The sequence below is a fragment of the Bos javanicus genome, chromosome 2, assembly GCF_032452875.1.
Source record: "Bos javanicus breed banteng chromosome 2, ARS-OSU_banteng_1.0, whole genome shotgun sequence".
Classification (NCBI taxonomy): domain Eukaryota; kingdom Metazoa; phylum Chordata; class Mammalia; order Artiodactyla; family Bovidae; genus Bos; species Bos javanicus.
In genome coordinates, this window is record NC_083869.1 from 27,182,731 (window position 1) to 27,316,974 (window position 134,244).

General features: G+C 39.5%; 2 protein-coding genes across 2 annotated transcripts; one reads left to right on the plus strand and one right to left on the minus strand.

Moving 5' to 3' along the window:
- Positions 1-7,363: 7,363 nt before the first annotated feature.
- On the plus strand, positions 7,364-108,380 carry ABCB11 (ATP binding cassette subfamily B member 11). Its single transcript, XM_061436027.1, has 28 exons — positions 7,364-8,167; positions 24,161-24,274; positions 25,764-25,785; positions 28,997-29,048; positions 29,827-30,065; positions 40,940-41,027; positions 42,290-42,423; positions 45,270-45,441; positions 49,099-49,223; positions 51,435-51,609; positions 59,347-59,460; positions 61,907-62,017; positions 64,260-64,385; positions 66,063-66,266; positions 68,111-68,281; positions 68,765-68,966; positions 70,148-70,223; positions 74,319-74,421; positions 81,749-81,913; positions 88,181-88,285; positions 88,373-88,534; positions 91,727-91,930; positions 93,666-93,907; positions 97,617-97,773; positions 98,880-99,077; positions 102,969-103,175; positions 104,948-105,094; positions 105,928-108,380. The coding sequence occupies exons 2-28, from the start codon at positions 24,199-24,201 to the stop codon at positions 106,126-106,128; spliced, it is 3,978 nt and encodes a 1,325-aa protein (XP_061292011.1). The 5' UTR covers positions 7,364-8,167; positions 24,161-24,198; the 3' UTR covers positions 106,129-108,380.
- A 13,550-nt stretch (positions 108,381-121,930) lies between these two features.
- G6PC2 (glucose-6-phosphatase catalytic subunit 2) lies at positions 121,931-128,702 on the minus strand. The gene is made up of 5 exons (XM_061397107.1): positions 128,447-128,702; positions 127,774-127,883; positions 125,541-125,652; positions 123,433-123,548; positions 121,931-122,479 (listed from the first exon to the last, which is right to left on the minus strand). Exons 1-5 carry the CDS (start codon positions 128,662-128,664, stop codon positions 121,968-121,970), a joined length of 1,068 nt encoding a protein of 355 aa, XP_061253091.1. The 5' UTR covers positions 128,665-128,702; the 3' UTR covers positions 121,931-121,967.
- Positions 128,703-134,244: the final 5,542 nt, after the last annotated feature.

Genomic DNA, 134,244 nt, shown 5'->3' on the forward strand with positions numbered 1-134,244 from the left:
AACAGTTAGAACTGGACATGGAACAACAGACTGTTTCCAAATAGGAAAAGGAGTACGTCAAGGCTGTATATTGTCACCCTGCTTATTTAACTTCTATGCAGAGTACATCATAAGAAACGCTGGGCTGGAAGAAGCACAAGCTGGAATCAAGATTGCCGGGAGAAATACCAATAACCTTAGATATACAGATGACACCACCCTTATGGCAGAAAGTGAAGAAGAACTAAAGAGACTCTTGATGGAAGTGAAAGAGGAGAGTGAAAAAGTTGGCTTAAAGCTCAACATTCAGAAAACTAAGATCATGGCATCCAGTCCCATCACTTCATGGGAAATAGATGAGGAAATAGCGGAAACAGTGTCAGACTTTATTTTTGGGGGCTTCAAAATCACTGCAGATGGTGATTGCAGCCATGAAATTAAAAGACGCTTACTCCTTGGAAGGAAAGTTATGACCAACCTAGATAGCATATTCAAAAGCAGAGACATTGCTTTGCCAACAAAGGTCTGTCTTGTCAAGGCTATGGTTTTTCCAGTGGTCATGTATGGATGTGAGAGTTGGACTGTGAAGAAAGCTGAGTGCCAAAGAATTGATGCTTTTGAACTGTGGTGTTGGAGAAGACTCTTGAGAGTCCCTTGGACTGCAAGGAGATCCAACCAGTCCATTCTAAAGGAAATCAGTCCTGGGTGTTCATTGGAAGGACTGATGCTGAAGCTGAAACTCCAATAATTTGGCCACCTGATGCAAAGAGTTGACTCATTGAAAAAGACTCTGATGCTGGGAGGGATTGGAGGCAGGAGGAGAAGGGGACAACAGAGGATGAGATGGCTTGGTGGCATCACCGACTCGATGGACATGAGTTTGAGTGAACTCCGGGAGTTGGTGATGGACAGGGAGGCCTGGCATGCTGCAATTCATGGGGTCGCAAAGAGTCGGACATGACTGAGTGACTGAATTGAACTGAACTGAACTGAACATGTACCTGGACAAGTGTCATCGAGAAGCCATGAACTGGTGAATCAGGTCTAGATAGCTCATTGCTTTAGAGAAGTGTTTCAAAGCTAAGTTTCCTGTTGTATAAGGCATTGCCTAGAGTCAGTAAGAATGGAACTGGGGAGCCTTCAACAGTAATTTACAACATAGCAATAAAAATAATGTTCCTGCCTTCACTCTTTCACTGATAAGAATACTAGTTTACAACATCCACCAGGATTGAAAAGCTTATATAGAGAACTGTATCTTGGTCATATGAGTCTATTGGATTGCTGTCCAAAGGCATGATTGACTGATTTGGTAAGACTGGTTCCTTGTTGCCAAGGTATGCTACCTGAAGAATGAATTGCCTTGCTTTAAGCTAGGGAGTAGTAGATAACCACTCACACCTTATTTATAACCACTTGGCATAGATTACTGTGAACTATGACTGATGATTACCCACTACCCATACCTTACCAACCTCACCCCCTTTAGATCCCAGCAAAGGAATGGTTTTCAGGACTGATAGATCACTTTAAGAAGAGAGCTGTCCCATGTGAAGTCAAGACAGGAAAAGCCAATTCACCCAATCTTCAGGCAGTCTTGCCCCTCTCCAGTGAGAAACACATTCATTTAACAGTTCATTCATTTAGCAGTTGAAGTGACTACTCAGCACCAAAGGCACAGCCACTTGTTTAAGATTTTTGTTCTGTAGAAGAAATCTTTCTGATATCTTTCTTCTTTATTTTTAAAAAACCCTCTGTTTTCATTTATTTAATGATTATTGAGATTGACCTGCTTGTTTAATGCTTGTTTTTTGTTGTTGTTTTGTTTTTAAAACATTTTCGGCCACATCTCTTGGCATGTGAGTTACTAGTTCCCTAACCAGGGATCAAACTTGTACCTCCTTGCATTGTAAGGCAGAATCTTGACCACTAGACTGCCAGAGAAGTCCCTTTTTCTTCTTTGTTAATTTTAGCTATTCTTCTCTCTTTTCCAATTGCTGATTTTCCCTTGTAATTTTTATAACTATGTGTGCAATGATGAGCCTTTGGGGAAAGGCAAGAACTACCATACTCAAAAGCATGAAAAAAGATGTGCTCATGAATGAAGTCTGTATTTTTTTCTGCCAGCTTTCTTCATTAGTAAGGGAAACAGAAATTCTGACCAAGTACTGAGTGCTGAAAGGATAAATATCTGTGAAATTCAATGAATTTCTTTCAGATAATTGTAAGTTACAACTTGTTTAAACTATGATTAAACAGTCTTATTTAGTACTGTTGATTCTATAGGGGGAGCATAAAACATCTAAAAATATGTTGAGGCTACTCAACTCACTGCTTTTGGTTCCCATGATCATCTTAAAGGAAGCATGATTTGAAGGCCATCCTGAAATGTTGTATGTGTCAAGTATATTACTCTAAATGATCAAACAGGTAGGGCCTGAAGGAGTTCCAGGAGCCAAGGCCAGATGTGCCAGATGGTTGGGACAGGCTGTCCATGGGGCCAAAGGGCATGCCAAGCATTGTTCAGATTAGAGCCAGCTTGTGGGAGAAGTGGGTCCAGATCAGAGGTCTGGAGGGGGTTGGAGCTACCTACAGGTTTAAGACCATTAGGTCATACTACCGAGTAACAGCTTCAGACACCACCACACTGGGCTAGTCTACATAAGGATAAACCAAGATTGCAATGCAGACAAAGACCTAGAATCCACAGAACCCTTGCCTGTGATGTCCAGATGAAGGCCCCCATTTTTCTGCAGAGGCTAGAGTCTCTAGGGCAGAGAAGTAAAGACTGAACTGCAACTAGTATTTGGAGAGCACCCAGACTTTCTAGATATATTTTTAAAACATCATTCTTAGTATACATTTTATTAAACATCCTTTTAGACATTGCCTCTTGCCATATACTTTATTCTTTATATATAATAACTTGCATATTACAAATAGGAATAGTTTTCTCTTATTGTATACAGTTCAGAAGATACAGAAAAGCACAAGGCAGAATCTAAAACTCACCCATGTTCACATTTTTATAGCTTACAGATAATCACTTTTATATTTTCTTGTATTTTCTCCTGGTCAGTTTTATATGTCTATAAAACAAAATTAGGAATATACTAATTTGGATAGATACAAAGTTTACCTCACTGCCTGCCTGGGGGTGAGTCATAGGATAAAAGAAGTGGAAGAGGAAAAATGGATGGGTTACTGGTTCACAGTGTTATGCTTTCATGCTGATCTCTAATCATCCCCACATAGCCATGGATATCTTGACTTCTTGGGAAGGGCTTCTACTCCATGACTATCAATACCATATCTGGGTATCAATCATGGGAACCCTTGACTAGACAAAATAGGATTGAGAAACTTCATTAAAAATTTTTAAACATATATTTTTCATGGCACAGCTAGGTGTAGGATGTGATTAAGGAGGGTGCCTAATTGGTGGCTTGGGGGATGTTGGTGTCTACATCCACATGCCAGCCAGAGAGATCAATATCTCAGGCTCTAAACTAAAAATTTCCTAATCTTAAAGTGTAATCTCTAGGAGTCAGATAAACTTGGTGGTACCTATGCTGGAGGAGAAACTGCTCTTCCCCTAGATCCAAAACACTTTCTTTTCAAAGCCCAGCATATTTGTTCAGGATCTATGGCACAGGGAAATTCAGACAGGCTTTGTCACCTTATGAAGGTGGTATTACCACTCCCATTCTACAGATGAAGAAACTGAGGCTAATAGAGATTAAATAATGTGCCCAAAGTCACTCAGCTAGTGTGTGAACTCAAATCATTGTGTTGCCAAAGCCTATGTATTGAGATTGGTTAACTTTTAACCAAATCTCCCGTGCCCACAGCTAGACCTCATCTCCCAGTCTCTCTGGCAGGTAGGTATGGCCATGTGACAGAGAGCCCTGGCCAATGAAGTGTGGTGGAATTGATGGATGCCTCTTCCAGGTTTGTCCATGGCAACTGCCCACACATAATGTTCCACATTTTCTCTTCCCTTTGTGTGATGGCTGGATGCCAATGTACAAGGAGACCTTGGAATCCACACATGGAGGATGGTGGTACCTTGTCAGCTTAGGGCCCTGAATGACTTGTGGAGCAGAGCACCTTCCCCTGCCACCAATTTTCCTTCACTCGAGACCTATTGGACTTCATGTGAGTCCACATATCATTAGCAGCTGTCATTCAGTTCAGTTCGGTTCAGTCACTCAGTTGTGTCCGACTTTTTGTGACTCCATGAACCATAGCACACCAGGCCTCCCTGTCCATCACCAGCTCCCGGAGTTTACCCAAACTCAAGTCCATTAAGTCAGTGATGCCATCCAGCCATCTCATCCTCTGTCATTCTCTTCTCCTGCCTTTAATCTTTCCCAACATCAGGGTCTTTTCAAATGAGTCAGCTCTTCGCATGAGGTGGCTAAAATATTGGAGTTTCAGCTTCAACATCAGTCCTTCCAATGAATACCCAGGACTGATCTCCTTTAGGATGGACTGGCTGGATCTCCTTGCAGTCCAAGGGACTCTCAAGAGTCTTCTCCAACACCACAGTTCAAAAGTATTAATTCTTCGGTGCTCAGGTTTCTTTATAATCCAACTCTCACATCCATACATGACTACTGGAAAAACCATAGCCTTGACTAGATGGACCTTTGTTGACAAAGTAATGTCTCTGCTTTTTAATATGCTGTCTAGGTTGGTCATAACTTTCCTTCCAAGGAGTAAGCGTCTTTTAATTTCATTGCAATCACCATCTGCAGTGATTTTGGAGCCCAGAAAAATAGTCAGCCACTGTTTCCACTGTTTCCCCATCTATTTCCCATGAAGTGATGGGACCGGATGCCATGATCTTCATTTTCTGAATGTTGAGCTCTAAGCAGACTTTTTCACTCTCCTCTTTCACTTCCATCAAGAGGCTCTTTAGTTCTTCTTCACTCTCTGCCATAAGGGTGGTGTCATCTGCATATCTGAGGTTATTGATATTTCTCCCGGCAATCTTGATTCCAGCTTGTGCTTCATCCAGCCCAGCGTTTGTCATGATGTACTCTGCATATAAGTTGGAAATCAGCATAACACCCAACATGGTGTCACGTAAATAATTTTTTAAAATTATGTATTTATTTATTTTTGGCTGTGCTGAGTCTTCATTGCTGTGCACAGACTTTCTCTAGTTGCAAAGACTGGGGACTACCGTTTAGTTGTGGTGCATGGGCTTCTCATCGTAGTGGCTCCTCTTGTTGTGGAGCATGGGCTCTAGGCACTCGAGCTTCCATATTTGCTGCCTGTGGGCTCAGTAGTTGTGGCTCATGGGCTCCAGAGCCCAGGCTCAGGAGCTGTGGTGTACTGGCTTAGTTGCCCTGCAGTGTGTGCGGTCCTCCCAGACCAGGGATTAAACTGGTGTCTTGCATTGCAAGGCAGATTTTTAACCACTGGATTACCAGGGAATCCCAATAATTTGTTTTGAATGGTGTAAGGAAGGAAAGTAATGCAGCTTCTTTTGTTTCTTCCATAGTGAGTGCCCATAATGATCTGCAATACAAGTTTTTAAACAATCACTGGCCAAATTCTTCCTTGAGGCATTTTGAGGCATGATTTTGAAATGTCCAAATTGGTCTACTGTGACTTCTGAGGCTCTACAATAGGGGTTCTCAAGCTTCAGTATGCCAGGGACCACCCCCAGAATTTCTGATTCAGTAGGCCTGAGTCGAGCCCAGATTTTCTATTTCTAACAGATGCTGCTGCTGGTGGTCTAGTCATTGCAGCTTGAGAAGCTCTGCCCTACTTCCACCACACTGATACCATCTACTACTGCTTCCCTGCTTACTCTACTCCACATGCTCCCCTGCTCCAGGGCTTTTGTGTTTACTGTTTTCCCAGATACTCCTGGACTTTCTTCCTTATCTCAGGTCATTCCTTATATGTCATCTTTCCATTCACCTGATTTCTAATGACAACACTTTCCACCCCCTCTCCCACCTGCCACATACATATACATATGCACACATTCACACACACGCTCACACATACACACTCCTTATCAAATCCCTTTCCTGATGTTTTCCTCCATAGGGTTTATCACAACCTGACATATATGTTTTCTTTGTTTACTGTCTACCTCCTGTCCACACCAGAACAAAGATTCCTGAGGACAAGGATTCTCATTCATTCCTGTGTCTCAGAGGAATGAACAGTGTTTGGCACATAGTAAGCACTCAAACAGTAGTTGATGTTTTAACTGGAGGCCAGCAGGGACTATAACCCTATTGTCTTCAGACCATGAACCATAAAGAAAACACTCCTACTGCTGAAACAAAACAGGAATGATTAACATGGCATTCACTCTGCCCGGGCTGACTCAGTCGAGGGGCTAGAGTTGAAGGAGCAAAGGAAGACACCATTAGCCTTCCCAGAGGCCCTGGACAGGTCACTGTCCTGTCCTTACTTCTCTTCTACAGGATAAGGGGGTTGGATGAAGTGTCTACAATCTTGTTTCCTGCTCTAAAACTCCAGGCTTCGTCTTCCTCCAGGTCTACATGCCCCACAAAGGGAAGCTTAGGACAGGACCAGTGAGAAGCTCTGCTCAGTTTTCTCCTGAGCATTTTCATCCTTTGGCTATTGTCAACAATTTCACCAAAACAAAGTTAGCAAAATTCTGCTGAGACTCTTCTCCCAATCAAAAGGATGATCCCACAGCAGTGCTGCCTTTTTGGTTTTGTGTCAAGTTCTTTGTCCTGTGTCCTAATTGGTGCCACACCCAACATTATTCTAGCTTCATTGCCTCAGAAGTCAACCCACTCCTGGGATTCTCAAACCAGTTCAGATAGGGGACCATCAAGAAATCTTTCTCATCTTTGCTGACCTTGATATATTGAGACTTTAACACCTAAATATAATAACCCACAAAATTTGGGGCTAAATCACAAACTGTCTTATATATAGAATCCAGTAGAGACAAACAGTAGTGGAAGCTGAATTACAAAGGAAGCCTTATGGCAGAAAAATTTGTAATTTAAAATTTTCGATATTATCATTTAAGTTGATCTTACTTTCTTCAAACTGAGAAGCACTGGTTGGTCCACAGCATTTCAGAGTATGGGGTGGAAGAGGGTTAGCTTAGAAGGGTGAGGAGCGTAGGTTCCGAAACCACTGGTTATAAGAACTTGTGTGGACTATTCACCTCTCTGAGTTTCAGTTTCCTCCACTATGAAATGGGGATGCCGATGACAGCACCTAACTCCCATGGTTGTGGAGAAGTCCAAATAAGGTGGTACTCTTAAACTCTTAAACCGAGCCAGGTACTCAATAAGGGGATGACTAACGTTGGCTGTTACTATTCATTGCTGAAGGTCATAGTGAGACGTGTTTAGGAAAGGGTTTGCTCAGGAGAGGTAGAGAGAAGAAACGGGAGCCTTTGAGAAGATGGAAGGACCAACAAGAAGGGAGAGGAACAGATACGAGTGGCAGCACAAAGCTGTTGGAGAAGCTATATGTATTGATTTGACTTGGTTTTCTATTCATTTAAAACTTAAAAAAAAAAAAGCCTTACACAGGGCTTCCTTTTGCAGGTACAGCCTGAGGTTATTGACTCTTCAGACCAGGGTGCAAGGGTCATCTGAGCACTCAGAGTTTTGAGCAAAAGTCTGTTTCAGGTGTTCTTTGAGATTATCTGTTTCCACGAAACTCTGGGCTTGGGGGACAGTAATATCAGGGCCCTGCACAAGGATTTTCCAAGAGTGATCTTTCAAATTGAGGAGGAAAAGTTTCAAGGTATTTTTTTTGTCTGCCTTGTTACATTTTTAAGTAACTTTTCAAAAATAATGGTCTATAAGAGAAGAATTGGACACAGCCAGAATCAGTACTCTCCCCGGGCACTCCAGCTCCCTTCCTTCGAAGCCAAGTCAACACAGTCCAAAGCCAGTTGACACTGTCAGAGAGCTTCCCAAGAACATCGTGTTTGCTGTTATTATTTTGAATGCATTCAACTTTTCCTCAGGTGTCACTGAACTCTGCTCAGTCTGGCCTTCGGGGCATTGACCCTTAAGCAAATAGATAGTGTTCTCAAAAAAGCTTGAATTCTGTTCAGGGCTTTAAATGAGGAAAACTGGAGTTGGAACAGGTTGGAAAACCTTTTGACTCTCTACAGTGGAGTCCATTATTTCTTCTGGCTTCTTCAAGTTCGTGTTCCCAGGTAAGTGACTTACACTGTCTAGAGGATTGGAAGACTATGTCTGCAAGTCCAATTCCCCTTTAAGTCTTACTTTGTGGGGTGTTGTGTTTCTGACTCATAAAGGCTGGAATCTTGTTATACAAGAACAATGCTACAAGGCTTGGATAGGAACTTGCAGAATACATTAATGATTTCATAATATATATGATACAGATGACTATTGTTTTCTATCTCATTTATAGTAATGCTTTTTTTAATGCATCAGTTCTCTTGAGAATATGTGTGTGTGTGTGTGTGTGTGTGTGTTTTGGGGGCTGGTGTATAGGAGCATATGGTGAGAATGGGTGAACAGATTGAATAATCTGTCCAAAGTATAAATGCTAGCAAACTTTTTAAACTTGGCTTTATGAGAGCGCAGTTGTGTTTTTCACTGACCACCACAAAATCCTACCCCAGAAAGCTGCTGCTGCTTTAATACAGAACTATACCAACTCCATTCTCCTAGTTTTCAATAATTTAGATACTGAGCTCTGGATTCATGGCTAGAAGCGGAAAAATTGGATTCTAGAATCTAACTTCCATTTTCAGTTTCCCTAGCCAGTAGAAATCACATGTTGCTGATGATTTGAACACATTGATCAAATATCATTTACTTTAAGACTGAGTATGAAGTGAGGCATTTCTAAACATTTTGAGGGGGGAAAAGCCTTCTAGACATTTTAGAGACAAATTATAATGATTGTCCTTAGAACTCTTAATATTGGAAACTGATAGTGGTTATTATTAAACTTTTAAAGTATTGACTTTTTTACAGGCTTATGCTTAATAGAAGTTCTTTAGTGTGCATCCACCCTCATCCCTACCCTCCAAACTCCAGACTTATACTCCGCCCTGTAACACTCCTGTTTTAAGCTTCCATCTCCCTGCCTAGGGGATTATGCTCCCCTCCCCACCCCACTCAGTTGTAAGCCCTTGAATAATTTGTGTATCCTACTACGAAGAGCGAAGAGCGACAGTGACAAATATTTGCTGATGAATGCTGGAAGTGGACTTGGAAGCAATTTAGGAAGAAAACATTGCCCACTTTGTGGTTTTCGAAGACCTTGAAATTGTTAGAAAATGCCAAGTCCTATTTTGGTAATCAAGTGTTAGGGTTATGTTGCTTTATGAAGGTGAAAGAACTATGCATGTAGAGTTGAAGTGCTGGGAGGAACTTTGGCGTTAAATCCTATTTTCCTCAAGAGCAGTTCATTAGTTCTCCATCTAAACTGTGACTCTGTGAAGCAGGGCTACCGGTGTGCACCTCAAGAATCACTGTGTATTTCTTTCCCTTCTCCATGGGCTGTAGCCTCCAGGGCTGAAGGGCCTCAGTTTCATTATCCCTGGACAGTGTCTTACTTTATTGACACACACTGTCACCCCACAACTTTTTTATCCACAAGGCAGTATTTTTCTATTTTTCTTGCTTTTTAGTATTAATCAGTATTTCTTTCCTCCTCTGATGATCCTTGGGAGAAAGAAATCATTGGCTGGGTTTGATAATAACAAAGGGTGCCCTTCCTACATCACTACGTGTCAGCAGTGAAAGACATTTCAAAGGCTCTTTAAAAAAAATTAGAATTTGTGGTTTCAAAAGGAACTTGAAAATATTCATGCTGGGATATGGGGTGAAGGAGGCCATGTCTCACATCTCCTCACTCCCCATCACCCCACACCTCAGCTCTCCATGGCTGCAAGTGTGTGTAGATCTTCCTAACCACTGAAGCCTAAATGTGGAAAAACCTTTGCTTTTTCCTCCTGAACTCAGTCTAGGCAAGATCAACATGTTTCAAAAATAGTATTCTGAAGAAAATGAACGCAGAACAAATCTCCCTGAAGAAAATTCAAAGCCAAGAAGAGTGGTAGACTTGAGGAGCCATGTCCTAAATTGACAAGAGCCGGGCCCCGTTGGCTTGGCCGTCCCATCACACAGCCGTTTCCTTTGGTCACCTCAGGCCAGGTTGCCCGGGAGTGAGGTGACCTGTGTATGCTCCTGGCCTGGTAGATGGGGGGCACCACTGCTGGGTCTGGGGGATTTCTATCCTTCCCAACCTGGTCTCTTACTCTAAGAGTATGGACTTATCAGAGTGTTGTGGGTTTTTTTGAAAGTATAAATATGATTATATGCTTTCTTTGCCTGAAAGTCCTTATTAAAGGCCTAAGTCCTCAACATTATTAAGGATTTTGATCTCCTGAGGAATGAGGCAGCCACATTGTCCACAGCTGTTCCATCGACTGTCCTTCAGACTCACTGGACACCCTTGGGTCCTTATGTATTGTCTCTCAAGTCCGGGCCTTTGCATGAGCCTGGAACTCCTCTTCTCCTGTTTCCTTGGCTAATTTGCCCTGTTTTCAAGGTCTCATCTTAAAAGTACTGGTTGCAAAGCCTTCCCCAACTCTCCAGGTGGGGACAGGGCCCTGCTTGAGGGTCTTGGAGATGCCTGCACTTCTTCTTTCCTCCATGTCATGGGGTTTATTTCTCATGTGTCATCTGTCTTCCCTGCATGACGTGAGCTCCATGAGGACAGGTAGGTTGGAGGGCCTGTGCTCCATTAGGTTTTTAGGTTGGTTAAATCAGGTTCTCAAAGGTTTCTCCCCAGGCTTCAGGCTGTTCTGAACTGACCTAATAATGCAGGGGTCTGCAAATATATCAGTGAATATTTTAAGCATCGGTGGGAAGGTGGGAATCATCTCTGTCACAGTAGCTCTGATCTGCCATTGTAGCCCCAAAGCAGCCAAGGACAAAGCAAAAACAAATGGGTGTGACTGAGTTCTAGTAAAACTGTATGTATAAAAACAGGCAGTGGGTTGAAGGCCTCTATTATTGTCATATCCTTCAGCCTGGAAGGATTCCAGCTCCCAGGAGAACTATTTTTACCTTGACATTTCTTTTCCCTCCCTGCCTCCTTCCTTCCTCGCTCCCTCCCTTTCTTTCTCCCCTTCTCTCTTGCCTTCTTCTCTCCTCCCTCCTTCCCTTCTTTCTTTCCTTCCTTTCTTTCCCCCGTTTCCTACACTGTCAATAGCCAGTTGCTAGTGTTGACCCAGTCTTCGGTGAAGGTCAGCCCACTCATCTGTTGCTCCAGACTGGTGTCTTGAAGTCACACCAGCAGCCTCGTTGGGCACTTAGGATCTTTGATTAGCTCCTGGCACGGCCTGTGGAACGATCTCCTCCAGTTTTGACAGCCTCAACCCCTGGATCCACTGGTCCCTTAGCCCTCTCTCTGAGGTCTGTCAATGTTCCCAGTTCGCTCAGGTGACCCATTCAGGTGCTGCTGTCTGCTTACTCTCTCTCCTCCCTGGCAGTGGTCTTCCAGAATGTTGTTGCTAAAGTTCTAAGGTAGAAAAATCCTTGATGTGTCTACCAAAGGGTTTCCCTTATGGCTCAGGCAGTAGAGAATCCTCCTGCAAGGCAGAAGACCTGGGTTTGATCCCTGGGTTGGGAAGATCCCTTGGAGAAGGGAATGGAAGCCCACTCCAGCATCCTTTCCTGGAGAATCCCATGAGCATAGAAGCCAGGCAGGCTATAGTCCATGGGATTTCAAAGAGTCAGACTTGACTGAGCAACTAACACTATGTCTACCAATAAAGATCAGGAGACTGTTCTCTAATGTGGATTTCTGTGTTGATAAGATTACACATTTTATCAAAGAAAAAGAAACTTCAACCCTGAATAGTTAAACAGAAGCACATTGTAGTATATGAGTCATAGACCATGTGCCATTTGGCAGAGGGGGAAATTTGTGTTGGCATGAGCAATTCAGAATTGTTGGAGGATTCCATGATTAGGTGGCCAAAATCTGCTGACCAGTGCTTAGAAATCTTGCTTTCCCACTTTGAGCATCTAGATTCTCTTAAGTTTATCAGAAGACCATATTTTTTTCTGGAAGACATTAAAAACTCAGTCTGTTTTCAAAGAGATTTTTCAGAGATGAGGATAATTTACTACATAAGAAGGTGGAGTGAGGAACCTCCCTGGTGGCCCAGTGGTTAAAACTTTGCCTTCTGGTGCAAGGGGTACAGGTTTTATCCTGTCAGGGAGCTAAGATTCCTCCATACCTAGCGGCCAAAAACCCAAAATTTAAGTAAAAGAAGCTGTATTGTAAGAAATTCAGTAAAGACTTTAAAAATGGCCCACATCAAAAGAAAAAAAAAATCTTAAAAAAAAAGGTAGTGTGAAAAGGAAATAGCTCGATACCTTTTAACTCTGAGTTCTCTGGTGTGGGTTAAAGTACAATTTTGTTATTACAAATTAAGAAACCTTAATTAAAACTTCCTGCAATGTATGATACCCAAGTACCTTCCCCACACTTCAGGAAGCTCAAGAACCAATTGTTAGCTTAGAGATAATAGCTGAGACAGTACAATTAGATGACTTGATATCAGCTTGCATTCTTAAGTCATAAATCTTAAATCAGGTGAGGAGGAGGCATAGTCTCATTACCCTGTATAACAAATGTTTGTCACTGAAATCTAGGTTCCTGCTCTTTTCAGGGTTTCATAGACTAGCAGAGATGTTCTCCAGCATCAGCTATATGAGTTTCCTGGAATCTAATCTAATAAAAAGGGAATTAATCAGTGGGAAAATACATGGTCTACTGATACATCAGACTACACTTACAATGATATGAGGCCATTCATCTAATATCAGAAACATTGTTCCTTTTTTTTTTTTTTCTCTGAAAAATACCAGGGGCAAAGCCTTCATTGATTCTTTCTAGTCATTTTGATGTCTCCTTGCACTTTCCCAAAAGCAGTGTTAGAAATCTGCCACTGTCTTTGTGGATGCATGCAAGTAATTAATATTCTCCACACAATGACCTTTAAAAGCCATCATGGCCATTTCAGCGCTGGCCACAGAGAAGACAGCTAGCTCTCATTTCTGACTGAGCACCTGAGGCATGTCTTGTAGCACTGGAGAGTGTGTGTCTTTTAAAATACAGCTCCTTAGAGTGGACTACCGAAGTTCAGAGTGATGCACTGAACTCTGAGAAAGAAAACAAACAGACGAACAGCTCCAGATATTTGGTCGCTGACCTGGAACTCAGAGCTAAACTGTATTATTCGCTTATTAGAAATAAGCAGTCTCTGTACATAATGTATATCAGAATGCCTTTAAAGGTTAACTATATACGTCATACAAGCAAGTTGTACCTTCTTTCTTTTTTCCTCTGTGCTACACAGTGTTCTTATTAGCCATCTCTTCCACACAAGTAGTGTATCTATGTCAATCTCAATGTCTCCACTCATCCCTTGGTATGCACATCCCATGTACTCTACCTCTGTTTTGCAAGCAGGTTCATCTGTACTATTTCTCTAGATTCCACATGTATATATTAATATACAATACTTGTTTTTCTCTTTCTGACTTATTTCCCTCTGTATGGCAATTCCATCCATGTCTCTGAAAATGGCACACTTTGTTCCTTTTTATGACTGAATAATATTCCATTGTATCTATGTACCACATCTTTATCTGTTCTTTTGTTGAGGGGGAGTTAGTATTTAATGGGGACAGAGTTTCTGGAGATGGATGATGGTGAGAGTTGCACAAAACTATAAATGTACTTACTGCCTCTGAACTGTACAGTTAATTATGGTTAAAATAGTATGTTTTATATTATGTGACTTTTTACCACACACACACAAAACATTAAAAAACAAAAGCATCAGGACCAAAAAAAGAAATAATTTCATAGAATACTCACTGTATTGCTCAATGTGCTCTAAGGTAACAGAAACAGTGGGATTATATATAGATACATAGAAAGAGATTTATTGTGAGGGATTGAGTCACACGACTACAGAGGCCAAGGAGTTATTGATCTGCTGTCTGCAAGATGCAGGCCCAGGGAAGTCACGGGTATAGTTCCAGTTCAAATCTAAAGGTCTAAGAACCAAGGGAGCTGTTGGCATAAGTCTCAGTTGGAATCTGAAGGCCCAAGAACCAGGAGAGCAAATGTTGGAGGGCAAAAAAAGTTGGATGTCCCAGCTAAGGCAAATGGGTAAATTCACCCTTCCTCAGCCTTAAAAAATTAAGGCTGACATATAACATATTTGTTGGCATATAGCATTATGTCAGTTTAAGGCATATATATAATGACATGTTGATTTGACACATTTATATTTATTACAATATGATTACCACTATACTTTTAGCTAGTAACTTTATCATATCACATAATTATTATTATTTGTTTTGTGGTGAGAACATTTGAAATCTAGTCCCCTAGCAACTTTGAAGTCTACAGTAGAGTATTGACTGCCATCACTGTGCTGTACATTAAATCTCCAGATTGTAAAATGGAGATCACAAAAATCACTATATTCAGAAGGAAGTAAAAGGCAAGCAGATCTCATATGAACCCTAATGTATAGAACAGCTGGGGAAATAGAGACGGAGAGTGAGAGACTAGGTTGGTTTATTAGCTTCTGCTTAACAGGTGATCTGAGGAGGGCAGGTGGGGATGGGGTGGGGGAACTTGGTTGCCAAGCCTGAAGGGCAAAGGGAGCTTTCTCTGCCTTCTCCTTTTGGGACAGCTGATGTACAGACTCAGTTTCCTGTAATTTTCATACCTATCCTGCAAGGTGAATTATACCACCATCACCGTCATTGCCTGACTTAAAATGTAGAGAAGTCAGGGCCCAGAGAAAGGTTAAAAAGCATATCCAACAATACAGAGCGAAGCTGTAGGCAGTAACAGAATCTGAGAAACTCCAAAGTTCGCAGACAAGACACTACACCAATGGCCTCTAAACACTGCCAAATATTTGCACACCATTGGAAAGAAATCTCTAAATGAAGCCAGGAAAAAAAAATTGGAGACTGAATTTTTTCATAAAAGTCTTATTTTAAAATTAGGAAATGAAATATTATAACCATTGTTAAAGTTTTATTATTATCCCCTTATCAAAGAGTTTCTTAGCTTCTTGAAAAAGTTTTTGGTCAAAATTTCAAAAATGGTGTGACCACCAAACATTGCAGACTGAATGTATTGTTGCTATAGTAAAGAAATTTTGTTGTTGGATAAAAGAATTTTGAATTAGCTATTTTTTTTACTGACCTGATAAACTACATAATTAATGTTTCTCACTCTACTTCTTATTATCATTTATTTTTAATTTTTTTTATATAAATCATGTTGAAAGGTACTATTATCTTGATAGTACTTTTGATATGATGTAATGAGAAGGATACTTTACCTCCATGGTCTTCCTCTCCAAAACACACAACCCTTGTCTAATTATGAGAAAAACAGCAGATAAATCCCAATTTAAGGAACATGCTACAAAACAACTCCTCAGTACACCTCAAAACTGTCAAGATCATCAAAAACAAGACAGTTGTAAGAAATTGTCATGGTTAAGAGAAGCTTACAGAGATCTCACAACTTAATGTAACGTGTTTATAGCTTCCCAAAGCTTTGTACTGCTGGATATTTAATCTTTGCCAGTATTTCAGTGAGCTTTTTTAGTATTTGTCATTGATCTGTATCCAAATTTATTCATTGGACTACAATATAATGGTTTTTTTCTAATTTTATGAGCTTTTAAATTTCAGGAAATTAATTCTGATTAAATATCTCTTTCATCTATCAAAATGATCAAAAATGTTTACATTAGATAATCATTGCATTTCTGGTATCAGCATTTCTGACTATATTTTTTTCATAAACTGCTAAATTATGCTGAATATATTTAGTATTTTAAAATCCATTTTCAAAGTAATTATAGTTCTGTTTTTTTTTCCTTATAGCATTTCTTCTTGTTCTGATGTCAAGGTTATACTTGTGTTACAAAATGAATTAGGTAGCAGTTTCCCTGGCCCAAGCTGAACTTGCCATATTCTGCATCTAGTGGCTGCATTTACAAAGGAGCACTGAAGCCGACCCACAGTATTTAACAGTATGTGGCTGTCATTGGTCAGCTTCACTGACCCGAGAATGTCACCAGTGGGTCGTGCCCTTCTACTGGTTTTTAGTTTTACTCACTTAAAAAAATCAATCACATAAACCAGCAGGAGCAGATGAGAAGAAAGAACAAATAAAAAACAGCTATCCACCTAACAACCAGAGAAACCCATAGTCAATGTTTTGGGATTATTATTTCCTAATAATTAAACTCTTTCATGGGATTATCAACTAACTAAAAAGCCTGCTTTTGTCTGAGATTGTTAGTTAAGGAAATTTCTTGAACCACATTGTTCTGTTTGGCTACACTGATTAAAGATGAGAAAATAAATAATAGTTGCAATGATTTAAAACATTTTTATTTATTTTTAATTGGAGGATAATTGCTTTACAGTATTGTGTTGGATCTGCCATATATCAACATGAATCAGCCATAGGTATACATATGTCCCCTCCCTCTGGAAGTTCCCTCCCATCTCCACCTGATCCCAGCCCTCTAGGTTTTTACAGAGCACTGGTTTGAGCTCCCTGAGTCATACAGCAAATTCACACTGGCTGTTTATTTTACATACTGTAGTGTATATGCCTCCGTGCTACACTCTCCATTTGTCCCACCCCTCCTCCCCCCACTGCTATGTCCAAAGCTGTTCTCTATGTCTGTGTCTCCATTGCTGCCATGCAAATAAGTTCATCAGGACCATCTTTCTAGATTTCATATATATGCATTAATATATGGTATTTGTTTTTTTCTTTCTGACTCACTTCACTCTGTATAATAGACTCTAGGTTCATCTTTTTAGAACTGACTCAAATGCATTCCTTTTTATGGATGAGTAATATTTCATTGTAAATATGTACTATAGCTTCTGTATTCCATTCATCTGTTGATGGACATCTAGGTTGCTTCCTTGTTCTAGCTATTGTAAATAGTGCTGCAATGAATATTGAGATACATGTGTCTTTTTCAGTTGTGGTTTTCTCGGGGTATATTTCTCAGGGTACTGGTCTTTCAGTAGTGGGACTTTTGGGTCATATGGTAGTTTTATTCCTAGTTTTTTAAAGGAATCTCCATACTGTTCTCCATAGTAGCTGTATCAATTTACATTCCCTTCAAAAGTGCAAGAGAGTTCCTTTTTTTCCACATTCCAGCATTTATTGTTTATAGATTTTTGGATTATGGCCATTCTGACTGGTATGAGGTGATATCTCATTGTAGTTTTGATTTGCATTTCTCTACTAATGAGTGTTGTTGAGCATCTTTCCATATGTTTATTAGCCATCTGTATGTCTTCTTCATTGAAATGTCTGTTTAGGTCTTCTGCCCCTTTTTTGATTGGGTTGTTTGTTTTTCTGGTATTGAGTTGCATGAGCTGCTTGTATATTTTGAAAATTAATCCTTTGTCTGTTGTTTCATTTGCTATTATTTTCTCCCATTCTGAGGGTTGTCTTTTCACCTTGTTTATAGTTTCCTTTGCTGTACAAAGTTTTTAAGTTTAATTAGGTCCCATTTGTTTATTTTTGTTTTTATTTCCATTACTCTGGAAAGTGGGACATAGAGGATCTTGCTGTGATTTATGGCACAGACTGTTCTGCCTATGTTTTCCTCTAAGAGTTTCTGGCCTTACATTTAGGTCTTTAATCCATTTTGAGTTTAGTTTTGTGTCTTATGTTAGGAAGTGTCTTAATTTCATTCTTTTAACATATAGCTGTCCAGTTTTCCCAGAAGAACTTATTGAAGAGACCATCTTTTCTCCATTGTATATTCTTGCTTCCTTTGTCAAAGATAAGGTGCCCATAGATGCATGGGTTTATCTCTGGGCTTTCTATCTTATTCCATTGCTCTATATTTCTGCTTTTGTGAAAGTACCATACTGTTTTGATGACTGTAGCTTTGTAGTATAGTCTGAATCAGGCAGGTTGATTCCTCCAGTTTCATTCTTCTTTCCCAAGACTGCTTCAGCTCTTCAGAGTCTTTTGTATTTCCATACAAATTGCGAAATTTCTTGTTCTGGTTCTGTGAAAAATGCCATTGGTAATTTGACAGGGATTGCACTGAATCTGTAGATTGCTTTTAGTAGTATAGTCATTTTCACAATACTGATTCTTCCAACACAGGAACATGGACTATCTCTCCATCTGTTTATGTTGTCTTTGACTTCTTTCATCAGTGTCTTATAGTTTTCTGTATACAGTTCTTTTGTCTCCTTAGGTAGGTTTATTCCTAGGTATTTTATTCTTTTTGTTGCAAGGGTAAATGAGATTGATTTCTTAATTTCTCTTTCTGATTTTTCATTGTTACTGTATAGGAATGCAAGTGATTTCTGTATGTTGATTTTGTATCCTGCAACTTTACTAAATTGACTAGCTCTAGTAATTTTCTGATAGTATTTTTAGGGTTTCTATGTATAGTATCATGTCTTCTGTAAACAGTGAGCGTTTTACTTCTTCTTTTCCAATCTGGATTCCTTTTATTTCTTTATAATCTTTCTCTGATTGCCCTGGATAGGTCTTCAAAAACTATGTTGAATAATAGTGAGAGAGGGCACCCTTGTCTTATTCCTGATCTTAGAAGAAATGCTTTCAGTTTTTCACCATTGAGAATAATGTTTGCACTGAATTTATCATATACAGCCTTTGTTATGTTGAGGTAGTTTTCTTCTATGCCCATTTTTGGATGAGTTTTTTATCATAAATGGGTGCTGAATGTATTCAAAAGCTTTTTCTGCATCTATTGAGATTATCATGATTATCGTATGGTTTTTATCTTTCAGTTTGTTAATACAGTGTATCACAATGATTGATTTGTGTATATTGAAGAAGCCTTGTATCCCTGGAATAAACGCAACTTGATAATGGTGTATGACCTTTTTAATATGCTGTTGAATTCTGTTTGCTAGAATTTTTTTGAGGATTTTTGCATCTATGTTCATCAGTGATATTGGCCTATAATTTTATTTTTTGTGTGATGTCTTTATCTGGTTTTGGTATCAGGGTGATAGTGGCCTTGTAGAATGAGTTTGGAAGTGTTCTTTCCTCTGCAATTTTTTGAGAAGGATAGGCATTAGCTCGTCTCTAAATGTCTAACAGAATTCACCTGTGGAGCCAATTGGCCCTGTGCTTTTGTTTTTTGAGGGATTTTTTGACCACAGTTTCGATTTCAGTGTTTGTGATTGGCTTATTCATAGTTTCTATTTCTTCCTGGCTCAATTTTGGAAGGTTGAACTTTTCTAAGAATCTGTCCATTTCTTCCAGGTTGTCCATTGTATTGGCATATAAAGTTGCTCATAATAGTCTCTTATGATCCTTTGTATGTCTGCATTGTCTATCGTAACTTCTCCGTTTTCATCTCTAATTTTGTTGATTTGATTCTTCTCCCCTTTTTCCTTGTTGAGTCTGGCTAATAGTTTGTCAATTTTGTTTATCTTCTCAAAGAACCAACTTTCAATTTTATTCTGCTAAGTCACTTCAGTCGTGTCTGACTCTGTGCGACCGCATAGACAGCAGCCCACCAGGCTCCCCTGTCCCTGGGATTCTCCAGGCAAGAACACTGGAGTGGGTTGCCATTTCCTTCTCCATCAGTTTTATTAGTCTTTACTATTTTTTCCTTTATTTCTACTCTGATCTTTATGATTTATTTCCTTCTATTAACCTTGAGGGTTTTTGTTCTTTTCCAGTTGTGTTAGGTGTAAAATTAGGTTGTCTATTTGATGTTTTTCTTGTTTCTTAAGGTAGGACTGTATTGCTATAAGCTTGCCTCTTAGAACAGTTTTGCTGCATCCCGTAGGTTTTGAGTCATCATGTTTTCATTGCATTTGTTTCTAGGAATTTTTTTATTTCCCTTTTAATTTCTTCAGTAACCTGGTCATTATTTAGAAATGTACTGTTTAATCTCCATGTGTTTCTGCTTTTTTACTGTTGTTTTTCCCCCTGTAATTGATATCTAGTTTCATAGCATTGTCGTCATAAAAGACGCTTGATACAATTTCAGTTGTCTTAAATCTTACTGAGGTTTGATTTTTGACTCAAGATGTGGTCTATGCTTGAGAATATTCCGTGTCACTTGAGAAGAAAGTGTATTGTTCTGCATTTAGATGAAATGTCCTGAAGATATCAATTAGGTTCCATCTGGTCTAATGTGTCATTTAACACCATGTTTCCTTATTAATTTTCTGTTTTGATGATCTCTCCATTGGTGAAAGTAGAATATCAAGTCCCGTACTACTATTGTGTTACTGTCCATTTCTCCTTTTATGTCTGTTAGCGTTTGCTTTATGTATTGTGGTGCTCCTATGTTGTGTGCATAAATACTTACAATTGTTATGTCTTCTTCTTGGATTGATCCCTTGATCATTATGTAGTGACCTTCATTATTTCTTTTAGTTTTCTTTATTTTAAGGTCTATTTTGTCTGATATGAAAATTGCTACTCTGGCTTTCCCTTGATTTCCATTTGCATGGAATATCTTTTTCCATCCTCTCACGTTCAGTCTGTGTGTGCCTCTAGGTCTGAAGTGGGTCTCTTGTCGACAGCACATATGTGGGTCTTGTTTTTGTATCCATTTAGCCTGTCTGTATGTTTTGGTTGGAGCATTTAATCCATTTGCATTTAAAGTAATTATTGATATATACTTTCCTATTGGCATTCTTCAAAATTGTTTTTATAGGTCTTTTCCTTCTCTTATGTTTCTTGCCTATAGATCTCTTTAACATTGTTGTAAACTGGTTTAGGAGGGCTATATTCTCTCAACTTTTGTTTGTCTGTAAAACTTTTGATTTCTCCATCAACTTTGAATGAGATCCTTGCCAGGTAGAGTAATCTTGGTTGTATATTTTCCTCTTTCAGTACTTTAAATACATCCTGCCATTTCCTCTGGTCTTCAGAGTGTCTGCTGAAAGATCAATTGTTAATCTTATGGGGTTCCTTTTGTATGTTACTTTCTGCTTTTCCCTTGCTGTTTTTAATATTCTTTCTCTGTGTTTAATCTTTGTTAGCTTGATTAGTATGTGTCTTGGCATGTTTCTCCTTGGGTTTATCCTCTATGGAACTCTGTGCTTCTTGGATCGATTGACTATTTCTTTGTCAATTAGGGAAGTTTTGGGAAGTTTTCAACTATAATCTTTTCAAAAAATTTCTCAGACCCTTTGTTTTTCTCGTCTTCTTCTAGGACGCCTACAATTCAAATGTTAGTACCTTTAATATTGTCCCAGAGGTTTCTGAGACTATCCTCAATTCTTCTCATTCTCCTCTTATGCTGTTCTTCAGTTATTTCCACTATTCTGTCTTCCAGCTCATTTATCTGTTTTTCTGCCTCAGTTATTCTGCTATTGATTTCTTGTAGAGTATTTTTAATTTCAGTAATTGTGTTGCTTGTCCCTGTTTATTCTTAATTTCTTCTAGGTCTTTGTTAAATGTGTTAATTGACCCTTGCATTTTCTCCATTCTATTTTTGAGGTTTTGGGTCATCTTTACTATCATTATTTTGAATTCTTTTTCATGTAGTTTGCATATGTCCTCTTTGTTTATTTGGTCTTGTGAATTTTTACCTTGTTCCTTCATTTGTGTAATATTTCTCTGTCTTTTCATTTTTTTCCAGCTTACTTTGTCTGAGGTCTTCTTTTCCCAGGCTTTTGAGTCATATACCTTCTTCCTTTTGGTTACTGCCCTCGGTGGGTGAGGTTGGTCCAGTGGTTTGTGTCGGCTTTGTGTTGGGAGGTACTTGTGTCTGCATTCTGATAGGAGGAGGTGAGTTTTTTTTCCCTCTGATGGACAGGATTTGTGAGGTGGTCGGTCTTGAGGTGTCTGTGGCAAGCCTCTCCGCTAATGATTGGGTTTGTGTTTTTTGTCTTACCTGTTGGCTGGGTGAGGTGTCTTGCACTGGGTGCTGCTGGCAGTTGGGTGATTCCAGGTCTTAGACACAAGTGGAGGTCTTCATGGAAGTTCTCAATAATCAATACTCCCTGGTGTCAGTAGGTCTCTGGCAGTCCACTGTCCTGGATTCAGAGCTTCCACTCCAAAGGCTCAGGCCCAATCTTTGCCTGGGGAACTGACACTCCACAAGCCATTTGTTATTGCATTAAAGGGGAATAAAACAAAAACACAAAAATAGCAAAACAAAACAAAATAATAAATAAAAGAGGAGCCCAGACAAATGGTAAATACAAAATCAAGCAAATAATAACAAAAACAAAGGAACACACACACACACAAAACCCAAAATAGTCCAAAGACAAGAAAGTTCAAGAGAGTGACTTGGAAAGCAAAGAAAACCAAAAATGATACCAACCAATTAAAAACAAAACTAACTAAAACACAAATTGGTAAACAAGACCAAAGCAGAGTGTCAACTGGAGAATAAGCAAAGAAAACAAACGAACTTACAAACAGGGTGAAATAACGAAAGAAAAGGAAGAAATAAAATATTTATATATATTAAAGAATAACTACAGCAGGAAAAGAACGGTAAGAAAAGCAAACAAACAAACAAACAAAATTTTAAAAAGAAAAAAGCCCTACAGAATCACAAAAACCAATGAAAAGGTATAAGTATATAAAGGAAACCAAAAGTGTGATTAAAAAAATTCTCAAAAACTTAGAGTTAATAGTAATAATAAAATCAACAACCATAGCAACAAAGAAAAAAAAAAAAGAAGATAAAAAAACTAGGATCAACTACAGAACAAATTAAAATATATGAACAATAATACGTGCTTTTCTTGGATCTCAGCTGCCAGTGTCCTTTCCTTCACTGTGAGTCACAGTCCACCTCTGCCTCCCTGGGATGCCCTCCAATACCGGCCTGATGTCTGGACCTGCTGTGGGAACAGCTCAGACTGATCTGGCCCTATTCCTGCCATGTTCTTGCCCGCAATGTCCACAGCTACTAGAGCTAGTGTGTTTTCTTTTGTGATAGCTCTCACTGTCCTTTTATATATTCCATAGACACAGTCTTCCTCATTGATCATGTGGATTTAATCTGCACCTTGTACAGCTGGTGGAAAGGCTTTTGATCCTCTTCCTTAGCCACACTGCCCTTGGAGTTCAATTGTGGTTTTATCCCCACCTCTGCGTGTGGGTCATCCACAGGAGTTTGCTCCTGAGGCTGCCCTGGAAGACTTAGGTCTGCCTTAGTGAGGACCGGGTGTGGAGGTGGCTCAGTTGCTTGGATCACAGGGACCTTGGTGGTGCCAAGTGTGCAGAGATGCTGGTGGCCTCAGGCACAGGAGCTATATTACAGTCTTTTTCTAGCCTCTGGCAGCTGGCATTCAAAAGACCTCTCTGGCTAGTTCTTCTCTGTTGCTTGGTGCAGCTGGCACTCAAAGGTCTCCACTGGCTGGGGTCCTTCTCTATTGCTCTTGCCTCAGACACTCATAGGGTGACCCTCTCTGGGGTCTTTCTCTATTGGTCAGTTGCCAGCACTAGCGTGTGGGGGGAGAGAAGCTACAGTGATGGCTCCTCCCCCTGCGCATGACTCAGCAGTACTGCTTTGCTTCAGTGGCTACTCAGCATTTCTCCAAAGATATTCTCCACCATGACTCCTCCCTCATGTCCCTCTGGGCTGTCTCCCAGCAGTCATCAGCAACCCTCACCCGGGGATTGCTCTCCAGTCCCTATGCTCCAGCTCCCAGACACTGTGTATTTCAGGAGACTTGGGTCCCTGACCAGGGTACATACGGCTGCAGCAAGGATTGTCTGGTTCTCACTCCATTCAGACAGTCCCAGATCAGCTGCTTCACTCTCCAACAGCCTCAAATACTTCCCCTGTGTCTCCAACGATTGCCTCAATTTGGGGATCTGACCCCTGCTTCAGTTCCCCTAACCCCAGGTGCAGGTCCGGTCCTGCTCATCCTCCTCTTTTCCCCTTCCTTCCTTTGTCCTGCTGAGTTTTGGATCTATATATTCCTTTCCAGTGATCAGGGACTCCTGTCTGCTCTCAGCTGGTGTTCTGCGAGATCTTCTGCATCTGAAGGTGTATTCCTGATGTATCCACAGAGAGAGATGTACTGCACATCTGGCTACTCCTTCGCTATCTTGTCTTCCTCTGCAGTCACTCTTTTCTTTTATTTTCTAGGTTTTTTTTTTTTTTTCTTGCTGTGAACTGCAATTGTTATGTCTGACTCAGTAATTCTTCGCAGTGTGAAGAAATTTGGAGAGGACAATCATGGTTTTGAGTCAGACAGCTCATGTAAGTGGCCTTTTATCTTATTGTCTCTTATACAAAAAAAAAAGGTGAAAACAAAAGTGGAACAAACTAGTGAAGATATTCAAGGAGCAGAGAAAATTCAGCAACAATAAGTAGAATTATTACCTCATATTCTTCTTGCACAACCTGGGTATTTCTCCCAAGAATCCATGTAATGTAACTGCTGAGAGTGCTAGGTAAGAACGCATAAATCCTGGGAGAGTGAAAGCATCTCACTATAAATATTTTTTCCCTGGATAGACTGGGGTTGTTTTAGCACTTGCTCAGATGGTAAAGAATCTGCCTGAAATGCAGGAGAGCTGGGTTTGATCCCTGGGTCAAGAAGATCCCCTGGAGAAGGGAATGGCTATCCACTCCAGTATTCTTGGCTGGAGAATTCCATGGACAGAGGAGCCTGGTGGGCTACAGTCCATGGAGTCGCAAAAAGTCAGACATGACTGAGTGACTAACACTTTCAATACTTTCATTATTATTACCTTTATTCATATATTGCTATAATTGATTATAGTAATATGCATTTAGTGAGCATTGCTCTCTGAGAGGAATGGTACAAAGACACTGCTGGCCAGAGAGAGGTAAAGTGCATGGGGATCCATAGCACCAGCACCTAGAGTGTGGTAAGGCAGATGATTCTATGCTATTATTATTTTCAAAAGTCCTATGATTTGACATTTTATAGAAAAGGAAACTGAGACTTAGATACATTATCTTAAGCTTGACAAAGATTGCATGGCTATTGATTAAAGGAGCCATAATCCTAACCCAGTTCTGATTCCCAAATATGAGAAGTTAATCTTTGTCTACACTATAATGCCTCTTTACTCTGTATGAAACGAAATGAAAATGCCAGGGGAACCAGGATGTGCTGTCCCATAATGATGGTTGACATTAAAATCCTGGGTTCCTTTCACTGTGGCTTCCCTATGCCCATGACCCTGAACCCCCACTTTCACTTCTTCCCTTCCATCTGCTCTGACCTATGCTGGGGAAAATAATATATGCCTCAATTCTATGGCTTCTACTGGCACAGGGGTGTCAATGACATCATATTGTCTGTATTTTATGGTCTGTATTTTAAGTAGATTTATGGTCTGTATTTTAAGTAGATAAATTCTGATGTTTCTAAAAAAAACAAACAATAAATAAGTATTCATTTTATTTGGTAGTTCAAAAAAAATCAGATTTTTCTGTAACTAATTTACAAATATTGGTCTTTAGTTAGCATACAGAAGATAAAAAGATTTCATTTTCTGGAGAAAATGTAGTCAAGGGAGCAGTCCTATATGTGAAAGGGTGTTTTCTTCTATAATACGGAGGAAGAGAGAGAAAGGTGAAAAAGCAAATAATTATTTTGTATTGTTCCATGAATAAAATAATCATAGAAATGTTTTTCCAGAGCAAAATTGTTAATGATTATGTTTCATTTTGTCATTATGATTAACTGCTTTATGTATTGTTTTTATTCTGACAGATAACAATGATAAAAAATCAAAGTAAGTGACTGCTTCAACAATGCAACACATTTTCAAAATAATTCCCCTAATATTCATATCAAAGGCACAAAGCAGAAGTAATATATGTTTTATATATGTTGCACTGCCTACAAATGGTGTATATAATCCATTCTTTTTCTCTTTAAAACATTACTATAATTTGATTTCAAAAATCTTTGGGAATATTCCTTATGGATAAGGTTCAAATATCCCCTATATGTCCAGGAACCCCACAGAATTTCTGACTTAAACAAGCAGAGGAAATTTTGGATATGTAAGATTTCATGGTTGCAGAGGAAGTTCTTTTTACAGAAGAAAATCCCAATTCTTCCCAAAAGCAAATTGTAGAAACCTAAAATGTAGTGACTAGATATTTCTCTTTAAGAGTTAAAATTCTCTTAGAAACCAAATATCAGTTTATCCTAATTTGACTTGAGGACAGGATTAATGGAGTCTGATTTAGGAGATAAGGATGCCAGCTAAGTTTCTGAAATGGAGGTGGTGGAAAGGTAAAGGCTGAAGATGTGTAAAACATTTTAAGTGTTAATACTGCATGACAAAGAGAGCTGGTGGTTGTGGTAACAGTAGTATTTTACTTGGAATGGTAGGGTCAGTTGAGGACAGAAGAACCACTCTTGTCTCATTGGGTGGGAAACAGATGGAAAAGGGCATGGATGCAGAGAAATGAAGGATGCAGATAAATGAGCTTCAGTGAGAGGATGAGCAGGAAGGTTGAGTGAGTACTTTGGTTTTTAGAGAAAATGAACCTATGTCTGCATAGATGTGGTAATGAAGAGTGAGAAGATCACAGTGAAAGTTTGATAAAGCCGCTGAGGGGAGTGGGAACAATCTGTAGAGGAATTAAGTATAGTACCTTGGGTTGAGTTGAGGTTGGAGACCACATTCATCTATTCATTTCACAAATATTAATTGAGGACTTCCTGGGTATCATCTGCCTGGTAAAGCATGTGCCTGCAATCCAGGAGACATGGGTTCAATCCCTGGGCTGGGAAGATCCCCTGGAGAAGGAAATGGCAACCCACTACAGTATTCTCGCCTAGAGAATTCCATGAGCAGAGGAGCCTGGTGGGCTACAGTCCATGGGGTTGCAAAGAGTCGGACACAACTGAGCAACTAATACACATACACACATATTGGGTATCAGCCACTGGTTTAGGTGCTGAGGATATAGAAAAGAAAAAAAATAGGCAAAAATCTCTGTCTTGAGGAACTTAACATGCCTTTGAAGAGTTCTCCCCTTTAGTGAGGGAGACATAATAAACACCATAAATAAATAAAATATATAGCATGGTAGATAATGATAATTTATCATCCCCTTTCTAAGAAAAAACAACAAACATGGAAATGGAGATTTGAAATGATGTGGGGGGACAGTTGAAATTATAAAGACTTTGACCATGGATGGCCCCCTTGAAAAGGCAGCTTTTGAGAGAAGGTATGAAGGAGGTGAGGGAGTTCTCCACTCTATTATCCAAAGAAAGAACACTTTGGTGAGAGGAAATAGCAAGTGCAAACACTCAGAGGTGGGAACAGATTTGGTGCGGATGAAAGTCAGCAGAAAGGCCAGGCGGCTCGGGTGGAGTGAAGCAGGAGGAAACAAGGTAAGAGAGTCAACTGGCCAGATCACAGAGGGCTTTGGACGTGTCAGCAAGGGTTTGTGATTCCACCCTGAGCTGGAAGGGAAGCTTAGGGCAGCTGAGCGCTAAGCACAACATGTGTTGATATCTGTTTAGACGGTGGAGAGGTTGTCTTCAGCAGGCCAAACAGCCTGGCTTCGGAAGGAGAAGGGGGAACAGCGAAATGCAGAGATGGAGTTTCCAAAGATGAATTTGGAAAAAAGGATTGAGGATGATGGTGAAAGCATGGTCCAAATGGCTGGCAATGGGACCTAGAATGCCTGGAGGAGGGAGAATCTTTTTTTTTTTTTTCACTTTATCTTTGGTTGTGACAGGTCTTTGTTGCTTTGCTCTAGCTTTCTCTAGTTGCAGAGAGTGGGGCTACTCTCCGTCTGGGCTTCTCATTGCAGTGGTTTCTCCTGTTTCAGAGCACAGGCTCCAGGTGCATGGCTTCAGTAGTTGCTGCTTGTGGACTCTAGAGCACTGGCTCAGTAGTTGTGACGCATGGGCTTAGTTGCTCCAAGGCATGTGGAAACTTCCCAGACAGAGGTTGAACCCCTGTCCCCTGCATTGACAGGCAGACTCTTATCCAGTGTATCACCAGGCAAGTCGAAGGAAGGAGAATCTTGATGGTGTTTAGTGATTGTAAGTAAATGGAGGGTTTAAAGAACTGGGCTTCCCTGGTGGCTCAGATGGTAAAGAATCCATCTGCAATGCAGGAGACCCAGGTTTGATCCCTGGGTTGAAAAGATCCTCTGGAGGAAGAAATGGCAGCCCACTCCAGTATTCTTGCCTTGGGAAATTCCAGAGATAGAGGAGCCTGGTGGGAGAGTGGGACATGACTGAGCAGCTAACACACAAAGAACTGTGGGTCTCAACTGAGATGACAAATAGGTATGGAAGGAGGAAGGAGGTGAGAAAACAAGATGCATGGGTATTCCCAAAGAGCCAATGGAGTAGAGCGGTTCCAGGTGAAAATAAGACCCAAGATGTATTTGTGGGTAGATAACTTAGGTGAATTAGACCTCTTTGGCATTAGAAAGTTCAAGAATGGGTTAAGTACAATTTTCTGAGCAATAAATTGAATAAGAAATAGTAAGTAAATGTGGTTTTAAGGGAAGTATGGGAGTTTTTGAATGTTTCATATCAGCACTATTTGATGTAGCTGCAAGTAAGAGCTAGAAGCAATAAATTAGATAATACAACCACCAAAATTTACTCACAAGGAAATGAAGGTAGATATAAATTGAGGGTCAACACTGAGGTTCCACAGTTATTTGTTACTGCAACTGGGGGTGCAGAGTACTTTTTGCTTTCTCTCAAAGAGAGAAAAAACCTCTCTGAAAAAACCTCAGTGAATCTCTACTGAAGAAGAGACACAGCTATATTGAAATTGCTAGAAGAGGTAAATCTAAAAGTAATAGCCAGTTTTTAAGATATCAGTTTTGGAAAGAATTTCACAGCCAGTGGGGACTTTCATTCTTACTAAAGAATGACTCATGAAGTGACAATTTAGGGAGAATTTCTCATTGTTTTGGAAAGGATGGTCTGTAAATCCCTGTTTTTCTCCTCAGGTTACAAGATGAGAAGAAAGGTGGTAGCAGTCAAGTTGGCTTCTTTCGATTGGTAATAAAACTATGCTGATTAATGGCATAGGTTTTGCAACTGTGAGTTGTTCAGATCATGGAGAAAATGTTAATTTTTTAGTCATATTGGCAGGTGGTTAACTATAGTGATCACTTGTTTCAGTCATAAACTTTGTCTACGTGACAACATGTGGATTAGTAATTAGAAACTATTGCTGATTAAACACACATTCTATCTGGTAGATCAGAAAAGTGTTCTAGAAGATAATCTCTAAGTCCCTAATGATCATTTTAGTGAGGAAAATTGTCACAGTAATCATGTTATGCATATTTTTTCTTATGATGCCTTTAGAAGTTCCATAGTGTAGGTATTTTCTTCAAATTTGCAAAATGGAGACATTTCGGGGCACAAGCAGATGCTCTTCATGATCAATATCAGTTCTGGGAGCCAATTTCTACTATTGCTGAATAAGCCATATGGAGCATCTACATGGCAATAGCATCAGCGTCAGTGATTTTTTTCCCTCTAAGTTGGGGATGAAAAGCTAAGAACTAAAGTCAGCTCTTGGGGTAAAGAGAATGAATTAAGAGGCTAGAAAAGAAAGAACATGAGTTAACAGGGTAACAGTTTAATGACTTGGATAATTGATGCATCGTTTATTTCAGTGTTAGTGAAACTCTACATTTCAATTAAAACGATTCCCTTAAGACTTGGTGTTGAACACTATTTATCAGAATCTAGTAACTAAAATTAAATAGTCCTCCTACCTCTCCTGCTTTTCACCCATAGATGATCTCTGAATCCTTTGTTTTTCAAGTTTCGATTTTCTTCAAAGATTGACATTTGCCTGATGTCTATGGGGAGTTTATGTGCACTTCTCCATGGAGTAGCCTATCCAGGCGTGCTACTCATTTTTGGCACAATGACAGATGTTTTTATTGAGTATGACATGGAATTACAAGAACTCAGTATCCCTGGAAAAGCATGTGTGAATAACACCATAGTGTGGACCAACGACTCCCTCAACCAGAACATGACAAATGGGACACGCTGCGGGTAGGCTGCTATTTGTTTTTACTTTTTTTTTTTTTTGCTCATATCTTAGATTGTAATTCAAAATGTGTAAAGAGAACCTTATGGAAGGACCTGGAGTGGTATCTAACATGGAGTGAACAGAAACATATTTACACATATTTCTATAAATTACTCTGCCCTGATGTTCTTATTCCACTGGGTTTTAAAATCCCAACAACAGCAACAAAACACAGAATTGGAAATTACTCATTAAATATTTACCCAAATTTCACGCTTTGTAGACCGTAGGCTCGAGAATGACACTATCGATACTTAATATCATTGGAAGGTGACTCATAAATTTTACTTGAGTCCTTGTCATTCCTCATATCTGAGACCTCCTTTTCTTCCCTTCCTCTTTCTTCCGTCCTCCCCTCTTTCGTTCCTTCCTCTCTTCTCTTTTGTCCCCCAACTTCTGTGGCGGTGGCTGATGACCCACTTGACACTAGTCTTTTCTCTACAATGGGAATTTCATCATTCCTGTGCTTTCGGACTTGGAGTAGGGGTCACTGGCCTCAACTAGCAGTTGAGTTGCTGTGAAAGAGTGGTGTGGTGCTAAGAACAGAAGACAGCCATGCAGAGTTAGCCAGAGCTCACTGTGTCCCTGTTCTGTCTGTGATAAGCCTGATAGGCTGCCACGTAATCAGTGAGTCTGCAGTATACACAGGGTTGACTCACTGTCACAGCATGGACTTTGCAGCCTGCCTCATGCTGCCTCAGGGCCAGAACAAGATCATTTTCACATATAAATTCACTCAGGTTCAAGAATCAAAAGCAGGGCACATCCTGGCTAGAGAGGTACTCGGAATGGCTCCCTCAAGTGATTCATATTTTTCTCCACCATTTAAAATTTTTTCTATAGGCTTGACTCCAGATTATGACAAATCCTTCTAAACTGCTGATGTTCTTCTATAATATTTGTTGTTAGCATCTTTCATTCATCTACTCATTCAACCAAAATTTTTGGAACACCAGTTATGTACCAGGAAAATGTGTAAGCATAAAGGCTACAGTGGTGTCTTATGAGTAATGGTCCTTATCTTTGTGGAGCTCACGTCTAATTGGTGAGACCATCATGAAATCAATGACCATGCAGATAAGTATGTAGTTATAAACTGGTTAGCACTTGACAGAAAAGTACAGGACAACATACAATGTACAGAATTATCCTTAAAAAAATAAGCCTACTCATAAGAAATAAATTTCCAACATATAAATGTGTATATTTCTCTTCTAAATTTGGAAGTAACATAACAATTTTTATAAAAGAGAGACTGTCTTCAATGACAGTCTTTAAAATATTTTCACTTGCACCATGTGGCTTGCAAGATCTTAGTTCCCCAACCAGGGATTGAAACTGAGTCCTCTGCAGTGTAACTGCAGAGTCCTAACCACTGGACACGCAGGGAATTCACAATGACAATCTTTTATTTTCTTTCATTTATGTTGGAGAACAGAAGACTTGAACTGATATTTACAGAGTGATATGACTACAAAATGTGAACTAATCACTTCCCCCTTTGAAAAAAAAAATCCATTCAGACTTACATATGTAAAAAGACCCCAGTTGTTAATAACATCAGTCAATCCTAAAGGAAATCAACCCTGAATATTCATTGGAAGGACTGATGTTGAAGCTGAAGCTCCAAAACTTTGGCCATCCTACGAGAAGAGTTGACTCATTGGAAAAGACCCTGATACTGGGAAATATTGAGGGCAGGAAGAGAAGAGGGTGATGAAGGATGAGATAGTTGGATGGCATCATCAACTCAATAGACATGAGTTTGAGCAAACTCTGGGAGATAGTGAAGGAGAGGGAAGCCTGACATGCTGTAGTCCATGGGTCACAAAGAGTCAGACACAACTGAGCAACTGGAAAACAATAAATTAATAACACTCATGAAAACAAACACTTCAAGTGAAAAATCCTGAAAGTATATCCTATAATGCCTTAAAAATTGGAAATAAATGTTAGAGGGAGCAGTATTTGAGACATATTCAAGATAACAAGTGCTCATAAATATTTACTAGATAAACTGAAGAATGAATATGCCCTTAATGTCTGCATCACTGGCATCCATTAGAAAGGCTGCCTACCCATTACTCACTGGGCTTCCCAGCTGGCACTAGCAGTAAAGAACCCACCTGTCTCTTATGCCAAAGGAGACATAAAAGATGTGGGTTCAATCCGTGGGTCAGGAAGATCCTCTGGAGGAGGGAATGGCAACCCACTCCAGTATTCTTGTCTGGAGAAGCTCATGGACAGAGAAACCTGATGGGTTACAGTCCATTGGGTGGCAGAGTTGGACACAACTGGGGAAACTTAGCACATACCCATTATTCACACTTTATTGATTCTTACTGGGTCATATACTTGAAGGTGAGCAAATTGTTCAAAGCAAATAAGGGCTTTCAGAAATTCCTTGGCTTTGGCTGAATTCACATGATACCAAGCATGTAAATAGATATCTGTCTTTTTAAAAAAATTTTTTTTCATAAGGCTATTTGAAATTGTGTAGACCACAACTTTCTTAGGCCTTTACTAGGAGCTCACACTGAAGAGCTAAATATTTTAAATGTGAGTTATTATGGTCACTGACAAGAATACTGCTAATAAGCAGTATTCTGAATAAATGTTTGTTTAGCTTTCATGTGATGAGATCATTGTGAAAATGAACTTGGGTGGGACAGAAGAGAGGCAGGGGATGTTTTCTTACCAGGAAGTAGTGAATGTGCCTCCAAAATTACCCAACTCTTTCACAGATTTCTTTCTTGGAAAAAGTACAACATTAAAAGTACAACGTCTCCACCTACTCTAATCAGTGTGCTAGTCTTGGACTATACAAGCAACTCAGTGATCTTATCAACATAAACATGCATGTACAATGTAGGAGCTGGCTTTTCTCTTTCATTATATTGATTTCGACATATTAGTTATCATCCATTCGGTGGAATTTTGGGCTGGAGGCTTCCAAATGGCTGAGTGAATAAGGCTGAGAAGGATGGCAGAACATTAGGCCTTCTAATTAGCTTCTCAGAATTTGTTTTCTCAGAGTAGTCAAATAATAAGGTAACAGAATGAAAGAAGAAAGAAAAAAAAATCACGATGCAGTTTACTTTTTTTTAAAAATCCAATTAAAATGTAAAACTCAAATGGAAGCTACAAGGCCTTATAACTTAATTGTGGAAGCGACATACCATCATTTCTGCTGTTTTCTGTTGGTCACACAGACCAACTCTGGTGTAATTTGGGAGAGGACTACACAGGAGCGTGAATGCCAGGAGGCAAAAATAATAAGGGGCTCCTTGGAGAATGGCCCACGACCACTGGGATGTTCGTCCTTCCCTACTCAACATGGATGTGTTGATGCAGAAATCTAAGTCTGTACTTCCTCTTGGATTTCAGTCTATGTTCTTAGCAATATACATTTATCTTATGCACTCAGGTACTATTTTGAAGTTAGACACTGAAGATCACGTACTTTGAAAAACAGTTTTATCAGGATTTAATTCATATACCATAAAATTAACCCACTTAAAGTATACAGCTCAGTGGCTTTTAGTATATTCACAGAGCTATGCATTTATCACCGCAATCAATTTTAGAACATTTTTGTTATTTTGCTGCTGCTGCTAAGTCGCTTCAGTTGTGTCCAACTCCGTGCGACCCCATGACGGCAACCCATCAGGCTCTGCTGTCCCTGGGATTCTCCAGGCAAGAACACTGGAGTGGGTTGCCATTTCCTTCTCCAATGCATGAAAGTGAAAAGTCAAAGTGAAGTCGCTCAGTCGTGTCCGACTCTTAGCGACCCCATGGACTGGAGCCCACCAGGCTCCTCCGTCTATGGGATTTTCCAGGCAAGAGTACTAGACTGGGGTGCCATTGCCTTCTCCGTTTGTTATTTTACTATCACTTAAATTTCACTCCCCAGTTCCCCATCCTCCCCTCAGCCCTAGACAACCACTAATCTACTTTCCATCTCTGTAGATTTGCTTATTCTGGACATTTCATGTAAATGGAATCATACAATATGTGGGCCTTTGTGACCAGGTTCTTCAACTTAGCCTAATGTTTCCAAGGTTCATCCATGTGGTATTAATAGCATAAATCAATACTTCATTTATTTTAATTGCTGAATAATATTTCATTGTATGAATATAATACATTTATTGTGTGGATATAATGTGTGGATTTATCCATTCATCAGTTGATGGACATTTGAGTTGTTTCCTTTTTTCAGTTATTACAAATGCTGCTATGAACGTTTGTGTACATGGTTTCCTATGGACACATGTTTTCATTTTTCTTGAGTAGATACCTAGAAAGGGGATTACTGGGTCAGATGTTAATTATATGTTTAACATATAATTGCAGAATTTCTAGACTGTTTTTCAAAATGGCTGTACCATTTTATGAGCTTCCCGAGTGGCTCAGACAGTAAAAAATTTGCCTGTAATGCAGGAGACTTGGGTTCGATTCCTGGGTTGGGAAGATCCCCTGGAGAAGGAAATGGCAATCCACTCCAGTATTCTTGTGTGGAGAATTCCATGGACAGAGGAGCCTGGTGGGCTACAGTCCATGGGGTCACAAACAGCCGGACATGACTGAGTGACTGACACTTAACATGTGTGAGGGTTCCAGTTTCTTCACACTCACACCAATGCTTGTTATTATCTGTATCTTGACTGTTTCTCCATGCATGCATGCATGCTCAGTTGTGTCTGACTCTTTGCCACCGTATGGACTGAGATTTCCAGGCAAGGATACTGGAGTGGGTTGCCATTTCCTCCTCCAGGGGATCTTCCTGACCCAGGGATTGAATCTGAATCTCCTGTAACTCCTTGCATTGGCAAGTGGATTCCTTACCACTGAGCCACCTGGGAAGCCCTGACTGTAGCTCCAGTAGGCTGAATAACGGCCCCCAAAGATATCTACGATATTTCTGTGAATGTTACCTTGTATGGGAAAAAGAGTCTATGCAGATATAATTAACTAAAATATCTTGGGATTGGGGAGAGTAAACTGGATTACCCAGGTGAGCCCTAACTGCAATCATGAGTATTTTTAAAAAAGACGGTTACTAAAAAGAGGCAGAAGGAGATCTGACTTTAGAGAGAGAAAGAGACAAAAGGTGCCTATAAGGGCCTGAAGTGAGGTCCCAAGCTCAGGAACACCTGTAGCTACCTGAAGCTGGAAGAGAAAGAAACAGATTCTCCTCTAGAGCCTTTGGAGAAAGTGCACCCCCGCCGGCACCTTGATTTCAATCCTGTGAAGCTGATCTCAGACTTCTGGTCTCCAGAAATGTGAGAAAGATGGAAATATGTGTAGATATCAAAGGGTGACATAAGGAATCTTTGAATAAAGAAAATATTCTGCTCTTCATTGTATCCAAGTCAACATCCTGGTTGTGATAATGTCCAATAGTTTTGCAAGATGTTACCACTGGGGGAAAACTAGATAAAGGGCATGCATAATCTCTCTGTAATATATCTCACAATTGCATTAGCCATTCTGGCAATGTGCTAGCATAGTGTGAGGGTATTCTATAAAGCATCTTTACCTAGTAATAAATCATTTGTCCATAGGTCAATGTCCCACGCATTGAGGAATATGGACCCTTGCTATTTTGGAAGTAGGATATGGATACATTTCTACCAGCTGGGTTGCCACTGATATGCACTCTAATGCAATGGTCCACAACCTTCTTGGCAGCAGGGACTGATTTTGTGGAAGACATTTTTTCCCCATGGATTGGGTGTGGGGAGGATGGTTTCAAGATGATTCAAGTGCATTGCATTTCTTGTACAGTTTGTTTCTAACCTAATTCTGCCACTGAGCTAATGGGAGGTACCTGTATGTGGCCCAGAGGTTGGGGACCTGCTCTAAGGTGTCAATGCTACTGAGTCTACAGTGTATAAGAACCCCTATGAACCCCTACAGTTCATAAAAACCCTAGTGAAAAGAGAGCTTCTGGTGAGTCAATGCCTCTTGTCATAAAGACCTCCTAGGTATCTTCAATGAGAAACCTAAGTCTTTAGTACATCTGAAACCTTGGTATACATTGCTGTTGTCCAGTCGCTAAGTCATGTCTGATTTTTTGTGACCCCATGGACTACAGTGCACCAGGCTTTCTTATCTTTCACTATTTCCTGGAGTTTGCTCAAACTCATATCATTGAGTGATTCAATTTTATTTATCTTATTTTTCATAAAAAGCAAGGCAAGAATCCTCATATCATCTATTTTACCTGTTCCCTCTAAATGATATTTTTCTCCCCTCTTCTCTCTTTGACAAATGTGCCAGGGCAATCTTAATTTACTCAAGAAGGCGTATGTCAGTTTGGTGTTAAAAAGAAAGACACTCAAATCACCTATAAAGTTTATAGAATACTTTCTAGGATTTTATAATCACAATAATTTTCCACCATGCAGATGATAAAGAGTCTAATGTGCAGTCAAAGGATCGAAGTCAATCTCCTGTTTTCCTTCCTAACAGTTTCTGATAGGCTTGCCCTATTGTCCCAGAAATATTCCCAAGTAGTCTTTAAAACTCTAATGATTCTTCCCGGAATAAATAAAACTGAGTTAATGATTCATCTCTGGGGTGCCTCATGAGTGAGAAGAACCACAAACCACACATGTTCCTATCCACACCCCCCAACAGTGATGCAGTTCTCCTGAACTTTGCCCCATTAAATCCCACAGCTGAGTCAATGGGTCCTTCATCCATGACTGGCATTGCATTTTTCATGACAGGCACTCTTTCACCTCTGCTTCCATAGTCTATAGAGTAAATACATCCCAGGGAATCTAAGTAAAACTTTCTGACAAATGCTCATAGTTTTCTGTTTTGGGGACACACAAATTTTATTTCACAAACAGAAAACCAAGAGCATGCACTCATTTGTACATTAGAAATCTTTACTCATCAGTTCAGTTCAGTCGTGTCCGACTCTTTGTGACCCCATGAACTGCAGCACGCCAGGTTTCCCTGTCCATCACCAACTCCCAGAGTCCACCCAAACCCATGTCCATTGAGTCGGTGATGCCATCCAACTATCTCATCCTCTGTTGCCTCCTTCTCCTCCTGCCCTCAATCTTTCCCAGCATCAGGGTCTTTTCAAATGAGTCACCTCTTCACATGAGGTGGCCAAAGCATTGGAGTTTCAGCCTCAGCATCAGTCCTTCCAATGAACATCCAGGACTGATCTCCTTTAGGATGGACTGGTTGGATCTCCTTGCAGTCCAAGGGACTCTCAAGAGTCTTCTCCAACACCACAGTTCAAAAGCACCAATTCTTTGGCGTTCAGCTTTCTTTATAGTCCAACTCTCACATCCATACATGACCACTGGAAAAACCATAGCCTTGACTAGATGGACCTTTGTTGATAAAGTAATGTCTCTGCTTTTGAATATGCTGTCTAGGTTGGTCATAACTTTCCTTCCCAGGAGTAAGTGTCTTTTAATTTCATGGCTGAAATCACCACCTGCAGTGATTTTGAAGCCCAGAAAAATAAAGTCAGCCACTGTTTCCACTGTTTCCCCATCTATTTGCCATGAAGTGATGGGGCTGCATGTCATGATCTTATTTTTCTGAATATAGAGCTTTAAGCCAACTTTTTCACTCTCTTCTTTCACTTTCATCAAGAGGCTCTTTAGTTCTTCTTTACTTTCTGCCATAAGAGTGGTGTCATCTGCATATCTGAGGTTATTGAGATTTCTCCTGGCAATATTGATTCCAGCTTGTGCTTCCTCCAGCCCAGCGTTTCTCATGATGTACTCTGCATATAAGTTAAATAAACAGGGTGACAATATACATAATACTCATAATATTACCTTATACACTCTATCTTTGTAAGAATTTAGGTTTTGAAAAGGTCTCTCTGATTGTGGATACTTGTATATAAGTTTATGATTTTCTAGATCTTGTTCACTCTAGGGGTCCCCTTAAATCATCAAGAAAAACTAGGAATGTGGTAAACACAGACATATTAGCTGGTTTGGAGACTGTCAGAAGGGCAGTTGTTTCCTTCCTCTTTAGTATTTTTCAAGTGAAAGAAAATTCTAGAAACAATTGAGTACCTACTATGTGTAATGTATTGTATCAGGCCTCGGCAGTGAAAGCAAGCAGTCTTTGCTCTCAAGTCACTTGCGGTTTACTAGCAAGAGAAACATGAATATACTCGAAATAAACATATTCAATAAAAATATTGAATAATAGTGCAAAATGGCAATAAAAATCTGCCATGGAATAATAGTCTGTTCTGAATTAAATAAATTATAATTAAATACTTGGTCTGAATTCAGTAGAGGGAGAGAACAATTCAAACTTGGGTCACAAAAGAAAGGCTGATAGAAGCAGAAAGCTGGTAGAATGAGAACATCTAGGCTAAAGATGCTACTTTCTGATTATCTGAAGAAATGGATATCTAGCTTGTCTCTGTGGCTTAGATGTATCATCAACCAATGTGTTAATTTTCCAGTGACAAAACTTCTTATTTCCCGAAAGCAATTTAAGAATCATTTTTTTTCTTCCCTTCCTGCCCCTGCCAATTCCAAACCCTGTGTCACAATGTGATAGCTGTGATGGGAAAATGCTGTATAGCTTCCTTGCTTCCTCACAAGTTCTTTGACTTCAGCCTTAGAGATTGTCCAGGAGAGCAAAGCTTTCTGGGCTGTGGTCAGCAGAAAGACTTGGTGAAGAAATTGTTTTTCTCTTTCTATGGGAAGGTAACAGGGGCTTCCCTTATGGCTCAGTAGTAAAAAATCTGCCTGCCAATGCAGGAGACATGGGTTCAATCCCTTGGTTAGAAAGATCCTTTGGAGAAGGAAATGGCAACCTATTCCAGTATTCCTGCCTGGAAAATTTCATGGTCAAAAGAGCCTGGTGGGCTACAGTCCATGGGGTCACAAAGAGTCAGACACAACTTAAAGACTAAACAACAGCAAAACAATGGGAAGGATGACACACACATTTCTCCCACTGTTACTCTGAGAGGAAGGAGTTGAAAAGTTGTTACCTAGAGTAGGTAACATGCCGGGGTCCAGCCCCAGCTGATTCAGGGTATTTGAAGGGGAGACAGCTTTGACGAGTTCACTGGATACAATAGCTTTAGTTAAATATTCATTAGAGATATAAAGAGTAATAGAATGAGGATAGCTCAGCAGGAAAATTCAGTGGAGAAAAGAGGCTGAGTAGCTTGGTTTACACGGGAAATCAATATAACCTGTGACATCAGGTTAGCTCTGACCACGGAGGCTGCAGGCGCCCTCTCGAATAGCGGAAGGTGCCCCACCTTAGGCACCTTCTCGAGTGGGTCTTAGAAGCCCAGGCAAATAAATGGTCGCAGAGGACCTCCACGCTCCAGATGGAAACTTCAGCCAGAAATTGAGAAAAAGAATGACATGGGGAGACCAAGCTTCAGTGAGCAAGGCCCGTAGCTTTATTTTCAACAGGAGCTTTTATACCCTAAGTTGCACATAGAGGATAATAGGGGATGTGAAATCATACAAAGTCAGCAGTTTTTGATCCTTATCGAAACCAGGGTTTCTTTTCTACAAACTTATTATACAAATGGTTTAGGTGATTTACATCATCTTCTGGCCAGAAGGCCTATTAACATTTTATGACTCTTGACAAAGGTTTGTCAACTGTAAGACTTATTTTCTCTAAGAGTAATTATTTTAAGGTTTGGTGCCATCCTCCGAAGGTGTTAGATAAAGTTGCATTCCTATAGGGCAGAGGTACAGTGGGTTTACAACAAAGGAAAAAATTTATTACTTTAAGGGTCTAAAGTTGCTAACACCAAGGCCACTACTTATTTTTTCTACATACCAACTATATTAATTAATACACATTCAAGGATACAATACAGGGGATGTGGAAACTTGGCAGCAAGCATTGGCTCATCAATGAAATCTTTTACTAGTTTTATTCTGACAGTTTCTAACTCTCTGAGAGGCTCTAAGCTATTTGAATATCTTAAGCTTCCTGTGCCTCTTGAGACTGAGAGACTGTAAACAATCTGCATAGCTGTAAGAGTCCGGGTAAACCTGTCAGGCGAGTTAGAGAGCTATCTAAGGGGTTTAGATTTAAACACTCCTAATGCCCAGGAACTTTATTAACTGGAGCTGTAAGTTAACTCTTTATCAGAGAGAGCGAGATGGTGGTGGGGGACAGCCCCCAGTAAAGTCAGAAGTGAGAGCACAAAGCAGTAAAGTAGGCAGACTGGTTTTTGCGGGGTAGATGCTCGAGAATATCCTGGGGGACTCCTGAGGCTCGATCCCGCCTTTGCGTATGCCGAGCCTCCTTCCTCATGACCTTTGCCACGGGTGGAGCTCCTCACTTTGGCTCCCGGCAGTAACGTAAGTTGTTACTTAGAGTAGGTAACATAAGCCTCCTGATTTATAGCACACATCTCTATACCAGTGCCTTTGCAGACACTGGTCTGGCTTTTTGAAATCTTTCTCCAGCTGTGACTGTGCTTTCACTAGTAATGACCACAAGTGAAAGGAGCCTCAGTGGACAGAGCTCTAGGCTGCCATCTAGGGTCCCCTGTCTTCCCACAACTGCCTATTAATTACTAAACAACCCTCACCTCTCTACCATAAACATGAAGGAGGTAGGCACGTTTGCTACGATGGGTACCATGAGGTCTGTTTGGGGATTTGGATTGATTGTAATTCTACACAGATAAAATGCTTTGTCCATTTTATTTACAATATGTATGTAACATATAATGTGTATATTTTAAATATATAATATGTGTATTTTAAAATCCTCTGTATGAACAAAGGCAATCTTTGGTAGCTAAATCCTACCTGTGAGTCTTACCATTTTTTCCCCTCTTTTGAAGGTTTCTGGACATTGAATCCGAAATGGTCAACTTTGCCAGTTACTATGCTGGCGTCGCTGTCGGAGTGCTTGTCACAGGATATTTTCAAGTTAGTGACACCTGCATTTTATTTATAGATCAACATCTGGGTTCAAAGACATGACAATGAAATACAAAATGTGTTCTTTAAAGTTATTCAGAAGCCCCAAGGACTACAGTTTTATTTCAGGGGATGAAGAGGATGGAAAGAATTTTTCCTCTCAGCTGGGGAGGAGGATATGGGCACTTGCATAGAGAGGTAGAGAATAGACATTCAGCTTCAGTGTCTTGTCCTCTCCTGCCCTCCCTGCTTCACTCTCTCTTCTAAACTCAGAAATAGTGGTGGATGTTTTCATACAGGGAGACTGAGTCCCTGTGGAAAGTGGATGTGGGGAATTGGAGGAAAGCAAGCTTGACTTTCTTTTTTCTCTTGAATTCCAACCCAAATTCTGTAAACTGAACCCATATTCTAGATTTCAGTTATGGGCGGGCTTGGTGTTATTTAACTCTTACTAAGGAAGAAAAACATTTTATCTTTTGCCTTCTCATGTAGAGAAATAATAAATTCCCCCTACTCTCCATTCACTTATGAATTCCAGGAAGTTAGTTTTAGTTATAAAGAGAAATGAGTTAATCCTCATCCCCTACCTCCCCCTGTCCCCCCAACCATCCTGGCACTAAAGCTTTAATGACAGGCTTCTTTTGCTTGGGAGGGAAACTGTAGGCAAGATTCCCTGCTTATGTCATAATTTTTGTCTTACTTTTTTCTGAAAATCATTGTCCAAGAGCTTGAAAACTACAAGCATTCATGTTAAGTCATTTCAGTTGTGTCTGACTTGTTGTGACCCTTTGGACCATAGCCTACCAGGCTCCTCTGTCCATGGGATTCTCCAGGCAAGAATACTGGAATGGATTGCCACGTCCTCCTCCAGGGTTGAAAACTCTGCATGCATGTTTATTGGCAGGCCTCTCAAGAGAAAACTTTACTTGGAAGTGGCATGCAAAAGTAGTGATTTAAGAGCAAAAATTTATTTGTGGTGTGATGAGCCTTCTTTTACATATGAGGAGAGTGACAGTTAGTAAGGTTAACTCTGGAAGTGGTCAAGCTGGATTCAAACCCAAGTCTCTGGCTTCCCTGTTCACAGGGTTCCACTTGTCTCCACTCTGAGCTGCAGATGTCAGAGCTCACACCTTAGTTCTGAACAAGAGGCATGTTGTGAATTAATTTCCTCTTTTTTTCAGCTATTCTAGTGAAAGTATTTTCTAATGAAAAGAGAAGGAATTAATGCCTGTTCTTATCACAATGCTAAACATTCCTTGCTCCATTTCCAGATATGCTTTTGGGTAATTGCTGCAGCTCGTCAGATACAGAAAATGAGAAAATTTTACTTTAGGAGCATAATGAGGATGGAAATTGGATGGTTTGACTGCAATTCAGTGGGAGAGCTGAATACAAGATTTTCTGAGTAAGTGGCTGGTAGGATTTTTTTCTTTTTCTTTTTTTGGTCTGCACCACAGGGCATGTGAGAGTTCCCTGACCAGGGATTGAACCTATGCACCGTGCAGTGGAAGCATGAGTCTTAACCACTGGACTGCCAGGTAAATCCCTGGTAGGATGTTTTAATGGACATGTGATTTTTCTCTAATGAAACTTTTGTTTCTAAATTAATGACAATTGCTGAAACATTTTCAGTTCTTTTTGCTACATTTCATCTCTTAAGTTGGGCTTTTATAGGTAGCATGACTTTTTTATAGGTAATGGTTTATCAAATTATTATGTATTATAGAAGACAGTTTAAAAGAAGTAGGGTTATTTGGCCTTGAAAGGAGAAACTGAGGGATGTCACAATCTATGTCCCCATAAGGAAAACAATATAATCAGAATGAATTATTAATATCTTGCTTTGTCTGTTGATGTAATTTCTGCACATAAAAACAAAAGCAAAAAATTCAAAATAGTTTGAGAAAGATTTAAACTGAAAACTGGATTTAAATCCAGTTTATTTCTAAATACTTTGTTGTAGTTTAGTCACTAAGTCATGTCCGACTCTGTGTGACCCCCATGGACTGCAGCCCGCCAGGCTCCTCTGTCCATGGGATTTCCTAGGTAAAGTACTGGAGTGGGTTACCAAGCCCTTCTCCAGGGGATCTTCCTGATCCAGGGATTGAACCTGTATCTCCTGTATTGGCAGGTGAATTCTTTACCACTAAGCCACCCACAAAGCCCATACCTAAATATTAGTTTGAGTCATTAATAGTATCCCCCCCAACCCCATGTAATTTTTGAATGAGCCAAGCCCTGATTAATGAGAACTGTTGAACCTTATTGAAATTTGAGGTCCCATGAAAGACAGTTAGCAGTGTAGTGACAATAAAAGAAGACTGAATATTGGGAGTCCTAGTCTCCAGCACTGATTCTGCCTTTACTTATTTTGACTTTGAATAGATACTCATCCTGGTTAGAATACAATTGTCTAATCTCTATGTAATATCTTAGATCCTTTTGCTATTAAGTCCTGACCCTTGTTTGCTCCATCTGGACAAGAGATTATGGAAGGTTTGCAGGAATATGAATTTAATGTAATTATTGTCAACCAATACTCTGGAGCACTTACCCTGTGCAAGGCATTAAGGTATACCACAGAACTCCTGATCTCAAGGAACTTACATAGCAAATAATCAGAGCTAAGAGATATTGATCGCTTACAATATGCTAGACACTGTTCTACATACTTGACATATATTAACTAATACTCATTGCTACCTATTGAGGTAGGTTCTGTTATTATCCCCATTTTATAGATGAGGAAACTGAGACACAGAAAGATTAAGTAACTTGCCTAAGAAGACCTTGTGTTTAAATTCAGAGTCTGGCTCCAGAGTCAGGACTGTTAACCACTCTCCTATACTACCTATAAGCAGGAAGCAATAATTACATACACATACACGAAAACATGTATATGGATTAATTGGAGGCTTCCCTGATGGCTCACCAGGTAAAGAATCTGCCTGCAATGCAGGAGACGCAGGAGACACAGGTTAAATCTCTGGGTCAGGAAGATCCCGTGCAGGAGTAAATGGCAACCCATTCTAGTATTTCTTGCCTGAAAAACCCCATGGACAGAGGAATCTGGCGGGCTATAGTTCAGTGGGTTGCAAAGGGTCAGATATGACTAAACCACTAAGCACACACACAGAGATTAATCACATTGCTATGGAAACACCGGGAAGAAGATAATACTTCTCCCTGCAGGATTATATAAATTTTTATGAAATAGGTGGTATGTGAGTAGAACTTTGAGACTGAAAAGATTTAGCATATATAAAGGAAAGAAGCGTTCTTCATGTCAGACCGGGATGTTAGCTTTCAGTTCAGTTCAGTTCAGTCACTCAGTCATGCCCAACTCTTTGCAACCCCATGGACTGCAGCACGCCAGGCTTCCCTGTCCATCACCAACTCCCAGAGCTTGCTCAAACTCATGTCCATCGAGTTGGTGATACCATCCAACCACCTCATCCTCTGTCATCCCCTTCTCCTCCTACCTTCAATCTTTCCCAGTATCAGGGTCTTTTCCAATGAGTCAGTTCTTTGCATCAGGTGGCCAAAGTATTGGAGTTTCAGCTTTAGCATCAGTCCTTCCAATGAATATTCAGGACTGATTTCCTTTAGGATGGACTGGTTGGATGTCCTTGCTGTCCAAGGGACTCTCAATAGTCTTCTCCAACACCACAGTTCAAAAGCATCAATTCTTTGGTGCTCAGCTTTCTTTATAAGCCCAACTCTCACATCCATATGTGACTACTGGAAAAACCATAGCTTTGTTGGCAAAGCAAGGTCTCTGGTTTTTAATATGCTGTCTAGGTTGGTCATAACTTTTTTTCCAAGGAGCAAGTGTCTTTTAATTTCATGGCTGCAGTCACCATCTGCAGTGATTTTGGAACTCAAGAAAATAAAGTCTCTCACTGTTTCCATTGTTTCTCCATCTATTTGCCATGAAGTGATAGGACCGGATGCCATGATCTTAGTTTAAAAGAGACAAATAAGATGGTTTCCAAAAGCCTTTGCCTATTTTGAGTAAACATCAGTTGGGAAAATTGGATTAAAGGCAAACTCCCTTGGCTATGAGGGGAGAGACTTAATGACCTCCCACACTACGGCAAATTTTCCAAGACATGAGAAGCTACTAAGTTTCCCGAGGGTAATGGGATACAGAAATGGGAGCATTTAGAAAAAAAAAGGTTAAACTTTCTGGGAAAGATATTTGAATTGACCAAATTCAGTTTTAGTGATCAAAGCCTCTTTTGTTTCTAGTGATATTAACAAGGTCAATGATGCCATTGCTGACCAAATGGGTATTTTCATTCAGCGCATGACCACGAGCATCTTTGGGTTCCTGATGGGATTTTACCAGGGTTGGAAACTGACCTTGGTTATTATCTCTGTCAGCCCTCTCATTGGGATTGGAGCAGCCATCATTGGTCTGGTAAGAATGTCTTCTCACTTCTGTCCTTCGAAGACTTTTGCACTGAGAAACAGCCAAAAATGTGAAACTTGTTTTCCTTCTCCTGAGTGTGTTTAGTTAACATCATTATCACTACATTGATTTATTTTGTTTGATTATTACTCAGTATCAAATAACATGCACATATATTATTATATTAGTAATAGTAAAAATGTGCTTAGTCACTCAGTCATGTCTGACTCTTTGTGACCCCAAGGACTGAAGTCTGCCAGGCTCCTCTGTCCATGTGGATTCTCCAGGCAAGGATACTGGAGTAGGTTGCTATGCTCTCCTCCAATAATAAGTGTATTAACTGGACATTTACGATTTTGCCAGGCATTATTAGGAGCTTCATGGACATGATCTATAATTTTACAACAATCTTATAAAGTATTAATGCCATTTTAAATATAAGAAACGGAGGCTAAGAGAGGTAAAGGGACTTTTACAGAACTGCACAGCCAGCAAGAGACAGAACGGGATTCGAATTCGAGGAAGCCTGATTCCAAATCCCCACCCACTGTCTAGTGTACATATGGCTTCCGTGGTCTCCCAGGTTTAGATGCTTCCCTCAGAAAGACCCAGCAAATACACCTGGATCAGTAGCAAGCACATACAAGAGATTTCTGCAATCACGCTGTGTTCTCAATCCCGTGTGATCAGTTTCAGAGAGGTATCTGACCCATTCAGGGAAGTATCCCTATCAGTTTCCATTCCCCAGGTATGCAAGTCAGGAAAAAGTATAGGTGTAGGAACTTGGGGTCATCCCCCCAAAAAACACTCCCAAAGATTGAGAAATTATTTCATTTTACTTTCAGAGCAGTCCTTTGAGATGACACATCATGGGATCTGGCACACTAATAATTTGCTGTAAATGAGAATAGGGTTTAAGTGAAAAACCGCACACATATTCACATCACTGAGCAACAGGTACCAATCTCCATGACTATATTTTCTAGCAAAATATTCTTTACCCTCCACTGGCTATATTACTCAAACACATCCCAGGTAATACAGAGTGACAATAGCAAAGAGCTCACTCTACTTAAGTAGGTCACCACCTGGCTCTATCACTTGGCTCAAGAAAAATATGTTTAACCTGTCAAATGTCAGTTTCCTCCTTGTTAAAATAAAGTTAATACCCCCCAAAGTCATTGTGATGACTCAAGGCATTATCCATGTTATGTACTTAGCACAGCAGCAGGCACAGAACTAATTGCTAAAGAGATATTAGCTTTTATTTTTTTTCTCAATCTACTGAGTCATGCAAGCTTTACAACAGTTTTTCCTATCAAATGCTTTCCAGTGGCACTCCAGGAAAGCTTCAACTTTTCCAGCAGGTTGTTGGGGACTCTGCAAACATTTGATTCAGCATTTTCCCCCCTAAATATATTTAATCTCTTACTTCAAACCCACCATAGATTAATAATCACCCTTAAATGGCTCATGTGTCACATTTTAACATGTTGGAGACCAATAACATGGCCTGGCTTACTTGGTCTCAAATAGGCTCAAAGCACAGTTTCTCTTGTCATCTCAGTGTCTATATTTCAACTTCTTGTAAATGTGTCACCAATTTGGAATGTTGTAGTTCTGCACTGGTTTCTTCTTGAATTCAGGTCTGTGCATGTTTATGTAAAATGATGTGAGCAATTTTACAAAGCTCAATTCACAAGCAGAAGAGAAAAAGGTGGAGGGGGCAATGTATGACATATTAGAAATGATTGTGGGTCTTGTATGCCTTTTCTGACTTTTATATTTACTGTAGGAAACATGATATTGCCAATATGCATCTTTTAAGCTTCTATATCAGTTTAGCTGGGGTATTAAGAGATTCTTTAATGTGACTCCCTGGTGGGTCAGATGGTAAAGAATCTGCCTGCAATGCAGGAGACCAGGGTTTGATCCCTGGGTTGGGAAGACCTCCTGTAGAAGGGAATGGCCACCCACTCTAGTATTCTTGCCTGGAGAATTCCATGGACAGAGGAGCCTGGCGGGCTCCATGGGGTCCATGGGGTCGCAAAGAGTTGGACAGAACTGAGCGACTAACATTTTCACTTTTCATTTTACAATAAAAACTGATAACATTTGCAACTACTTAATTTTCTCATTACTATGCTACCTATCAGCTTCTCTGGTGGCTCAGTGTTAAAGAATCCACCTACCAATGCAGGAAACACGAGTACAATACCTGTGTTGGGAAAATCCCCTGGAGAAGGAAATGGCAAACCAATCCATTTTTCTTGCCTGGAAAATCCCATGGCAGGCTACAGTCCATGGGGTCTCAAAAGAGTTGGACACAACTTAGCAACTAAACAACAACATGCCACCTCTATATATTTCAGAAGTACATTAGAAGAGGATTGTGGTAAAAACTGCAATGGCATCCATACTAACCAAATTCATATTTTAATGTTGACAAAAATATTCTCACTTTCCTTTATTGTTGACTTTTCAATCTTGTGAAATAAATATACTGGAATAAAATACTACTTGTATGCTAAAATTCTAAGATTTTGTTTGATAAGATTCTTGCTGCTAAAAATTTGGAAAAACTTGGAATATAAACTCCCTTAGTCTGGGTACTATATATATTTTTAGATTTCTGAGTCAGTTAATCTTTCACAACATTTGTTTTCTCCCCTTCTTGTTTCTTAACCTGTGTCAGGGAATTCTTTTGGTGGTTGATTCTAACTAGGACTCCATTCAAGTCCAATTTTAGAAGTAACTTGTTTACTATTAAGTGCAATGTCTTTTTCTTTCCTTTTGTGAAAAGCAAACCTCGTTAGTTGAACCCCTACAGTAGAGTCAAAGTGGTGTAAGTTTTCTCCTTTGGAATTGCCTCTGTGTATCATATCATGTTTTTGGCTGCTCATAACCTCTTTCTTATTCTATATTCTAATCAATATGATGCCTGCATGGTCCTTGGTCTTTGTATTTGGTGTTTGTAAACTATAACATGGCCTTTGGCCAATAGTAATGAAATGTGACAATTTGACTTGAAAACATCATTAATATGATGACTGAAACACTATGGTCCCACAAAATGCCCTATCTGGGACTTAATCTGTGAGAGTTTTTTTGAAGCTGACTTTTAATGGAATTATTTTGATATGTCAACAAACATCCATGAATGAGGCTTGGTGGTGGCAGTGGTTTAGTTGCTAAGCCTTATCTGACTCTTTTGTGACACGGTAGACTATCGTCTGCCAGGCTCCTCTGCTCCTGGGATTTCCCAGGCAAGAATATGGGGGTGGGTTGCCATTTCCTTCTCCAGAGGATCTTCCCAATACAGGGATTGAACCCGAGTCTCCTACATTGCAAGTGGTCTCTGGCATTGCAGGTGGTCTCTGGCATTGCTGGTGGTCTCAGGCATTGCAGGTGGTCTGCACTGCAGGCAGATTCTTTACCGACTGAGCCACCAGGAAAGCCCAGATGAAGCTGGAAAGCCCAGGGAAGCCCAGATGAGGCTTAACATGGCTCAAACTTGGACCAAATTCTTTCTTTCGTAAACACTGTCCCCGTGGGAATCTAGTTTTGTCTTAAGCCATACCACGTGTTTACTCTGCTAAATACACCACTGAGTGACAAGGTGACTTATCTGGTCTTCACATTTTGTTTTCTTCTTTTGGATTTCAGAGTGTGTCCAGATTTACTGACTATGAATTAAGGGCCTATGCCAAAGCTGGCTCAGTTGCTGATGAAGTCATATCATCTATCCGAACAGTGGCTGCTTTTGGTGGTGAGAAAAAAGAGGTTGAAAGGTTAGTTAATTGAGGGACTTCCCTGGTGAATCAGTGGTTAAAACTCTGAGCTTCCAATGCTGGGGCTGTGCATTCTATCCATCCCTGGTCAGGGAACTGAGATCCCACATGACTCGTAGCAAAGCCAAAAAGTAAAATAAAAAGGGAGTAAGAAATAAAAAGAAAGAAAGAAAAGCTAGTTAATTGAAATGTCTGACACTTCCTTGGAGTTTGTTGATCTGCACACTACCCTGAATCTTCCCCCATTTTGTATAAAGTGGCAGATTCACCTTGCTAGGGTACCTGGAGGGAGCTTTTGTTCAAGAAATAGCTAAGCAAAGTAATGAGATTGGTGAAAACACTTACAAAAGACTCCCAAACCTTTAGCTCTGTGTTTTCGAAGATGATGTAGTTGGTGGTTTTTAAAAAGTGATTTTAGTTTGGATACTTACATCAAACTCTGATGATGTGTGTGTATACACCCCACACACACTTCATGCCAATCTAAACCACTGTCTTCTGCCATTAAGGAAAAACTTACAAGATTTAAAATGCAATTCTGCACATTTTTATTGAATAGCATTTTATTCAATGTGTTTTACTTAGCTACCGTAGGCTCATTTGAAGTCCAAGATTTCCATTCAATCAAACAAAATTTGACATTGATATATTACAGACCATCATTCTAGGAGATAACTGTTAATACATATCAAAACCTAAATGGCCAAAACAACACAATTGTTAAAACTTTGATTTTGTTTATTTTTCCATTTATTTAGTATTTATTGAGTGTTTATCAGGTTCTAGGTACTGATTCTATAAAATAGCCACCAACTTAATTAAACTCTTATTTCATATGGTATAGATCTAGCATGATCACATTCTCAGTTGCTACCAAATTCACCAAATGAAAAATAAAATAGGATTTACACTATCTAATTCGGAGAAGGCAATGGCACCCCACTCCAGTACTCTTGCCTGGAAAATCCATGGACAGAGGAGCCTGGTAGGCTGCAGTCCATGGGGCGCTACGAGTCAGACACAACTGAGCGACTTCACTTTCACTTTTCACTTTCATGCACTGGAGAAGGAAATGGCAACCCACTCCAGTGTTCTTGCCTGGAGAATCCCAGGGACGAGGGAGCCGGGTGGACTGCCATCTATGGGGTCACACAGAGTCGGACATGACTGAAGCAACTTACACACTATCTAATTATCCTCTTTTCTTTTTTCTCTTTTGCTTCTTTGGTTTTTTACCTTATTTCTCATAAAAAATTTCAGTAGCCCATTTCCTCCACTATGAGAGATATTATCTTTCATACCATATGACTTAATAAAAGAATTCAAACTCAAATAGTGTTGCAGTGAAAAGTAAAGAAAAGGAAGGAGTTTTTTTCTTTTTCTTTCCTGAGGACAAGAAGATAAAGAGAACAGTGAGAAGACCTGAACAATCCTAGTTTTTTTTTTTTTACTTTAACTGCTCCAAACTCTGCATATCTATAACTAAGTTTGCTTTTCTGCCCCCTTACTCTGCAAGAGTTACATATCGCACCTACTATCCTTTGCTTACCTTCGCAACAGCCTCTTCCCCTTGTAGCTCTTGTATCAGGAGGAAGGCCACAGAGCCAGGGAACTGCCAAATTCAATTACTGGGTTATTGACACTAGCTTATGTTTTTGAACAAGATCCTAACACCTTTGTTTCTCATCACTGGCTCCTGACTGCAAGCCCTCATCTTATATAAGCCCCTAGACTCCTCATGGAGGGGGTCACAGTTCTTGAGGCATGAGCCTACTGTGTTACTCTCTCTGCTGGCTGAGAATTAAAGGCAGCTTTCTATTTCCTCCAAACTCCGTCTCTGTATTTTCTTATTCAGCCCCAGTCGGCAGATAAAGTGACGATTTTGGCCAGCAACAACAGTACTGGATCTCTTATATCCAAATCTTTTTGTTGAAAATTCTTTTCTCCTGGGGGCAAAACTTGCCCCATCGTACTCATCCAAGAAGTCATCAACTATGAGACTTTCTTAGGCATCAATACATTGTCAATGCCAGCTTGAAACAAACTTTAAGCAACTACACAGATGTGATTGTTGTTTTCTTTCCCTACAGCTGCTCTGTGTTTGAAGTGATTTTATTATCATTGATTAAAACCACTGCATTGTGGCCTGTTTTAAACATTTTAACTTAAGCTGCTGTTGCTAAAATAGACTCAAATGTTTTCTCTTCACAGGTATGAGAAAAATCTTGTGTTTGCCCAGCGCTGGGGAATTAGAAAAGGGATAGTGATGGGATTCTTTACTGGATTCATGTGGTGTCTCATCTTCCTGTGTTACGCGCTGGCCTTCTGGTATGGCTCCAAACTTGTCCTGGATGACGAAGAATATACACCAGGAGTTCTTGTCCAGGTACTTCCATCTTGATGACCTAGACAGAACATTTCCTGCCTGTATCTAGGAGAAGTCCACAGAGAAGGCCTTTAGTTTATTCCATTAGTGTCTGAGAGAGGATGGCCTCAGTGATTTGATGGAGTCCATCTGCAGATACAAGCAATACTTGTGACTTTCATAATAAAGGAATGTTGAGCATTTGAGTTGATAAGATTTGCAATTTAATGCTTTTCAATCAATGGAAGATTTTCTAGCTGTAAAACAATGATTTTTCTAACCGAGTCCAAAACATAATATGCCATGAAAATGGAAAGTCAGAGATCTCTCAGCTAAAAATTAATAGTTTATGTGATTGAGCTTAATAATAGCATGAGATATGTGCTGGACATAGTTGTGAAATAAAATGAGTTACTAAAATATGAAGTCAGTAATACCCTCAACTGAACAGATAATACAGGCATATTTTATTTCTCACTTGCAGTGTAGCCAAGCTATAGCTAATGCCTTGGCTACTTTAATTTCCAATATCTTTTCAGTTGTTCTTTCAAGAATTAATTATTGGACATCTACTATATGCCAGATTAATACAAAGTGCAGAGGATTCAATAGTGAGCAAAAGAAGTGTGATCTTTGCCTTGAAGGAATTTACAGTTTAGTGGTAGAAGGTGAGCAATAACTAAATAATCACATCACTGTGTAATGACAATGGTGTTATATGCTACAGAGGACAGGACCCTCAACTGTGAAGAGCAGGGTAACCAGGTGTGGCTGGGGTCAGGGAAAGCTCTTCCTCTTGCTTGCTATCCCCAAATCTCCCCCCGCTGCCACCTTTATAGCTCCTGTCCTTGTTCAAGTTCTTAACTGGATGGCACTCCCCCAGTCAGGTGTTCCATGATCATCCAATCTTTTTTTTTTTCTTTTCTTGGGGCTTCCATGGTGGCTCTGTGGTAAAGAATCTGCCTGCCAATGCAGGAGACCTGGGTTTGATCCTAGGTCGGGAAGATCCCCTGGAGAAGGGAATGGCAACCCACTCCAGTGTTCTTGTTTAGGAAATGCCAAGGACAGAGGAGCCTGGCAGGCTGCAGTCCCTGGGACTGTATGGGATCTTTAGTTTACAAGGCTTTTATTTATTATTATCATTTTTTGGCTGTGCCCTGTTGCATGTAGAATCTTAGTTTCCTGACCAGGGATAGAACTTAAGTTCCTTGCAATGGGAGCTCAGAGTCTTAACCACTAGAACACCAGGGAAGTCCCGTCATCCTATCTTTTATTCTCTTGCATGTCCTGCTGAACTTTTCCTTTAGAGTCCTTGAATGCATCCGAACACTTGCATTTACTTATATTTGTTCCAATCGTTCCCAACTTCACACAGTAAGCTCCATGAGGTCAGGGAGGTAAAACAAGAAATATATGTTTCATTTGGTCTATTGATTATTCAATAAATTATATTAATTTTAAAGGCATGCAAGTGGTTTCATATAAGATTTAAAACAAATTGGCTCCAGATTCTTGTAGGACAGGCATAAATTAAGTAACACAAAATACCAAAATCTCATATACCAGAAATTTGCTAGCCAGAAGACTGCAATTTGAGACCTACTGCTTTTATATAAATACATATTTAGGGGAAGTTGACAGAGAAGGCACTAGCACCCCACTCCAGTACTCTTGCCTGGAAAATCCCATGGATGGAGGAGCCTGGTAGGCTGCAGTCCAGAGGGTCGCTAGGAGTCGGACACGACTGAGCGACTTCACTTTCACTTTTCACTTTCATGCATTGGAGAAGGAAATGGCAACCCACTCCAGTGTTCTTGCCTGGAGAATCCCAGGGACTGGGGAGCCTGGTGGGCTGCCATCTATGGGGTCACACAAGTGACCTCTGGAACAAGGGACATGAGTGAAGCAACTTAGCAGCAGCAGCAGGGAAAGTTGAATAGAAATTTTATTTGCAAAAAAAAAAAAAAAAGAAATTTTATTTGCAAATAGAAATGATTATTAGAGGCCAGGCTATAATCATTCTAAGCCACTGACTTTATTTCATAAGAACCTGATAATACACTAAGAATGATTTTTAAAAAATGTATTTATTTATTATTTAGCTGCACTGGGTCTTCTTTGTGGCACATGGGATCTTCAGCTGTGGCACGTGGACTCTTAGTTGCAGCATGTGGGATCTAGTTCCCTAACCAGGGGTTGAACCCAGGCCTCCTGCATTGGGAGCTTGGAGTCTTATCCACTGGACCACCATGGAAGTGCCATTAAGAATGACTTTATAAATTTTAGTTTTTCTTTTAAAGATAAACAGTTGGCATCACTTGAACTTTGTTTAAAAAAATTAAATATGATGAATCATGTTAAAATGTTTTGTAAACCTGAAAGGGATAGCATAGATGGAAAGTGTTACTATTATTATAATTTAAACACTTAATAACTTTAATACAGCTTTGCACATTTGAAAAGCCAGTGAAGCTATTGCAGTTCTAAAATCTGACTGTAAAGTCTTTTTCTTTATTGACCTAATGACTCTTAAGAACTTTCAACTTTATCAAACCAAAAATACCTGTAGTTGACTTCAGTCTCAGCAGCTTGTATCTGCTCATTCTGCAGAAAGGCATTCACTGAGAAAAGAGATTCTTCTTATGATTCCTTGACTGTGAGTAGAGGAGAGAAGTGTTCACAAATAACAGTTTCAGAGGGAATAATGAGAAAATGGTAAATTGAAAATACACAATTCTGGTTGGAACCATTGGATTAAAAAAAAAATCCTTATTGAATCTCTCTAGAAAAGATCCAATTTTATGGTTTTGTTAAAAGATAAATTCAGGCATATTAAAATTTTTAGGAGTTTATTTGAGCAAAAATAATTCCAGTTGGGCCCACCAGGAGTAGCTAGAGGGGTTCTATTAATAGAAGTTAGGGAAAAGACAAACAGAGAAGAGAAGAGCAAGAAGCAAAGCCAGGAAATTATTTGGCTGGCTGTAGCTTAAGTAATTGCCTTATTTTGTTGTTATTTTAGTTGCTAAGTTGTGTCCTACTCTTTGTGACCCCATGGACTGCATGCAGCATACCAGGTGGCTAGATAGCATCAGCGGCTCAACGGACATTAATTTTACCTAACTCTGGGAGGTAGTTGCCTTATTTTGGAAAGCCTCTTTGGCTGTTTGTGATTTAGCTTTGTCCTTAGGTTTTGATTTCTTAGCCTTGAGGCATTCAGGCTTAGGTTTTGATGGCTTACATAACCTGCTAAGGCATTAAGGCTACCTCAGTCTAATGGCAACCTTGTTTAACTCATTTAACAAGTTTTCACCTTCAAGTTTCCTGCCCAGGGAATTATAGGCTACTGTATACCTTCTATAAGAATTCCTTCTGTCAATGGATATTTTTTGAGTACTTACTATGTGCAGACATGATATGTAATATGTCTCTTAACTTTTAATCATCAGTTACTAACCTCACCTCTTACTCCTTGTAAGCCACCATTTATATCTTAAGAAATTTTTCTTTGGGAAGAGGAGAAACATTCTTTAACAGTATGATTGTTGGTAAGCATTCCCTTTCTGGTTCTTTCTCTTTCTCTGTCTTGCATGTGCATGCACTTTATTGGCCATGCTCTGAGCTGTGAACTATTAAGGCTGAGTTTGCATGAGCTGAGTGTTTTTAATCCACTAAACTAATTAACAATTAGGTTAATCTAACACATTTTGTGATGCACAAAATCATTATTGGCTGCATGGTAATTGGGCCTAAATGGTAAGTAGTTCACATAAATGGCTGTAATTAGTATCACTTGTACATAGACAAAAACCACACTCTGTGATCTATTACAAAAAAAAGATAAAAGGGAACTGAATGGTGCTGAAGTCTGCTCTTTCATGCCCCTTTTAAGTTTCAGGACTCGGTAATGAAAAAGTAACAGCAGTAATAGAGAGGAGCATTATTTAGTGTATACAAGGTGTCAAGCACTGAGTGAAGTATTTAATATAATTACCATGTGTAATAGTCACAACTTCATTCTGTAACTGATGCCATTATGCCACCACTTAAAAATGAGATGGAGCCACGAGGTGAGAATTATATGCCAAGTAGCAGAGGGTGGGATCTGAGCCCAGATTTCTGTGATTCTGGGACCCAACCCATTAAGCACTGTTTTCCTGTTTCTGAATCTCTTCCAAAGCGCCACAGATTTCATTTTATTTATTTAATTGAAGTACAGTTGATTTACCATGTTGTTTTAGTTTCAGGTATACAGGAGAGTGATTCAGTTTTACATATATACATATATATATATATATATATATTCTTTTTCAGATACTTTTCCATTATAGGTTATTATAAAATATTGAATACATTGATAGTTCCCTGTGCTATGCAGTAGGTCCTTGTTGTTTATCATTCTATATATAATAGTTTGCATCTGCTAGTCCCAAACTCCCAATTCATCCCTCTCCTACTCCCCTCTCCTTGGTAACCACAAGTTTGTTTTCTGTGCACAGATCCCCTCTCCAGCATAGCACACTCACAGATACACTGTTCCTCAGAGGCTTCTTTTGCCCACCTTCTTCCCATACTAATGTTTACAGGGCTAAAGACTGTGATATTTGGAATGAGAGATGGTGGTCTACCAGGAGATGTGCTAGCTCCTGCAATGGTATTAGTGCATGCAATGCAGGAGACCCAGATCGGATCCCTGGGTTGGGAGGATCCCCTGGAGAGGGGAGTGGCAACCCGCTCCAGTATTCTCATCTGGAGAATTCCATGGACAGAGGCGCCTGGTGGTGGGTGGAGGGGGGTGGGGGCGGTGTACCAAAGAGTCAGACACAACTGAGCAACTAACACTTTTACTTTCCGTCTGTCTCACTCACTCTTCACCTAAGAACCTCAAGAGAGACATTCATTTCAGGTAATGCTTGCAAAAACCAGGCTGATTAAGGGTTTGACTTCAAACTTCAATTTAGGCCACTAGTGAATTGGTCTAGAATCTAGACCAAGGGTCAGCAAACAATGGTCCACAAATCAAATCGAGACTGTGGCCTGTTTTTGTAAATGACATTTTATTGGACCATAGCCACAGTCACTTTTTTCCTACTGTCTATGAATGCTTTTGTCCTACATAGTTGAGGAATTGAGTTGAATAACTGCTTTCTGCCCATATGGCCTGAAAAACCTAAAATCTTTACTAACAGGTCCTTTATGGAAAATGTTTACCAACTCTTGAACCAGGATATGTGGAAAATTAAACCAAGAACAAGTACTTTCTGTCTGTTCATCTTATCACTTCCTATGTGGAATCTCACTTCTTTCATCACCATCATCACTATTATTTCCATAGCTGTCCTTAGATTAATCATCTCTACACACATTATCATTTAATCCCTGTAAAAACTCCTTAACGTATATGCAGTCATTTTCCTCATGTTATCAATAATGAAATCAGGGCTTGAGAGATTAAGTAATCTGCCCATGGGAGGAATACCTGCCATAATTAAGGAAAAGGACAGATGGACAGATGGAGAACAGATGAAGAGAGAATGTTTATCTCATGCATAGCCTAGGGAATTCAGGGAGACGTCAAGAAGCTGGCCCACAGCATCATGATATATAGATTAGAGAGGATATTGGAGAGAGAGGAGATGGATAGCAGGCTCTGAGAAGCCCCATGGCCTAGCCATAAGGGAAAAAGAGAGTGGGGAAGAATTCTGGGGCATTTTGTTCAGATGTGATATAATCCATGGGAAGAATCCAGCTCATGGAACTACCACAGACTAGGATCACTTGATTACCTGAAAAAGACTACATTGATGCAGGAGTCAACCTTTATTTTAGCTCAGCAAATAACCCCAATCCTCAATAGACGGCGACCAAGGAAACAGCCTCCATGTGAGTCACGAGACAAACAATCATTCTTTGGTTGAAAGAGTAGAGAGAAAGAATCGTGTGCTCATCCTAGAGGCCAGCATGAGGAATTGCCTCTTCCTTTACAAATAGCACTGATAAAAACAGTGCTGTTAGCTAGGAACAACTGATCGTGATCAGGTAGCCTTCCCCTAACTTAGTGAGATGGCCAGGTTTATGAGTCAAAGAACGTCTTCCCCAGCTCTACCCAGGAAGTTGGCTACTCCACTTGTGTGCAATAGCAGCAGATGAGCCTGAGAGCTGAACAAAATGTGAATGCAGAAAGTGAAAGTCACTCAGTCATGTCTGACTTTTTGTGACCCCATGGACTGTACAGTCTATGGAATTCTCCAGGCCAGAATACTGGAGTGGGTAGCATTTCCCTTCTCCAGGGGATCTTCCCAACCCAGGAATCAAACCGGGGTCTCCTGCATTGCAGGTGGATTCCTAACCAACTGAACTGTCAGGGAAGTCCTGTCTCAAATAGTGCTCTACCACTTAATATACACTGAGACATTAAGTAAGTTAGGCAGCCTCTATACACCTCTATTTTCTCTATTATTGTAAGGATTAAATGAAATAATACAAGTAAAGCACTTAGAAACATACCTGATTATTGTTATTATTACTGGTGGTAGTGGTATAACTGTGCATGCATGAGTGGGAAGTAGCTTCCGTCGTGTCCAACCCTTTGCGACCCTATGGACTGCAGCCTGCCAGGATCCTGTGTTCACAAAATTCTCCAGGCAAGAATACTAGAGTGGGTTGTCGAGCCCTCCTCCATGGGATCTTCCCAACCCAGGGATCAAACCCTCATCTCTTACGTCTACCTGCATTGGCAGGTGGGTTTTTCACCACTAGCATCACCTGGGAAGCCAGGTATAGCAGTAGTTATCCTAAAAATTAGTTCACTAGTAGCAGGAATACAGCAGTAGCAGTAAGCACATATTACATGTAACGAACTCTAGGATAGTCAAGCTAATAATAGTGTCTCTATTGTTTCAGTAACCCTTTCATCAGAAAACTATTGTAAGGCTGTTTATATAATGAATCAAATTCTTGTGTCATGACTAATTCACTCAGTGTCCATATGCTGCCTTATACACCTCTTACTGACCTAAAAACATGTTATTCTTTGTAGAATAGTTATGTTCAATCAAAAATAATGTATTCTTTTAAATAATAACAGTAGAAAAATTGGACATACTTGACAGAACAAAAGCTATCCCAAGTGTTTCCAAAGAGTTATTTAGCTTTCAAACTCCCACAGAAGGAACTTCCCTGGTGGTGCAATGAATAGGAATCTGCCTGCCAATGTAGGGGACATTAGTTTGATCCCTGGTCCAGAAAGATTCCACATGTTGAGGAGCAGCTAAGCCCATGCGCCACAACTACGAGCCCATGCTCTAGAGCCCAAGAGCTGCAACTATGAGCCCATGTGCTGCAACTGCTGAAGCCCTCACAGCTAAAGCCTATGCGCCACAAGAGAAGCCACTGCAACGAGAAGCCTGCACATCAAATTGAAGAGACGCATCTAGAGAAAGCCTGCATGCAGCAATGAAGACCAAGTGGAACAACAAAATAAATCAATTAAAATAAATAAATAAATTTTAAAAAGCCATGTTGTGAGCTGTCCTATGGAGAGGACCAAGTGATAAGGACTGCATGTCTCTGACCAACAAAGACCTAAGGTGGTCTGCTCACAGCCATTAAAAACACACACACACACACACACACACACACACAAAAAACTCCCATGGAAGAATATTTCTGAGAAATTTTTGAGTTCACTTGGATAGCCCAAATGACAGTGAACACTATTTACAAACTGATGAAAACTATGTTTATCTCTTTTTATTTCAGATTTTCCTCAGTGTCATAGTAGGAGCTTTAAATCTTGGCAATGCCTCTTCCTGTTTGGAAGCCTTTGCAGCTGGGCGTGCTGCAGCCGCCAGCATCTTTGAGACAATAGACCGGGTATGTAAAAGCCAAAAGTAAAAGTTGAGGGCAGGGAGAGAAATGAACTCATGAGGAATTTATCCTCAGTGTTAAAAAATATAAGGAACTATCACAATGCCCTTAATTCAGCAATACTTAATAAGTACTGTCATGAGCCAGACCACAGTATGAGATGGGAGTGCTAGAGTGAAATACAGCAAATAAGGCCCCTCCTCTCATATCATATGGGAAATAGGCATTAACGAAGTCAGTCAGTCAGTCAGTCAGTCAGTTCAGTCGCTCAGTGGTGTCCGACTCTTTGCGACCCCATGAATCGCAGCACGCCAGGCCTCCCTGTCCATCACCAACTCCCGCAGTTCACTCAGACTCACGTCCATCAAGTCAGTGATGCCATCCAGCCATCTCATCATCTGTCGTCCCCTTCTCCTTCTGCCCCCAATCCCTCCCAGCATCAGAGTCTTTTCCAATGAGTCAACTCTTCGCATGAGGTGGCCAAAGTACTAGAGGTACTCTGAAATCATCTTTCAGGATTTGAAATAGCATTAACGAAGTAGACATATCCAAAGATAGGATAATATTAGACAGTGATAAGTGCAATGGTGCCTCAGAAGGTAAAGAATCTGCCTGCAATTAGGGAGATGTGGTTCGATCCTGGCTTGGGAAGATCCCCTGCTGGAGGGCATGGAAACCCACTCCAGTATTCTTGCCTGGAGAATCCCCATGGACAGAGGAGCCTGGCGGGCTACAGTCTATGTGGTTGCAACGAGTTGGACACAACTGAGCGACTAAGAAGCAGCAGCAAGTACAGTAATGGAAATAAAACAGGTCACTGCAATAGCAGTTGGGGTAGGGGAAGGAGACTTTATATTGAGTGACAGTGACACCAGTTATGAACTGAGAACCAAAGCAGGTGAGTCAGCCATACAAAAAAGTACTTAGGAGAGGAGTGATGCCTGGGAGGTAAGAGCAGGGAGCATACTCAGGTTGGAACAGGGCTTGGTGAGTGTAAGGAAATAAAACAAAGTCAGTGTGACTGAACAGAGTGAGCAAGAGATAAGATGAAGAGATGGGAAGCGGCCAGATCACACAGGACTTTAAAACCCAGTTCATAAGATTAGATTAACTTCTAAATGTGACAGAAAGTCTACAGGCTTTGACCCTGGTAGCCTAGCTAAGAGTTTCCTGATTAATCTAGTGGAGCACATTGGACATCAAGATAGAAAGGTCAAAATCTACGAACATCTCTGAGAAGATGCCCAGGACTGAGTCAGAAGCCCTGGAAATCCAGACGTGCGTTGTGTCCCTACATTGTTAGTGTTGGTGAGATTAGAATCTGCCTGAGGAAACTGTCCATCACTTTATCTGTTTTATATTTTGGGGTTTCATTTATGGGGCTTTATAGAAAGATAGTTGAAAACCATGTAGAGCTATCCAAATTCTACCTCATTCTTGGCATTGTTGTATGCTCAAAAAAGATGGTTCTAAAACTCCCTTGAAACTATTACAAAAAATTAAGGCATTTAAAAATTTAAGAATAAAGAAGGAGAAATAGATGACACTGTAGCCCCAAAAAGAGATAGGATGATGAGTTTCTCTCACTAGAGTAAGAGAAGGAAGAAGTTGGCCCTGAGTGTTCTGGTAGCAGGAGATAACCCTCACTCTGGTCTGATTATCCACCATGGTTAAGTTCTGAATTAGGCTCACTACTAACAGCCATGGAGGTGAAATTCAGCATGTTGATTAAAAGTTGGTGGCATTTGAAGACACCACTTGAGAACATTCAGTTAGTGTCTATCATCATCTACAATAGTCAAATGTAGGATATTATTGGATCTTGACCACTTGAGACTCCTCTACTTCCTCAATGAACAAATGTGTATCATCTGTCAAGTTAGGTTATGGTGATGATCACATAAAAGAAAAAACATTAAAACACCTGTAGATTGTCTTCTGGGTATCTCAATATTATAGTACTCCATAATAATATCAATATATTATATACCAATATATTAATTACAGATTAATACCATATATTATATTGTGATATTTTCACTATATAAAATATGTCATAGTAATAAAAAATAAAAATACTAATTAAATTAAATTAATGTGATAATGTTTTATACCAATTATATGATTATTGGCAGTTTTAATTATAATTAATTATATGTTATTTATGTAAGTTTGGTTATATATAAATCTACATAATATACATAATATATAATATATTTTAATACAATTATATAGCAATAGTAATTACATAGTATACATCTCAACATTAATTTCCCAATAAGTGTTAGTGAATATTATTACTATTATTAATACAATTTAATGTAGAAGCAGCTTATCTTTGGCAATGTTTAGCCTGATTGCTGTTCTATATTATGAATAAATTCAAACTGAGATGGACAGTAAATGCGTGTTATACATGCCGTTGCTCTATCCCTTTTCCATTCCACTTAAGAAACCCCTCATTGACTGCATGTCAGAAGATGGTTACAAGCTGGATCGAATTAAGGGTGAAATTGAATTCCATAATGTGACCTTCCACTATCCTTCCAGACCAGAGGTGAAGGTATGTGCCAATCTTTTCCCAATTTTCTTCTTTGATGATTCATTTCCAGAGCCACAGATTATTTATTTTTCTGAAACATGACTCATTTTCCAGGAACAAGGCACAGAGGCATGTTTCTCTGGAAGTGTCCTCAGGTCTTGTTCCTTAGGCCACTAACCACATTCCTTGTGCTAATAATAATAATATACAAATCTCTTTGGTAGGAACAGTTTGGTAGCACATTCAGGTTAAGTCAGCTGAGTGACACCCTGTTGAAACGAGTGGCAGGTCCTGTCACTGTGAGAGCAGGCTAAACAAACTGCAAGGCAATCAGAACAATCCAGGACAGCCGTGCCAAGTATCTCTTTAGAGGCTGCAGAAGGTCGAACTCTGCCTGGGTGGGGCAGGAAGTGGCAAAGGAAAGCTGCTCTCTGAAATTTTTTACTTCCTATCCATGTTTACAAGGATCATTAGATCAGTCCTTAGAGGAAAGGTAATTTTGTAATCTTATAATCACTGTCTTGTACTATGCAATTGTTCTGGGCACAAGGTGAAGAAAATTTACACTGTTCCCACGCCTACTGAGCAAGTGTCTTTAGAGGCAATTTACCCTACAGGAAACAGAATCTACTTCTCTAAAAGAACTGGCTTTGGAAGGAGAGGAGACTAATTCCTCATTTTTAACAGAGTATCTTTTTCTTTTCATTTATTTACTTTTAATTGAAAAATAATTGATGCACAATATTGCACAACTTTCAGGTGTACTACATAGCAATTAGATACTTGCATACATCATGAAATGATCACTGTGGTAAGTCTAGCTATCATCTGCCCCTACCCAAAATCATTACAATATTATTGACCATATTCCTTATGCTGTATATTATGTCCACGTGCCTTATTTATTTTATAAATTCAGGCTTCTACCTCCTTAACCCCTTCACATATTTCCCCTTCTGGCAATCACTCATTTGTTCTCTGTATCTCTGAGTCTGTTTTCATTTTGTTTTGCTTGTTTGCTTCTTTTATTTTTTAGATTCTACATATAAGTGAGATCATACAGTATTTGTCCTTCTCTGATAGTTCACCTAGCATAATACTTTCTAGATTCATCCATGTTGTCACAAACACCAATATTTAATTTTTTATGTATGAGTAAATTCCTTTGTGTGTATGTGTGTATACGTATGCATATGTATACATATATATATTCATCAGTAGATAAATGAGTATAGAAGATGTCTCTCTATATATACCACATTTTATTTACTCATTCATCTATTGATCTATTTAGATTGCTTCCATATCTTGGCTATTGTAAATAATACTGCAATGAACACTGGTATGCATGTATCTTTTCAAATTAATGTTTCTGTTTTTTTCTGATAAATACACAGAAGTGAAATTTCAGGATCATTTGGCAGTTCCATTTTTAATATTTTGAGGAAACTTTGACTGTTTTCCATAGTTAGCTACCCTTCCTTAATATTTCTATGTCCCCACAGAGGTCATGGAAATGTAACTTAATTTTAACACTACATAGTTGTAACATAAGTAAATTTATATATATACACATAGAAACAAATATACATCATACATACATACTTATATACGTATATAAGATAGGTACATGTATATTCTGATATTTCTGAAGTATATTCTTGATTACAACACACATACATATATAAACATCAAATGTAAAAGTGCCTAGTGAAATATAAATAACAAGGTAGTACTTACTCAGTAAACACTTTTGAATAAATGGCTAAAAACTCACTTTATAATATCTGTTTAGAGACAGCTGTTCAACAAATACCAGTAGAACTGAAACATATTTATTTCATTTCTGTTTTATCTTCTATTCTCAATGCCAGTAGTTTGCTTTAACAAAGTCTTACTGCTAAGTGACTTTCTCCCCTAAGCTAATTGGGACAGTCTCCTTGAGGTATCCTGGCATGTCAGAAATGTTTTAAATTAGATTTTGGAACATAGTTTTCGAGGTTGGCCTGGCTTATTTACTTCAACAGTGTTACCACACGTCATGTTATTTGTTGGCTATGGCTATTAGTTTATGACTAAGTAGTGTGCTAAATGCTAAAACCACATCCTAGCACTGTTTACTAATTTTTCTGGTTATTAATGAAAATCAATGACTGTTGCTATGAGGGCATAAGTAAACACAAACACAGTCTCCTAACAAAGTGTTCTAACTTGTAGCCTAAATGATGATGATCTGAACATTGTTCTTTTATTTTCTCTGCAGATTTTAAATAAACTTAGCACGGTCATTAAATCAGGGGAAGTGACAGCTATGGTAGGATCCAGTGGAGCTGGGAAAAGCACAGCACTGCAGCTCATTCAGCGATTCTATGACCCCACTGAAGGCATGGTGTGTATCTTCTAGAAACTTCTTAATACATGGGGATGTGTGCATGGATTCTCAGTCATGTCCAACTCTTTGCAACCCCATGGACTAGCCCACCGGCTCCTCTGTGGGGTGCCATTTCCTCCTCCAAGGATCTTTCTGACCCAGGGATGGAACCTGTGTCTTCTGCCTCTCCCGCATTGGCAGACAGATTCTTTATCAGTGAGCCACCTGGGGATAGGAGGTTGAAAATGGTGATATATTGGTCAAATACAAACACCTAGCGAACACTGACAGCACTTTGACATCTGCATAGTTCAGTTAATGATTTGTTTGGTTTGGTTTTTTGGCTGTAACCTGCGGCATGTGGGATCTTCCCAGGGATCAAAGTCTGACTTAATGATTTTTTTTTTTGACTAAACCAAATGGACGAATTCTCTCCATAGTAGTTGTGTTCAATGAATAATCAGTCCATCTGCTCAGTGACGTAACTGAATGTACAGATACATTCAAAATGGTATTGCTGCCTTTTCAGTGAGGGAAAATTTCCATTTCTTTCTTCATATTATAACAAAATTGTTATTATTCCCTAAAGTTTTCCAAACACTAAGTATAAGAAAGCTTACATGGCCAGCATTAACAGAGAACAGTTCTTGATTGTTACTCTGAGATGTTAGGTCTAAAAATAATTACATTATTTTTGCAAACTACTTAGTCTCTTTCTCCTTGTTTTTGTCTGACTGTAAATATAGACTGAAACTAAAAAAATATTAATAATTGCTACTTATCACACATTATATGTCAAGTACTTTATAGAGATCATTACTTATTTTCACAGCAACTTCCAAAGATAAATATTCCCATTTTACAAATAAGGAAGCAGAGAAATTGAGAGTTGCCTCAGATTTGAACCCAGATCTGTTGGATGTCAAAGACTCTTTTCACTCTGCCTCATAATCATTCTTGTTAACATCTCCTTGATGCCTTGAGATAGAATCACTTGACTGTATATTAAATGACTTCTTCCATGCAATGAGCTCTATATAATGCAGGTACTGTCAGAGTGACACGGCAAATGTGATAAGGTTTTCTTTTTTCACAGACACTTTATTCTCTGATTGGGTATTCTTTGCTACATACCACTATAATTATACTCTGAATATATAGATACCATGTTTTTTATATAAAATGTTTATATTTTTGCTAATAGTAATGTTTATTTACTTATCCCATTTATAGTTTCAATTGCATTTGAACACCTGAGTGTCATTTGATGAATCAGGCCAGAAAGTAAGATTTTATTCTAAAACATACACACATATGCAAGATAGAGACCACTGGTCATTTTCTTTGTATCTTTTGAAGTTCATTTTGGCTTCAAGTCAAAAGATAGAAATATTTAAAGTATGATGAATAACTGTACTCTTTATTGAGAAATTAAAAATTTTTCTATTCTTGGGCCAACTGAGCTAAACTAAGTAACCTTTATATCAATTGTGTTTCTACAATGAACTGTCCTACAGCTATACTTGATTTCAATTTATATTGTCATCCTTATATTAACCACATTATAAGAGGAATTGTTTTGCACAGTCGTGTGGGTCTCATTTTTTCTCCTCATAGATCAAGTACAGCACAGTAGTAGTATTCAGAATCTTGAAGGATTCCAAGAGAAGTGATGTTGTGGGTTTTGTCCTCTAGGTGACCTTGGATGGCCATGACATTCGCTCTCTTAACATCCAGTGGCTCAGAGCTCAGATTGGGATAGTGGAGCAAGAGCCTGTTCTGTTTTCCACCACCATTGCAGAGAACATTCGCTATGGCAGAAAAGATGCAACAATGGAAGATATAGTCCGAGCAGCCAAGGAAGCCAATGCCTACAACTTCATCATGGACCTGCCACAGGTACCCCTGGCCTCTCATTCCAGAGGGAAACCCAGAATTCATAGAGGGAAAAAATTTACATAGTAATATGCATTGTTTTTCATTTACATTCTAAATTATCAATGTCATGTTTTCATTTTGTGCCTGGAAATGTACTTTGAATTCCCCTCTTTGTCTGAAAATATGATGTGATTAATACATTAAAATCTACCAAACTGCAACACCTTCTTTTAGAAGCTGGCTTTAACATAGATACAGTTTCCTTATTTCATCTATTTAAACATTTGTCTAAGCAGATGATAAATTTGTTGTGTGGTGGTAACGTTCACAATGCTCTTTTGATGTCTGCAACTGTTACTGTTCTCAAATTTTCTTGTGTTTGGGCTGCAAATACTGTCTCTTCAGTACTATGTCTCACATATTCAAAATTTCCTCATTTATCTTCATTTCATATGATAGCAGTGACAAAAACCAACTCAGTATTATACTTGTATGGATTTCTTGGCCAATGGTCTGCTAAATCAAAGAAGAATTATTATTACTATTTAACACATATATAGCGCTTACTCCCAGAGAAGGCAATGGCACCCCACTCCAGTACTCTTGCCTGGGAAATCCCATGGACGGAGGAGCCTGGTAGGCTGCAGTCCATGGGGGCGCGAAGAGTCGGACAAGGCTGAGCGATTTCACTTTCACTTTTCACTTTCATGCACTGGAGGAGGAAATGGCAACCCACTCCAGTGTTCTTGCCTGGAGAATCCCAGGGACGGGGGAGCCTGGTGGGCTGTCGTCTATAGGGTCGCACAGAGTCGGACACAACTGAAACGACTTAGCGGCAGCAGTGCTTACTACATATCAGGTACTTTTATAAGCACTTCACAGCTATTAGTTCATTTAACTCTCCCAATCATCCTGTCAGGCAGCTATATTATTATCTCCATCTACAGATGGAGAATTGAGTTTCCAAGAGGTCAAATCACTTGCTCAAGGCAAGGTTCTCATCCAAGGTGGCCCTGGTTACACAGCCTGTGCTCTAGAATACGTCCTTCTCAGCCTTCCAAAATGCCTGTATGAATAGGATTGCAGCTGTGTGTATGACATAGTCTAGTGGTGAAACAATATAAAGCTTCAGAATCAGACCACCTCCGGACAAATCTTCTGCACTTGTAAGATTTATGAACTTGGGCAAGTTACTTTACCCCCTCAGACTGCAGTGTTACTTTATCCATCCGTTAAGGAGAATAGTAGTACCTGCCTCACGGCCTATCAGTCAGGACTAAATGAGATGATATGTGTAAAGAGCTCAGATCCACGCTTTCTACATGGTAGATTCTCAACTCATGTTGCTAATGTAAGTGAGATAAAACACTGACCACATCGCCCCCTTCTGAGATTCCAGTGTAATACTGGGCATGCAGGATAGTAACTTCACTGTTCATGGTAGTGATTATAAAGCTACTTTGATCCTTCATTCATAATATATAGACAACTTTAGTGTTGTGCTTTTCTGTGTTGTCTAGCTAGAAGAAAGAGACAAGGAATTGACATATGCTTTAATCCTCTAAGATGGATTTTCAGGATGCTGATTAACTTTTATTGTGGTGGAAACATTTTAATTGAAGTTGAGCTAAAAAGAAACACTTTAATCATCCAGAATAAAAGAATAAATCAATATCTTTATTTTACACACAAATATTGATTAGATAATAACCTGTTTCAGGAAAGGGTTTTTTTAAAAAGTGAAAGATGGATGTGTGAAAACTCCTGCTTGAGGAGGAAGCTAGAAGGGACCTTTGTAATGAATGGATCACTGTCAGGATCCATCAAATTCTTGCTCTTCATTGCTGATGTTGCTTTCTTCCTAGCAATTTGACACTCTTGTTGGGGAAGGAGGAGGCCAGATGAGTGGCGGCCAGAAACAAAGAATAGCCATTGCCAGAGCCCTTGTTCGAAACCCAAAGATCCTGCTTTTGGACATGGCCACCTCGGCACTGGACAATGAGAGCGAAGCCATGGTGCAAGAAGCACTGAGTAAGGTTTGTTGAGAGTCTAGGTTCCTTTCATAAGTCTGTGTGGGAATTCTTGTGTTGTAGGAAAGGCCTCTGTGAAGAGAGGAGAAAGAGAAAGAGAGACATCAAGAGACAGAGAGAGAAGGACTACATGAGTCATTGTATCTGTTTGGAAAATATTGGTTCACCACAATGTTCTGCACAGTTGAACAGAAGACATATCATTTGCTTCTAAAGGCGGCACATGTAAAATTTGTTAAGTCTAACTCACAACATGTGATTTTAAAAATTTACATTTTGGATGTAAGATGTTGATTAATGGCAGCAACTGGAGCAACGTGTAATGTGTTTATTAGCCACAGGAAAGTACGCTGACATTTTCTAATGTCTGTTTAGCCTATTCAAGAATTTAGGGATCGAGCCTGACTTACTTGTGGATTCTGAGACAGTCCAAATGGCACCGTCAGCTTTGTCTTGCAGTCTGACTCAGGGCACTGTACACTCTCACAGGTTCAGCACGGGCACACAATCATCTCTGTCGCTCATCGCCTATCTACAATCAGAACTGCAGACGTCATTATTGGTTTTGAACATGGTACAGCAGTGGAAAGAGGCACCCATGAAGAACTGTTGGAAAGGAAAGGCGTTTACTTCACACTAATGACTCTGCAAAGTCAAGGAGACCAAGCCTTTAATGAAAAAGACATAAAAGGCAAGTGCCTTTTCAGTTATACATTATGTTAAATAATTAACATATATGATGTTTTTGGATTTCTATGCATTTTAATATATATTGTCTTAGTTGTTCTCCTCAAAGCCCTGGGGGACATAACATAGATGATAAAGGAAAGAACAGATGCTCAGGGGGCTTAGTTATTGATCAAGTCATAGTGCTAAAACCCAGGTCTCCTGTGGAAGAAACTTCAATTCCATCCCCTTTTTACCCCTCACACTTTGCAAATAAGAGAGTCTTCCTAGAATCTCCTGCACTCAGTATGAGCTCTCTTCTTGTTGGTTGAGTGAATTAAACAATGACTAAAAACTTTTATGCATATTTTCATTAATGTAGGTAGATACTTCAGGTCCTAATGTACTTTCTCCATTTCAATCTGAATTTTCTTTTTTTTTTTTTTGGCCACATCATGTGACATGTGGGATCCAATTCTCTGACAAGGGATCAAACCCATGGGCCCTGCAGTGGAAGCATGGAGTCTTAACCTCTGGATTTGGTGGTTTACCTAAACCCATGTTAAGCATCCATTACAAACTTTCTCTCCCATATCAAATCTGGATTTGTTAATACTATTGGGTAAAATGACTGTATACATTGAACATGTGATTTATTCTGAAAAGATTTTTTTTTTAATTTGGTTCATCTACTTTTTTTTTTTTTTGCCACCTAGTGGATTTCTCAGACTTCCCTGGTGGCTCAGACAGTAAAGAACCTGCCTGAAATGCAAGAGTCCTGGGTTTGATCCCTAGGTTGGGAAGATGCCCTGAAGAAGGGAATGGCAACCCACTCCAGTATTCTTGCTGGAGAATTCCATGGCTATAGTCCCTGGTATCAAAAAGAGTTGGACACAACTGAGCAACTAATGCTTTCACTTTTCTTTTCAGTGGGTTTCTCACAAGATTTTTTTGTCATTCATATCAGCTATAGCTATAGGTATCTATTTCTGTGGTGATAACACAGGCTATCATATAATTCAAAAGATTTAATCTTGCTGAGTATTTTTAATTTTTTTGTTGTTAGAATGTGCTGGACAAGTGTTAACAGGTTGTTTGAGATCAGACATAGTAACGATATGCTATGCAAATATAGTAAATAATGTTATTTTGCTTTGATTCTGCTTATTGTATACACTAAGGGATCACTCGTGTTGTATTGAATAGGAAAAGATGAAACCGAAGATGCCTTACTTGAGAGAAAACAGACCTTTAGCAGAGGGAGCTACCAGGCTAGCTTAAGGTAAGCTCAGGCATCGGGGCAGATTTTTAAGTTTTCAGATGTTTTCAGGAACCCTCTGCAGCTAAGATCTTCTGGCAATATCTCAGGTACACTTGAAAAGCCCTAAATACAGCCCTAGGTCTTGTGTAATACGAACATGCAAATGAATCATAGGTTGCCGTATTGACATTTCTGTCTCCAATCCATAGAAGTTTTTAAAATTTGGCTTCTCATTTTATTGAGGGTACGGGGTCATGATAAAGATGCTCTGTAGTTAAAATGTTGTTTGCTGAGCTTAGAAAGGGGATTTTTAAAAATCTGTGTTTAGACTTGTCTCCCAGAGTTAACTGTGGTATGAAGCACTGTCTTAAATGGAAGTCAGATTCATGCCTTTAGCTCCATTCTTTAACCTACTGAGCTGCAATTGAATTACAAATATTTCTGCTCCCAGAGCTCCCCATCTAAGGTGAAATCATTCTTTAACTAGATGAAATATGAGATGTGTCATCTAACACTTAAAGCATATTTTCTAAACATGAACTTTTTTTTTTCTGGGTCAATCTGTGGGTATTGACTTCCAAAGCATATTTTTGGAGCATATTGTAGCAAGACTATAAATTTAATATTTCATTCTGGTTTAAAAGTTTAAAAAAAATAGTTCCTTTAATGTTAAAAGTCTGTATATTAAGAAAAATTCTGCCCGAGAGTATTTGTGTGTATTTGTGAAAATGTTATTCAAGATCTTTTTTTCTTAAGTTCGGAGACTATTTGTAGGCAATAGACTGACATTTCTCTACCCAATCCCTTATCATATTTCTAGTATATTTGATTCAAGGCTGTGCTCTAAACAAAGGCTCAATTTATGACTTGCTCATTCAAGATAGCTAATTGTTTATTGAAAAATGGTTAAAGAGGCTTAAAATATAATATTCTAGAAACAACTCCAAGTAGTTCAAACACAGATTTATTTACTTTTAATGTTCAAAGACTAGTTAACTGGGTTTTATGCTTAGGGGTTTTATTTTTCTTTTCAAGGACAGGTCTATTCAGAAAATTTCAAGAAATGCTAGTTTCATTGAATTTTTTCAGGTAATAAAGCAATAGTTCAAATGTAAAAGCTATAAAAATTGCCAAAATTATTGGGTAATTTTTAAGGACATCTGGCATGAATTATTTCACCATGTTTTTTCTGATTGGAAGAAAAAAATTATAAAGATCATCGGAATCACAGTTTGAAGATATATACTAACTTCTTAAACCCAGAAAATGACTAGGCATCTCTTTTGATCACTAAGTTAAAGGTTGCAAAGAGGAATGTATCTCATGGTGAGGTCAAAAGAAAATAAATATTTTCTTAATTTTTCAGATGAACAGAATTTTTCCCATTCTAAATAGTTTACTTACAGTTTACTATTAGGCCCAGATAACTGTTTTAATATAAACATTTCTTATTTGGCCATTAGTTCTTACAAATTCTACATTTTGGTGACTAGGGAGAGAAGCCCAGAAATACAACCTGTACACAGAAAGTAGCTATTAACCTCCTACAGAGAAAGATTTATAGGTTTGAGTAAGAAGGTCTGTTAAAAATATCTTATTGTGTATGCTGACAGATTTTTTTTTAAGAGGACTAATTGAAATGTTAATTTGTATCTTATTTCCTCGGTCTGATGCCTAAGTCTCCCTTTAGTAATATATTTTAGATTCAAGAACAATTTCCATGGATGACAATAATTTCCTAAGTAATAATGTTGAGAGAGAGAGAACATATATTCCCAAATTAGCTGTTTTTGCTTCCGATGAGAAGTGGTGCACAGCTTCTGAGGAAGGGCGGGGCAGCCGTTGCAGGTTTCTGAAAAGGGGAGTGACAGAATTCTAACGCTGGTGTTTATGGCAGACCAGAGCGGGCAGGTCGGGCCCCTGCCTCGCACCCTTGCTGTTCATGGTCTCCTTGGTGCAGCTTATGCCAGACAGGTAGAATGCTGGATGAATGGGCAACAGGGAACGAGAGAAAGAGAGATTGAAGAAACATAAGATTAAAGTAGTAGAGGGGATAAGGATTGATGTCTTCCCTGCTCAGAACTGGGAGGTAGTCAACTATTTTGATGCCCTCTTCTCCACATACTCCTACCTTGTCTGCCAATGCTCTGAGTTTCTTTTTTAAGCCCATAACCTTCAGTCTCAGCCCTCTCTTGCACTTAGCTCTCTCTAGCTGACACAGAGCTATCCCTCTCATCTCTGGGAGTTGAGCTCTTGACCTCAGTTACCTAACTTAAAGAAATGACTCTATTGCTGCAGAGTTTCAGGCCAAACGGGACGGGCTTGGGTGTCCCAGAAGCCAGTTTGGTAGCAGGAAGTCTGAGTGGGGTGTGGTTTCATGCCTGATCACAATGAGAGTTTGAGCAAGAGCAAGAGGGAGGACTTGACGTAAATGCACCTGTTGAACCTAGTGACTAAGAGGATAAAGATGCCATCAAATGAACGTGGGAATAAGTGAGGGTCATGAAGCCTATGCATTGCTGTCTTCTCAAGAAGGAGAGATGAGCATCTGTAATAGGCAGGTGCCACCTTGGTATTTGTTTTAGTCTAGCTTAACCTGAATACGGATGATAGGAGGCTTACGAATAACACCATCTGGCTCCCACGACCACAGCTGATGCAGATCTCCTCATCACTACAAGCTCCCTCTTTACACGGTATTTCTTCAGGCTAAGTGCTTTGAGAATGTAACTTCCATCCTTTCAAGTCTTCAGGATTACCTTTATCACTTAGCAGTTTATTTGCAAATGGCTAAAAACCTCAGCCAACCTGGTTTAACCTTTAAAGGGAAAGAATGACAACATAACTAAATAGTTCAAAGAGGCTTTGGCTTCAGGCAAGACTGGGGCTTCAGTGAGAGGCTTGGTCAATATACATACAATTTCTTTTTCTTCCCTTCTCAGCTCTACTTTTTTTTTCAGTATTCATTTTTTAGGAAGCTTCTTTTCTTGACATAATTGCCAACGGCTTCCAGTGTCACATACTTTCAAATTTAACCTAGAAGATAGTAGAAGTCTCCTTCCCAGAAACCTCAGGGAGAAACAAAACAACTCGAATCACTTCCTATATCTGCTCTATACTGTTTATGTAACTAGTAACCCTATCTCCATACTTCTCTTTATACCGTTCTGTCAATCAGCAATGCCCTTTCCTCTAGCCTACAGATACCCACAGCCTACCTTAGCCACCTCCTCCATGAAGCTTTTCATGGTAGCACCTGACATATGTTCTTTTATCCTTTAAATTTCCATACTGTTTATTTAAACCTGCTTTATGGCAGCCCACTCCAGTGTTCTTGCCTGGGGAATCCCAGGGACGGGGGAGCCTGGTGGGCTGCTGTCTATGGGGTCACACAGAGTCGGACACGACTGAAGTGATTTAGCAGCAGCTTAGCAGCTATAGCACTTATCACATTCTTCCTTATATTAGGTTGGTTACATGCGTTGTTCTTCTATAAAACTTGAAGTGCCTTAAGGGAGAAGTCTGTAATTGTCCAGTCTTTGTGTCCCCTCACAGCACCTAACTTTGATCTGTACGTTGTAGGCGCACAATCATCTTTTGTTGAATGAATCAGTGAACACATCAAGCTAAATAATATTTCAATAATATATTTGTTAATTAAATCCATCCCTAAAGGCAGTACATAGTCTGGAGACATTTCCACTAGGGTCCCTGTTTCCTCCTACTAGTCTATTTGTGTCCAGGTAGAATTATGCTAAAGCAAACACCAGGGAGAGAGAGAGAGAGATATCAAAACTCATCCTACAGTCCTGAGGGAGGTAATAGTGATGGGCCATTGCCGTTAGAGCAATAGCAGAACCATGTGGGTTTGGGATGGAGTTGAGTCTTGGACGCTTTTTTTCTTGGTGGACTAGTGAAACGACTTCGCCCCCTCTCCTCCTCCCTCTGTGTGTGTACTCTGAATCAGGGTTTAGCTCGGCACCATGGCAACCAGACTGAACGTTGTGTCAAACCCACTCAGGAAGTGCCTGCACCTGACAGGTGATGTAGACTCGGAACCAATTGAGTCCTGTTCCAACAAGCCACAGACTAATTCATCTCTCTTTTTACTTACAGAGCTTCCATCCGACAACGCTCCAAGTCTCAGCTTTCTTACCTGGGACATGAATCGTCACTAGCACTTGTAGATCATAAGTCTACTCATGAACAAGACAGAAAGGTCAGACACCAATGGCTCATGCGGGGATGGAAGAAGTCTCTCCTGGAGACTATCGTATGCCCTTTAAGCTTAGAATCTGAGTTTTCAAGGCCTTTATCTAGTAATGTTTCACTGCTGCTGCCGCTAAGTCGCTTCAGTCGTGTCCAACTCTGTGTGACCCCATAGACAGCAGCCCACCAGACTCCTCCGTCCATGGGATTTTCCAGGCAAGAGTACTGGAGTGGGGTGCCATTGCCTTCTCCTATGTTTCACTAAGTCAAACTAAATGAGAGGCTCCATTAAGACGTGAACGAAACTCTAAATTTTATATCATGTTTTACATAATATTTTAAGAGAAGCATAAATAATAAAATATTTTAAGAATACATGGTAACTAAGATGAAGTATTAAAAGTTCACTGATAATTCTTATGTGAGCCATTCTAATAAACACAATTACATGTACTTAGCAGACTATTTGATTATGTAGGAATCCCTTTCAAGCTCTTAAGACTATCTGAAAACCTGTCTTTGTAAAACTTTAAATCTCCTTCTTAAATAATTATAATTATAAAGTGTTTAATACAAGTTACTGCAAATTTTAAATTAATGGGGACTGATTAGGTTTTACAGACATTTGTTTACTTAATACAATTTTATAATAATTGTTTTAGGGTACATTTGAAATGAACACTATTAATTTTAACACTATTCAAAGCAACATAAAAATGAAATAGGAGAAGAATCAACACATATAGCAATACTCAACTTTGTTCATCAGGATGCCCACTGCTGCAGTGGGCACAGTCTAACTTTCACATAAGGTGACCATCCCTCCTACTCATAGCCTTTCTTAATCACTGAACTTTATTCTTCAGCCCTGATCCTCTCATTTTCAATCCCCCATTACTCTTCATTTCAGTCTTTTCATGGCAATTTTCTTATTGAGGCTTATTTCAGATCATGTTGTCTTATCCTGTTACTAAATTACAAGCTTCTTAAAGTTAGTAACTGTTATTTGTGTTTGTATCAACTTGGGCATCTTGCTTTGCCTGGAAACTCCTTTATCTGGTTACCATTAGCCTACCAGGCTCCTCAGTCCATGGGATTTTCCAGGCAAGAGTACTGGAGTGGGGTGCCATTTCCTTCTCCAGGGGATCTTCCCGATCCAGGGATTGAACCCAGATCTCCCACATTGTAGGCAGATGCTTTACTGTCTGAGCCACCAGGGAAGTTCTGGTTACCATGAGACCTAGCAAACATTTCTGTTTATTTGACACATGTAAACCTAGAACCAACCAAATCCTGTTCCAATCTGCTCATAATCTACAGACTCTTTGATCTTTCTGTTTAGTTACAGAGCTGCACATGGTGGGACATCAAGCGATTTTTAAAACTAGGATGAAAAATTAACTTTTTATAGTAAAATAATGTCCAAACCGTAAGATTTATCAAAGAAAACGAGTCAGAGAATATTTTAATTACAAGCACATCCATTATGCATGATGTAATTTCAAATTATGTTTAAAACATTTCAGTATGAGAATCCTTTTGGGGAGTAATTATAAACACCGATTCACAATGCCAAATTTGGAATAAAGTACTACGTATGATTTTATGACTATGATGGAAGGATTATTAAGGCTCTCTTTTGGTTTTAAGATATTAATAATAAATAGCATTCTTAATTATCTAATATTGTTATTGTTGTAGTTGTTCAGTTGCTAATTGGTATTCGACTCTGAATAGATAGTGTTCTCAGTATCTAATATAGCTGGTTTAAATAAACTTCGTAGAGGAACACTTTGTCTCAGGAACAGCAGGGTGGATCCAAGGACAGAAAATGTTCAGCAAGTGTGGTTGCTCACTGCATCTTGCCATTAAGGACTCAGCACCTCTTCTCATTCTAGAAATAGTTTTTTCATTTATATCTGTGGTACTGCCACCCATAAGTACAAGAGGCATTATACAAGGAGTTTAATAAGCTTCAAGGAAGAAAGAACGAAACACTACATTGACATTTCAAACATAACAGCACCAATTATATTCAATTTTTGCATTTTTATTTTTTTCCCTAGTTTCTGGGAAAATATTTGACAACACAAACAAGAGAGTTAGGAAGGAAAAGAAAATCCAATTTTGTTATTGTTGAAGCTGGTAGATGGCTCAGCACTGTTGGAGAGAACAATCAGATTTCCTGAAGATCTGAAGATCAGGTTCCCAGACTGCTGATGCAGGGAAAACTCAGAAGGGAGTTATTTAAATAAAAGGAAATGTAAATCAAATACAGAGAGCAGTTCCAGAGAAAACAAAACTACTCCCTAAGTATTCTACTCATCAGCATTGCCAACTAGAATATAATAAATAATTAAATGGAAACCAAGAATCTGCCTGCAATGAAGGAGACCCAGGTTCAGTTCCTGGGTGGGGGAACTATCTCTTGGAGAAGGGAATGGCAACCCACTCCAATACTCCGCCTAGAAAATCCATGGACAGAAGAGCCTGGTGGGCTACAGTCCATGGGGTTGCAAAGAGTTGGTCATGACAGAGCATCTGAGCAGAGAGAGTGTAATTTTAAATAGACAACACTTTGATTTCTTTCTTTAGTTAAGGAAGGAAAAGGAAAAAAGTGACAGAGAGCCAATGTGAAAAAAGTGACAGAGAGCCAATGTGATTCTGTTAAAGGTAGAAGTGGAACAGGCCTTGTGCTTATATTAATACTGCTCATTTTATGACAATTATCTTAGAACTTTTTTGATTTAAAAATTAAATATTTTAAAAAAGGAAACAGCAGAATCAGCACTGATAGAATTTAATATAAGGACTTCCTGTTCAGAGTAAATTTTAAAGTATTTTCGATATTTAGGTTATTCTAATCCCAAGTAAATTTTAAAGTATTTTGATAGTTAACTAAATTATTTAAGATCAAACACTGGTAAAAAAAATTTTTTTCATATTTTGATGAACAAGCTCTAACCTGACCGTCTGTTGTTTGGGAGATGTTCTGTTTTGTGTGGCAAGGCAAAAAGGTTTACTTCTGTAAAGGCGTTATCTCCACCTTGTGGTCTCTTTGGGTTTTGACTCTGAAAACTTAAGATGGTTTCAAAAGTCTGTGCTTCCAAAGTTAAGTGGGGTGTCTGACCCAACATTTCATAGTTAGCTGGTGACAGAGCCAAGACTGTAGCCTGTTTTTTCTTGGTCTCCAAGCTATACTCTTGGCTTTCATAAATCAGATCACAGTTATAATGCTAATAAAATTGAGATTAGGATTAGCGGAAAACTGTAGGCTAAAGCTTCCAGTTTCTAAAGAGTCTTCTTCCTCTTCTAGAGGAACTAAAAAGTAGAATATGTATGAGATTGTGTCAAGGTCAAATATTAAAAACCCATCACTTCATCACAGCTAACTTATAGTAGGGTTTAGGCATTGGTTAGGAGATAGGACAGGGTTTCCCAGGTGGCTCAGTGGTAAAGAATCCACCTGCCAATGCAGGTGATGAGAGTTCAGTCCCTGGGTTGGGAAGATCCCCAGGAGAAGTAAATGACAACCCACTCAAAAAATCTGGAAAATCTCATGGGCAGAGGAGCCTGGTGGGCAAGGTCCATTGGGTTGCAAAGAGGTGGACACGACTGAGTGACTGAGCATGCACACGCATAGGAGATAGGACAGAAGATCTATAAAAGTGACTGCTAGTATTTGATCATTTGGAAAGTCCCTGTTTCTTGGTCATAGTTACCATTTCCCATCATCATATCTTAAAGTTGTCATCAAGGCAGGAGACTGCCTATGGGTTGGCATGAAGAAATCGATGTAACAAAGTATAGAAATCTGGACATGAGATTTAAGTAGGAAGCTATATTTTTACCTGAGCTACACAGGATATGGATGGAAGGAAGCTGGGAAAAGCCCTTTGTTTAGCACTGAACCATCTACCTTGTAAGTAAGTGAACAGTATTTTTTAAATAAATGTTTTTTTTTACATTTATGCACCAGGAGCATAAAAGCTTCATTCATTCTTTCATCCAATAAACATTGATTATACACCTAACAAGTGCCAGATATTGACTTAGGGATGCAAAGATGAGTAAGAGCACTGTCCTTTTTCCTTCCCTGGAGCTGCTGGCAGGAGACTTCTTTACGTATGATAAATAAGTGAGCACTGTGCAACTTATCATTGACACAATAGAGGAAGGAACTGCAGTGAGAAAGCGGATATAAACTTTTATAATTTCGTCCATCTGTGAGTTACTGGTTTGCTGTGAATTTATTATATCTATGTATATATACTTATCTTTGTGTATGTATACACACACACACACACACACACACACATACCTATATTTTAGGGCTTCCCTGATAGGTCAGCTGGTGAAGAATCAGCCTGCAATGCAGGAGACCCCAGTTTGATTCCTGGGTTGGGAAGATCTGCTGGAGAACGGATAGGCTACCCACTCCAGTATTCTTGGGTTTCCCTTGTGGCTCAGCTGGTAAAGAATCCGCCTGTAATGCAGGAGACCTGGATTTGATCCCTGGGTTGGGAAGATCCCCTGGAGAAAGGAATAGTTACCCACTCTAGTATTCTGGCCTGGAGAACTCCATTGACTGTATAGTCCATGGGGTTGCAAAGAGTCAGACACGACTGAGCGACTTTCACTGTAATACATATCTTTAGCCTTTTAGCTTTTTTTAGATGAGTTAATTTGTCTTTGTCTTTGCAAAATCCCAGAGGAAAAAACCCTTCTGTACATAATGACTTTCATTTTCTTTTGTTTTTATACCACTTTTAGTTCAGTTCATTTGCTCAGTCATGTCCAACTCTTTGCAACCCCATGGACTGCAAGGCCTCCCTGTCCATCACCAACTCCCGGAGTTTATTCAAACTCATGTCCATTGAGTCAGTGATGCCATCCAACCATCTCATCCTCTGTCACCCTCTTCTCCTCCTGCCTTCAATTTTTCCCAGCATCAGGATCTTTTCAAATGAGTCAGCTCTTCGCATCAGGTGGTCAAAGTACTGGAGTTTCAGCTTCAACATCAGTCCTTCCAATGAATATTCAGAGTTGATTTCCTTTAAGATTGACTGGTTTGATCTCCTTGCAGTCCAAGGGACTTTCAAGAGTCTTTCTCCAACACCACAGTTTGAAAGCATCAATTTTTTGGTGCTTAGCCTTCTTTACAGCCCAACTCTCACATCCACACAGGGAAAAGGCTAACAGAGTTTTGCCAAGAGAATGCACTGGTCATAGGAAACACCCTTCTCCAAGAAGCTATCAAGTTAGCCTGACACAATTTTATGGATTCTGGAGAATACATAAGAGCTGTGTCAGAGATGAAAGACTTTACTCAGAGCATGAGCAGGAGCCAGTGCACAGCATTTCCACTGACTCCCCAGCCTACCCCCACTTCTCAGCTGATGAAAGAGAAGTAGGTGATACCAGCAAAGGAAGGGGAAGAGGAATCCTAGGCTTGAGAAACCTGGTGTTTTTATAATGAGCAATAAGCCCTTTTCTTAGGATGGAAACACTATCCCCCTCCTCCAAGGCTATTTGCTATACCAACATTCTTGAGAAAACAGCCTCAACAAAGGTGGTCAGTGCCTCTTTTCACAAGATGTGCAGAAACATAAGAGAGCCATAGAGAGCTTTGTCTATTTCTTTCCTTTTGAGGAGGAGAAGTCAACCGAGCCCCAGAGAACCGAAGTGCTCAGTGATAGATTCCATCAGTGGCCACGTGGGGCTCATCCAAGAACCACATTCTTTCCACATGCCCGTTTCCCTCATGCTTTCACAGGCACCTTTCTTCCTCTCTGCATTGATTTCCTAGAGTTGAGTAAGACATCAGAGATGAAATCATTGAAGGATTTGCTGCATGAGTGTGTAGCAACTATTGAGGGCAGACCAAGAGAGAACCTGAAATGGAGGCATTGACAGATCCATCACCAAGCAAGCTCTCCCTCCATCCTATTTGGCTTGCAACTAGAATAAGGACACCAGGCTTTTATTTCAATTGAATTGGTAATGAAATCTTTGACTTTGGAAGCAAAAGGATAGTATCTGAAGTTCCTTACTGCTGTCTGTTCCTGATGGTCAGCTCCTTAAGGGGTAAATAACTGTGTGTTAATGAAATAGAACACTAACAGTTTTGTAGTCAATTTGCTGTAGACATTTTTAGTATATTTTAATAGAAAAAGTAAAAAAAAATCAATACAGATCTATATAATCCACCTAAAATCTTTTCTCAAACAAAGTGAACAATAAATTTAGCAAATTATTGAAGAATGGACCTCACGACCAAGTACTGGAGAATATCATTAGCGAGGAAAAATGATTGTAAAAATGATGAAGTTCTGAATATAATTTTTGCCTTCAAGAGGCTAAAAATTTGCTAGCTCTGACACTTTAATGGCAATTAAAGAAATTGGAATGGGGAAATTTTAAAATAATTTGTACTCCTTGTAAAGAACATGAAGAATTTAGAAATCCAAATTGATTACCATTTACTTCTGGGCACTAATTAAAGAAAACCTTCACAGAAATACGCAATTGATAACCATTGTCACCAGTTAATACATTTTAAAAATTATTTTGCGTTGTTTAGATACACTGGCCTGCCTTGGGGCTTGAGGCAGTCACTAGACTTTGACATTTATAAAGGACATATTTTGAAAATTTCACAAATCCTTGAATGTGTAAATACCACTCACTGTAGCACAAAGGGTTGCAAAGAGTCAGACACGACTGAAGCGACATAGCACTCCACATACTCACTATAGCACAAAAATGTTTCTAAACTGGGAGTTATTTTTCTTATAGATCCAACTTATTTACCACTCCCCAAGTGTTAATACCTCTGCAATTGTGAAATGAGAACTACCAGCTCACCTTCAGATGAGCAGACACTCTAAAATCAGTCCCATCCAAGTCATAGCATGTGGTACTGTTTAGTCCCTAAATCGTGTCTGACTCTTCTGTGACCCCATGGATGGTAACAGCCCACAGGAGTCCTCTGTCCATGGGACTAGCCTAGCAAGAATACAGCAGTGGGTTGTCATTTCCTATTCGAGGGGTTCTTCTCGACCCAGGGGTTGAGCCTGTGTCTCCTGTGTCTCCTGCACTGGCAGGCGGATTCTTTACCACTGAGCTACCAGGGAAGCCCAAGTCATAGCATGGCGGCAAGCAGCTCAAAACCATCTCTCACAAGCTATCATATCACCCTGTCTTATAGGTCTTTGAGGTCACTCATAACCAATCAAACCATGATTCACATCTGTGATATGCCAAAGGGACAACTGTATAATAAAAGAGTGTATGCAAACATTTAAATAATTAATGTAACCTCCTCTCCCCTCAAGGACAAGAACATTCCTGTGGAAGAAGAAATTGAACCAGCCCCAGTGAGGAGGATTCTGAGACTCAATGCTCGAGAATGGCCCTACATGCTGGTAGGCTCTGTGGGTGCAGCTGTCAATGGGACGGTCACACCCATGTATGCCTTTTTATTCAGCCAGATTCTTGGGGTAAGCAAGCAGCTGGACCAGCTTTATTCTCCTCCTACCTTTTGTTTGTCTGGATATTGTCACTTTTGATAAGTTGGTTGTAATGTATTTAACTTTTTTTTAAGTTTTTTTTTGTTGTTGTTCTTTTAGTTCTTTTTCCCCTCCTCTCATCTCTAAAGAATTAAAAATGTCTCAAGTCTCCATCAAACAGGAGGTGAGAAGACAAAGCTGAGACTCTCATTTGGGCTGGCAGCACACTCTGACAGTCATTGTGTCTGTTAAAAAAAAAAAAGAAAGAAAAAGACTATGGCTGCAAACTTAGTGTCAAAAGAGGGCAGTTTACCCATATGCAAACCAAATAAGAATGCAAAGCAAGTTCTTTGAATGATATAAAAGGATTTGGGGGCCATTTCGATCTTGCTGATCAGCTGAGGTACAAAGTTTGATTTGTAATAGCAAGTCTTCATGCATGTTGTATAATACTCTGCTCTTCTGCTCATTGCACCATTGAAACGGGCAGTTGGGGGAGAAAACAGGAAAAGGAAGAGATAAGTAAAATAAGGCATGTACAAAGAATACACTTATTTCAGTTTTTCATCTCCTAGGAGTTTTTATATTCTCCATCTTATATTATTGCTATAAAAATAATAATATTGATGATAATAATAAGTACAAACATTAATTAGGCACTATCTAAGAACTTTATAGGAGAAGGCAATGGCACCCCACTCCAGTACTCTTGCCTGGAAAATCCCATGGATGGAGGAGCCTGGAAGGCTGCAGTCCATGGGGTCGCTAAGGGTCAGACACGACTGAGTGACTTCCCTTTCACTTTTCACTTTCATGCGTTGGAGAAGGAAATGGCAACCCACTCCAGAATTCTTGCCTGGAGAATCCCAGGGACGGAGGAGCCTGGTGGGCTGCCGTCTATGGGGTTGCACAGAGTCGGACACAACTGAAGTGACTTAGCAGCAGCAAGAACTTTATATATAATAGTTCACTAAACTTTCCTAATAACCAGCTGTGGTAGGTATTCTTATTGTTCCTATTTGACAAAGGAGCAAACTAAAGAACTTAGAGGAGTAAGTGATGGATCTGGGATTCAAATCCAGGCAATGTGACTGCAGAGCTGAGTCCAATAAAATCTTATCATTGCGAAGTCAGTTCTCGAAATGTTGACATATTTTCTCAGTTGAAATTCACACACACATACACGAATCCTATGAGATCAACAAGGAGGAAAACCTAGAATCTTGGAGAACTTATGAACTTGTTTAAGGTGACACAGGGTCACAGAAGGTGGTGGGACCAGCCCTATACCCTGCTTTTCTGAAGCCTAACCTAAAGGATGTGTAAGAGTCCCAAGTTTCAGTTTTCCCCTCTATTTTCCTTTGACTTTTATGGTCTCTCTGGCAGAGATCCTGACCAGAAAATTGTCCCAGCAGTCACAAGTTATACAGAAAGACCAATAGAGTTCAAACTATAACACCTGCCCTCCAACAGCACCCACTTGGTTACTGATGGTGAGAATATTCTCTGTGACTCTTCTGGTCACAACCAGAAAATCCTAGCCTAAGCAATTGGGGTTTTCACCTAAGGACCAAAGGATCAGAGTAGCAGGATGAAATCCCAAATCTGTTCATCTTTGATGTTCCCACAGGGTTAAGTTTGCTAAGAGAATAAAGCTTTATTATTTTTCTTCTTTGATAAACACGGTTGTTTTTGTCTCTTAGCATAATTATCACAGATTCATCAGTGGGTTCATGATGGTTTCATCTCATAGGGTATAATCATGAGTCAGATAATAGTCTGGTTTTAATTGTGCTATTGTCATTCTGACATATCTAAAGGGCACGATATTCACATTTGGTATTGAGACCATAGTTTGTAACAAGGACACAGCAAAAAAAAAGTGGGCATTAGGAGCCTGGTTGCTAATCTAGTGAAGCCTCAATGTACACGTAAGGCTTACTTTCTCTGGTTCACTTTCACTGGCTCTGTTTGACTTGGAACAGTAGCTTGGATGTAGCATGCAAGGGATTCCCAGATGGCACTAATGGTAAAGAATCTCCCTGCCAATGTAGGAGATGTAAGAGATGTGGGTTTGATCCCTGGGTTGGGAAGAACCCCTGGAGGAGGGCATGGCAACCCACTCCAGTATTCTTGCCAAGAGAATCCCATGGACAGAGGAGCCTGGCAGGCTCCATAGGGTCACAAAGGGTCAGACACGACTGAAGCGACTTAGCACGCAGCACACACCCATGCTGCGGAAAAGCATGAATGTTGGAATCAGCCAGCCTTGGATTTGCTGCCTTCTCTGCTCTGCACTGTTTGTGTGTGTTTAGGCAAGTGGCTTCTTCTTGATGAGTCTTAGTTTCTTTATCTGTAATATGGGACAAGAAAATCTACCTTACTGGGTTGTTTTAAGAATCCCAATTTTAAGGAAATCCTCATTTAAATTAAAGTAGATTAAGTAATACATTTGTATCTAGTAAATAGCAAGAATCTAATGAAATTTCATTTTCTCCCTAAACTCACCTTTACAAGATGGTATAGATGTGTGCGCAAACTATAGCTGCTCTAAAAACAGAGAAACCTATGGATGGGCAGCCCTTTGGGGTGCATTTCAGTAAGAATGTACAAAGGACTCATCCAGTAGAGTTTAGGGGTAAATATTACAGATAGATGATGCCCAATCTTGAATTTAGTGTTAGCCAAATATTCTTTTTTTTTTTTTTTAATACTGAGAAGATGGATATTACCCAGAACCAACAGAGTTGTGCCCAGAAAAAAAAAAAAAAAACATTGCACTGGAATCTGGAAAACAGGCATTTCCTTCAGAGTGCCTTGAAGAATTATGGATGGACGTTCGTAACATTGTATAGGAGGTGGTGATCAAGACTATCCCCAAGATAAGGAAATGCAAAAAGACAAAATGGTTATCTGAGGAGACCTTACAAATAGCTGAGAAAAGAAGAGAAGTGAAAAGCAAAGGAGAAAAAGAAAGATATAAGCATCTGAATGCAGAGTTCCAAAGAATAGTAAGGAGAGATAAGAAAGTCTTCCTCAGTGATCAATGCAAAGAAATAGAGGAAAACAATAGTTTGGGAAAGACTAGAGATCTCTTCAAGAAAATTAGAGATACCAAGGGACTATTTCATGTAAAGATGGGCAAAATAAAGGACAGAAATGGTATGGACCTAACAGAAGCAGAAGAGATTAAGTAGAGATGGCAAGAATACACAGAAGAGCTATACAAAAAAGAGCTTCATGACCAAGATAACCACGATGGTGTGATTACTCACCAAGAGTCAGACATACTAGAATTTGAAGTCAAGTGGGTCTTAGGAATCATCACTACGAACAAAGCTAGTGGAGGTGATGAAATTCTAGTTGAGCTATTTCAAATCATAAAAGATGATGCTGTGAAAGTGCTGTGCTCAATATGGCAGCAAATTTGGAAAACTCAGTGGCAACCGGGCTGGAAAAGGTCAGTTTTCATTCCAATACCAAAGAAAGGCAATGCCAAAGAATGTTCAAACTATCACATAATGGCACTCATCTCACACGCTAGCAAAGTAATGCTCAAAATTCTCCAAGCCAGGCTACAACAGTATGTGGACCGTGAACTTCCAGATGGTCAAGCTGGATTTAGAAAAGGTAGAGAAACCAGACATCAAATTGCCAACATCTGTTGGATCATTGGAAAAGCAAGAGAGTTCCAGAAAAACATCTATTTCTGCTTTGTTGACTATGCCAAAGCCTTTGACGGTGTGGATCACAACAAATTGTGGGAAATTCTTCAAGAAATGGGAATACCAGACCACCTGACCTGCCTCCTGAGAAATCTGTATGCAGGTCAAGAAGCAACAGTTAGAACCAGATATGGAACAATGGACTGGTTCCAAATTGGGAAAGGAGTACGTCAAGGCTGTGTGTTGTCACCCTGCTTACTTAACTTAACGTGCAGAGTACATCATGTGAAATGCTGGACTGGAAGAAGCACAAGCTGGAATCAAGATTGCAAGAAGTATCAATAACCTCGGATATGCAGATGACACCACCCTTATGGCAAAAGCGAAGAAGAACTAAAGAGCCTCTTGATGAAAGTGAAAGAGGAGAGTGAAAAGCTGGCTTAAAACTCAACATTCAAAAATCTAAAAGCATGGCATCTGGTCCCATCACTTCATGGCAAACAGATGGGGAAACAATGGAAACAGTGAGAAACTATTTTTGGAGGCTCCAAAATCACTGCAGATGGTGACTGCAGCCATGAAATTAAAAAACACTTGTTCCTTGGAAGTTATGACCAACCTAGATAGCATATTAAAAAGCAGAGACATTACTTTGCCAACAAAGGTTCATCTAGTCAAAGCTATGGTTTTTCCAGTGGTCATGTATGGATGTGAGAGTTGGACTATAAAGAAGCCTGAGCGCTGAAGAATTGATGCTTTTGAACTATGATGCTGGAGAAGACTCTTGAGGGTCTCTTGGACTGCAAGGAGATCCAGCCAGTCCATCCTAAAGGAGATCAGTCCTAAATATTCATTGGAAGGACTGATGCCGAAGCTAAAATTCCAATACTTTGGCCACCTGATGCAAACAGCTGACTCATTTGAAAAGACCCTGATGCTGGGAAAGATTGAAGGTGGGAGGAGAAGGGGACGACAGAGGATGAGATGGTTGGATGGCATCACCAACTCAATTGACATGAGTTTGAATGAGCTCCGGGAGTTGGTGATGTACAGGGAAGCCTGGCGTGCTGCAGTCCATGCGGTTGCAAAGAGTCAAACACGACTGAGCAACAGAACAGAACAGAACAGAGCAATAACCATCAGCTAAACAAACCTGGACAGAGGACTTGAGCTTGTGGGCTTTAGTTTCCCATCTGTAAAATAAAAGTTAAACTGGTTAATCTGTAGTGCTATAGTCCATGATTATACTAGAGAACCATAGGGAGGAATGAGAATTATGGCATCACAGTTTGGGGTTTGGGGGGATTTGTATAGTGTTTTCTAAAACCAAACTGAAATATAAGTTCTTTTATTTATAAACTGTAAAATAAACTTACAAGAGTTATTCCATGCTGGGATGAATGACTGTGGCATCTTCTGAACCCACTTCATTCATTAAGAATAAATGTATCTTTTATTACTAAGAGCTATAAAGGCCCCAGAAACTCTGTCCTGGAAACAATACATCTCATTAATTTAGAACACCTCCTCCCAAATTGAAATTTGTGATGATTTCAATGGGTTACTTCTGCTTTACAAAAAAGGGCTTGTTAATGGAGAAGTAAACATTGCTTTCAGGAGATTTATTTGGCATACAGCAGTCACTCCAATATTTATTGAATAAATGGTTTCCTTTGAGCAACTGCTTGCTGGCATTGTTCTAGTTATTCAAATTAATGCAGAGCAATCAATAAAGATTTATTGTGCAGTTCTCTAATGAATAGTCTTTCTGAACTCTCACAGCTCCCTCACATAGTCTGAATTAGGAAGGTTTTGTTGTACCTAAAACCTACTGTAAGGCGATGTTATTAAGAGTATGCAGCTGTTCTTCACATTTTCTTATTGCAACAGCTTGGGCTGTTGTCAGTTACTTGAACATGTGCCTCTAAGTTCAGAATATACTTATGAATATAGTTTGCCACTTATTATAGACTGGAAAAAACCCACTCATAATTTCCATAGTTTTTTTTGAGGGGGATGTTTTCAACTTCGGTTGATTTAGAGGCAGCAATTTCAGCCTCTGATGTATGAAAGCTTTTCTGTCCTAGGCCAATCCCAGTCAATGCCTTGATAGCTAGTTGCTTTGGTGTGGTGTATGCCAATTGCTTTTTTAATGATGCTATTATTTGTATATATATAAATACTATAAAACTAATACTAGGTGAGAATAATATTCTTAGATTCTCAAGTAACTTCCCCACTTCTTTCCTTTCTTCTTTTCTTTTTCCCTTACCTTATTATGTAAAGAATTTGAAGCATTCATCATATTTTTCATCTGTATCAAAGAAAAGTCAATAAAATTGCCTACAGCAGGCAAAGAAGCAAGGTAAAAATTCTTTAAATCACAACTATTGGTTTGCATTCACCAGCCTTCCTTCTCCACAGATAAAGTACACATATTCATAGTTAACTTTGGTTTAATACTAGTATGTTTATAGTGAAGTTGTTTTTAACCCAATGCCTAAGAGAAATTTCTTTTAAACATATTTGAATTTATTTCTTTTGCTGTTGTTTGTAATAATAAAGTGACCTCCTTGCTTACTGTCTTGCAAAGACTTTTTCGATTCCTGATAAAGAAGAACAAAGATCACAGATCCATGGTGTGTGCCTGCTCTTTGTAGCAATAGGCTGTCTCTCTCTTTGCACTCAGTTTTTGCAGGTAAGGAATTTTGTTTTTCAGTAAGCAATTTAGCTATTTTCTGCCATTTCAAGTTAAAATATCACTAAACATTCCTTTATGTTTTAGGGATACGCTTTTGCCAAATCCGGGGAACTTCTGACAAAAAGGCTACGTAAATTGGGTTTCAGAGCAATGTTAGGGCAAGACATCGGCTGGTTCGATGACCTCAGAAATAGCCCCGGAGCCCTGACAACAAGGCTTGCTACAGATGCTTCCCAAGTTCAAGGGGTAAGCCATGGGGGAAACCAGGGATGTAGCAACTGGAGTAGACTTTCTTTCCTTTGCGTATTCTGATAATTACATACGTTGTTGTTGCTGTTCAGTCACTCAGTCATGTCTGAACTCTGTGACCCCATGGACAGCAGCACACCAGGCTTCCCTTTCCTTCACCATCTCCCAGAGCTTGCTCAAACTCATGTCTATTGAGTTGGTAATGCCATTCAACCAACTCGTCCTCTGTGGTCCCCTTCTCCTCCCACCTTCAATCTTTCCCAGCATCAGGGTCTTTTCAAATGAGTCAGCTGTTTGCATCAGATGGCCGAAGCACTGGAGTTTCAGCTTTAGCATCAGTCCTTCCAGTGAATATTCAGGACTGATTCCCCTTAGGATTGACTGGTTTGATCTCCTTGCAGTCCAAGGGACTCTGAAGAGTCTTCTCCAACACCACAGCTCAAAAGCATCAATTCTTCAGTGCTCAGCCTTCTATATAGTCCAACTCTCACATCCATATATGACTACTGGAAAAACCATAGCTTTGACTATACGAACCTTTGCTGGCAAAGTAATGTCTCTGTTTTTTTAATACACTGTCAAGATTTGTCATAGCTTTTCTTCCAAGGAGCAAGCATCTTTTAATTTCATGGCTGTAGTCACCATCTACAGTGATTTTGGAGCCCAAGAAAATAAAGTCTGTCACTGTTTCCAACATTTCCCTATCTATTTGCCAAGAAGTGATGGGACTGGATGCCATGATTTTAGTTTTTTGAATGTTGAGTTTTAAGCCAGCTTTTTCCCTCCTCTTTCACTTTCATCAAGAGGTTCTTTTAGAATTACGTAGGTATTTCCTATGAAATGGGAACTCGTGGGACTAGGGTACCCCAGAGCCACATTTTCTCTAGTTTCCAAAGCTGACAAACAGCAGTGAGAACAAACCATCTCCTCGGCAGTGCCGAGAATCAGTGTTACAGCATGAATCAAAATCTGTCAGGGTTTCGGATTTCCTGCAAGTTTAGTAATTGAGAACTTTTCCAGGTCTCCTTTCTCAGATTATTTTTAGGCCCAGAGGCTCCGATTCCATGGGACTTAATAGCGCCCCCAAGAGGGCGTATGGATAAAAGCCTCTTCCACACGTGCTCAGGGTTATAAATTAGTTTTAGGAAAAGAGAAGTTGTTCTGAGCAGCCCAGGAAATCAAGGGAAAGATGGAAATGATCGCTATCTATAATCTTGACACATTCCAAAGCCTGTGTATCTGAATAATGGAGACTAAGCTGTGGTTTCTTAACCCCAGAACCTGTTGCCTTGTTCAGGAGACTTACCCACATGTAAAGGTGAGTCTACACCTTTATAAAATCAAGCATTTGGATTAAAGTGATGAGAGCTTGCCTCCCAACACCTCTACTCGCTTTCCATTATAAAAAGGCAAAGAGGGAAAAAGTCATGGATTGTCTGTGAGGCTCTTCCTGGAAGAAAAAACTTGCTGGATTGCCGATGCCTTACTGTATGTATATCTCAACTCCTACCAGTTCAACCAACAATATGGACAATGACATGGAGATTTTCAAAGGAGCATAGAATCCTTTTACTGAGAGGAAAGTCCCTGTAAATTTTTTCATGTTGATCATTCTAGGCTTTTTCTCTGGGGCTTCCCTAGTGGCTCAGACGATAAAGAATCTGCCTGGAATGCAGGAGACCCAGGTTTGATTCCTGGGTCAGAAAGATTCCCTGGAGAAGGGAATGGCTACCCACTGCAGTATCCTTGCTTGGAAAATTCCACGGACAGAGGAGACTGACAGGCTACAGGCCATGGGATTGCAAACAGTTGGACATGACTGAGTGACTAACACGTGTTTACACAGGTTTTTTCTGTGGAAATGTGTTTCTCACAGTCTTTGGGTTACACTCTGCATATTATTTTGTAATCTTTCTTTTTTTCTGTCAAGCAACCTGATGTGAGCATATTTTTGCCCTTATATATTCTTCTATGATAAATTTTTAATAACTACATAATTCATTATTTTTATATACCACAATTTCTTAAAGAATTTCCCATTTAGGTCTCCTCCTTGTAAGTAATGTATATCATTTTACATCAGGCTTGGCATATTCTTGATTATTTTTTTAGTTCTTAAAATATAATCATTGGATCAAAATGTATAATCATTTTGAAAGGTTTTAATATGCATTATCTTGCTGCTTAAAGAGTTTATACCAATTTTACTCTTATCATCTGACTTTTCTAGTATCTAGTTCACCTTATTCTTGACCTTAGACTAAATAAATAAGCCATAAGCTCATTTCTACTATTTTTACAACCTTCCATCTTCAAGGAGTTTTATAGGTTATTCATTATCACTAGAATTAATCTCTCACAGACTGCTCTAGCTCTGATACCCATGAAATGAGATTAGTCAATAGATGAGCTCCCAAGAAGCTGTGAATAAGATGTAATACTTTTATTAATCCAGTGTTCAAATGCTCTACGGGGGTCTCATTATGTAGAAGATTCTCCCTTTTTTAAACATAGAACTACTACTCTATGATCAGTGATTTCATTCCTAAGTATATATACCCGAAAGAATTGAAAGCAGGGACACAAACAAATCCTTGTACACCCATGCTCATGTCACCATTATTCATTATGGTCAAAGCTGAAAGCTACTCAAGTGTTTATCAACAGCAATGAATAAACAAAATATGGTATATACTCACTAAGGAATATTGTTCAGCTTTAAAATAAATAAAGTTCTGATACCTGCTCTAACATGGATGAACCTTGAAAATATTATGCTTTGTAAAATCAGCTAGACATAGAGGGATAAATGTATGGTTTCACTTGTATGTGGTGCCTAGAACTGACAAAGTCACAGAGACAGAAAATAGAATAGAGATTAACAGGAGCTGGAGAGAGGGAGGAAGGGGTGTTAATATTGATTGGGTATAGAGTTTTTGTTAGGGATGATGAAAAAACTTTGGGAATAGATATGGTGATGGTTACATGACATTGTGAAGGTATTTAATACCACTGGTTTATACTTTTAGGAATGGCTAAAATGATAAACATTATGTTTTATATATATTATATATTACAATTTTATCATAATAATTTAAACAATCTATCTTTTTGTTAGAAAACAACCTTCTCATAATGTTTAATCAGACACTGCATATCTGAGATTGTTTGATTGCTTTTGGTTTGCAGGCTACTGGCTCTCAGATCGGGATGATGGTCAATGCCTTCACTAACATCGCTGTGGCTATGATCATTGCCTTCTTGTTTAGCTGGAAGCTAAGCCTGGTTATAGTGTGCTTCTTCCCTTTCTTGGCTTTATCGGGAGCCATACAGACCAGAATGTTGATGGGATTTGCCACTCATGACAAGGAGTCTCTGGAAGTAGCGGGACAGGTAATCTCCCACATTCACTGTTCAGGCTGCTTATGGCTGAGTGGCTATCAAACTGTTAAGAAGGAGTAGCGCAAATAGGCCTAAGGAAGCTGTTAGCCTGCAATCACTCATGATTAGAAACTTCCCATTAGCCTTTTTCATATATGCCTCTGATGCTATGAGATTGAGCAGATGTGGAGAAATAGTGGGGCAAACACAGAGGTTACATGTTCAGTTTACTCCCAGACAGTTAGCTTTTCCCACATCCCAATTTGGCATAGTATCCTCCTTTGCAGGAGTGGATAGTTACCTTTATTGTCTGTTCTTCTTCTTTTTTTTTTTTTTTTTTTTTTAAGCTTAATGGTTTCTCCTGGTCATACTACCAGCATAGAAAGGAATTACCATCTTTTTGGCACACACTTTTAACTTTCACACTTCAGTGTCTGCTAGACTTGTGGCAAGTATCTTTCCCAAGAGAGCCATGAAATACATACAGCTTAGATCCTGAATACACTTAGGCTGCAGCTATGCACTTTTAAGACTGTTCTAATTAAATCTGGTTATCAGAGATAAGTGAAGAGATGATGGCATAGACATTTATCAGGGACAAGAAATCATCCACACACACATATATACACCCTCCCCTTTTAATAAATTTACTATCAACTAAGGTTTGTCTCTTTGAAGAGGAAAAGTTAACATAGCCCAAGTAGGCAGAAGCCAGAAGAATTTTGTATGCCAATGGTAGAAAATAACCCACTTGCCTACCTTTTTTAGGATAGGACCCTAATTCAGAAATAGTAATTATTTACCCTAGAGTAGGGATTGAAACAAATACAAATTCATAGTATAGACTAAAAACTAAGCTTTATACTTAATTTTTCTTACGTAATATGTTGTCAGAATAATTTTTAAGAAATAGAATCTAATATTTTAAATTTATATTATGGAAACAATCTTCTGTTTCAGACACATCTAAAGAAACCATTTTGGACATTTCAAATGAATTCATAAAGAGAGCCTTCTGTACCATTTTTCTCCCTCTCCTCTCTTCCTCAACAATTAGAGGCAATGAAGCCATGTTCAGTTCAGTTCAGTTCAGTCACTCTGTCGTGTCCGACTCTTTGCGACCCCATGAACCATAGGACGCCAAGCCTCCCTGTCCATCACCAACTCCCGGAGTCCACCCAAACCCATGTCCATTGAGTCGGTGATGCCATCCAACTATCTCATCGTCTGTCGTCCCCTTCTTCTCCTGCCCTCAATCTTTCCCAGCATCAGGGTCTTTTCAGATGAGTCAGCACTTCGCATCAGGTGGCCAAAGTATTGGAGTTTCAGCTTCAACATCAGTCCTTCCAATGAACACCCAAGACTGATCTGCTTTAGGATGGACTGGTTGGATCTCCTTGCAGTCCAAGGGACTCTCAAGAGTCTTCTCCAAAAGCACAGTTCAAAAGCATCAATTCTTCGACGCTCAGCTTTCTTTATAATCCAACTCTCACATCCATACATGACTACTGGAAAAGCCATAGCCTTAACTAGACAGACCCTTGTTAATAGTGAGTAGAACTTGAACTGATAGGATGTCTCAGGGTCTAGTCAAGTTGATTTCCAGCAACTTCTTTTTGTTCCCAGAAGATGTGATGTATATCGCCTTCTGCCATTTGCACTGGATCTAATCCATGTAACCAGTGAAGATGTCATGAAAGTAGTTACCTCTGCTCTTTTATTTCTAAAGCTCTTTTTCCTTCTTCAGATTACAAATGAAGCCCTCAGTAATATCCGTACTGTGGCTGGGATTGGAAAGGAGAGGCAGTTTATAGAAGCATTTGAGGCAGAACTGGAGAAGCCATACAAGACAGCCCTCCGAAAAGCGAATATTTACGGACTCTGCTTTGGTTTTTCCCAGTGCATCGTGTTTGTTGCTAATTCTGCTTCCTACAGATATGGAGGTTACTTAATTCCCAATGAAGGGCTCCATTTCAGCTATGTGTTCAGGTGAGGAATATCTGGCTAAAATCATAAAAGATCAACATTCGAGGGAGGAATAGTCTGGTCTGATTTGTTAGTGGCTGCCATTTAAACCATCCCAAACTTGGTGTCTTAAACAGCTGAGATTTATTATTTCTTAAAGATTCTGTGGGTTTTCAGGGTGGTAGATAGTTCTGGACTGATTCAGTTAGGCTTCTGAGTGGCCTTGTGTCCATGTGGGCTGTTAGCAGCCTATTTTCTTCGCTTTGTGCTCTTGGAAGACAGAGGATTGCCAGCCCCAATGTGCACGTGCTTGCCACGTCTCTGCCTGCATCACATTTTCTAATATCTCTTTAGCCAAAGAGCGTTCTATATGACAAAGCCCAGATTCAAAGGAAAGAGGAATGTAACCCATCTTTTGATGAGAGGGTCTGATAAATGTTTCTCCTTCCTGCCCACACTGCTGTCACACAGCACTGACACTGGGTGGATGTCCCACAGTTCAGTTCATACTGACACTGTTTACCTGGAGGTAGCACTGGATCCTCTCACAGGTTAAGGACTCGGTCCTACAGGACCGCCTCTCCCTCAATCCTCCCTACGAAGGCGAGTCTAGGTCATCACCTGTGCTTCTCACCAACCAGCTAGAGACCCAAGGTTCCCATGACATCCTCTTCAGCTTTGATTTATATGCTAGAGTGTTTCATAGAACTCAGAGGAACATTTTACTTCCTAGATTACCAGTTCACTGGGCCTCCCAGGCGGCGTAGTTATAAGGAATCTGCCTGCCAATGCAGGAAGATGCAAGAGATGTGGGTTCAATACCCAGGTGGGAAGATCCCCTGGAGTAGGAATTGGCACACAACTCCAGTACTTTTGCCTGGAAAATTCCATGGACAGAGGAGCCTGGCAGGCTACAGTTCACAGGGCCACAAAGAGTCCGACATGACTGAGCACACACAGCAGAGCTCAGAAACAGCCAGCTGGAAGAGACCCAGTGGGTGTGCTGTGTGGGAAGGGCTTGGCGCTTTCATACCTCTCCAGGAATGCCACTCTCCCCAAATCTCCACGTCTTCTCCAAACCAGAGGCTCTATGAACTCTGTCTTTGGGGTTTTTATGGAGGCTTCATCTTGTTAGACCTGATTAATTAAATCATTGACCATCAATCAAAGTCAATATCCAGCCTCTTCCCTTCCCTGAGGTCTGAGAAGGGACTGAAGTTCCATCTTAATCACACGGTTGACTCTCCTGGCAACCGGGCCCCATCCTTAAGTTGAGTGTGTGTGCTGTGCAACACGTGTGTGTGACGTGCCCCCATCCTTAGGTCGCTCAGTCGTGTCTGACTCTTTGGGACCCCATGGGCTGTATCCTGTCACATGCCTCTGTCCATGGAATTTTCCTGGAAGAATACTGGAATGTATTGCCATTTCCTACTCCAGGGGATTTTCCCGACCCTGGGATCAAACCTGAATCTCTTGCCCACATCTTTTTCATCTCCTGCATTGGCAGGTGGATTCTTTTCCCCTGTGCCACCTGGGAAGCCCATCCTTAGGTTATCCAGAGTTTTTAGAAAAGCCGGTTTCTTAACATAACAAAAGACACATTGATCCTCTCAAAATTTGGAGAATTCCACAGGTTCAGGAGCTCCAAGCCAGAAAATGACAGAAAACCAAATATATATTTCTTACTAGAAGTCCCAATATCAGAGGAGTAAAAAGTCGTATTGCAAAGGGATGTGTATAGAGTAATAAGATTAATTAAGCCTTTTCACAGTCTACCATACTGGTTAATGCTGAGAAAACCTAGAAGCCTAAAATAAGATGGTTCATAGATCTACTTTATTTGAACTCTACTTCTCGCTAAGAAGGGAAGTCTCCAGCTGACTCTTCCTAGGTGGAGATAGCAAAGACCCAGTCAGGGGAATCATGTTCCTTTCTTATAGCTGGAGTCTGCTCTTCTAAGATTAGCTTTGAGTCCAGTTTCTCACATTTCCAGAGCCTGAGGGTGTCAGGGTACAAAGGAACTGGGTGTACATGTATATGAGTGTGGTGTGATGGGGTGGGGGACCTTGGAAGGATGAGGGGGGAGATGGTCTGAGAAAACCCTGGAGGACATTAGGAAAATCAGCCCTATTAACAGTCTGTTCTCAAGTCATGAACCAGTTCTGTCTTCCTGCCTTCTATCTTCTCCTAGAAATAAAAGAAAATTTTTCTCCTGCCCCACTACACCCTCCACCCACCAGAAAGTTCTCTTTTCTAAATTTTTGCATATTTAGAGCTGCTGCTAAGTCGCTTCAGTCGTGTCCGACTCTGTGCGACCCCATAGACGGCAGCCTACCAGGCTCCCCCATCCCTGGGATTCTCCAGGCAAGAACACTGGAGTGGGTTGCCATTTCCTTCTCCAATGCATGAAAGTGAAAAGTGAAAGTGAAGTCGCTCAGTCGTGTCCAACCCTCAGCGACCCCATAGACTGCAGCCTTCCAGGCTCCTCCGTCCATGGGATTTTCCAGGCACGAGTACTGGAGTGGGGTGCCATTGCCTTTTCCGACATTTAGAGCTACTAACCCTAAATTGGAAATCACAAACTGTTGACTTATTTAGTTTAGATAAGATTTTTGAAGAATTATTTGCCAACATGTAAAAATCAGAGACTATAGAAAACTCCCAATTTCTGGCTTCTCTTTAAAAACTGAAAGATGACCTCCTATCACTTCCTGTTTTATTCCAGGTGCTTGTCATTGCTTTAAGCTTTGGACTGGGATCCTGGAGATGTTTGGGTTTGCAGGTCTGCCCTAAAACTGTTTCTGCTTATAAACTGAGCAGTAAAACATACAAAGAGTCGGACACAACTGAGCGACTAAGCAGCTGAGCACAAGCACACACAATGTGCATAAGCTGGGACGAGTAGAAGGATTCAGGCAATCACGTCTTCCTCATGCTTCTCTGAAGCATGAATTACATGCCTGCTTGGTACAGAATTGATGCTTATATCACCAATCATTGTCTTTCACACACTGATGTATAGATTCATAGAATGTTAACATTGGATTGGACTGACCAAAAGGTTCATTTGAGTTTTTCCATAACAACTTTGAAAATGTTCCAATGAACTTTTTCACCACCCCCAATAAAAAAGTCCAAGGCAATCTGGTGATCTTTCAACTACTCTCTTTTTTCCCCCAAGAAGTCTTTTTCTCAAACAACTTTTTTTAAAGGCCGCTCTACTTGAAGCTGGGTTTGGAGATTTGAAGCCCCTTGTGCAATCCTCCCCTCACGCTTTCTTGTTAGAACACAACTTAAACACCATTCATCTCCCCATCTTCCCATTCCCAGATAAGTCTAAAGAGACCTGTTCAAGGCTGTTCGGTCCTTTCCAAGGCTGAGGCTGCTGCTGCTAAGTCGCTTCAGTCATGTCTGACTCCGTGCAACCCCATAGACGGCAGCCCATAAGGCTCCCCTGTCCTTGGGATTCTCCAGGCAAGAACACTGGAGTGGGTTGTCATTTCCCTCTCCAATGCATGAAAGTGAAAAGTCAAAGTGAAGTCGCTCAGTCCTGTCCGACTCTTAGCAACCCCATGGACTACAGCCCACCAGGCCCTCCGTCCATGGGATTTTCCAGGCAGGAGTACTGGAGTGGGGTGCCATTGCCAAGGCTAGACCCCCCAAACTCTGGCCTCTTAGGCCACCACACCAACCACACTGCCCCCTTTCTAGCTGGGTGTCTGTCTGATTGCAGGGTGATCTCTTCAGTTGTACTGAGTGCGACAGCTCTTGGGAGAGCCTCCTCTTACACACCAAGTTATGCCAAAGCCAAAATCTCAGCTGCACGCTTTTTCCAACTGCTGGACCGACGACCCGCAATCAATGTGTACAGCAGTGCAGGTGAAAGATGGGTAGGTATTGGAGGTGGGGGTAAGAAGTGCAGGGTGTGTCTGCTGGACAGCCATTGGGGCTGGTTATTTAAGACCACTTAGTTTTGAAATTCTGCAGTATATGGGTGCATTCATAGGCACTCAGAATGAGCAGATAGTAGATTTATCAATGTAAAAGAATGATGTACATTAGCATTAAAATTATTCATGGAGCTGGCATTTGAATAAGGCAATTCTATTCAGTGAATACTTGTTTTATAATACACAGTTACTATAAAACACACTTAGTTCCAGAATGAATGAAGCTATAAGTCTTTGAGACTTGCTCAATCACCGTGATTTTACTGATGTTCTGCTATGGAATGTAGAAAAACCAGTTTCTCCTGTCCAGTAATACTGACTTATTTCATGTTTATCTTAGTTCCACATGCCTTCATGTGGACTCTCAGAAAATCAATTTGATCTCAATGAAATATCACTTTTTCTAATTGATAGTCCCTACAGGTGTCTTTTTAAATCTTCCTTGCTTGATTTTTAATATCCCAGTATGTTCAAGAGAGGAAAACAACCTAAACTCCAGTAAAGTTAACTAAATTCAGAAATCTTGAAATTGGTCAAATGCCCCATTTCTCCTCCAGCTCAGTAAAAGGCAAGTCTCTGTGTGGTTTATTAAATGTCTATCCATTTCTAGAGTTCACATGTCAGATAGTACAACTGAAGGTTTTCACCTTTGCAATTCAGGGTTCAAGTAACTTTCTGTGGAGGTCATTTCAAGTGTAAAGTTATTATTTTAAATCTTTGGGGGAACAGAACTGTAGGAGTTTGCATAGTTACTGGCTTCTGTGATATAATCATTTCTTCTCTTCCATGCAGAATGACTGAAAAGAAGTCCCCTTAGGTTATAACAGGAATCAAATATCTTTAAACTCAATGCCCCACCCTCCGTTTATTCTACATCTGTTAAAATAGGGAATAGAATGCTGTTTCATTAAGTTGCTGTCTTTATACTTTACATTTTGGCAGCTTGGTGTTGAAGGTATCTTAAGCAAGGATTTAAAACTCAGGTGCATTCTCAACAGTCTAGATTCTAGTAGGAGAATATATAATTCTAATCTCTCCATCCACAGGACAACTTCCGGGGACAGATTGACTTTGTTGACTGTAAATTTACATATCCTTCCCGCCCTGATGTACAAGTTCTGAATGGTCTTTCAGTGTCTGTTGGTCCAGGGAAAACCCTGGCATTTGTTGGGAGCAGTGGATGTGGTAAAAGCACCAGCATTCAGCTGTTGGAACGTTTCTATGATCCTGACCAAGGGAAGGTGGTAAGCAATGCAAATGCCTTTGAGAATTCAGCTTTCTGCAGAGGATCTCCAACTTCTTAAAGGGGGTCTTCAAGGTTGTGCCTTACCATTCTCATTCTGCAGCGCTTGCCTTGAGCTCTATTCTCTAGGTCCAGTCATTTGCTGCTTGACCGGATTCTACCTCACAATTTCTAATGTTAGATTCATTCTTCCCAGTTCCAGATGGTCTCCTGATCAGATAGGCAAAGAAAACTGCAAAGCTGGAGATGAGTGTACTTAATAGAAGCATTCACTTACCTGTAAATGGGGCAGAAAGTGCAGACTAATCAGGAGACTAATGAGTGGGAACAGAAAAAGTGGGGGCGATGAGAAACACAATGATAAATGAGTAAGAAAGGGAATTTTTCTTTTTTTTCTTTTTCTTTTTTTTATTTATTTATTTTTTTGCATTGATTGATTTTATTTTTAAACTTTACATAATTGTATTAGTTTTGCCAAATATTAAAATGAATCCGCCACAGGTATACATGTGTTCCCCATCCTGAACCCTCCTCCCTCCTCCCTCCCCAGAAAGGGAATTTAATATGAAAAATCGGAGACAATCCTGGTTCAAGAAGCTAAAGTCTAAATAATAATGTAAGTCATGTGCCTTACATCTTTGGTAAAGATATTTGAAAAATTGGTGGCTTGCTTTGTTGCTTATTTTCCACAGAATTTATTTCTCTTTTCTTTTTCCTTTCTATCTTTCCAAATAATATATGCAGAGGAGTACAAAGTAAAATAAGAAATATTTGTTAAAGCAAAACAAAACAAAATCAACCTTTTATTCCACCATTTCTACCCCACCCCCCTTTTTCTGTTCAAAGGCAACTATTTTTAATCACTTGATGTTTTTAGATCTCCCAACAATTACCTCAGTGTCCCTAAGTAATATGCTCATGTTACTATTTCATTACTTAACAAATTTAGACCCTCTGTTGATTTATTCGCAAGAGATGGAAATTTAGATTCCCCTCCTCCTCTCCCCTCCTTTGACCCACCTCCTCCCAATATGGTTATATTACTTTTAAAAGCTTCTCTTTTTGGAAATTTAATCAATACAGCTCTGTTTCTTTTCCATCACCTGCAGATAACATCTCTTGAATCCTCATTTTCTAAGATGAGATTAGCAATTCTACCTCTATTTTCACTTTTTCCTCCCCCTCCCTTTTTTTTTTTTTTTTTGCCTCTCAATCCCTAATAGCTACACTTTTACTTTATCAAGAATATAAAATGCTTGCATTTTGTTTATATTATTTACTGTCTTCCATGCTTTTTCTCTAGGCTGATTCTAAAAGTTGAAAATCTATTAACTTTTATTATGGCTATGGAAATATTGTTCATCTCATAGTTAAGGAGTGAGGTACATTAGCATCACAGTTTCCTTTCTTGCTTTTCTGAAAGACTTTCTTTTTTTCTTGTATTCTCTGCCTTTATAAAATCTTTAGGTTCTTCCCATGTTCTATATCGATACTTATTCTGAGGAGCCTGCTTCTTTCTTTTATTTCTGCCACAGCCTAGACTAATTGCATCCTATATCTGTTAAGCAATTGTCAGTCTATGAGTTTCCTGCAGTAGCTTTTGGATTCGGTCCATTATTTCCCAATTCATGTATTTTCCTCTTTCTTTAGTTTCCCCTCTTATTTTGTTGGAGTGCATCTGTAAGCATTTTTCTAAGAAATGATTCAGAGGTGTGGGTCTGATTGAATCCACATATTTTGAAAAAGGACTTTCTGATATCCCTGAATAACGTAATTGTCATTGCAATTGAGGATAGATAACATGATGAGGAGAAATGCTGAGGGAAATTTGAAAGAGGTAACTAAAGTCTCCTTTGCATAAAGCAAAACAGGGAAACAAGCAAACCGATAGTGGTAAAATCCAGGAAATTATGAAAATAAGGAGTAAGAGTTGATTATCTGAAGATTATAATCACTTATTAATTTTAGGTATAGGGATTTTATTTGTTTGAAATTATTTGGTGATTGATGGCTCTAGAAGTACATGGCACTGGGGGGTCTGATCTCTGCAAAGGAGAGGATCCAGTTTAACCAAACGTCAGATCTTTCATGACTATCACCTGTGTAGACTGTGAACTAACTACATGACATACAGGAATTCGAATTCTTCATGTTCAACTTCTTTAACATTAACATGCATATTAAGCATATTTCTCTGAATGTACTCAGTGAATGTTCTGGTCACAGGCAAAAAGCAATGCCTATGGAAAAAATCAATATGTTTCCTTGCATTTCATAAACACAATGTATTTTATTATATCATTGTAAAATGTTATTACAGACATTTTTCATTTAGAAAAATACCACCTTTAATGAATTTTTAAAAATCCTCTTTGCTCTTAAGGAAGCTAACAAATGCAGGCATTCAATGTTTTTAGTGTTTAATTGGGTGCCTGTGATGTGCCCAGATTAGTTCCTGTGGGAAATTCTAAGGAGCATGAAGCATGTCTTCTGTCTTCTGGGAGCTTACAATACTTGCACATAGACAACAATTAGCAAACAGTTCCAGTACTTAATTAAGTATTAGTGCTTTGCAGTGTATAAGTCAGAGAAGGCAATGGCAACCCACTCCAGTACTCTTGCCTGGAAAATCCCATGGACGGAGGAGCCTGGTGGGCTGCAGTCTGTGGGGTCGAGAAGAGTCGGACACGACTGAACAACTTCACTTTCACTTTTCACTTTCATGCATTGGAGGAGGAAATGGCAACCCACTCCAGTGTTCTTGCCTGGAGAATCCCAGGGACGGGGAGCCTGGTGGGCTGCTGTCTATGGGGTCGCACAGAGTCGGACACGACTGAAGCGACTTAGCAGCAGCAGCAGCAGTGTATAAGTACTATGGAAAATGCATGAAGGAAGAGGAGCAAGGGCTAATTGTTGAGGAATGCCATATAGTTTTTCTAGTAGTGTTTGTGTTTTATGCTGTCAAAAAATTATCTAAAATGTAGTCTATCCATACCACTTAACATAGTCTTTTTCTGAAATCATGGGGCCAAATACTTTATAGTAGTATGTTAGACATACTGTCCTTTTACTGTTCTAGGTCTTTTGAGTGAAAGAGCTCAAATGGTAGATATTTGAATTCCTGTACTCAACTGCCTAAATAAATCGTGTTGTTGTTGTTGTTGTTCAGTCACTAAGTTGTGTCCTACTCTTTGCAACCACATGAACTGCAGCTCACCAGGCCCCCCTGCCCCTCATTATCTCCTGGAGTTTGCCCAAGTTCATGTCCATTGAGTCCATGATGCTATGCAATCAGAAAAATAGATCATGAGTTCCTAGAAAATAGAATTTTTTTTTTCTATAGCATACCAAAGACTGCCTAGCATGGTGCCTTTGTGGCAGGTTATTCTGTATATGTCTGTTGGTTGACCAAGTGAATAAATATACACCTTTCTTATTGGGATTCATTATCTTCAATCATTCAGAGGTTAGTATCATTGAAATCAATGGGTTTGATTCTTATATTGTCCAGTAGCTTTACATAGGAAACCCCATTTCATAACACATGGAGTCTCAAAGTTGAGCAATTATGTGTACTTGGAGAGGATGATAAGGGAAGTTTTTGTTTTTTAAACTAGATAATGTCTTGAGTGCCTTTCTTGTTTGATACCACCTGTAGAGCTAGAGTTTGGGAAACAAACAAACAAAACCATGTCTGATCACAGCTTTGACACCGCTTCTGGCAGACACCATCTCCAGAGGTCAAAGGCAGCATAATTTATTTCCAAGAATCCTGAGCTTGTTGTCTCTTAAGCAAAGCACGCATCTTGCATAACACTAACTCTAGGATATGAACTTTCCTCACTGCTGAAATTCTAAAATTCAGTGCCCTGGTTGTCACCTCTGTTGGCAGATGATAGATGGGCATGACAGCAAAAATGTAAACATCCAGTTCCTCCGCTCAAACATTGGAATCGTTTCCCAGGAACCAGTGTTGTTTGCCTGTAGCATAATGGACAACATCAAGTATGGAGACAACACCAAAGAAATCCCTATGGAAAAGGTTATAGAAGCTGCGAAGCAGGCTCAGCTGCATGACTTTGTCATGTCCCTCCCAGAGGTAGGTACACAGTCAGAGTCATTCCTGATGGGAGACAGGGAGGGAGACAGGTAGAACAACCAGAAAGTCATTATGACTGTGGCTCAAGGAGAAAGTCAAAGGCAATGCAACTTATTCCCCAGTGCCCTGGGATTGTCTCAGCCTTTTAAGCAAAATAAATGTCCTCCATCAACATAATCTTTAGGGCTTTATGCAATTTTTTTTGATGTGGACCATTTTTAAAGTCTTTATTGAATTTGTTACAATATTGCTTCTGTTGTTTGTGTTCTGGTTTTTTGACCTTGACCGAACCCACAATCCCTTTATTGGAAAGTGAAGTCTTAACCACTGAATTGCCAGGAAAGTCCCTGATCATTAGTTTTGAACAGTATTATATTATCCAACGCAAGGTATGTTATAGAACTCGTTGTACAAAAAGTAATACCACATTGAGCATCAGCTTGCATGTGTGTGCTTAGTCACTTGTTTGTGTCCAGCTCTTTGCGACTCCATGGACTGTAGACTTCCAGGCTCTGTTCATGGAATTCTTCGGGCAAGAATACTGGAGTGGGTGGCTGTTCCCTTCTCCAAGGGATCTTTCTGACCCAGGGATTGAACCCAGATCTCCTGCATTGCAGGCAGATTCTTTATAGTCTGAACCACTAGGAAAGCCCTGTGTATCAGCTTAGCATAATTGAAAAAAAAAAAAAAAAATCCTGAGATTTGGAGCAGACGTTGATTTGAATCCAAGTGAGGTCACTTTCTAGTGTAAAGTTACTTCTGTAACTGTGGGATAACTACTTTTCTTTTCTGAGACTCAGTCATCTACAAAAAGGTAAAAGGTAACTTAGAATGAAAGAGTATACAAAATAGCCACACAAAGAAAGTTGCTTCTGTTGTTACTGTCATTGTCATTCCATTTCTTGGCAGCAACTATTATACATGTAGAGTAAGTTGCACTTGGTTTGGAGTAAGTCTTACTTTCCAGAGCCAAGTCTGAATGCAGTGTAACATTGACCCTAAATTTTTCCATCCACCAATGGTCTTTCTTGGTGTTTGATCACAAAAAAAAAATGAAAACATGGAAACTGAAAAATTTTCAAAAAAGAAACTGAAAAATAGGTAATAGGGAGAAAATGATTTCTGTGAACATTAAATAATAATCTGGCTAGAGTAGTTAGCACCATACCTGATACACAGGAAATATTCTGTGAATGTAACTTTTTTTACACAAGCATTCAGCGAGGGATGCTGTTCCATAATTTCATAAAAGTGACAAATATGTGAATAGGTTATTAATATCTGCATTTTCAGGTGAGTTTGCAGCTCACAGAAATTTAAATAATTTGTTTATGATCACAGAGCTAGTATACAGCAAGAGTAAAATTCAAAGCAAGGCTTGCATTCCAGAACAATGCCAGCTCAACAAGGGAATGGACGAGAAGATCTCCCAAAGGTCCTGACATTCTAGGACGATTCTGTCTTGGAAAGATCTTCCAGACAGGAGATTGGAAATCAGGGAGTCTTACATCAGGGAGGATCTCATACTAAGGAGAAAGAGATTAAAAAATAAATACAGAGAAAAGCATACAAAGTCCCCTTGTTTTCCAGCATAAAAGGTCACAAATGCCATATTTTTTTTTTAGATCCTAGATGGATTTGAAGTCCTTTATAGAAATGATTCACAATTTCATAAAACAACAAATTGTTTCAATCCTGAGGAGTCATTGATGGGGGCTCCGTAAAGCACAGGAGCATGCTTCTAGTTCTCAAATTTACCATATGTTTTCCAGAAATATGAAACTAATGTTGGGTCCCAGGGGTCTCAACTCTCTCGAGGAGAGAAACAACGCATTGCTATTGCTCGGGCCATCGTACGGGATCCGAAAATCTTGCTACTAGATGAAGCCACTTCTGCCTTAGACACAGAAAGTGAAAAGGTAGGTATTGATTTTCTAAGCCTTAGACCATTGTGAATGAGTCTCTTGCTGTAATATTTGTCCTTATAAAATGGTAGTATTGTTAATTTTCTGATTCATTAACCGTAGAAATGGCTACTCCTTTGCGGAACCAAAAGACAATAGTTTAGAGAAAGGATTTAAAATAGGATTGCTTCGAATAAAAAAAAAATTAACTTTAAAATAAGAATTGTTTTTAAATTGTTTAGGTTAGGTGACTTTTTTTTCAAGGGCAAATGATTAGCTATCTTAAGTAAAATAAAATAATCCTGGCCATCTGTTAGGCATTTCATATTTTACAGTTCTAAAGTTCTGTGGCAGAGCAGATGGGAAGCATACAAAACAAAGTAAGAGGTGGTTTCTGACATGCATTTTGCATAAAAGTAGATGCAATTGGGCAAAACACAATTATGAAATTTACCATTTATAATTAACTCCTTAAAAATTAGGATTCCGTTTTGGAGACAGCTAAATTGTCCTCAATGAAGAATGGTAGGGAATGACCACCTAACTGCTATCTTACATTGTTTCCCTGGTTTTATTTTATTAATAGTAAACTAGACCATTGAGTAATGTAAAACTACTTCATGGTCTCGTAGTTTGGTTCATTACAGGTTCAGTGAAATTTTTCAGCCTGTGGACTGCAATTTAAGTCATTGATGCGTTGCATTCAGCAAGTATTTCTTTAAACCTCTCTCTCATATCAAGCCCTGAATATAGTGATTTACTCAGGTGGTATGAAGCAGAACTCAGACAGTAGTGGACTACAGAACAAACATATGTCTTTGCACCAACTTTCCATCTTCTCTTTGTAGACAGTGCAAGTCGCCCTGGACAAAGCCAGAGAAGGTCGAACCTGCATTGTCATTGCCCATCGTTTGTCCACCATCCGGAACTCAGATATCATTGCTGTCATGTCACAGGGGATAGTGATTGAAAAGGGGACCCATGAAGAACTGATGGCTCAGAAAGGGGCCTATTACAAACTTGTTACCACAGGAGCGCCCATCAGCTGACCTGACTTGTGAGATTCATGCACAGATGGTACACCAATTACAGGGAGTGCCACGGACTGTTTTTTTTTTTTTCTTTAAGCAGAAATAATGATATTTTACTTTTACAGACATACATTGGACCTGAGCTAGTTTACCTTCAACAATAATTTAGCTTTAAATGTCTGTATATAGAAAATGAAAGAAACCAGGCTCATTGGCGGTAAGAATTCAATGTCAAGCAGCCATCATCCGGTGCTTTCACCAGTCCCAGTTACTCCATGGGAATTAGCGAGACGTCGTGATGTGGAGAAAATAAGACTTGGAGTTCCCCAGGGGCAGAGAACCATCCCTTGCATTTTGAACGCTTGAGGTACACAGAGCCTGGTCTAGACTAGACACTTGACAAATATCTACTGAGCTGGACCAAGGTCATATGGAGAAGAACAGAAGGACTGAAGACCGGCTGTTTTTTGATTAAAGTTTTCTTGCATGTGAAAGCAGATTCATCCATCTCTAAGGATGAGGAGAGAAAGGAGGACACTCTCAGACTGAAAGGGGCAGAAAAAGACAGGTATTAAAAAGGGTTTACCAGTCAGGAATGTTGATTTATAGATTCAAGGTGTAGAATGTGGGTGGTGAAGTCCTCATTTTCTGGACTAGGTTCTGCCGTGTGGCTGGAGCAGGGCGCTCTATCCTGGGCCTTGTACTCCTCTTCACCCCTGTCCACATTGGTTGCTGTCCTTTGTTTCCCCAAGTCCCAGCATGAAGTGAAAATAGTGGATTTTACCTTGTGTAAGTCTTTTCTTCCCATGGACAACAAATGAAATTCTGCCTACAAAGTAAGCCTGAGCTATTATATCAAGGTATATTATGTCTGTCTCTGGTCTAGTGTTTCCTGGTGAATAACCACGCAGGTGGTTTAGCAGGTTAACTAGTTACAACAGAAGAACTGATGGTTGTGAAGTCAGAAAGGGAGAGGGTAGAGGGCAGCATTCTACTTATGACAAATGGCAGTGATAAGTTGCAGAATAAAGATGCCTTTGAGAAGGAATTAAGCTTTGTAGGAAGCACGTGCTTATCTTGTAATACTAAAGAAAAAAGACCAACATCCATTTGTTTTAAGTTTTTGTTTCAGAGGAAGAACATAAGCTATGTGCTGGGAGGATGCCAGTTTCCTGGAATAGAATGGATGATTAAATTATTTTTTAAATAAGATACTTGGAAGTTTTTGATGAGAGGGAAGAGCTTGACTGGAGAGGGTTTGAAATGATTTGGGAAAACACTTGAATTAAAACTTCAAAAATACAGAAGTAAATAAAGTTGCAAGTTTATTTTACAATGTCAGGGACTGCCAATGTCTTCATTTTTGTCATGTATCCTGTACCACTCATGAAGATTTGGTTTCTAAAATTTTATATTATTGTTTCTCAGATGATGGAAAGACTTGCTTAATCTGTTGTGACTGACACTATCTCAAGTCTTTCTATAATTTCTAATGTTTTCAGGATGGGTTCTGCTGTGTTCAAACTTTTTCCATAACCCCAGTTAATAAAACTTTATGGAAGAAAAAAATACAAGGATTGGAAGATAAAGTTGGGAAAATTTTTCTGAGGGTAGGACAAAAAGACCTAAAAAGTATAAAAAGACTTAGAGGAACAATTCAGGAGATGCAATAATTAGCTAACAGCAGTTCCGGAAAGAAAATTCAGAGAAAACTGATGGGAAACATGATTAAATAGTCCAAGAATATGTCCTATAGTTGAAGGATATGAATTTCCAACTTGAAAGCGTTCACCAAGTGTCAAATATAATAAATAAAGATCTTACCTGGGCACACCATTATGCAATTTTGGAAAACTGAGGCAAAGGAGAAGATACTAAAAGCTTGCGAGAGAAGGGGAACATGTAATAAAGAAGCATAATGACATAGGACCTCTTGACTGTGACACTGAAAGTCAGAAGACATAAAAATTTGCCTTCAGAATTCTGAGGGGAAAATTATTTCTGTTCTGGAATTTTATTCCCAGCAAGCTATTCTCAAGAATGAGAGATGCCTAAAGAAATTCTGCCGTGTAAGATTTTCAAAATTGTATGGAAGCAGGTGCCTATAAACCAGAAATGTTACTATTTGAGAAAAAAAATAGAAGAGTTGACCTCCAACTTTTTGTCTAGAAACACTTTTTCATGTAGTTACTCTCGGTCTATTCTACCTGTGCTCTTGGGAAATTATTTCAATAAAAAGACACTTTGAATTTAATAATACAGTCATGCATACAATTTTTGGCAATCGTACACTCATTTAAAAATGTAAATCCAGTAATATTTTGATGTTATGTTCTTAAAGAGGAAAATACATAGGATCATAATTAGATATAGTTCACCACATATTTTTTAATGCATTAAAGGTAAGTTTCCTATCCTAAGAAAATATCAGAATATTCTCATCAGTCTGTTTCAGGATCACACATTATATTTCCAGCTAATGAGTTGGATTGATTAATATGTCTTATGCATGTAGAATCTCTCTGCAATCAGATCAATAAGGATATTAGTGGAGATAAAAAATTGCAAATTTGGCTGCTCTTTCCAAACATGTTTTGAGATATATTTACATATGCGTGTGTACCATTATAAAATAAGCATTATGTCCATTTGTATTGCTGTAACTTTCCAAGTCAAATGAACAATCTCACCTGCCTATAAGAGATGGCAGGTGAAATTAACTGAAATCCAATTCCAATTTCTTTCACACTGTGTTCAGTTAAATACCCAATTAATTTAAATGGATAGACTGTAAATAAAGCAATGCACATGATTATCATCTAATTAGAACTGGCCAGCATTATAATGTGCTCATTAGTGAGTTATATGGGATCCTAAGGCTCATAATGAGTCATCAGGGTACACGTGACTGGCATGTAGCTGTCTGGATGCAGCTACTAAACTCCATAAACCATCACTAAGACAGAATGTGCAGTAGGAAAAGCAAGAAGAATACACAGCCAGACAGTGAGTTGGCAATTTCTTTCTTCCTATAATACAAGAATAGCCTCTACTCTCAGATACAAAGAGATAAACGGGAGGACAACAGAGCAGCTGGGAATAGAAAGGGAACTGTTCACTCAAGGTGACCCAAAATGAGTATATAATAATTAAGAATGATTATAGACAAGAAAGAAAATTGTGCTATCTTATTGGTTGAGAGTATATATTTCTTTTCTTTTCTTCTTATAAAATTTATTTATTTTTTAATTGAAGGATAATTGCTTTATGGAATTTTGTTGATTTCTGCCAGACATCAACATGAATCAGGCTATGAGATTATATCATAGGTATGAGAGTATATACTTCTGATAGATCAAGTATGGAATCAACATAACAGATGAACAATATTTTCATAAAATTCCTTAGAAGTTCAAAATTCAATGGATTATGTAAATATACCCTGTAATAACATTCACAAAGCATTTCATAATTTAGAAGCCACGTTGCCTTCATAATTTTTGTTATTGTGAAACCATTTCATAGGTTGCAGAGGAGGAAGGCAGCTCTAAGTTGCATTCGTTGTTATATACATAAGGAGTTAAGTTGACACCCAATCCTACACCCTCTCCCCTTGCATGCTTGTTTCAGAGGTTGGAAAGTAAAATACTTACCTTCCCAGACTCTTGCAGCTAGAGGAGACCATGTGACTGCTGTGGTCAATGAAATACAGGCACAAGTCTCTGTGGAGGCTTTCCCTTCTGGAATAAAGCCTGGGTTGAAGAAAACACATTTGCTTTCCCCCTTTCTTCTTTCCTGGATGCACAGTGACCATGCTGTGGCCACCTGGACAGAAGCCATACACTGTGGATGGCAGAGCAGGAAGACAGACTGAGCCTGATTCTTGGACACCGTTGAGTTGCTATTGCAACCTAGACTGCCTACCCCCAGCAATCCTGTTAAACACACACAAAACACCTTTCACTTGTTTAAGCACTGAAATGGTTTGTTGTAGTTGTAATTGTTGTTGTCAATTATAGAGTAACACACTCAGTAGATAGAGTAAGATTTTTATTAATAAAAAATGTTGGAACATACATTTAAATAAATACATTTAAATAAATAAATAAATAAAGCAATGTTGAAATATTGATGTATTCACAGATGACCTCAAAATATGACCTTTAAATCCAGAGGTATTCCACAAACATTAAGTGAAAGAAAGAATTAATATGTCTTTTTGCAAATGTCACTGCTATGAGAAGGAAATGTCACTGGATGGATGTCCTTTGCAGCTCATTCTAGTTGTTTTCTAGAAACATTTCACGTACCCTGCTTCATTACGCTTAAAGCAAAGGAGACATTTACTTAAACACTTGGTGCTTTGTGACTATGCTTTCTCATCCTCTCACATTATTAATATAAAATTGGTGCCAGACTGGGAATGGCCTGGCTTCCATGGGCGGGATATAGCCAGACTTGAAAAGAAAGTAATTCAAGAAGAGGATGAATTTGAAACAGAATGGACTAAAATAGATGGGGAATCAAGTCACCAGCTAATTTGTAGCTGGAGACAGTCTCAACCCAATTCTTCCAAGCCCACAGGCTGGACATACTCCAGGCTATTCCGAGCCTGGACCCCCTGGAATTGCCCCCAGGAAAGGCCTATATTGAACTCAACTTTGTATCTCTATCACCGAAAGGAATTTAATAAGTGTTTGTCAGGTGTTGGGGGTGGGTGGGGAAGTTAGGGAAAAAAAAAAAAGACAGAAGGAGCCCTGTTTGAGCTTGAGAAGATTTTTGAAGCTATGTGGAACTGAACCTCTAATTTAAATTAGCGTGGTCATCCTCAAAAGTCTTGACATCATATAATTTGATGTTAGAGTTGTGTTGTAGTCAAGAAGTACATTTCAACACCCATAAAGAATTATAAAGTAAACATTATCTTTTTGTCTTTATGCTGTGCTGTGCTTAGTCACTCAGTCATCTGACTCTGTGACCCTATGGACTGGAGCCCACCAAGCTCCTCTGTCCATGGGGATTCTCCAGGCAATAATACTGGGGTGAGTTGCCATGCCCTCCTCCAGGGGATCTTCCCAACCCAGGGATAGAACCCAGGCCTCCTGCATTGCAGGTGGATTCTTTACCATCTGAGCCCCCAGGGAATCCTAAGAATACTGGAGTGGGTAGCCTATCCCTTCTTCAGGGAAACTTCCTGACCCAGGAATCAAACCAGGGTCTCCTGCAGTACAGGTGGATTCTTCACCAGCTGAGTTACCAGGGAAGCCCCTTATGTCTTTGAGAGAACCATAATTAGTTCACAACAAACTTACTAAAATGCTATTTCAAAGTTCTAATCACTTTCCTCATATAGCAGAGTTGGTTAAGTACTTCCAAGCCTTCTTCACACAAAGCAGACTTTTTTTGTCCTTCCCCTTCTTCTCAGTCAGCCTGTTACCATACATATCCCACTAGGATTTCTTCCAGCAAGTAGAATATCCTCTTTAGGATGTTAAGGAAAGGGAAATGGAGCTGGTGATTTAGTTACAGAATCTCTTTTGTAAGATAGGGGCTTTCTTTCTTTCTTTTCTTTTTTGTTAATTAATTTATTTTTTATTGAAAGATAATTGCTTTGCAGAATTTTGTTGTGTTCTGTCAAACCCCAACATGAATCAACCATAGGTGTACATATATCCCCTCCCTTTTGACCCTCCCTCCTATCTCTCCCCCCATCCTACCCCACTAGGTTGATACAGAGAGAAAGGGGCTTTCCTGGTAGTTCAGATGATAAAAAATCTGCCTGCAATGAAGGAGACCCAGGTTTGATCCCTGGGTTGGGAAGATCCCCTGGAGAAGGGAATGGCTACCCATTCTAGTATTCATGCCTGGAGAATTCCATGGACAGAGGAGCCTGGTGGGTTATAGTCCATGGGGTCAAGAGAGTCAGACAGAACTGAGAGACTAATACTTTCTTCCTTATGTAAGATAAGCAAGTAGGAAGTCTGTGAATATTTTCATGTGACTATTTTTGGCCTCAAACATCAGTTACATTATTTCACATCTCTATGCATCTCTTTTCTTAGTGATACAATTCAGATTCTAATTGGAATAGGATGTTTTAAAGACCAAAATGTATTATATAAATCTAAACCTATTTATTAAAGTATCATATTACAAAATGGAGCACATTTTAGAATTTACAGCCTTGTTCATTGCAAGTAAGTAAAATTTAATGTGAGGGCTTCCCAGATGGCTCAGTGGTAAAGTATCTGCCTGTAATGCAGGAGACACAGGTGATCCTTGGATTGGGAAGATGTCCTAGAGCAGGAAATGGCAACTGACTCCAGTACACTCGCGTGGAAAATTCCATGGACAGAGGAGCCTGGTGGACTACCATGGGGCCACAAAAAGTCAGATACGACTGAGCGACAGCACACACACAACATTTAATGTAATTGCCTCTTCTTCCAGTTTTATGGGATGAGATCCTTAGAGTTGCAGAATTTCAGAACTAGAAGGAACCTTTCATCCTAAGTCCATTTTAAGTCTCTCATTTGAGAAACTGGTCAATTGAATCCACCAACATTAAAAGGACTCCCAGCATCCCAGGAGTTAAACACAGAGACATGATAGAACCTAGTCAAAGAACTCGATCCAGGGTACTTGCTGCCAAGCTCCACAAAGTCTTTCGTACATCTATCTGTCTGTTAATCTGCTAACACCTGCCCCCTTGAGTTCTGACACCTTTGGGGATTTATACAGGGACATGTGGTACCACTTTTTGATTGGCCAGCATGAGCAGGGCATCAACACCTCAATGCTAAAAGAGTTAGACTCACACAAAAATTTCACAAACTCAGGAATATTTACACCCCCCTTGTTAAGTCAATGCAATCTTTAAATATAAAGACAGCAAGGCCTCTATGATTTCTTTCACTCAAAAAGAAATTATAAAAAGGCAGAGTTCGGAATGATTCTGAAGAAAAAGAGATCTCAAGGATCAGATGCTTTCAATGCACAATTGTTGAGCTTGAGGGCAATGGTAGTGTCTAAGAAAGGCAGTGATGGGTGAATGCAATGTGTACCTTTAGAAAACCTCTTCCATCAATGGCAAGGTATGTGAGGAGACATCACATTCTGGCCTGTACTGTTCCCCAGATACAGACTGAATCCAAGGAGAAGTCAAGTCCTTGACCAGAAGTTGGGGTGTGATTGGCCCACTTGATATGAAAGGCAGTGGGGAGCTGGAGGAGAAAGGAAGCTCTTCATCTTAACCAGCTCTGGGTTTCTTTCTCAGACACACATGAGCCTGCTCCTCCTGAAAAGTGCCCAGGCTGTCCCAGGGCAGAGGTTGCGGCTCCCACGTGCGCCAGCACTGGAGATGGGCCGAGGTGGGTGGCATTGATCGCTCCTGGGGGCAGCCCCTGGTCTGTGCCACAAACCCCGCTAGGCAGGAACACAGCTGCCACCCTTCTCTCCTTACCCTCCCTGGTCCCCAGCAGCTTCTTTAGAACACAGTGGTCTTCAGGGAAAATATCACAGGTTTTGAGCTGAAGACAAATTCAGAAATCTTGTGGCAAAATCTTCAAAAAAAGATTCGAAGAAATTAAAAAATTCAAACAGAAAATAATTAATCGGTCTTACATTAACCTTTATAACCTCAATCTTTGATTTTCTTCCCTCTTTGAGTGCAATCACATCTGTGCTGCCAAAAGAAACAAGACGTAATTTCTTCCAGGTCATCACTGTGATCACCATCAAAGAATAGCAAAGACAATAATTAGTACTCCACACCAAATCAGCCACAGATTTGACATAAATTGCATTCGTCCTCTGCAGAACTAAAAGGAAGCACTTATATTTCTTAGAGTCTTCTAATGAGTTGCTGTCATTTGGCAGAAGTTTCCGAAATATTGCTTCTTATAGACCTTGCTTGCCATTAGCATTTTTTAAAAGAAAAAACAAAATGAAGATTTAAAAAAAGAAGTACCACTGCTTTACCTTCAGTATGGAATCAGCCTCAGAAAGCATTACAAGGGGAAGGAAAAATTAGGAACACTACCTTAGTTTCTTGGAAACTTTGAGGTCCATTTTTCCAGGAGGCTGTTTGCAATTTCCAGAGAGGCTTGGATAGTCAGTCAATGACGGCCAAATCCTCAGGTGCAACTAGACATTGGCGATTCTTTTTAAACAGTTTCTGAATGTCTTCAGAAGTACTGGTATCCAGAGTATAGGTATGACAGACCCAGCCAAGCAGGGAAACTTGGTCAGGATGTCATCCATCCATAGGAATATTGGATAAAGCTCCACTCAGTTTTGTGACCCTTCAAAGGTTTCTGGGGCACAGAGGGAGGAAAAACCCAGACTCTCTGGTCTGAGGCAACAGAGCTAAGAGTCCTGGGAGACCAAGGTGGTTCCAGTCCATAGAACAGAATAAGACAAGAGAGCTCCACAGAGAGACTTTCAGATCTGCAGAGGATTTTCCTCAAAATCACAGCAATTTACTATTAGCTTTTTAAAATTTCCTTTCAAATGTGTAAACATCACAATGGGATTTACTTATCACCATGCATGTTTTGTGGGCTTCACAGGTGGCGCTAGTGGTAAAGAACCTGCCTGACAATGCAGGAGACTTAAGAGATGTGTGTTTGACCCCTGGGTTGGGAAGATCCCCTGGAGAAGGGCATGGCAACCCACTCCAATATCTTGCCTTAAGAATCCCCATAGACAGAGGAGCCTGGTGGGCTACAATCCATGAGGTCACAAAGAGTCAGACATGACTGAAGCAATTTAGCATGCATACACATACATGTTTTATACCTTGTTGACAGTAGCTTTTTTTTTTTTTTTCATCTGAAAAGTAACATCCCTGAGCTAATCAGAAGATCTCCAGACTGGAATAAACACACCTTGTCCATGTTCCACCAGCAAATTTTTCTACATGAAATAAAGCAGTTAATATCAATTTACATTGTCTCACAGGCATGTGGTACAGGTGACAATATAAAAAACTATTTTTGACTTCACAGGAGAATTCTATCAAACATTTGGAGAAGAGCTAATGCCTATCCTTCTAAAACTCTAAAAAAATTGCAGAGGAAGGAACACCTCCAAACTCATTCTATGAGGCTACCATCACCCTGGTACCAAAACCAGACAACCACAACACAAAAAAAGAACACCAATATCACTGATGAACATAGACGCAAAAATCCTCAAAATTTTAGCAAACACATCAAAAAGCTCATACACCATGATCAAGTTGGGTTTATTCCTAGAACACAAGGATTCTTCAATACATGCAAATTAATCAATGTGATACACCATATTAACAAACTGAAATATAAAAATCATATGATAATCTCAATAGATACAGAAAAAGCCTCTGACAAAATTCAGCACCCGTTAATAACTAAAACTCTTCAAAAAATGGGCATAGAAGGAACCTACCTCAACATAGTAAAGGCCATATATGATAAGCCTACAGCAAACATTATTCTCAATGGTGAAAAACTGAAAGCATTCCCCCTGAGACCAGGAACAAGACAACTGTGTCCACTTTCACCACTAATATTCAACATAGTTTTGGAAGTCTTAGATACAGCAATCAGAGAAAAAAAGGAAATGAAAGGAATCCAAATTGGAAAAGAAGTAAAGCTCTCAGTGTTTGCAGATGACATGATACTGTACATAGAAAATCCTAAAGATAGTATCAGAAAATTACTAAAGCTAATCAGTGAATTTAGCAAAGTTGCAAGATACACAATCAATACACAGAAATCACTTGCATTTCTATATGCTAACAATGAAAAATTAGAAAAGTTAAGAAATCAATCCCATTCACCATGGCAACAAAAAGAATTAAATATCTAGCAATAAACTTACCTAAGGAGACAAAAGAACTGTACACAGAAAATTATAAGACACTAATGAAAGAAATCAAAGATGACATAAACAGATGGAGAGATATTCCATGTTCCTGGGTAGGAAGAAACAATATTGTGAAAATGACTGTACTACCAAATGCAATCTAGAGATTCATTGTGATCCCTATCAAATTACCAATGGCATTTTTCACAAAACTAGAACAAAAAAATTTCACAATTCACATGGAAACACATAAGACCCTGAATAGCCAAAGTAGTCCTGAGAAAGAAGAATGGAGCTAGAAGAATCAACCTTCCTGACTTCAGGTTATACTACAAAGCTACAGTCATCAAGACAGTATGGTACTGGCACAAAAACAGAAATATAGACCAATGGAACAAGATAGAAAGCCCAGGAATAAATCCATGCACCTATGGGTACCTTATTTTTGACAAAGGAGACAAGAATATACAATGGGGCAAAGGCAGCCTCTTCAATAAATGGTGCTGGGAAAACTGGACAGCTACATGTGAAAGAATGAAGTTAGAACACTTCCTAACACCATACACAAAGATAAACTCAGAATGGATTAAAGAACTAAATGTAAGACCAGAAACTATAAAACTCTTAGAGGAAAACATAGGCAGAACTCTCGATGACATAAATCAAAGCAAGATCCCCTATGACCTACCTCCTAAAGTAACAGAAATAAAAACAAAAGTAAATAAGTGGGACCTGATTAAACTTAAAAGCTTCTTCACAGCAAAGGAAACTATAAGCAAGGTGAAAAGACAACCCTTGGACTGGGAGAAAATAATAGCAAATGAAACAACTGACAAAGGATTAATTTCCAAAATACACAAGCAGTTCATACAACTCAATGCCAGGAAAACAAACAACCCATCAAAAAGTGGGGAAAAGACCTAAACAGACATTTCTCCAAAGAAGACATACAGATGGCTAACACACACATGAAAAGATGCTCAACATCGCTTATTATTAGAGAAATGCAAATCAAAACCACAATGAGATATTACCTCACAACAGTCAGAATGGCCATTATCAAAAAGTCTACAAACAATAAATGCTAAAGAGGGTGTGGAGAAAAGGGAATGCTCTTGCACTGTTGGTGGGAATGTAAATTGATACAGCCACAATGGAAGACGGTATGGAGATTCCTTTAAAAACTAGGAATAAAACCACCATATGACCCAGCAATCCCACTCCTATGTGTATACCCTGAGGAAACCAAAACTGAAAAGGACACATGTATCCCATTGTTCATTGCAGCGCTATTTACAATAGCTAGAACATGGAAGCAACATAGATGTCCATCGACAGATGAATGGATAAAGAAGTTGTGACTAGGCCAAAAAAAGGAACGCCTTTGAATCAGTTCTGATGAGGTGGATGAACCCAGAACCTATTATACAGAATGAAGCAAGTCAAAAAGAGAAAGGTAAATATCATATTCTAACACATATTTAAGGAATCTAGAAGACTGGTGCTGAAGAACTTATTTACAGGGCAGCAATGGAGAAACAGACATAGAGAATAGACTTATGGACATGGGGAGAGGGGAAGAGAGGGTGAGATGTATGGAAAGAGTAACATGGAAACTTACATTACCACATATAAAATAGATAGCCAATGAGAATTTGCTATATGGCTCAGGAAACTCAAACAGGGGCTCTCTATCAACCTAGAGGAATGGGTTGGGGAGGGAGATGGGAGGGAGGTTCAAAAGGGAGGGTATATGTATACCTAGGACTGTGAAGAAAACAGAGTGCTGAAGAATTGATGCTTTTGAACTGTGGTGTTGGAGAAGACTCTTGAGAGTCCCTTGGACTGCAAGGAGATCCAACCAGTCCATTCTGAAGGAGATCAGCCCTGGGATTTCTTTGGAAGGAATGATACTAAAGCTGAAACTCCAATACTTTGGCCACCTCATGTGAAGAGTTGACTCATTGGAAAAGACTCTGATGCTGGGAGGGATTAAGGGCAGGAGGAGAAGGGGACGACAGAGGATGAGATGGCTGGATGGCATCACCGACTTGATAGACGTGAATTTGAGTGAACTCCGGGAGTTGGTGATGGACAGGGAGGCCTGGGGTGCTGCGATTCATGGGGTCGCAAAGAGTCAGACACGACTGAGTGACTGAACCGAACCGAACCGATGGCTGATTCATGTTGAGGTATGACAGAAAACAACAAAATTCTGTAAAGCAACTATCCTTCAATTAAAAAATAAATTAAAAAGAAAAAACAAAATTTTTTTTTCAGAGAAAAGCACTGTGTGATTTGATCTGTGTTATCCAATTCAGTAGCCACAGATGCACGTAACTATTTAACTTTAATTAAAAATAAATAAAATTTTAAAATGCAATTTCTCAGTTATGTTAGCTGCATTTTAAGAAAGTAATGAAATGCATTTTAATAGCCATACATGGCTAGTGGCTACAACATTGGACAGTACAGACATAGAACATTTCCATTACTGTATAAAGTTCAATTGAAGTGCTGGAATATGGAATATACAGACTTCATATCCTTAAGAAATGAATAACTTTTTAAAAAACAAGTCTTTTGACTTTCTTTTATACCAAGGTATTTTGGTGTTTTTTTTTTTTATGCACCAAACTTATTTACAGGGTGTGAATAAATATAAAGCATTGAGAGATACAACTTTGAGCTTCAAGGGCATCTTATAAGAATTTTAAAAATTATCCATCTGTTATACTGAAATAGGCATAGAGAATACACCAACTTAACCCTATGAGGCAGACATCCTTTCAATGGGTTGTCAAAGGAAAGAGATTCAACACTCTTCTTGGTAGCTAGTTTCAGCAATAATAAATTAATTTGCATTCCTCTCAAATGTATTCTTGATTAGACAGTTTCTTAAGTCCCCTGTCTGGATTTCTCATCTTGAAAACTCATATTGACACTTTTCTTCTGAAAATGTAGCTATGTAGACATTTTGAATATATGGTTATACAGTAGTCAAATGCGCTCAATTTCCCTTACTTTCAGCAAATAATTTGGAACCAGTAGAGTCTTTTCCATCAGGATTAACGGCAGGCATTTTCTCCAAGGCGGTGAGAAGCTCTTCCTCTAGCTGTCTAAGCAGTTTCAGTTTGCAAAAACAGCTCGCCACCATATGAATCCCTCCAGGAGACCTCAACTAGAGCAAAGAGGGGAATTTCATCACAAGGGGACTTTAGGACTTTACGGCAGATGGGGTTTGAGTTGTTGGGGATTAATTATAGAAAATGAGCCCATACCTCATCCTATTCCCCTTCTGAGGATCATGCATCACCCCACAGACAGGACTTGGAATGTGGTGGCTGAAGAGAACTTCTCTGTGAGAATCAAGAAGGGATTTATGGTGGAGTCAAACATTGCAGCAGAATCCCACTGGGTATCAGCATCCCACTTTCCTCAGGCCTTGGTGACAGCAGGCTGATGCTGTGTCGGGATGGGTGATTCTTCAAAACAAACATTACTAATTTCAAATGAAACTTTGATAGAGGGCTCTCAGACAGGAATGAGATCTCTGACAAGTGCAGAGGTATAGGGAATGAGGCATTTGTGCTTAGTCACTTCAGTCGTGTCTGACTGTGCACTACCCATGGACTGCAGTCTGCCAGGCTCCCCTGTCCATGAGATTCTCCAGGCAAGAATACTGGAGTCGGTTGCCAATTCCTTCTCCAGGAAATCTTACTGACTCAGGGATTGAACCTGTGCTTCATAAAGGATTAAAGGATTGGTGTGACTTTCTACTGACCAAGTGTGGGGTGAGGTGGGAGGGATTGAACTAATGAACAAGGGGCAACACCTTTAGTATCATATCTCTTTCACCCAAAGGCCCCATAGACATGAGAAAAATTTCATTCTTAACATAATCATTCATCATCCTCACCTTCTTGCTTAGGAATCACTCAACCTCCGAAACCAAGTTCAGTTACCTTTTTTAACAAAAGCTATCACAAATTGTGTCTTGTAAAAGTAACAGCTTATACTTTGTAAGTACACTTCAGATCAGATCAGATCAGTCGCTCAGTCGTGTCTGACTCTTTGCGACCCCATGAATCGCAGCACGCCAGGCCTCCCTGTCCATCACCAACTCCCGGAGTTCACTCAGACTCACGTCCATCGAGTCAGTGACGCCATCCAGCCATCTCATCCTCTGTCATCCCCTTCTCCTGCCCCCAATCCCTCCCAGCATCAGAGTCTTTTCCAATGAGTCAACTCTTCGCATGAGGTGGCCAAAGTACTGGAGTTTCAGCTTTAGCATCATTCCTTCCAAAGAAATCCCAGGGCTGATCTCCTTCAGAATGGACTGGTTCGATCTTCACACTTAGAAAGGGACAAATAATTACTTTGATTTTGAGAGGTTTTGTTAGCCTCAAATAATATTTTGTCAAATAGCACTTGCTGGAACAGGTGTTTTCATACATATTTATGGATTATTTAATATAATATCTAAAATAATTCATATATTGGTATTCTTCAGAAGAGTTACATAAAGCATTGTGGCAGATCACAGGTCACTACAATATGTAGCAAAATCTGACTCAGAATGTACTTGATTGAAATGAAATAGTTATCAACTTAAAGTTTAGAATTACTAGGTCCAATGAAGGGGAAACAAATTTACTGAAAAACTTTTAGTATGTTAGCATTCCATCAATAATAACTTTCTAAAGTAAAGCTGTATATTTTCATCACAGTTCAGTACATGCAGAACTCAACTAATAAATATAAGCATTTCACAATTTTCCTGGGTTAGAGCATGACCTACAGGAAGGCACTCGATTTCCCTGGTTTTGAAAGATTAGCTCCTAAAAATAACATATAAGGATGATGTAATGAAGAGATAAACCTTTGGGGTGGAGTAAATAATGTTCTCAGCAGAGAGTCTTCAGAAGAGTTTATTAAAATGTTGGAAAGTACTCCCATAAAACAGAGACCAAGAGTTAAGAAGAGATTCAAGTCCAGAAAGTAACCCAGCCTATTTCCTTCCCTGTGGATATGTAACCATAACTAGAGCTACTGCTGGCCCCATCCGTACCCAGCATACCTGATATAAGTCAAACAGGATATGATATTTTAAGGTCATTTCTGGAAAAATTACCAACTTGCATGGCAAACATCATAGAACCTATGTAAAAGCATTCATTCCTATAGATTTTTACCTCTTGAAGAAACAAAATACAGTGTCATGTAAATACGTGTCAGAAGATTGGGTTCTAATGTTCTGATGGTGGTGTGATACCAGTGAGTTTTTTCACCTGAATGAATCTCCATTTCCTTATCTAATCACTGAGGGGATCAGATCTGACTGCCATTAAAATGCCCACAGGAGCCAGAAGCAACCTGACTTTACGATGATAGTTTTCAGATACTGGTGGTTCTTTAAGGTACTGAAAACAGCGACAGCATGCAGAGTGCATGTCTCCTTCTGGTGACAGTCAGCTGCAGTGGACTGTCTCCAGGTGGGAATGCAGGCCCTGTGTGACCAGACAGTCAAATTATTCAGGAAAATACAGAAATTCAAACTTTTATGTCAAATATCCTGGTTTTAAAATATTGGCAGCTAATCTAAATTTAGGGCTTCTCTGGGGGCTCAGGGGTAAAGGATCTGCCTGCAGTGCAGGAGTTCCAGGGTTCAAACCCTAGGTGGGGAAGATCCCCTGGAGAAGGGAATGGCTACCCACTCCAGTATTCTTGCCTGAAGAATTCCATGGACAGAGGAGCCTAGCAGGCTACCATCCCTGGGGGTCACAAAAAGTCAAACAGGAATGGTTGACTAACATACACTCTAAAAGACGGGGGAACACAGGTAACTCTGAAGGCCAAACTAAACATATATGAGAACGGACTGGGTCTTATGGCTGCCATTTGTGACCTCCAGCTGGAAGCCTCCAGTTTCTCTCTGCTCTGCTGGTCCTATGTGAGCATGGGGTAGTGTCATCCTGGGGCCACAGGCACCAGCCCTCCACACAATTCTAATTAAGCTTTTTGGCACTTGGTTTCATTAACATATGAATACAGTAGGGAATCAGGGCAACCACAGTCAGTGGGATGGACGCACTTTTACAGAAAGACAGCACGTAAAACAAATACTCGGTGTCAGTGGGGATCTTGATGAAGTGGTAGAGCTGCAGGGTGGTCAGCGAGACCAGGGCACAGAGCAGCCGGAAGCTCAGCCTGTAGCCGTTTTCTCCTCGACAGCTCCTGAGGAACATCTCTGAGTTAATTGCAAAGCCCAGGCCAAAGAGGACCCCGAGGTTTCTCACAAGTCCGGCAAAAGGTGTGGTGTCAATGTGGATCCAGTCGGGGTTGGCGCACCACTTCTTGGCTATGGGCACGGACCACAGCAGGTCAATGTCAAGACGTCTGAGCAGCAGGTAAAAGCCAAGTGCAAACAGGAAGAGGAACAGGTTGGTCTTCAGGTATACGCTCAGGCTGGCTGTTTGGATACCTGGAGTGTATTCAAAGACCTCCGCTACCAGGACGCCTGGGGATTGGAAAGCAACACTGAGCAGAACTGTGTGCCTTTGAGACTCTCAGGAATCATTCCTCTCTGCATTAAAGAATTTAGCCACAGTTTTCAATGATAAAGGGCTGTAGAAACCTAGGTTCTATCTATTTTCCAAAACCTGTTTTTTTAAGGCAGTAACTGAAACCTCACTTTTCCCATGGTCTTTTACCCAACCGCATTAGCACAGGGGGGATTTTCAGGAGTCCAGGGCACTGAGTGACAACCCACTTTATAGGCAGAGCACTGATCTGCTGCTGCTGCTGCTAAGTCACTTCAGTCATGTCCGACTCTGTCTGACCCCATAGACAGCAGCCCACCAGGCTCCCCTGTCCATGGGATTCTCCAGGCAAGAACACTGGAGTAGGTTGCCATTGCCTTCTCTGGAGAACTGATCTAGGTGCTTGCAATTAATATTTCAATTGCCATAGCCAGTTAATGTAGAGAGCCTTTGAAAGATTTGTGGAGTTGAAAAGCGGAAACTCGATCATTGTGAATGCTGGTGGAAATACAAAGCAGCTGCTGAATGAAGTCCACAGTTAGGTAATAATCACTGCAGGTGTTTCTGAGAGAGTGACACGGCGTGCAGGTTGGAAGGCCATTATTAAGTCTCCCAAACCAAGACACAAGCACACTGTCCTTCGTGGTGGTTCGGGAGTTGGACTCAGCACTAGTCACACTTTAGAGAAACCCAACCGTGTCACCAAGAGGTTATGCGCTTATACTTTTGAGTGAGAATGTGTACCATTGCCTGTATGGAGAATTTGAGAGATATGAAGAACCACTTAAGCTCCTAGGGCAGCATTAAATATCAGTGGCTTGATAGAATTACCTGAGTTTGGGGAATCAGTTAGCAGGGAGAATCTGACAACATAAAACAAAGGACACTAAAGCTTTCAATGATACAACAAAAGGTAAGTGACCATATTTACCACCAATTACTCCAAGAATAACTTGATGAGGAAAATGTGTTGCTATGAATACTCTGGAGATGCAGACACTGATTTGAATCAACCAAAAGAGACTCCAAAGAAATGACCAAGTCAGTCTATGATGGAAAAATAGAGACAAGCATAAAAAGCAAAGAAATTGTATCACTCATAAAAATGGGCGGGGGGTTGACACCAGATGATCTTTCATAGAGGAATCTTCTAGCTGTGATGTAATATCATAATTCTAGAGGGTCTTTCAATTTTGTTTGCACTCCATAGGATTTCAAATGTTTTAACAGATGTTTCTATATTTATCGATGCATTAAACTGAACCAGTGCTAGGCTATATTGTGAAATTTTAATAAATGCTGTAAAAAGAAACCGACTTGGCATCCTGATAATTATTCTAACGAAGGGAAATTCAAGCTTGGGGGAATTATTAATATTTACAGTGGTCTAGAATAAATTATATATATTTTTACTCCCTGTCATATGTGCCTCCTCTTTCCTCTCTCAACGTCTCTTTGCTTGAAGAAAACTCACAGAAGAGGCAGCTGCCAATCTGATGAAAAGCACACAGGCATTCCATCAAGGGCAAGTTTTCATTGGGTTTAATTTCAAGACTCTCAAGCTCTCAAGAGTCCTGGTTCCTTGGTTTTTGACACGTAGAAAATAATAAACAGAAAGTGACCTATGGGTTATATATGTTGAGTTAGAAGCAGTAGTATGCAGAAAACTTATAAAAATATTTAAGTCCAAGCAATGTTCATCATTTTAATAAAAAATATTAGCAATAATGAGTTCTAGGAATCCTTGATGGTTCTGAATGATTTGTCCCTGATAATTGGACTAAATTTTGGATATTGAAAAGTTAAGGAATAGAGAGAAACAAGAATTTCAAAGAGAAAATAAGCAGGGGGTATCCATATGGAAGAAGAATCAACAAGGATGTGGTAATATTTAGGTAAGGTGTGGGCACTCAGTACGTTTTGATGGATCAACGAAATGATGCAGTTATAAGAATCAAAGAAGAGTTGAGAATTTTTTTTTTGAGAACAAACAAATAATTTTCCAGGAACTGGAGGAGAAAATGAGCTACAGAGAAAAGGAAAGGTTTATCTAGGTTCCTACTTTGAAAAATTGTCTATGGATAGAAAATGCTAATTTTTAAAGATGACAACATGTTTTTTACCATTGTTGTTTTGGATTGGATAATGAATACCTTAAGGCATACAGGTCACAGTCTCATTAGGATAAACTTTAAAGATGCCCAAATTCCTTTGGTTATTTGTTTTGTATATTACCCAATATTACTCTGAAAAGTGGAATATGAGATGGAACTTGGAAATTCTTTATTATAAAGAACTTTAATGTAATGGTGTATCTTATAGTAGCTTTTATGCAATTAACTGGAGAATCTTATCTCAGACTGCCTAATAATTTATGATTAAAGTGATGCTCAAAATTATTTTAATGATAGTTAAAGTATATCAGGAAAGAAAAGAAGGAAAAAGTATAAAAATTTTGAATAATTTAAAGGTCTAGGCCTTTCAGAATGTTATGAATCTACTAACATTAAATCTACTAACATTAGAATTTAAGTTTGCTTCTGGATGTTTTAAATTAAAAGATTGCATAATATTTAAAGCTAGAATATATGTTATTTATGTCAAAATCATTAGTTAGTCAAAGAAGAAAGCATAATTATACTAAAGTAACCAATGTATTCGAGGGGAATGAGGCTTCTCAAAAATTTGTTTAAAGTAAGGGAATATGCATGGAAAAATACTTCCTTATATAATTTCAGATGACTTATTTATGAACTACTAAAGTGAGTATAGTATTATGGGGACCCCAAAAGCACATTTAAAAAGTCATTAATCAATTAAACATTTCCAACCCTGTAATGTGGTAATCATTGTGAGCTAATTAGGATATTATCTTAAAAGCAAAATATTAATCTCCTATTCATTTTGCTAAGTTGGCTATGATAGAATTGAATAAGCACATTTTAATAACTAAAATTACACTAAACTGAATTTTTAAAAAGACTTTCTGTGTTTAAAACTGTCATGTTCCAGGGCTACAGAGATTGGAGCAAAGCTGACCTGTGCAGAGTGATAAAAGACTTATCCATCTGACTGACGGTGTGGCTCAGGGCCGCTGTCACCATGACATACCAGACACATGATGAACCCATCGCATGGCCAGATGGACTTCCTGCAACAAGAAAGTGGCAATCCATTTGAAAGGTGGTTAATAGAGTACAACTATCAGAAATGGACAATAGAATAGCATATTAGCCATGAATATTACAAATAACTCAGAAAAAAGCCATAGGACATAGGCTGTATGTACTGCTTAGTAATGGGTAGAAATAAAGAAAATTGAGTCAAATACCATTTCAAAAAATTTCCCCAGGTTATTCAAGTTCATTGAAGTCCAGAAATCAAAATGTTCAAGTCTAATTAAGAACTCAGGCTGTTGCATCAAAAAATCTGCCACATCCTTAGTCATTCTTCATATCTAATTGTTTTTAACTGATGACAAAATTGAAGTACTTGGATTGAATCTTGAATCAGCTTATTTTCTTTGGGCTGAAAAGTCAAACATATTAAAGCTATCACTGCTGTGTCTGATTTCCCAACTAACTGCTATGTACTAGCTAGCCCCATGCCCATCTTGTGACTGGTTGCTGCACTAGGAGTCTTTGTCATTAAATGGAAAAGGGAAGCTACAAAGTGGCATCAATCCTGGCAGAATAAATCTGCAGACAGGAAGCCTTTCTACTCCCAGAATGTCTTTCCCATGTCACTAGATCTTTTTTTAAAAAATCACTTTGTTTTGATGTACTCCTTGAGTTTTTACCAAGTGGAGATTCATTGAGCTTAATTCATTGAGTCTCTTTTTGAAAAACACCAGTTTAAATAAAGACAAATCTATGACTTATGGATCTCTTTCTTTCAAATTGATTTTTTAAACAGAAATTATCAGGGCTTTTTATATGTTTCATGTATTAGAAAACTTCAAGGAATGAATGTAAAATGTAGTATTTCTTTTTTTCTTTTCCAGAAAATGTCTCATAAGACAGAGCATGTGCTGGGAAGTTCTGGGATAAACCAAAGTAGCATTTCAATTGAATGGCAACCCACTCCAGTGTTCTTGCCTGGAGAATCCCAGGGACGGGGGAGCCTGATGGGCTGCCGTCTATGGAGTCACACAGAGTTGGACACAACTGAAGCGACTTAGCAGCAGCAGCAGCATTTCAATTGTCCCAGATACTATCCATCCATCCATCCATCCTGCATTGTTTTCACAAAGATAAAATACATAGCATCCCTGACATGATGGAATGCACAGTCTATTGGAGGAGTCAGATATTAAATAACTACTACTACTAATAATAATACCAATAATACTATAATAATAATATAATATTAGTAGTATTAATAATAATATTAATAATACTATAGGGTGATAAATACTATAACAGATGGATGCCTACTTTTTTGGTAGTAAAAAAAAAAAAAAAGATATTCCAAAAACTTATTAGGAACTTACACATTCACTGTATTCAAGGTTAGTCTCAGGATGTCAAATGCCAATAATTTGAGGCTATATAACAAAACTGTGTGGAGGTACAATATAACACAATCTTACAAAGTAAAACAATATGCAATTTACCTTATATATATATATTTAAAACTTTTTATCATCTTAAATTCAACTCTCATAGTAAAGATTTTATACTCATACAAAATCTTACTTATGAGAGAGTGGACCCAGAAGTCTACTTATGCACTGTATACACAAGAGAAAAAGCAAAGTGGAAAGAAATAACTCTACGATTAAAGAGAATTTCGGCAGGCAATAGTAATACCAGGAAGTCCTGACCTTTCTTACAGAAACCCTGTCTGTTGTCTCATTTATGTGATTCTCAGATCTACAATAACTTTGAAAGGTGCACAGCAGCAGATAAATCAGCATTTCCAGTATTTTAATATAGTTTTTAAAAAATGTGTTCTAGTTAATTGTCTTTTGTTTGTTTCTATATCAGACCATGACCTCCTTCCAAAAAAAAAAAAAATGCCAAGAATAAAATCATTTGGGGAATATTCTTTTAACTTATCCTTTTACAAATTTTTTAAAAATGAAATTTTCTTACTCATAAAAGTTTTACCCTTTTCACTAGCAATTTTTGTTTATGAACTTTTAGCATCCTTACCCATGCCATTTTCTTTAAAACCCTCTATGATATTGTACAGTTATTAGATGATAATCATGTACAATGGCTATCTGTTGGAATATCTTTAGTAACCTGAGGCTGCTTTAACAGCTTACCTGGACCTGTTTCGCATGTAGTGGGGAACTGTTCAAGGCATGGACTTGAGTGATTTGGGTAAATCTGAGTTTCTTGGACCCACCAGTAAGGCCGATGACCAAATAATATCCTGTATTTAAAGAAATATAAATACGCATATATATTTAAACACACAGTTGTTACTTAATTGGAGACTAGCTATTCTCTCCTATAAAAATGACTCAAGCAGACTGTTGATGAGGAAAGCTCATTATTGAGAGACTTTGAAAGAATTTAAGTTCTGGTCTGTCTCTCATTATACAGGATGAGTCATATGGAGTTTGGGATCCTAGTTTCCAATAAAAACAGGGACTTTTTTCCTTGCAAGGGAAGTCTTTGGATACTTAGACTAAAAATATCAAAGTGGTCCTTGGAATTATTAATCTGTTCATTATGGTGCAATTTGTTTAACTCACTTCTTGGTTAATCATACCATATATGTTATAGGCTTTTGGAATTTACTTCTAAGTCAGATAAAGTATAGACTTCTATGCTTTTTTGTAAGTTCTGTTTACGAATAGGTGTTTCAAGTTAACCAGTATGTTTGAAAGATCATCCAAGTAAAACTATACACATCTGAAATGTGATCATTAAGCCAAAGCTACAAATTTAAGAAGAAGCTTTATGAAGAATGAAACAAAACAGAAGGCTTACCATTTAAAAATAAGATTGAACCAATCCCCAATGACTGCTACCCATATCATCTTAGTTCCAACTGTCTGATTAAGTTGAAACCAAAGTGGAAAATAAATAGAAAAGATATTCCGGGGATCTCCAACATTGGACATAAAATTTAGAAAATTGTAGTAAGCTCGGTAGTCCTTCTGCAAATGCTGAATAACGAGCACTCCATTCCTATGAAGGAAATCCATCTTGAAAGAGAGGCAGTTCTAAACATAGAGTGAGCGGAGCTGAAGTGCTCTGAGTTCTACCATTTTTATGCGTTTCTCTCTTGGCGTGTCCAGCCATTACTGTGACATGTGATACTGACCATCTGTGGAGAGGGCATGTCTGTCCTCTGCTGAAAAGTTCAACTACTTTATGATTTTAATTGATGCTAAAGAGGTGAAGTAAATGCGGATCGGTGGCAAGTCGAGGGGAAATTTGGGTAGAGACACAATGCATTTCTTATGCAGTCTGTCTTTTGTGTGAACAGTTGGATCATGTTTGCTTGAAATTTTTGCACGGTTCATTTCCTTCAAGGGCAGAGACATTAGCAATTTCTGTGCTTCACTAGAAGACTATATAAATAATTACTGCATGTCAAATAGCCCTTAAAGCAATGCATTTTAATTTAAAATAGACTGTGGCTCTTTGACTATTTTATTGGGTCTTTCAGGAAAACAGATGAGTAAATATCTAGGCATGAACAGTTTATATGATATGACAGTATTTTCTGATTGCAGATGTTTAAATAAAAATATTTTACTATTTCCTTATTAGCAAAGAGAATAATATGAGAGATGTGGAACAGAGAAGAAAATACATGGAGTTTATGAAATCTGGAAGGAAATGTGTTATTTTTCGACTGTGAGGCCAGAAAGCAGATATGGAGATTACTGAGTAGTAGGTCTACTAGATGGTAGAACTGTTAGGAATGAGGCATATTTTTATTGGCTAGCAAAAACAATTGAGAGCATGGGAGAGTTGCTCGTATGACAGAGCCCAAGAAAATAAAGTCAGTCACTGTTTCCATTGTTTTCCCATCTATATGCCATGAAGTGATGGGACTGCATGCCATGATTTTAGTTTTTGAATGTTGAGTTTTAAGCCAGCTTTTTCACTCCCCTCTTTTACCTTCATGAAGAGGCTCTTTAGTTCCTCTTCACTTTCTGCCATAAGGATGGTGTCATCTGCATATCTGAAAAGTGAAAGTGAAAGTTGCTCAGTCATGTCCGACTCTTTACAACCCCATGGACTATATAGTCCATGGAATTCTCCAGGCCAGAATACTGGAGTGGGTAGCCTTCCCTTCTCTAGGGGATCTTCCCAACCCAGGGATTGAACCCAGGTCTCCTGCATTGCAGGCAGATTCTTTACCAACTGAGCTATCAGGGAAGCCCTGCATATCTGAGGTAATTGATATCTCTCCTGGTAATCTTGATTCCAGTTTGTGCTTCATCCAGCCTACCATTTCACATGATGTACTCCATCCCACTCCAGTACTCTTGCCTGGAAAATCCCACAGATGGAGGAGCCTGAGTTGGACAAAACTGAGCGTGTGACAGTGACTTCACTTTCACTTTTCACTTTCGTGCATTGGAGAAGGAGATGGCAACCCACTCAAGTGTTCTTGCCTGGACAATCCCAGGGACGGGGAGCCTGGTGGGCTGCCATCTATGGAGTCGCACAGAGTCAGACACAACTGAAGTGACTTAGCAGCAGCAACTCTGCATAAAAGTTAAATAAGCATTCAATACGCCAGCAAATTTAGAAAACTCAGCCGTGGCCCCAGGACTGGCCCCATCATTTAATGGCACCTTATTATGGGGATCCAGTGTCTACAGGTACCTCCCTAGACTCTTTGCTTCTCTTGGAGGAAATGTTTTGACTGACCAGTCTTTTGGGGTGCTTTTTAAAAAATTCTATGCCTTTCCCAGATAAATTAAATTTCTGGTTATGGAAGTTAGGCATTAGCATTTTAAAAATACTTTCCAAATGATTGCAATGTGCAGTTAGGGTTGAAATCACTGATATAAAGCAATTCATACATAGCTTGTTCTCCTTTTGGCCTTAAACCCCTCCCTCTGCCAAAAGTCTACCTGAAAGAAGCTGCACTGACATTTAATATGTCAACTATTGGGCTTAATTGGATTTCCCATTACATTAGATTTTTGCACTAAGTGATGTATCTTGTCAAGTCTTCGGAGACTCTATCTCTAGAATGAAAGAAAACCCTAATCTCCAGAAGAGGTAAAGCAGTGGAGGTAATTGAAGCGCACTTCTCATGAAATAGGGCATAGTAATGGCAACTTTGCTCACTGGGTTTTCTGTGCTTCTCTCCCAAAAAGAGCTTAAAATACAGCCTGGCTTCTATGTGTGAGAACTTGGGTCTGACAGTCACTAAGCAGGACTGCAAATGGCATCAGATCACTTTTCAGAAAGTGTCTTTAAATGTCTTCCAGGAAATGAGTATTAATCTCTGTCCATGGTGAGAACCTCACAGTCTCCTTTAATATTTCTACTGCAGTGGGAGGAGAGCCAGGAAGTAGTCTGCCAGCACTGGCTCTCCCCAGGTTTTGCTCTCCCCTCGGGCAGACTACAGACTATGAATTATATTCACTCCCATTCTCCCACTACTGTGCTAATCTGATCTGAGGGATGTTTGGGATACAATTAATTGTGCTGAAAACTCAGTTGTGCTTTAGAATGTCTTGCATTTATGATCTGCCAGTTATTTACCTTTAAAAATACTCCATCTGGGGACTTTGCTGGTGATCCAGTGGCCAAGACTCTGTGCTCCCGAGGCAGGGGGCCTGGTTCAATCTCTGGTCAGTGAACTAGATCCCACATGCTGCAACTAAGACCTGGCACAGCCAAATTAATAAAAAATCATAATAAAAAAACTACTCCATCTTATTACCCAATTTTAACTTCACAGAGGTCTTCATTTTAGGGATGAGGAAATGAACAAGTAACTGCCCAGGTCATTTTTTTTAGTATGGGAGGCCTGCTTGGAAATGAAATTTTGTTTCCAGAGCAATGATTTTTCTCAATCTAAGCCTTGTCTTGGCTTCTTAAGGCCAATATTGATGAAATTTTTAAACAGCTGCAAAATAAATAATAGCTAATGCTATTGGGCATCTGGTCCCATCACTTTATGGGAAATAGATGGGGAAACAGTGGAAATAGTGTCAGACTTTATTTTGGGGGCTCCAAAATCACTGCAGATGGTGATTGCAGCCATGAAATTAAAAGATGCTTACTCTTTGGAAGGAAAGTTATGACCAACCTAGATAGCATATTCAAAAGCAGAGACATTACTTTGCCAACAAAGGTCCGTCTAGTCAAGGCTATGGTTTTTCCAGTGGTCATGTATGGATGTGAGAATTGGACTGTGAAGAAGGCTGAGCGCCGAAGAATTGATGCTTTTGAACTGTGGTGTTGGAGAAGACTCTTGAGAGTCCCTTAGACTGCAAGGAGATCCAACTAGTCCATTCTGAAGAAGATCAGCCCTGGGATTTCTTTGGAAGGAATGATGCTAAAGCTGAAACTCCAATACTTTGGCCACCTCATGCGAAGAGTTGACTCATTGGAAAAGACTCTGATGCTGGGAGGGATTGGGGGCAGGAGGAAAAGTGGACGACAGAGGATGAGATGGCTGGATGGCATCACTGACTCGATGAACGTGAGTCTGAGTGAACTCCGGGAGTTGGTGAGGGACAGGGAGGCCTGGAATGCTGCGATTCATGGGGTCACAAAGAGTCAGACACGACTGAGCAACTGAACTGAATGCTATAACCAGCTCGTTTCAAATGTTTTCAACCACCCAGACCTCCAGTTTCCCTGTATCCTGATTTGTTGGCACTGAACCACATCTGGTCAGCTGCTTGATCACTAAGAGATCACAGATACAGTCACCACTTGGAATTGTTGGATGGCTCATCCCATCATTTGACAACAGGGACACAGTTGTGGGTACTCAGTGGCTACTGTTAACTTCCCAGTTGCTGACATCTTCCCTGGAGAAAATATAAAGTGGCACAAAGATGGGTCCCTCCAGAGCTTATGGGGAGCGCTGATGCCCATCTGCTGCTGATGGTCCTGGGACCCAGCATATGTTTTCTTCTCTGGGAATAGTCATGCATTGAAATAAATTGTGCTGTGCTAAGTTACTTCAGTCGTGTCTGACTCGTTGTGACCTTATGGACCACAGCCTGCCAGGCTCCACTGTCCATTGGATTCTCCAGGCAAGAATACAGGAGTGGGTTGCCATTTCCATCTCCAGGGGATCTTTCTGACCCAGGAATCAAACCTGTATCTCTTATGTCTCCTGCATTGCCAGGCAGGTTCTTTAAGACTGCTAAGTCACTTCAGTCATGTCCAACTCTGTGCGACCCCATAGACTGCAACCCACCAGGCTCCCCCATCCCTGGGATTCTCCAGGCAAGAACACTGGAGTGGGTTGCCATTTCCTTCTCCAACGCATGAAAGTGAAACGTGAAAGTGAAGTCGCTCAATTGTGTCCAACTCTTAACGACCCCATGGACCACAGCCTACCAGGCTCCTCCATCCATGGGATTTTCCAGGCAAGAGTACTGGAGTGGGGTGCCATTGCCTTCTCCATCTTTAAGACTAGCACCACCAAATAAATTAAATTTACTCAGATGAGAGCAAACAGAGATTATTTATTCTGCTTGCTATAGCAAGGGCCAGCCACCATCTCATGCATCTGACAAAAACACAAAAGTGGACAGAGGATTGGAAACACTTTATAAAAAAAAAAGGAAGGCAGGCCTCAGGGTTGCTCTGATAAAAGGTGGTTGGTGGCGTGTGTAATCTGGAGATGAGCTTCTAGAAGTAGAGCATCTTAGGTGATCGGTTTGGGAAACCATTTGGCTTTCTCTGGTTGGTCCTGAGTTGAAGGCAGGGGCAAAAAAACTGGCCGTCATTGACCAAGTTCTGAGCACTCTGGGCATTTTGCTTCAGATGTTATGGATCAGAGTTCTGTTGTTACATTTGGTCTGGCCATTGTCCATTTGTATACTCTTTCACAAGACAAATTGAATAAGCATATGTCAGAAGCAATTTATGCAGCATCCCACCAAGAAATAAGGGACTCCCTGTGATTCTGAGTCTGTAATTCTTATTTATTAATATTTATTTCTTTGGCTGTGCTGGGTCTCAGTTGCGGTACTTGGGATCTTCTATCTTCGTTGCAGTTTGGAGGATCATCAGTTGTGACATGTGAGATTCTTAGTTGCAAACTTAGTTGTGGCATGTGGGATCTAGTTCCTTGACCAAGGATGGAACCTGGGCCCCCTGCATTGAGAGTGCAAAGTTCTAGCCACTGGACCACCAGGAAAGTCCCTATAATTCTTATTATTAATTGAGTTAAAATGAGGATATGTGCTTGCTTGCCAAGGACAAATCAATTTATTCAGGTATATCATGACTCTGTGAGGCATTGGCCTTGACTAATCAGAGTCTGTACTCTTGGCCTTTTTGTTTTTGCATAATCACTTTCTATAATTCCCATAATCTCTTTAATGAACCATGAAGAAAGACATTACTTTGCTTTATTCTTTTTCTAAGATGTGTTTGAGCCATAAATTTTATCATATTCTTTCTTCAGAAACTTCCTTAAATTATAATGTGAATGATATCAAATACATTTTGTCTTACAATTAAAAATTTAACTTTACTCATTCAGTACTTCAGAGCCTGTGGACTGTAAGGAAGTTGGTTGCACATTAGCTTTTCATCTTAGGTGGATAATTTAAAAAGACTGT

Coding starts and splice junctions, on each gene's coding strand:
- ABCB11 (XM_061436027.1), top strand. CDS start 24,199: ATGTCTGACTCAGTAATTCTTCGCAGTGTGAAGAAATTTGGAGAGGAC. Junction 49,224..51,434: donor GAGAAAAAAGAGGTTGAAAG/GTTAGTTAATTG, acceptor TTCTCTTCACAG/GTATGAGAAAAATCTTGTGT. Junction 103,176..104,947: donor TTGTCATGTCCCTCCCAGAG/GTAGGTACACAG, acceptor TATGTTTTCCAG/AAATATGAAACTAATGTTGG.
- G6PC2 (XM_061397107.1), bottom strand. CDS start 128,664: ATGGATTTCCTTCATAGGAATGGAGTGCTCGTTATTCAGCATTTGCAG. Junction 125,653..127,773: donor TACATGCGAAACAGGTCCAG/GTAAGCTGTTAA, acceptor TTCTTGTTGCAG/GAAGTCCATCTGGCCATGCG. Junction 123,549..125,540: donor TCTTTTATCACTCTGCACAG/GTCAGCTTTGCT, acceptor TTTCCATCATAG/ACTGACTTGGTCATTTCTTT.